Genomic DNA, 108360 nt, shown 5'->3' on the forward strand with positions numbered 1-108360 from the left:
TTTTGTCATTCTGTACTTCTTTTGTATATCTAATCTTGCTTGAGCCGATTCTCCGAAAAATCAAAAAAAATATCATGTGCAATAGCTCAAAATTGTCTGATGTACAGGTAAATTACTAACTCATATGCAACTTTTAGCCACACAACTACCGAAGTTTCTTCCACTATCCAAAAATAAAACTGCAAATTTCAGAATGTCAACAACTCATGTGACAGATTAGGCACTTCGTTTGATGTTTGTATTAGTGGTTTTATGCTCCAGTTTTTCCATACGCTAGGACTGTTATAGTAGAACAATGCAGTGTCCCTGAAATGTTTTCAGTAGGGTTGTGGTCCACTGTTAACTGATCTTTTTATTTATTACTGTGTGTTGTAATTGACAAGACAAGTAACCAAGTTATGCAATGTCTCTTGTGGCATTGCTAATCATGCAGCTATATATGTAGAAAGGTGTTAATTCACATGTTAACTTAGCATCCCAATCCTGTTTCGGATTCAAAAATATTAAGCATTTTGTATATTGATACTGTCCTAGGTCCATATTCCAATTAGCATTATGACCAGAATTCTCCCTAGTTCAAGATATAAGTTGTTTAAGGACACGAGCGACCCTAAGCTATAATTTTTAAAAGAAATATCTGAAATAAGTTGTTTGAGCATTCTTCACTCTTCACAAAGATGACGGAAATGATTGAAAATATGATTACCATTTCCTAACTATATGAAAAACAATATTTTAAATCATTGGCTTAATGGGCTGATATAGCTGCGCTATTGTGCTGCTACAAGCCTTTTCAACAAAGGCTAGCTGCTCAAGGCACAACACAGCCCAACAAATCCCAGCACACCTCTACAAAAGTTAGACGATGCACATCGTACCCTATCCATTTGTGTGATCAGCTGGTGTGTTGGAAATATTGTAAAATGTAATGTTACTGTGTGCGATCGTAGAGCTCGGATATCTATCCATTTTCTAAAAACAAATTGCACCTTATCCGCATGACACCATGACCGCACAAGGCACAACGACCGCAACACATTCTCATCCGCGACTGCGAGTACGTGTGACTTAGCCTCCCTCCCTCCCGATCCCGCTTGCAATATGCTCCTGCCGGTCTCTCGTCTCTCCACCTCCCTCCCTCCCTAATCCCTCTCGATCCCGCCTGCTTCTGCTGGTCTTGTCTCTAGCGAGATGTTGCGCTCACCACTGAGATCTTCGTGGAGGCAAGCGAGCCGGAGCCCACAGCGCCTCCATCGAGACTCCGCCTCGTCAAACCCGGTGCGCATCAGCATCAATAGTGCCTCCTCGAATCCCTGGGCCTGTTCGCTTCAGCCGACTTATCAGCCACCAAACAGTGTTTTCCTCTCACAACAAATCAGTCGTTTCGGCTTTTCAGCCGGCTTATAAGCTGAAGCGAACAGGCTCCCCATCGTTCCTCCAATTCCCCAGGGCCCAGGCATCTCGCTCTTTCTGACGCCCGCATGCCCGCGGCGCATGCTGGACAGCCGGAGGCCTGGAGACCATGCTGCTGCATATTGAGTCAGTTTTAGCGCCACTAAACGCTAGGCACGCTATGCAATATAGTGTCAAAATAGGTTGCCATAGCGTTCGTAGCTGCGATAGCGGTCATCTGTGCAGTATCATAGCAACGACGCATTCCGATCGTGATTTTGAACAATTTTGGAAAACATTTAGTCCAAAAACGGTAGTGACAAGAAAAGCCGGTACATCGAAATAGAACCATCGGGTAATATCGATCAAAATCGATAATTCAAATCGAAAGCTATGCAAAGCATGAATACACATAAATAGAATATTTTGTCAAGAAACATTATACATTTATAAACCAGTTATGCCGATGCATCAAAAAAGGAAAAAAAGAGAATGGTTTATTCTCTTTGATGAGTAATGCCATTTGTAGTGGAGGTTTCAATCTCATTAAATAAGATTGCATAGACAAAAATGATAGGTGACAAGGAATTTATAAAGAGAGAGATGAGTTTCATTTGGATGAAACTAGGCATAGATGATTCAAAAATTACGAAACATGTTGAAACTAGCATTGGAGGCTAGAGAGTTTGATCCCATCCAATCCACTCACATGTATCACACTTGAGAAATGTACACTGACTTGGCACTGATTCCAAACAAAATGAGCGATCTCTGTCAGATCCGATTATTTATTTTAATTATTTTTACATGTAAAATAGTGGCGCGGTACAGCCCGATGTCTCTCATGGGTGGGGTGCCGGTAGATTTTTCAACCGGAAACTTTTCAGACTTTTGCTCGGGTCTAATTGAGAATAAAGTGGGCCCTAAGCCACAAATAAAGGCCTCATGGGCCCAGGTCCATTGGCCCAATCTAACACCCACCGTCAGGCCGGAAACCTATCCAGCTTCCAGAAGCTAGAAAGCTATCCTGCTTTGTGCTTTCAATGCTTGAGATTCATGCGACAGTCGTGGGCTGCAGGATCTTCTTCAACTTGCGCAAGCGCCGCTGTCAGCTCGTGCGCTGGTGAGAATCTAACGCCGAAGCGCTAGAAACGGGGCGGCGGGGTGAGAGGTGGGCGGGCTGGCAGCGAGGTCGTTGCCTGTCGCTGGTCGTGGTCAAGGCCGGTGGGGGCGTGGGTGATGGTGGTTAGGGTTTCGTGGGTTACCGATGCTCCCATGGCCACCAGCGATAGAACGGAAGGGACCCTACCACGCTTACGTGATAGAGGATGGCTAGGTTTACAAGCAAACCAGCAAAAAAATAACTAACACACTTACGTGATGAAGAACTATTAGTTTATGCGCAAACTAACAGAGGTCGTCGAAACTCTCGCTTGGAAGGGACCCTATCAAGGACCTCACCGGCTTGCCCTAAGTTGACCAGCAAGCCTAGGACGTCATCTCTGGTCGTGGATTAGTTAGGGTTTAGAGGGTAAAAAAATAAATGCATAATGTTTGATTCGATTGGGTTTTACCTCAATCGGCCTGTCCTTCGTATATATAGGGTGGGGAGGTCTTGCCTTAGTAGGAGTCGAAGATTGAATTAATCTTATGTCAAAATACAACTCCTAATTTGAATTAGATCCACAAAACCAGCCTGGCCGACCTGCAAAACCAGCTTATCCGATTTTTACGGGTAGGATTTTTCCAGGGCCATATCTCCTCGTCCAGACTCTAAATTGAATATTCTACATATGAATTTTGATCATGTTGATAAGATCTACGGAGTGGTGAAGTCCGATTTAGCATTTGAAAATAAATATACCAAAACCGACCACACTGGTTTGCCTATTATGCACGTCAAACCGAAATGGTGCTAATTTTGGTTGTCGACACAGGCGTAGAGATGAAGAAGAAGCGGTCTTGCTAGGCTGTTGATGAACCTAAGTTTGCTAGCTATCTAGCTTCCGCAAGGTAGATAGAGATAGGACCCCCCATCAGTCAGCTGCCAGCCCACTTCTTCGTCTTCGCCCATGGGCACCGAACAACGCATGCTTTACGTGGTCGCCGTTCGCTGAGTATGTTTTCCTCGGCACCTGCGAGCCATCTCCGGTGGGTAGGCAGCAGGCTAGCGGCCAAAACAATGGCGGGTGGTGTGGACACAGTGCTGATGCCGCCAACAGCACTACCATGCTTCTTAGAGGCGGATCTAGGGGGGTCAGGGGGCTCTAGCCCCCTAAAGTGCCAAGAATTTCATTGGAACCAAAAGGAAGAAGGGGAGGAGAAGAGAGGAAAAATAAGAAGAAAAAGAGGAAGGAGCTATAAAGATGAAGAAGGAAGAAGAATCCAGCCCCCCAGATTTTAATCTTGGTCCCGCCACTACTGCTTCTCCACTCCTGCAATGCAGCAGCTAGCCCGCCCTTGTCTTCTTCTTCTTAGCGAGGGTACTCAATCAGATGCATCCCAATTTAGTTTCTCTATTTCCCTTTCTTTTACTGGTCACAAGAAGAATACAAGATCCGTCACACTACTTTAGCTCCCATTTTTTTTTGCTTTATTGGTCGCAAGATCATCCGAACTTGCAGCTAGCAGGTCTTGTTTGGATCCACCCATCTAATTTAGAGACTTTTTTAAGCCAACTAAAGTTGGCTAGGTAAAATTTAGCTGAGCACTTGTTTGGATCCACCCATCTAATTTAGAGACTTTTTTGAGCCAACTAAAGTTGGCTAGGTAAAATTTAGCTGAGGGATGTTTGGATCTACTGTCTAAATGCTAGTTGAAGAGAGATTTATCTAACCCCTCCCTCTCACCTCCCACCACTCCTCTCCCCATTCCCCTCCCCATTCCTCGGCAGATCCGCCGCCCCTCTGCCGCCCTGTGCTGCCGCAAGCTCCTCCGCCCCCGCCGCCATCCCCAGGCTGCTGCAGGAGTTGGTCGAGTGTGGTGCGGAGGCCCGCGACATTGGCCTCGTGGCTCCTAGCGACGCCCAGCCACGCCTGGCCCTTGGTGGACAGCTAACAGAGGCGCTCCTGTAGCTTGGCGTTGCGGCAGCGGGCACGCTCCAACTTGAACTCTGCCACGCGGAGGCGCCCCGCCCCGGCATGCTCCACGGCGGCCACCACCGCGCGTGCGTGCCGGCGCCGTGCCTCGTGGAGCCCAACCCGCATCCTCTCTGTTTGCGCCATAAACACGGGAGCAAGAATCAGAGACCATGCCTACAACGAATCAAAAGGACTCGATTCCAAATCGCCAAATCGATGAGTCGAATCATGAGTGAGCCCGTACCTTGAGTCGAACAAGCGTGTCGATTTCCACCCCTTGGTGGTAGAGCTGCGACATGACGCCATTGGTCGCCGCCCGATCGCTAGTAGACATCGTGCCGCACCTGACCACCCTACTCTGCACGTCACCAGTGAATGCCTAGCCCTGCGGAGCTGACGCCAGGGTAGGACCAAGCCCCCCGGGCCACCACACTCCAGGAGCCCCATCACCATGCGGGTCCGCTTCCTTGCATCGTACTCGCCGCCACCGTTGCAGGTGAGGGAGCAGCGCGGCGTCCTCCTTGATGCGCCTTCCTCCGCTCCCTGGTACTGCTGCCGGAGGAGGTGGCTTGGATCCCGTGGCCCTCCGTCTCCATTCCGCGAACCCGAGGGAGATGGAGCGGCGGCCGTCCAGCGAGGGCGCCCGTGCCGGGCGGACCAGAGGCGGCGGGCACAGCATCGACGTGCAACGGGTGGGATGGTGGCGCGTGATGGGATCGAGCAGCGTGGGAGCGCGGGAGGGGAACGAGTGGGGGGTTTTCCAGGAGGGGCATTTTGGTCTTTACTGGTTTAGCTGGGTTCAACCGGGCCGCTAAAGTTTAGTCATGGTTCTGTTTGGATTCTTAGATGCTAAATTGCTAAATTTAGCATGGTGGATCTAAACAGAACTTAGCAGAGCTGATTTCTTCTTGCTGATTCCAGCTTGGATTGACAATTTGGGGTTGTTTTCCATTCCTTTTCTCGCTGACAAGAGCCATGCTTTGTAGTTGCTTGGAACCACCACAGGCCCCAGCGGTGGTCACTAGTCAGCGATGCAGTTACCAGTGGAAAATGCAAGGCTAAAAGCAAGTATATTGCTACACATCAGCTGTCTCAGGCAGTGCCATGCAGGATTTTCAATGATGTGGTGGAGAGAGAAAAGAGGTCATTGTTTTGTGAAACAACAGTCTCAAGAGCTAAATTTTAGGATTATAAGACAACTCAACAACCATTGTACAAGTTGTTGCCATGCAACTCATAATAGTTCTTTTTTCATATGCATAAACTATGAAATTATATAGCTTTACTAGACAACTTATAAGACAACCTATTGTACGGGTTGTCTGTTGAGTCATCTTAAGATAATGTTGAGTCATCTTAAGATGATGTGTCAATACATGAGATCACCTATTAGATAACACCGATGTATGGAGCTGTGCTTTTGGGCCATTTTGGGCATGGGTCTGAGCTTTTTTGGGAATTTAGAATTTCAATGGAAAATTTTCAATAAAAAAGGATACCGATCGTTCATGAGTCAATTTTCTGTCCCATAAAAATTTACATGACTTCCCTCGGTACCATAGACTTTGCGAAACTTCCCGCAATGCCATTGAATCTTATTTTTATCCTCTCATTGCCACATCCATTAGGGAGCTGTTATGATGCTGTTAAGTTGGTCAGGAAAAGACCAATCTGCCCCTCCCATGGAATGATGTAAATTATGGCTCTTGTCTTTTACTACCATTGCATGTTCATCCCTCAGACGTGACTCTCCTCCACGGGTTACGGTCTTGATGCTCCTCTGTTCCAGCTTCCCTACGCTAGCCACGCCAAATCTCATTGCTCACAAGCGACGATCTGAACACGCAGCCCCCTGACGAACTGATCCCAGACAACCGTCGAGCAAAACAGAGTAGAGCAACAGGCCGGCCACGGCGCTGCCCTCTTGCTCTTGCCCGGGGCGAAAGGGTGCAGGCGTGCAGCACAGGGAGAGCGAGATGGAGACGAAGAGCTCCATTAACCCGGCAGAAATCAAAACCTTCGATTTTAGCCACACCCTACAGCGGGCGCCAAGTCCAACCATGATTTAGTTTCTTGATTTTTTTTTCTTCCTCGTATATAATCACCGGTGCGCAGATTCAGCTTGAGCTGCGGATGCAAGAGGCCGGGGTTGGAGCGCTCGTGGCCCTGCGGACGCGCGGATGTCCGCTCATGCTGCATGGACAAGCGCGCCACCACTCCTTGGACGACTGGACGAGCCGGCCACCACTCCTGCAGCTGCAGTCCTGCTGCACGGATGACAGGGCCGCCTCGTCTGCTGCAGAATGGAAATACGGATGGAATGGAATCCGAGGGATAAGTTCACCCCAACTCCCAACTTTAGCACTATGCAAAAAGAAGATTCCCCATCACATCAAACTTGCGGTACATGCATGGAGTACTAAATGTAGACGAAATTAAAAACTAATTGCACAGTTTTGTTGTACTTTGCGAGACGAATCTTTTGAGCCTAATTAGTCAATGTTTGGACAATAATTCACAAATACAAACGAAACGCTACAGTGTGCTACAGTACTGTAACAGTAATTTGGCACCTCTAAACTTTGGCAACTAAACAAGGTCTAAATTTAATGGTACCGAAGGAATTTCGTAGAATTTTATGGTACTCAGGGAAACCATGTAAATTTTGATAGCACTAATGGAACTGGCTCTTCATCCATTCAGGGGTAAAAACGTTCTCATGTTTCTGTTTTCCAACTTTTTTTTTTCATTTCGGTATCGTTTCTGAGGTGTACCATTTTCGTTTCACCATTTCTCATATTTTATGGAAACAATTCTCGGCCGATACGAAATTTCCATCACTGTTTTCATGCTGAGATGTGCTGGACTTCCGGTCGTGGTGTGCACCGGGTCAGAAGAAGAAGCAAGTGGGTCAAAGAAGAAGCAAAAATAAAATCAAAGTACATAGCACTCCACTCCAGAAAAAACAGCTTCACTTCACCAACTCTACAAAATTACCTGCCAAACACGTCCAGCTCCACAAACTTCAGCTCTAGAAAAACGTGGAGCTAGAGGTCAGATCCACATTTTTCCTTAGTACCTCAGGGGTGCTCCAAAAACATCAGTTTCAGACTTCCTCGTGGAGTTGGGGGTTATTTACCCACCTTTACCACTCGTTACACAACGTACCGGTTCGTTTCTAATTTTTCCCGAGACTCCGACCTCCTCTTCGTCTCGCCGCACAGAGAAACTAGCTGCTGCAGGGAGGGCGCCGCCGTCGGCCATGGATGGCGTTAGAGGACCGTCAGGTCACCACCCCCAAAATCGACTCTGGCCGCCGCTCCGCCCCTGCCCCATGCGGCATCGGGCTCCCGCCACCACTGCCTCCTGCGGCACCAGACCCGGTGGTGTAACACCTCGTGTTAGTGACAGCCTAAAGATGTCAATGAGAAGTTAGTGATGATTTTTGGAGCAAAAGGAGAGAAATTGACTCAAAGTCAAATTCGAGCCGAATTTGACCGAAATTGCAATTTGGAATTTTAAATTTGGAAAAATTTTGCAAAAATATCAAGTTGAGGCTTGAGAATATTTAGAACTCAAGGGAATGAAGTTGGAGACTAAATCAAGTCTTAAACTCCTCAAGAATGCAGCTGAAAAAGGAAATCAATCAAGTTACTATTCCCTGTCCGTATGCAACTCAGAAAAACATAATGAGTACCCAACTTTGAAATTAGTTTCTGCCTAAATTTCCAAGTAAGTGGGCAAAGATGTCTGAACAGCAGTGAAGTATGATCTTTAGACAAGTTTAGTAGGATTTTGTTGATCAGAGAAAGTGGAGGGATCAAATTTAAAATGGGACTCAAAGTCAGCACTCTTGGCAGTTTCGACCTAGCCACTGAAATGGATTTTTCCAAAGTCTAAAACAGCAGTGATTGACTATGTTTGGAGCAAATTTCAGAGAAATGTAGTGCAAAAGGTGGATGAGTTCATGTGCAAAATGGAATCCTTGTTAGTTGTAGAGCATGAATGGTTGATGGTTGAACTATATTGAGTGGGATTGAGCTACTTAAATCGAGTCAAAAGAAGGGCAAATGACCCTGAACAGTGAATTGTCGAACTGAATTAAGGGGTTCAGAACAATTCAGTTCTACCCGAGATGGAGACTCAAAATTTCGGCTCTAGGATGTTTATCTCGGGTAAAGGTAATACATCAATTAAAGTACTCGAGTTTATCTACAAGTTTGCTTAAGGGACTCTTGGACCGTAGGATTCAAAATCAACCGTTTTGAAGGTCTGAACTTTTGGAGTAAGAGAAGGGGAGGGAAGCGAGTAGAACAGAGACGTGTTGCCGCCAGCGTCTGCGCCCGTTGTCCAGCACGGTGCATAGGGCCACCTCCTCACCCACGCAAGCCTACAGCTAGGACACGGTGGCACTCATGCAAGTAGTGAAAAATTCGTATATTTACTCCTCCCGCCGCCGCTCTCATCCGTTTGCTGCGCTATCTTTTTTACCACCGCAAGCAGAGCACGACCGAGCCCCTGCCGCCGGCCGATTTCCACCGTTTTACCGCCTCCCGCTTCAATTCCTTCCACCCAAATCCCCACCAACACCTTGCCAACAACCGAGCCTACCCGTTTTCCAGCTTCCCCACCGGCGAGCTCTTAGCCGTCGCTGTTTCCGTCCGCCGCCTCTAAACTTCCTGCTCACGGTGAGCTCCTCCTTGCCGTCTCTCTCTCTTCGTGTGATAGGCCTTAGGTAGGTCTGTAGATCGCTAGGGAACCTTAGGAGGAGTCAAGGGTCGTGTTGGTGTTGTTGCCGTGTTGGTCCATGGCCGGCCGCCGGTCAAGCCGCTCGCCGCCGTGGAGGGGCCAGCTCCGGCCGTCTCCCGGGGGGCCGCCGCCGCCCATGGGTGCGCCGTGGTCTGGGGGTGCCTCCCCAGCCCGGCCCCGTCGCCGGCGGGGCGCCGGCCGTCGAGCCGCACCGCCCCCTGCTGCGCCCTGTTTTTGGCGCGGGGAAGAAGAAGACCTGGCGCTTGGGGCCCATGCGCCAGGGAGAAAGGAGGGGAAGAGAAGGTGGGCCGGTGGGCCTGCGGGTAGAATAGGAAGCGGGGAGTAGAGTCGGTCCAGTAGGGCCCAGCGAGAGAGAGAGAGGGTAGAGAGGATTAGAGTGATAAAAGTTGGGCCGGGGGTATTTGGATAATCTTAGGTTTTTCCTTTAATAGATAATTAGTGTAAATTCGGTTTACACCTTTTAAATCACAGGAATTTCTAGGAGTGTCCAAAATTAGTGAAACCAATTTTGTTAGGATTATTTCATTTTCCTTTATGCATTAAAATTCTTATACCTTAGGAAAAATAATAAAAACTTAGGTATTTATTTAATGCCTTTTCATTAAGGTATTTAAATAAATGCTTAACCTTTATTAAATGCATAAAAAATTGAATAATGTTTTCATATTCACAAATTATTATTAACCCATAGGAATTAGGTTTTGAGATTAGAAAATATTTATAATGTTTTCTAAAAATAAAAGAAAAGGCCTAAGGTAGGATTAGTAAAGAAAATAAAAATGGTGGGTTAATCTTTTTTGGGTAATCTAGTGTTGGCTTGCAACTTTATCATGATAAGTTGTGTAGTCACTTGTTGGCTTGCAACTTTATCATGAAGGAAAGTTGTATAGTCTTGTATTCAAAAAGATGCATCACTAACCCCTGCATGTACTATATCGTAGACGCCGAAGCTCCAGAAGGGGAATTCTTGGAATTATCTGAAGGACCTTCGGAGTTTGAGGAGATCGTTGAATTGATCCCCTGTGAAGCCAGTCCGTTGGACAACGCTAACATTTTTACAGATCAAGGCAAGCTCGGTGCATCTATACCTATCTACTTTGGAGTTATTATTTCATGTGTCCAATTATTGGTTATTTTCCATATGAATGCATTAAGTCTAGGAGTTGATTGAAACCTATTATTGTGCATGATCCTACCTTGTTTAGAGGACATCTTTGCCACTTGTTCAATAATTAGTAATTAACCCATGCTTAGCAATGCTTAGATACTTCAAACAACTTGATTACTTAGCTCTAAGGTAAATTGTTGGGTCATACATATTAGTTAAATAAAGTTAGCTTGGAATTTGAAAGGCCGACAGAAGCTAGAGATGTTAGTTCTATCTGCTAAGTTAATTTGGTTAAGGCCCGATTGTTGTCTTAACCTTTGATCAAGTGAATATCACCTGGTTGCTTACTGGGTATGGCACCAGTAAAGCCCGGTAGGTTAGTTGACTCTCTAATCAGGAATATTTCGTACTTGTGCTTGACGTGCTGGAGAATGGCAGAGGCGTAGCCTGAAACTCACATGGAGATCGGGCCAGATGTGGGGTCCCATTTGGGGTGCGTCCCTGGGTTCGGGTAGTCTTATTCCCAATCCTTGGGTACGCTAATCGAAAGGTCGTTATGTACAACCTAGACAGTTGTACATAGCTGGTGGTCAGGGTGCTCTCCTGCAGGATGTAAATTGATCCAGATCTCCGCAATTCTCGGTTATGAATGCACTTGATCACTGTTAAGCATCGTAGTGTAATCTAGTGAATGTAATGTCTTTCCAAAATTAATATGTTGTATGACTTACTTCCTACTATTGCAAAATTATTTCTTTTCGCCATCTAGACTGGTCAGGTAACAACTCAATCTGAAATAAAAGATAAAATTAAGGTTTCACTAATAGTAAGCTCTTTTAGCAAAATGTGAGTCAGCCAGTACACTAAACAGCTATCATTCAGTTTCGGAAAAACTATTATATTGGTTAGTCGGGTTAGTCTTGCTGAGTACCCCATACTCAGGGGAATCCTTTGTTGCTATTTCAGAGCCGCAGCAGGAGTCCGCCGAGGAAGAAGCCCCGAAGAACTAGGGTATTTTTACAAGTCTCGTAATACCCTAGAAATAAAACTTAGATGTTTATCTTTCATCTAGACTGGTTTATATTTTAAACTCTTAGAACTGCTCTAACCTGCATTATTAAGTTGTTTCAAACTATGGTCTGTAATAATTCGCACCTCGGTATGTGTGTAAAAATGTAATATTTTTTGATACCTTCCCATCGTGGAAGCGATCCTGATGTATGGCTATGGAACACGTCGTGGATATTTCGAGGAGTCCTAGGGACACTCGACGGACTACCAGACTTATACTGTTTTAAGTGCGTTTCAGATAATCGCTGTTCCGACAGCGATTAGGCACACTTAAACCAGTTTAAGTTAGGTGGTTCCGCCACAGGTGGCCACCGCCTAGTCCGCTGCCGCCCTACTAGAGCCGAGGAGGAAGAGGGGAGCGCGGGGGGTTGCTAGAGGCCTTTTTCCGCCCCACCGCCTAGTCCGCTGCCGACCCTCTCTAATCGTCCGACCCCTTTTTCCGCCTCGTCCGACCCCTTCTGTTCGTCCGACCCCTTTCCGCCTCGCCCGACCCTGTCTGTCCGCCCGACCCCTTTTTCTGCCTCGTCCGACCCCTTCTGTTCGTCCGACCCCTTTCCGCCTCGCCCGACCCTGTCTGTCCCCCGACCCCTTTTTCCGCCTCGTCCGACCCCTTTTTCCGCCTCGTCCGACCCCTTCTGTTCGTCCGACCCTTTTCCGCCTCGCCCGACCCTGTCTGTCTGCCCGACCCCTTTCTCCGTCTCACCCGACCCTGTCCGTTTCGCCGACCCTTTCGCCGCCTCGCCCGAGGACTCGGCTGTATCCTTTTCCTTGACCCGAGGGTATATGTGTAAAATCGGGGACTTCTCTGCGTTAAGTCTGAGGACCCCCAGCACAGCTATTCCTCTTGTCTAAGGGTCAGATCATAAGTTTCTTCCCATCCGACCCTTTTGCCTTGCTCTCCACCAACTCAAGTGAACTTCTCCACTTTTTCCGTAGCTTTGCTACAAGTTTCTGGGCTAAAACTTGCAAGCGTTGCTGTTGAAATAACCGTCTAAAGTGCTAACTCTTGCTTTTGCTTTCGTGTAGAGTTGCATCTCGCCGACGGCGTCTACGAGCTGTACCCGGCGCCAGAAGAAGGAGTTGTAGCCGAGCTCCCGCTTCCAGAAGCCGAAGCCGCCCCAGCAGAAGACCCGTTCCCTTCCTCCTCGCTTGAAGGCAAGCCCCGGAGCATGAACCCCAGTTTTCCCAAACTTGCGCATACCTTCTTCATCATGCTTGTGCATTTACGTATAGGAGTTGTTTGCAACCGTAGCTGCATGACTTAGTTCCTTGATCTAAACACTAGTTGTTGGACCGAGTAGTTGCTATGCTTAGATAGGAAGCGGTAAAAGTCGAGTGATTTCTTGTCACTCGTGAGTTGTAGGAGTCGGTTGTTCCTCTTCTGTTACAACTATAAGGACGATGGACGGGGCAGGGTTTTGGTTAACTCTTTGGTGGTCGGCTGATCGCCCCGTCTGTCTATGAAATCTGTTAAGGCCCGACAGTGGTAGTGTTCGTGATCAAGTGTTTGAAAGTACTAACCTCATACTCAGTATGGGATGAGGAAGCCGAGTACCGGATTGAACCTAGATGTGAGCGGTCGCCCCATTGTCCTTGGAACGGAGTTCCCCTACGGCCGCACGTGGTGGCAAGTGTGGTCACAGAACGGCAGAGGCCGGGTTTGTGGAACCTTGCACCAAAGGAAATGGGCCCGACACGGGTTAGGGAATTGATGGGGAAGGCCGACACAGGAAGCGACCCTCGGTGGTGCGCGGATGTCGTGAGGTTAGGTTCACCATGCATGGTTAAAGAACTCGAATCGATTTGTCTGCCTCTCACAGTTTGAGACTGCTTGATCGTTATGCTACACTGAGTAATAAAGAAATCTGATGATGACATGGTCTTGATGATGTTTTATATACCCTTTGGTTGGTTCTATGTTTGCTTAGAGTAAGTTGTTAACTTAGACCGGATAATGAACTTAGAATCCAAGCTAAAACTTTGAAAATAAGGATCTACATAGTGCTTTTGGCAAACAAACCCCTCAGCCAAAGAGCCTTACATGTCCAGAAGTGGTGGAGTAGCTTACTCCCAGTTGGTTAAGTCTTGTTGAGCTTAGTAGCTCAGCCTTGTTGTGGCTTTCTTTTTCAGGTGAAGTTGCTGCTCCCGAGTCTTCTCCTGTTGGCACTTGGCCACCCCAACTCCCTCCGGGTTGGACGGTCGAGTGGGATCCCTCCTCGGATGGCGAGGAGAGGGATCACTGACGTCCTGGCTGGCCTCACCAGGGATGTCCGACCCCGACGAAGTAGCTTCCGCTTGTTTTTACCTTCTGTTGTTTTTCTTCCGAACTTGTTAAAACTCTGATTTTTACTAAGTGTGTAACAACTTGTAATCTACTGTTGGACCTGTTGTATTCTCTGGAACCACTCACCTTCGTGTGGGTTTTGCTAAACTCGATCCTGTCAAAGTGGTTAAATCGGATGAAATCCGACGGCATCTCGAGTTAGCACGATTAAGGCATGAGTATCGCATGTTAGGCGACTTAACCGTGCCTTAATTAGGCTAATCCGAGGTGGATCCGCCACACCCACGCACTGCTCCTCTCCTTCTCGCCGCTCCCCTCCGCGGCCTCCGTCGAGCCGCTCTTCGTCGAGGCCAAGCTCCACCAGCAGATGCGGGCCCAGGACCACCAGTCGCGGGGAGCCGTGCCCAGGATCGCCTACCTCGTCTTCGGCTCCACCGGGGATGGCACGCTGTGACGGACGCTCAGGGGAGAAAAGAGAAGGGAGAGGAAATAAGGAGGGGAAAAGAGATGAGACTGACATGGGTCCATTCACAAAAGGGTAAAATATACTATTAACAATAAGTCCTCGTGTTTTTGAAGCTGGAGCACTGTAATCAACTAAACACGTACAACAATTCCATGTTTTCTTGAAGTTGATGGAGTGAAGCTGCAATTTTGTGAAGTCGGTGGAGTGGAGCTATTTTTTCTATAGCCCCTCAGTCTGGGCGGATATAAACCAGGGGCGGATATAAACCGGTATTTTCCATATTGTAGCTTAAAGGGTAGGTCCAACTAGCTCCAATTAGCCCATAGTGGGCCTAGGCATTGTCAGCCTGGCCCAGTTCCACCCCTGAGTCCCCTTGATTATTGAACACATGAAGGACTTAATGCATGCTTTTTGGGCTACTTGACGTGCATGGGAAAAGGTACAAGATGAGAAAGGGGGTTAAGTGAGAGCTTGGAACCAATTTGGATGCTGGCTTGTTGATGTGGCGTACCTGGTCGATCTGCATGCTTGGGATAAATCTCGTAAAGGAAATAAGGCCAAAAGCAATATAGACTAAAAAGAAGGAAAAAGGATGGGTTGGAAATTGGAATTGATGAGAAAGATAAGATTGGACCCACGTGAGATGGATACAAATTGAAGAGATACTTGGCCCTAGGATTGAAACAACAATGCCGTTAGAATTTGAAACTATATTTGAACTGAGCAAAATCTAAGTGCTTTTGAAAGAATTTTGAATTCACTTTTGGAAAAACATTTATGCAGCTAGTATGAATGCAACAAACAATTTAAACTCTAGGTAAAATTAGATTTAAATTTTAGAAAATTATACTTCCCATCTAAATTGACAGAAAATCAATTAAAGGTTGATACATTTTAGAAAAAATAATATTTTATTTTTAATGTTATCTATTCATAGCCAAGAAGTTTGTGATCATCACTACTCCCTCCTTCTTGTAAGACGCCTGCACCTTCTTGTAAGACGCATGTAGCCCAAATTTCAAGCTTTTTAATCTTTTTTTTTTGAAGAATCAACGGGGTCTAAGAAAATCCACTTGAACAATTTTCATTTCTTCAAAGCGGGATAACAAGATCAGTCATACATAATTATTACCAAGGACGGGGACCAAGATACATAATTGGATAGAAAAAGAGAAAGGGAGCCACAAGGGATTACAAATCGCAATACAAACCCACCACATCGAATAAAAAATAAGGACGGAGAAGGTACAATGGGCCGAGCCAATTCAAGCTCCAAGGGACGAAAGCCGAGGAAGCACCGGGGAAGAACCACCATGCAACAACCTTGCATGCCAACACCACCATCTTTGCATACGAACGCCAAGCACCTTAGGAAGCCCAATTCACAGCAAGGGAGGCTGGCAACGGGAAAGGATTAACCTCGACCTGAATCACTCCTCACCACAAGCTAGAAAATAGACTGGTACTTTGTGTCGGAGGTTGGTCATGGCCGCTTGCAACTAGCGAAAAGCTAAACAGGAAGCCAACAAATTCAGCGCACTACAACACGCACTGGGGGAGGATTCCCCAAAGGGGAGTGCAATAGAAAATTAGCGACCAATGCCAATTAAGCAAGGAGGGGTGAAGACGATGCAAGAGCGAGCAGTTGCAGAAATTCAGTTGAGCTAAGACGAAGGTCGTCGAAGGAGAGTGAAGGGAAAATCTTGCGGAAGTGAAGCACCTCCCCGCGCGTCGGGCGCGACACTTTCGTTGCATGGCAAAAGGCACTTTCATGAGCATGAGCATGTGTGTGTGAGAGGTTGAATATATTTTACCGATGTTATAACAACCTCATGGGCTATATCTAGTATAGCATATGATTCCACAAACTTTTCATGGGAACACTCAAGTTCCTTGTGAGTAGCTTGCAAGGCCATATGTTTACTAGTGAGCTTCTCAAGTTGAGCTACGAGCACTTCATTGGCTTTTTCTAAAGATGCTACATAAGGTAGAGATTTATTAGCACATGTATAGTCTTTTGCCAATAAATCATACTTAGAGACCAAGGAGGCATGATTGGATTTGAGAAGCTCAAGTTCTTTAACCAAAGAACTTGACACCTCAATCTTTTGGCTTTTCCCTTTCTTGGCCATCAAGCACAAGTCAACTTCATCATTTGATGGAGTGGATTCTAGGCGAGATGAAGCTTGGCTTGAATCTTTACAAATACCCAAGTCACACATGGGGCTAGTTGCTCTGCTTGAACCGGTCTGATCGGTTGGCCCAACCGGTCTAACCGTTTCCTGTAGAGGAACTGTGTCTTGACTTCTTTGGCCTTCTTCTTCAATGAGAAGTGACACTAGAGTATCAATGCTAAATTTTGGTGATGTAGAGCACTTTTCAAGTGACTTCTGCTCTGCTTGCTCTTCATCATCACATTCGGGCTTTGCATACGTCTCCATGAGAAGTGATATGCAAGAAGTTAGTAACACAAGCATTAAGTTGCTTGTAATCTAACTGCTCTTGAGTGATATTGGACCAATAAAAATGGTCAGTTTCAAAATTCGGAGGAAGAATGCTAGCAACTAAAATTGCTCAATAGATGGACTCATGGTCCTAAATGCATTGAGTATATGAGCAGACCAAGAAGCATAGTTTGAGCCATCATAAGCGAGTGGCTCACATGATACCTCATATGTTGTCGACATCTTTTCTCATGGCGGTTAAGCTTGAATGTGAGTCCAAGCTCTGATACCAATTGAAAGGACCGAAATGTCGTCTAGAGGGGGGTGAATAGGCGAGTTGACCAATTTGTAAAACTTCAACCCACTCAGCAGCACTGCCCAGGGCAAATCGGTCAGATCGGTTCACCAGACTAGTCCGGTCCAGGCAGGGTGGCACACCAAGTGCTACTCAAGTCCCTCCTTGACTTCTAGCACCAACCAAACTTGGAGAGTGGCTTTTATAGATAATTTCCCGACAGGGAAAAGTAGTCCCTGCACACAATACAATCACACCCAAGTAGATCAAAGTGGAAGCATAAGTAAATTACTAGAAATCAACAAGTGAAGCAAGCCAAATGAAGACACAGGGATTTGTTTATCCGAAATTCAAATTCACCGTAATAAATCCTACGTCTTTGTTGAGGAGCCTATTGGAATACGAGTCTATTTCAACTCCCTTCCAACAAGCCGGGTCTCTTTCAACCACTTTCCTTGTCTCCACTAGATGATCTTTTTCCTTGCGGAGGCAAGATCGCAGCCCTCACAAACTTACCGCTGCTTACCACACCTTGGGAGCTAGCCAGCGACGCCTAGCCGTATAGGAGGCACACCTCCAAGAGTAACAAATGCTTCAAAGGCTTTCTCGAGGTGAACCACAAGTGTTCAAGCTATGGATTGCTCTTTTCAGCTCACTAATGCTCACACAAGATCACTCTCTCAACCCAACTTAAAGATTTCTCAAGAATCACTCAAGTCTCACAAAGAGAGGTTGAGGAGAGCTTTTCTGGTCACTAGATGATGTCAAGAGCATGTATAACCGGCAGTCCTCCAAGAAGGAGGCCAAGGGGTATATATAACCCCACAAACCAAAAACTAACCATTGGAGCTAATCAAACCAGTCAAATTGGCTGCTAGACTGGTTAGACCGATCTAGTTTGAAAAACTAGCCGTTGCCCTTTGACCGGTCAGGCCGATCTACCAAACCAGTTAGACCGGTTTGGCTAAGTTAGCCATTAGCTCACTGAACCCCTAGACCGGTCAGACGGGTTTGCCAAATCAGTCAGACCGGTTTGGCTGAGTTAGCCCCAAAACTCTCAAACACTCATTCTTGGTCCACCCACTGGTTGAAACGATCATTGTTAGCTGAGCTGGGACAGTTAGCTCACTCAAGGTTTTTCTTAAGGCCAATCTCATGTAGGTTAACTAAGAGCACTTTTGGTGTTGTCAATTAGCTAATGTTGTATCCCTTTTTATAGTACGGCTTACCTATACTCAAAAATAAATATAAACACTATATCATCCACTTGAGCTTGTAAGTCTTCATCCATGCCATACTTTGATCAATAGTCGTTTGAGGGCTCTCAACATAGCTATCATCTTGAGCACATCCATCTTGAGCTAGTGACTTAAGATTTTCCCTTGTTCATGATGAGATATACTTAAATCCTTAAGTCACTCCATTTTATCAATCACAATACATTAGATGCATTGCATTGCTTCCCTCGGTAAGACTTAGATATGATAGTTCAAAACTCCTCGGATACTAGCCACTTCACCTTAGCAAAATGCACATAGTCCAAGCCGTCGCTTGACCAAAGCTTGCTTAGTCCCTCGCTCTAGTATCTCACTTGATTTCTTCACCTATTCTTGCCACTTTGAGTTTAGCTTTGCTTTTGACATCAACAATGAAATCCCATTTGAAATCCTCTTCAAATGCTTGTTCTTGATTGATAAAGAATATCTCATGAATTGCAAGCTTCCAATAACAAGACCAATATGTAACACATAAGCTCATATCTTTTTTATCATATGCACATGAAGTCTTGCAATATCTATTTGTGAATATCACTATTCTTTTCTTAATGACCCCTTTACTTGTCAATCAAGCTATCACATGATTTGGAGACTTATAAATCAACCATAAAACATATCCCCAAGTTTTACTTCACCATTTCTTGTCATTGATCATACAATTTCATCACGGGATCACATACTTACTTACTTTTCTTTATTGTGAGCCATATAATACATATTCAACTTATGAGACAATATCACATCATAAATATGAGAATAAAATCCTGCTCATAATCTTAAGCAAACAAGTTAGTCCTTTAATCATTTTGTCATTCAATTCACCAAAACCCACTTAGGGGCCTAGATGCACTTTCAGTGCGGAGGTGAAGCACCTCCTCATGCACCGAGCATGATGTTTTCGCTGCACGACCACTGGCGTCCAAAGACCGAGGCACCACCGGCCCTCCCCAGCGACCGAAGCACCGCCGCATCCAAAGAACGCGGGATTGGTCAGAAAGGAGTGGGAGGACAGCAAGCTGAGGGTAGCCGAAGTCATTGCTAGGCCACTGCCGACGAGACATGGAGGAAGGGTAGAGCCTTGTCTAGATCAGGGACCGGCAACGGAAGCAGCAGCAAGGTGGGAGCGCGCTCATGCCCCCAAGGCGGACACCTCGAGGGGGAACGAACTCATGCCCCCAAGGCGGGGCGCGTTCCCAAGCAGCAGCACAACGATGCCAGGGTGGAGTCGGTGCAGTCACGGCGAGGCCCAAATGCAGCACGGGGATGAACGCCCCGATGTTGCGCTGCTGCACGAAGGAGCCCGAGGACCCTTGCTACCGCGACAGCTGCGAAAGCGAGGATGCCAGCGATGCGACAGGCATCGAAGAGCAGAAGCGTGGCGCGCCGTCAAGCCCCGCTCTAGCGTCCGCCATCAACGCCGAGGACGATTTGCAGGAGCGCGATGGAAGAGGCCCGCGCAGACGCACCGGCGGTAGCCATGAAGCCCCTCCCACCAGATGGTGCAATGACATGAGGAGGAAGGGGCACGGGCACTGAGCGGCTAGATCGAGCCCCTGTTGGCCGAATCTAGCACCTAACCGCATCTCCAAGCAGCTACAACACCCATGGAGGTGATCGGACACACGCAAGAAGAAGCACCAAAATCCATGAAAGGAGGGGGAGGGAAGGGCACGGGACACTGGGGGCTGTTGCTGTGGCTCGGAGCCCGCCATCGGGGAAGCCACGGTGGTGGCAAGAGGGGGCTCGCCCCGCCGGGGGGCTGGTGGTGGCGTGAGGTTGTCGCCCCTTGGATTGGCTTAGGAGGCCGAGCGTTTCCGCCCAGTTTTTTAATCTTCGACTGGCTTATAGTCTTCAAATTTGTAGAATATCATTACATTCATATTTGAAAGCACCTTTTGCGATATGTCAATTTTATATAGTCATGAACGATGTAATATATGACATATGAATGGTTAAAGTGTGGCATTGGAGACGCATTGGGTCAAACCGCGCCTTATATTTTCAGAAGGAAGGAGTACAGTTTATATATGTGATCAAGTGATATGTCTATTATTTTTCTGTGTGATGTACCAATGTTTAACTGTTTGGAATCCAAAAGGACGAGGCAAGGTTTTAATCTTCATGGATATTACCGCATCAACTTGGATGGATCATTAACAGTTCATGTACGGATCAATTAAATACAACACAAGTGTACAACTTGGAAACAATCTGCTTGGACTTTTTTGAGATGAAAAACACTTCCATTAAACTCCGGCTGACCACATATCGGCAGCCAGTGATATGTTTACATCAGCTGGCACATCATCAGGCTCTTTTAGGGTGCTTTATACTACTATTTAGTGGTATAGAGTATAGAAAAAATCTACCGTCCATCAGTAAGAGCTAATTTAGTTCTCTCAATTCCTCATAGCAGCTTCATGAATAGGTTAAAGGTTGGGGTTAAACATGCAAAAAGGTGGGACTCGGACTTGATTGATGTAGGTGGAATTTTCCTAGGGGTTATATGCAAGCTTTACAAGACACACAAATTAGGGCTTGTTTATTCTTTAGGGACCTTCATGCAAAACAGGAACAAATCGTATTCCTTGTTGATCTACCGGTGGCTTGGCCTTGTTGGTCTAGGCGGTGGCTCTGGTGGCCGGCCTTGTCAATCCTCCGGCGAGCGAGGACTTCGGTAAAGGCAGCGAACGGAGAGAGGAGGTCGTGGGGGTTCCATTTGTGGATCTTCGGGCGCTCACTAGCTATGCGGTGTTGGTACAGGGTCTGAGGGTGGCAGAAGCGCTGCCTGGCTCGGCCTGGCTCGGCCATATATGGCACACGGTGTGAGTGCCGGGCCTCGTACGGGAGAGGGTTGGGTTGGGGTTGCGCACGGTGGCGAGGACGAACGTTGAGGGGTGCACCTGCCTTGTCCGGGCGGCCGGATCGACAATAATATCCTTATACTATCTATACTACTCCGCTATACTATCTATACCATAAGTGAAGTTTCGAGTAGTATACAATTAATCTTGACCATTAGATGCTTCTGTACTAATCCTTTTCTAATACTAGTATAACCTAGTATAGTGTACCGTAAAAGAGGTCCTAGTGTGCTAAACTAGCCCCCATCACTATTGGAAAAGCGCCTTCGGTACCGGTTCCTAACCCCCTTTAGTACCGGTTGTGCAACCGGTATTGTTACTTCGGTACTAAAGGGTGGGCCTAGGTCAAATAATCAGTACTAAAGGGGTATTAAAAATAAAAAATTAACAGCGCCCGGTCCCGCATCTCGCCGGCCGTCGGCGAGCCCGGATCTCACCACGCGCCGCTGCTCCATCCGTGGGATCCCGCCACCGTTGCTCCATCCGCTGCCGCCTCTCCATCCTATCGTACCGAGCTCACTAGCCGCCGCCACTCTGTTGCCACCGCCGCCCCCAGATCTCATCGCCGCTGCCGCCCCTGGATCTCACCACCGCCATCGCCGCTCCATCCTGTTGTGCCAAGCCCACTAGCCGCTGCCGCTCCGTGCGTCGATTGCTGCCGCGGCCGCCGCGTCTCGCCCCGTCGCCACTCCTGGCTTCAAGCACGAGGTGAGGGGCGAGCGGAGGGGGGAGGCCAGGGAGGGAGGGAGGGAGGGAGGGAGAGGGTCGGCGGTGCAGTGGCAAGACTTATTGGAGAGAAGCAGTAGCAAGACTTATTGGAGATTACCTGACTGTATATCAGTGTTGAAATAATCAAATAAAACCACATTGTATATTATGAACTGAACGGAAATTAATGTGCACTAGATATTCTAGCTAGTAGCTACCAACTGCTAAGTCGCATGCAGCGTACCAGTGTTCAGTGTTTTTGAGGGCTCGAGACTCGTAATCAGGAATGTCATTGTCGTGCATGCCAAGCCCTATCAAAAATCGGTCGTCTTGTTCTTGTGCTAGCAGTGGCATAATCTCAAACTATTTTCATTTAATTTTCTTGCTATATATAGTCATTCTCATTGGTTCCAGTTACCAGATGCATCGGATCCAGAGGACGACCCTCTTCTAGTTTCAGTAGTTTGCAACACAGTATTGATATTTGTTAAGTTTACCCCACTGCTACACTTCTACTAGCTATTACTGAAACATGCATGCCTCCTGAAGCTATCTGTGCTTTCATGGGTTTCCTGAGAATGAAACCGTTTGGAAATCGCTTCATTTACACAAATTTTCAAACTTACACAAATTTTCATGGAAGCCCATAGAGATCGGCAAACCTGATATCCGTTTTCGAAGTCATGGTAAATATATAGCTTTTATTATTGCTGATGACATATATTTCTAACTATTTTTGATAAGAGAGATTTTATTACTTTCCAAGGTTTTACATATATTTCTAACTATATATTTCTAAAAGTTCTATTGAACCTTTTTAGATGCCAAGATTAAGCTAAATAGCTTATATTATATGGAGTATAGAGTAATAACATCCAGTATGTATTCAATTCTATGGAAATCTTGGGGTAAGTGTCCAATTATCTATAGAGTTAGATCCCAACTCTGCATCTACTTAAGCCAGTTTGACTTTAAATAACCTCCTGCTATGCATGAGTTTAAATAACACTGCAGAGTGTTTGACTTGAATAAATGGAGATCAGGTGACTACTAGAAATATATACTTCATTTATTCAAGTAGTTCAGAAAGAAGAGTACACTTGCTATATATTCCTACAAGATCTGTTTCCATTGGATACGGTGCTACATATGATTACCTTGCTAGCTACGTATACATTCGATTTCAGGATATGTAGAACTAAAAGAAAATCAATGGATATTTTTTTATATAGGCCTTGCACTTAAAGATTGCAGAGAAGACGTTCACGCCTGATAATATGCATCTTATCGAAATGTTTGGTCTAGATATGTAGCCCTTGAAGTAAGGAATGGACAGCTAACCAAGAACAGGATTTTACATACAGATGAACTAATTAATGCCATAGTGATCACCAGTGATCCAGATCTGCTTAATTAAAAAAGTCACCAATAGATCTTGGGTATGGAAGATGATCTCCATCTACATCACCACACCCATGCTATAAATACCACGCAGTCATTGGTTCACCGGTCAGCCCTTCGCTTGTTAGGTTTCACCAAGCTCAGAATGGGTAGCAGTAAGCTTATAGCACTTAGCCTTTTTGTGCTCTTAAGTATTGGATTAGCCAATGCTGTTAGAGTGGCTAGGTACTCCAGTTCTCAAGGAACGGGGGAAGGAGGGGGCAATGGTGGTGCGGTTGTGAATGGTGCTGGCTCCGGATCTGGAAGCGGCTCTGGATCCGGTCAGACTAGCGGTGGTGCATCACATGCGAGTGGTGGAGGCGGCGGCAGTGGTGGTGGCTGGTCACAATATGGTGGTTCTGCGTTTGGTGGTGGATCCGGCACTGGATCTAGCTCTAGTCTATCTGAACAGGGATCGTCTTATGGCTATGGTGGCACTACAAATGCCGGGGGCAGTGGTGGTGGCGGGGGCGGTGGGCAAGCTTCAGGAAATGAGGGATCTAGTGGGTATGGTGCAGGTGGTGGTAATGGATCTGGCTCTAGCGAGACAGGCAGAAGCTACTACAATCCATATGTAACATATGCCAATGCTAATGCTGCTGGTAATGGAGGTGGCACAGGTAATACTCAAAATGGTGGGAGCGGTGGTGGTAATGGCAGTGGCTCCGGGTACGGTGATGCAGAGCCTTAGAATTTCTTGTATGATCTAAAGCTAGAGTCCTAAATATGTTATTAATTTCACTTTAGTTATAAGATCTTTTTTACTTTATTTTTTTCCTTTTTGATGTACTGCCAGACAGGGACTAATAAAGGGCTCCATTATTGATAAACCCAATAATATTATCTTCAACAAAGTGTGAAGATTAAGTGAGTGTTTTTGTTCGTTCTCTCGTATGCCAGATGTCATTTGACCGTACATTTCCTATAATATTAGTTCCGTGATCTTTCTTCTAAAAAAAAGTAATGGGCTGAATCGGTGCTTAATGCATCAACAAATAAACAGAGAAAAAGATTAAGCAACAATCCCGCTTCAGATAATGTTTCTTAGATAGATTGACATACCTTTCTTCAAATATCAATGTATAGGTTTATCAACCTTTCTATATTGTGTGACGAACATGCATATGCCCATAGTTTTGCTCTGAGCACTTAAAAGGTGCTGATTAGCTGGATCACGTATGTACTTACAAGTGAAAGATTATTGAAAGCACCAACAGTGGTTGATCTAGGATTTACCAAAGAATATGCCACCATAATTTTTTCATGTACAATTTTGTATAATGCATATAGTAATGGTATGATCCATATATAATTTGGTAAACAATTTCAAGATTTGACCCAGCATAAATTACAATACAAATAATTCAAAGATATTAAGTTCAAAATAGATACATAAAAGAAGCTCTGACACCTACAAATAGTTCAAATTAAAGATGATTACTCTCATTCTTGGCCTATTTGTTTGAGTTTCCTGACAACTTCTCAGCGTGAAAAGTTAGAAGCTCAAACAAACAACAAACTTCTCATGCAGCTTCTGGAATGCTGGAAGCTCAGAAAAGCTGAGTTTGTATGGAAAGCTGGAAAGCTCAGTTTTGTGAGTTTCTCGTAGCTTTCTGAGCTCAGAAAGCTAAACACATCTTCTAAAAGCTAGTAGTGACTTTTTAGAACCAAAAAGCCAGCAACAACTTTTCAGAAAATCTCAAAAGCTGCAGCTCAAACAAACAGGCCCTTATTTGGTCTACACTTTTCTAAAGGCCATGAAAGTCTCAATTATGTCTTGTTTTTGAAAAAAGAAATGTGATGTCTCTATTCCTTTTCATAATTTCAATACTTCTACAAATAAATAAGCGAGGTGTAGCATTAGCATTATTGATGATTAATTTTTAAAGAATATAATTAGATAGTGTAGCTGCGGTTTCAAAATTGATGTTACATATGTAGGAAAAAAGTTTCAAAATTAATATAACCACATTTATGAGCACAATACCTTCTCAGTCTTAAACTCTTGATCATGTAAGCAGTAAGCGGCCAAAAGGTCCTGATATTTATCTTGCTCTCTGAGGACCTGATGGAAAGGCAAAATCCATTAGTATCAAGATTTGACACCGTGCGAAAAACAAAGCACGCACATCATTGCCAAACTCATGCCACCTGCACCTGGGCATCACTATATGTCTTTACGATAGGTAGTAAGCTTGAGTATCTTTAGGGCTCGTTTATTTGAGCTAGAGAGCTTTTCTGAAAAAAAAAGGTGATGCTGGCTTTTGGTTTCTATGTTCAGAAAGCTAATAAAAGGTCAGAAAATTGAGTTTTTCATCTTTTCTGGACTTTTGGCTTTCCAGAAGCTGCACAAGAAATTTACTATTTGTAAACAAACATACTCATCTAGAAATGGCCCATCCTATATATATTTTGCAGGCCGAAAACGGCTCAGAAATATTTTTCCATCTGCGCAGACCATTTGCTTAAACAAAATAGGAACGGAGAACACACGGTCTAGGACAACAAAATATAGTAGCAGATGAAACCTGCAAGTCATTCAACATTTTGTATAGCAAATGTGTCGAAGTAGTATATCTAAAATGTTAAAATAATACATTTAAAATATTATACTAGGGCATTTAAAATATTTTCATTTATTAGAAAATATAAAATATAGGCATATTATATTCATTTTGTTAAACAAATTCTAAGAAACACTATTGTTAAAACAAATTCACCTCTGAACCTATCCCATCCTACCATCCCGCTCCCAGCCTCCCACAGCCGGGCGCCCGAGCCTTAGGAGGTGTTTGGTTCTTTGAGCTAAAGTTTAGTCCGTGTCACATCGAATCTTCGGAGGCTAATTAGGAGGAGTAAATATGAGTTAATTATAAAACTAATTGCACAGATGGAGGCTAAATGGAGAGATGAATCTATTAAGCCTAATTAATCCATCATTAGCAAATGGTTACTGTAGAAGCACATTGTCAAATCATGGACTAATTAGGTTTAATAGATTCATCTCGCCGTTTAGCCTCCATCTGTGCAATGGGTTTTGTAAATAGTCTATGTTTAATACTCATAATTAGTATCTAAACATTCGATGTGACAGGTGCTAAAGTTTAGGGGTGGGAACCAAACAACCCCTTAGTTGTGCGAGATGGAAGAAAAAAATCAGCAACGTTCGCTAGGCCCACACGCACAAATCTTAAAGCGGAAGATAACTGGTTTCTAGATAGGATTTTCGTCTGCACCTTCGTGTAATTAGGGGGCGTTTGGATGTCGCATTAAACTTTTAGAGGCTAATTAGGAGGACTAAATATGAGTTAATTATAAAACTAATTACACAGATAGAGGCTAATTCGTGAGACGAATCTATGAAACCTAATTAATCCATGATCAACACATGTTTACTGTAGCATCACATTGTCAAATCATGGACTAATTAGGCTTAATAGATTCATCTTGCGAATTAGCCTTCATCTGTGCAATTGGTTTGGTAATTAGTCTATGTTTAATACTCCTAATTAGTATCTAAACATTTGATGTGATAGTAACTTTAGGAGGGACTAAAGAACCAGAACCAAACACTCCCTTACTCAAGACACTACTGGGGCTCCTATATGCCTTCTGAAAGTTAGATAAGCAACTCATCTTTAAAACCCATATATAATATTTTTTAACATCCATCAACTATTGACATTTATCAACATTGTTTTTTAAAAAGATGTCTGACTTAATTGTTACAAAAATTTTTTTGACACTGCCAATATTTTTTATGTATACTAACATTTTTCTTTAACTTTTTTTACATTCACCAACATTATTGCTCAACAATTTTTACATGCACCATTTTTTTTCATTCGCCAATATCTTTTTATTCAACATTTTTTTAACATTCACCGAATTTTTTATGTTAAAAATGTTAAGATTCATCTACAATGTTGAGATAGTTCATTGGACCGTTCTAGGCCAGTGATTGGATTACAACTAGGTTATAAATGTTTAGTTATCTTATCGGAACATAGATAGAAAATCTCTACACTACTCGCGGGAAGGAAAGAGGATTAGACTGGTCCTAAGGCCCTTGTGAGGACGTGATTAGGCCCATGCATGCGAGTTGAGCTGACTAGTCTTAATTCTCGGCCCTAGTTCTAGCGTGGTGAGTCTTCGTTGTTGTTGTTGGGTCGCTGCGCGGCGGGTGGGGATCGTGGCCTCGTGGGCCGGGCAACGCAGCCGACCTCTCTCTCTCTCTCTGGCAGCGAGCGACTCCCGGCACTCCTCGGCCTTCGGCTCCATCTCCGGACGTGTCCGGCGAGCATTCCCGCGCCGTGTCGCATCGATGATCTTAGAACCGACCGATACCGTCGTCTCAGAAAAATACAGGCACGGCAAACGGAAACTTGTTCAGGACAACTGGATCCATGATTACGCATTACTCAATGTACATCGAGCCAAGTTATCTTAGCGTGGCGCTCATGCATGGCATGGGTCGCCTCGCCCGATCAATTGCACTCTCGAATCGATGTTCTAGTAGTATTACTGTGTAACCTAGAGTAAGCCACGCAGCAACTTGCATCGCATCTCGCATGCCTCGACAACGGAATCCCGTCGATCAAGATGGCTAGGATCTGTCGCTTGCTTCCTGTTCATGTTTACTGTACGATTGATCATCTGGGGCTCTGTACGTCGGAGAATCGACTACGAAATTCTAGGTCAACTATCTGCTGCTGCTGTAATTTTGCCACTAGGTCTCTCTCTTTTTTTTCTTTTGATAATTCAGTAGGTCTCTCGTTGTTTGGATGGCTATCATAACGAGATCAAGTTTACACGGTGTTGTTAATCACTGAAAGGAAACGCCTAGAGTGCCTGCAACAACAGGCTCTGCTGCTTGCGTTGAATCCGAGGTCATCGCAGGGCGGCAACAGCACGAGCATCGAGCCGGGGAATAAGTCCAAGTCAACACTGTGTCGCTTCACCGTTTAAACAAATGAACTCTACCACTCGCCTAGAACGAGCAGTGGAGTGGACTCAATTGTTACTGATGGGCCTGAGCAAACTGCACCGACGAATTGAAGCAGCTCATGGTTCCAACTTCCATACCAAAGCGTGTTCAAGTGCTCTTACTGAAGTTATGGGTCTTCGCCGGTGTAGAACACCTGCATGTTGTGATCCTATTTTTCTTTGATCGAAAAATGGGAGAGTTGCAGTAGCAACTGATGTACTATATGAGAATTGAACTTGAAGCAACCGATTGATGCCAAAGGACCCAGAGTCCTCTTGTCCTGTTTGCTTGCAGTATACTGTCATATCCGTGTGTGTCTGGACTCGAACTATGAAGTCGAACAGAGCTGGCGTATAGTTTCATCAAGGTGAAAAAACAATATGACAATGTGTCTATGTCGATGGGAATCTCTAGCTCTGAATTCTGACACAAACCGAAGCAACAGCTAGCAAATTAACTCCAGAGACTTTCTACAGTTCTGTATCACAATTAATTGCCGCCAGAGTTAAATTAACATTTCAAGAGAGATGGCGTCATGAAAAAAGATGCTAATGGTTTCTTTGATCGATGCGGTCAACAGTGCCACCCAGATTAGAGAACTCCTGATCGAATCTCACTCACATGGCTAGCCATCTCCCGACCCAACGCGGAAACCCTGAAATTTCGCGTCCATGCACGGCCTCCAGCGCTATAAATACCCATGCAACCCCCAGGGCTCAGCATCCACCTCGGCTCACTCACTCCACCGAGCTCACTGGCAATGGCTACCAGCACCAGGCTCGTGGCTCTTGGCTTCGCCGTCCTCCTGGCCATCGGCTTCTCCGATGCCGCGAGGGTAGTTAAGTTCGGCAGCTACGCCTCTGCCGGAGGCGGTGGTGGCGGTGGGGGAGGCGGTGTCGGATCGACCGGCGGTGGATGGGGCGGCGGCTCTGGCGGTGGCGGTGGTTATGGCGCCGGCCAGAGTAGCGGCAGCTGGTGGGATCGCTTCGCCTCCAGCGTAGCTGGCGGCGGTGGTGGAGGCCAGGGCGGCGGCGGTGGCACCAACGGTGGAGCTGGTTCCGGCGGTGGGTCGGGCTATGGTTCCGGAAGCAGTTCGACTGCGGCTGCAGGCCCTAGCAGTGGCAACTACGCCAACGCTAATGGCAACGGCGGCGGCGGCGGCATGGGCGGTGGTGCCAATGGCGGCTACGGCTCTGGTAACGGTGGCGGCGTCGGCAAGGGCCAGGGCGAGAGCGGTGTAGCATTGGCACCAACTGGTGTGTACAACGGTGGCGTCGCCGATGCTACCGGTGGCGGTTCTGGCTCCGGTGGTGGCAACGGCGGTGGCGCAGCCGGAGCTCCAAGCTACGGAACCGGAGGTGGTATTGGTGGAGGCAGGGGACAGGCCGGCAGTGACGGCTCCTGGGGCTCAGGTTTCGCACAGGGTATTGGTGCTGGCACCGGCGGCGGTGGCGGTGGCGGTTCCGAGGGCGGCTCCGGCGGTGGCGGCGGCGTTGGTTCCGGATCCGGCAGCGGTGGCATCCACTGAGATTTCCCTAGCTTGCTTCTTGGAGCAAACTGCAGGAGATGGAGCCCAGCATTAGTGTCAGTCCATTTTGGTATCCTTCGTGCAATTGAGTTTTCATCTTTGAGAGTTGGTGGTTTTTCCGTGTTTGTTTCAGGCATTAGTCAGGAATAATGGGCTTCGTGTTATTGTAGTTGGAGTAGGTAGTCCAGCATGCAACTGAGATGTAATGGCTATCTACGAGTATGCAGCGTCATCTTTTGTTGTTCCCTTCGTTGTTGTAAACCGTTTCTCATCGATTGTCAATGGATGTTACTACTTTTTGTTTTTCCCAAACCAAATTTTAGTGGTGCTTTTGAATTCTTGATCTCTTGCAGTCTTCTCTTTGTCCTGTTGAATGATTAGTTGTTGCAGCATTATTGTACAGTGGCTGGCATGCATCCGGTAATTTGGATTTCTTCTGAACCCAGCGTTGGTGTCAGCTGGGTACTTGAAATGGACGAAGCAGTGAAAGTCTAGATCAGTTGTCACAGTGGCATTTCAGGTCTACCGAAGAGTAAGGTTCTTTAGTCTCTCCTGTCACATCGAATATTTAGATACTAATTAAGAGTATTAAACATATACTAATTATAAAACTAATTGCACAGATGAAGACTAATTTGTGAGATGAATCTATTAAACATAATTAATCCATGATGTGATAATGTGATGCTACAATAAACATGTGCTAATGATGGATTAATTAGGCTTAATAGATTCGTCTCACGAATTAGCCTCCATCTACGTAATTAGTTTTATAATTAGTTCATATTTAATTTTCTTAATTAGTATTTGAAGATTTGATATGACATGGACTAGACTTTAGCTCAAGAATCCAAACACCCTAAGTGAAAAAAAGGAAATACAACCAAAACACCGGCAGTCTGGCCCAAAGCCCAAAACACATGGAAGATGGGCGTACCATTTTGGCCCATTACGACAGGCATCCTGTCAGTAGATCTGTCGCACGTTTGGGAGAGTGGCATTCCAAAAGTTCTGAACTGAGCTTGCATGATTGCACGCACAGAACAAAGCAGAGCTCACGCCTCAACTCATCCTAGACCCTTTTTCTATTATGGAATATAATAATCTCAGCCGTTGCATCAGTTGTAGATGCACAAAGTGATTCGTTATTGCACCTCTGATTTTTGTTAAAAGAAAAGGCATACAGCAAAAGTCATCGGGAACCAAAAACATGACTAAAAATTCAGGGGCGTAATCTATTGCTGAACTTGTAGCCATACTTGGCGAAGATGCTCGTCACTGTAGCTTCCAAACATTGGCATAATGGCATGCTTCTTTCACATGGCATGAGACCTCTGTTGAGTCCAGGAATTGAGTTTTCTTTGAGAGTTGTGATTTCTCCTTGTTTGTTTCATGCATCAGTCAGGAATAATGGGCTTCGTGAATCGTGATTGCACTTCCAGTAGGAGATGTTATGCATCGTCATCTTTTTTGTCCATTTATTGTAATCCGTTTCTCATTGATCGTTAGTGGAGCTTGCTGGCTTTTTGCTACATTTTTTCCCAAACAAAAAATAAACACTGCTTCTCTTGTAATCCGAATGCCTTGCTGTTGAAGCATAGTATAGTGGTTGCCATCGGAGTTCTTCTAAGCTAAGAGTTTGTGTCAGTTGGAGACTTGACATGTACTTACATATGCTGCGGCTGCAACTACAGCAGCCGATACAGCAATCGAACAGCCGCTACAGCACCTGTGTTGACAAAGGAGGTTGCAGCACCTGCTTGCTAGGCCGCTACGGCAGCTGCTTGTGCTAGCCGAATGGCTGGCTGCCAGCCGCAGCTGCAGCCGCTGATAAGCTCAAGCGGCTCACTGTGGTTGCATGTTTATACAAGGGAAAAGTCCTAACAGATTACAATGGAGATAGTTACAAATAGAGGTTTAGCTGGTGTTCAAATACATCAAGAAGTCTATCTCTATCTCTATCTATTAGCCAAACCATAATCCATAACGCCAAATATATCTAACGATTACAAACTGCGTCACATACGACGACAACTTCTAACAGCTCCTCTCAATCTAAACTTCTCTTTCTTTTGAGATTTAGATTGCTCTTGAATGCCTCTAGCATCCCACACGGCAATGCTTTGGTGAACCCATCTGCAAGTTGATCTTTGGAAGCAACCTGCCGCACCTGTAGTTGCTTATTCACAACACACTCTCGAACAAAGTGAAAATCAATTTCTATATGCTTAGCTCTTACATGAAACATTGGATTCGCTAATAAGTATGTCGCGCCCAAGTTGTCACATCATAAGCAAGGTGGCTGATCTATCTGTATCCCAAGTTCTTTTAACAAAGACTCCAGCCATATCAATCAGCAGTAGCATTTGCTATTATATTCAGCTTTTGTGCTTGATCTTGAGACAGTAGCTTGCTTCCTAGCACTCCAAGAAATCAAATTCGGACCAAAGAAAATAGCAAAACCTCCAGTCGACCTTTTATCATCAATACTTCCTGCCCAATCAGTATCAGAAAATGCACTAATCAAGGTAGAAGGCGACGCTTGGAAATTCAGTCCAAGATCCAAAGTAGACTTGATATACCGAAGTATCCTTTTCACAGCAGTCCAATGCATAGTAGTGGGAGCATGTAGAAACTGACAGACTTTGTTCACTGAGAACGCTAAATCAGGCCTAGTAAGCGTGAGGTATTGCAATGCACCAACAACATTTCTATACCTTGTACTATCATCTGAACTCAACAATTCACCTTCATGCTTAGATAGCTTTTCACTAGTAGCCAGCGGAGTAGATGATGGTTTACAATTCACCATACCTACTTGTGTTAAAATCTTCTTTGCATATTTTTCTTATGTTAGCAACAATTTGCCCTTTTCTCTTTTAACTTCAATACCCAAGAAATAATTGAGATCCCCCAAATCTTTTAAGGCAAAGTCTTTTTTGAGATCAACTAGCAATGCCGCAACAGCTTCACTTGATGAACTTGTGACAATAATATCATCCACATAAATCAACAAATAGACTGTGACATCTATCCTTTGATAAATGAACAATGAGGTGTCTGATTTTGACGCCACAAAACCAAGAGCAATGAGTTTAGAACTCAATCTTGCATACCAAGCTCATGGATCTTGCTTCAAACCATAAATAGCCTTGTCCAACTTGCAAACAAGATGTGAAGATCCTTTACTTTCAAAACCCAGGGGTTGCCTCATATATAGCTCTTCTTCCAGAACACCATGAAGAAACGCATTCTATACATCTAATTGTTTGAGACACCATCCTTTTGAAATAGCAATTGAAAGAACAAGCCTGACAGTTGCAAATTTTAACCACTGGACTGAAATTATCTTCGTAATCAATGCCATACCGTTGTCGAAAGCCCTTTGCAACAAGCCTTGCTTTATATCTATCTATTGTCCCATATGATTTTCTTTTAATTTTGAACACCCATTTGCAATCAATAATATTGTTACCCTTCCTTTTTGCAACCAAATGCCAAGTCTTATTTCTGATGAGAGCATCAAATTCATCTTGTATAGCTTCCTTCCATCTAGGATCACTTAGCGCTTCTTGAAAATCTTGTGGTTCCCCAGTAGCCGAAAATAAACCATACCTGACCATGTCCTTTGAACTATTTTGGTTTAGTTATGCTACTTTGGAGCCGTGTTCTCCTTCTCAGTGATGAAACAGGAACCAATGACAAATCTCCAGGTGTTGGATCAGCATCGAATGGCGACGCAGACTTGGGCGCAGGTGCGGACTCGCCCGCTGGCGCGAAGACCCCCCCCCCACGCAGAGGAGTTAGGGAGGTTGGAGCCGGCGCGGCACACGTCGCGCTAGGAGAGGTCGGGGTGGTCGTGGTCAGGATAGAACCCGATCCAGGAGAGATCAGGGCGGTCGTAGTCGGGCCAAAACGCGATCCAGGAGAGGTCGGGGCGGTCGCGGTCGGCACGCGCGTCGTGCCAGGAGAGGTCGGGGTGGTCGCGGTCGAGCCAGAACACGATCTAGGAGAGGTTAGGGCGGTCGCGGTCGGGCCAAAACATGATCCAGGAGAGGTCGGGACGGTCGCGGTCGGGCCAGCGGGAACCATGGCAGACGAGGCCGGAACAGCAAGCGGGGCAGGGCGGGTTTCCGTGCCAGATACACCTGGACCGTGCAGTAGATCATCATGGGAAGCACCGCCAGGATTGTTTGCACCGCCCGTTGCTCAGCTAGGTACTGGTTGTTCCTGAAAACTTTTTGCACAGTTCTATTAAGCAAAGGGTCAGTAGTATTAGTAATATGATCATTGCAACTTACATCCCCTTGATTACGGAGGTGATCTGGTAAAAGAAGGATCCCTTTTCTAAGTAGGGTGCCTGCATTGAGATGTAGGTGAGCGAAAGGAAACAGTGATTCATCAAAGATGATATCCTGCGAGATGTAGATTCTACCAGTGGTGGCATCTAGACATTTAAAGCCTTTATGCATGGAACTATAGCCAAGGAAGGTGCATTTGACAGATTGAAAGGCTAATTTGCGAGTATTGTAGGGTCGTAAATTCAGCCAACAAGCACACCCAAAAATGCGAAGGGAGCTATAATTGGGTTTTTCATTGAGCAGGCATTCTATAGGAGTTTCAAAATTAAGAACCTTGCTTGGAAGAATATTTATAAGATAGGTAGCGATCAAGAAAGCTTAATCCCAGAATTTAAGAGGCATTGAGGCGTTTGCAAGGAGAGCGAGGCTAACTTCTATGATATGGCGATGCTTTCTTTCAACCAAGCCATTTTGCTGATGAGCGTGGGACACGAGACACGATGTGCTATGCCGATCTGTTGAAAAAAAGAGCTTAATTTTTCATATTCGCCTCCCTAGTCGGTTTGAATAGATACAACTTTCTTGTTGTGCTTTCGCTCAACCAGATTCTGAAAGTCTTTAAAGACTTGAAAGACATCAGATTTCTTTTTCAGAAGATAAATCAAAGTGTATCTACTATAGTCGTCAATGAAGCTCACATAATAAGAATGATGACCAACAGACATAGATGCAGGGCTGAAGTGTCCCCATATAAGTAGAGACTAAATGTGATACAAATATCAGTCCCAGAAGGCTGATAACACATTTATTCAATAGTTTGTTTATAAACCATACAATTCCCGAAGGAGCGGGCGGGCAAGCCTCACCCAAAGGAGAAACAAACCAACAACAATACAGACCCAAATTGCTGTCCAGTCGGACTCTGGGCTGCAATTGGAACTAAGCGACAACGGAAACATTATGCAAAGGCCAACACCACAGGCAGTGTTGGGTGCGGAAGCGACATCCTATTTGAAATTCTTGGTGATGAATTCCAGATCTTCCTCTAAAGCAACAAAACAAGGGTGAGTACAAAAGTAGTCAACAAGTCCAACCCCATCCACGGAGGGGGATACAATCAAGAGTATGCACATGATATATATCAAGGATAAGGCTAAGGTTTATTTGTAATAAAGCTGGATATTCAACACATGCAAGGGTTCATTTTTGAAAAGGTTTTCACAAAGCATTTGTTTAGTAACCAAAACATTAAGTGGGGTTGATCCTACACAAAGGATCCAAGTTTTGATGCTACCGGACTTCCCGTCCGCAATAGCTCATGGCACAACTGTCGGACCCTTCCAAAATCCAACACACGCCAAGAAAACCATTCATCTCAAAGCACTAGTTATGTGACCAAGCCGTAACTCGTCCAATGCCGTGGACACGGCTACCCGGATAGATTTTAACTTTGCAGAGGTCGTACACTTTTCCCACAAGTAGGGTACCATATCACTATCACCTTAGTATCGATGCAGATCCTATCAAAGCTATTACCCACCTTAGCTAAGCCTGACTAGCTAATACGGAAACAACCAAGGGTTAATGACCTACCAACGAGGTCTTAACCGGGACCTAAGTTCACACAGTTCTTATTCCTTCTCCATGGTCTCCCGTTGCTCACCAGCTCTCCTGATGACTAACAGACTAGCTAATGGGATTTATGCTAAGCTGTTGCCGCATACAACGGTCGAGTGGTTGCACGAGGGTTGGGTTAGGCAAGATGATACATCAACTCGGTCTTTAATTTGTGACAAGATGGATATCTTCCAACCTTGCTCAACCACCAAGGTACGAGCCCAACTTATTGGCATTTCACACAAGAAACACCTATCCATCTCATCTAAGCATTTCTTTCCTTCCTTTCCGAAAACTCATTTTTCCCTTTTAAAAACACTCACACATTTATTCTTTAACAAAACACATTATAGTCATGATTGAATTGAGTAACAAGGTCATAAGCATTCTAGCAGTAATTATCATCCAAACAGAGCAAATCATATTTAGAGATAATTATAGGATAACAAGGAATAATCATAACAATCAAGGGGTGGCTATCCAATCATGTTTTAGCGGTAAAACAATATGCAATTTATAAAACAGGCCAATAGGTTGTGTTTGAAAAATTAGGATAAATATGCATCAAAGGGTGAGATTGGACTTGCCGTCCTCAAAGCCTTCTGGGAGTTTTTGCTCGCGGTGCTGGTCTTCGGGCTCGGGCTCACGGTCAAACTCCTCCTCATGCTTCTTGTCGTATACTCCGCGATCTACAGCACACACTATCGGGCACACAATAAATAAAACAAAATTAAAGCTTTACCCGTTGAGCTCGAACAGAGAACGCGAATGGAAAATAGAAGGAATGAGTATTTTCATGAAATTTGAAGATGACTCAGTGAAAGTATATTGGAGGATACTGTGGTCGAATTTGGGATTAATTGGAGGAAGTTTGGCGCATGAAATGACGAGATAACCGTGTATTAGGGGCTTAAAACAAGTTTTAGGACTAAACCACGAGAACCAGGGACCTATTTGCGAATCTTTCTGCAAGGTGGAAGGGCATATTCGTGAGAAAACTTTGAGATAGGTGGGAGGGCTGGTTTGTGAATATGGAAAAGGTGGGGGTTAGATCAAAATTGGGGGGAATTTTCCCCTTCCTCCTCCTGGCGCACGAGCACAGGGAGGTGGGGGTGGTTCTTGGCGGCGGGCCGGCCAGCCAAGCTCGCCTGTGGCGAGGCCCACGGCGGGGGAAGGGAGAAAGGGTTGTGGGGGACCCATTTTAGCCCTCACCTTGGGTGGGTGGCAATGGGAGAGGGGGCGCCGGCGAAGGACAGGGAGGCGGCGCCGGGCTGCCTAGCGGCGGCGCACAAGTGGGAGGGGTGGCGGCGGTTGGGGCGGCACACAGGGGAGCAGGGAGAGGGCAGCGAGCTCATGGTGGAGAGGGACGGTCGGGATTGGCCCATTTTATAGGCGGTGGCCGGGGCGGCGACGAGCGGCGCATAGGCGAGCTCGTTAATGGCGGCCGAAATTCCCTACCGGTGGCGTGGCAAAGTGGAGCTCCGTGTGGATGGCGTGGCGGGGCCGGGCTTGGGCGACGAGGAGCACAGGGGCGACGGTTGGTGTGGGGAGGCGCACCAGGGAGGGGGGCGGCGTGGCGTGTGGCAGGGGTGGTAGGCGGCGCGTGGTCTGGGGCTGGTGTGGCATGCGGGAGGGGTGCGCGGCGTGTGGGGCTGGGCATCGAGCGGCCAAGGATGGGGGCCGGCGTGGGGGAGTGGCGCTGGGGCCAGCTAGGGGAGGAGCTGGCGTGCGTTCGGCTAGGAAGAAAGGAGAAAGAGGAAGGAAGAAGAAGGAGGAAGGAAGAGAAGGAAGAGAGAGAAGGAAAAGAATATGAGAAAAAGGAAAAAGGGAGAAAGAAAGAGAGACAAGAAAGGGAGAGTTGGCTAAAAGTGCGGAAAATGGCCGGGCTCGCGTGACGGATTTTTGACGAGCACGCAGTGAAATTTGCGGAGGAAGAAAAAGATGGTTGCTGGCGTTGGGTGCCGGGACGGCGGAGTCGCCGGGAAGAAAAGAATTTCTGGAAGCTCAACGGTCAAAAGATTTTGAAGACGAATTTTTAGCGGATGATTTGAGTTAGTGAATTTTACGGATGTTACAAGGGCCCCAAATATCGGAGTGAACAAGATCAAGTTGAGCTTTAGATGAATTTATTGAACTCGAATATGGAAGCTGATGGCTTTTAGCCATTTGATATGAATCACAAACCAACTCAAAACTAGTAGTACTATCACAAGGGAGATTATTATGACTAAGCACACACTGAACAATAAGCAGGATGCCCTAAGCAACTATGCCACTTAGAGGTGGATGGTTTAATGGCGCCATAAGCTTCCTTGCTGCCGGCCTCGTCTGAAGAGATAGACTCTAGCGGATAAAGACCTCCTTTGCATCTACCTTGATGAAGGATTTTCCTTATTTCCTGATCCTTAATAAAAAAGAATTTAGGATGAAATTCAAGGAAGGCATTATTGTCTAATGCTAGTGTATGGACCGAAACAAGATTCTTGTGAGCATTAGGAACATGGAGAATATTTTTGAGATGCAATTTTCTACTAGGGGTATGTAAAGTTGAATGACCAATATTACTAATTTTCATACCTGAACCATTGGATGTTTGAACTTGTTCTCGGCCATTGTACTTGTCTTTGATAGTCAGCTTGTCAAGCTCTCCAGTGATGTTGTCGGTGGTGCCACTGTCTGCATACCAATTAGTATCATAACCAAAACCACTGGCTACAACACCGCCCATCTTGGTGTTTTCTTGATCGTCATCCTCGTATCTATAGCATCCTCGTATCTTGATGTTTTCTTGATCGTCATCCTCGTATCATGATGTGGTCGGTGGCGCCACTGTCTGCATACCAATTAGTATCATAACCAAAACCAGTGGCTACAACACCGGCCATCTTGGTGTTTTCTTCATCGTCATCCTCGTATCTATACCAGCATCTTGGTGCTTCATGACTAACTTTCTTACAAATCTGGCACATAGTTTTCTTGGGCTGATTGGTGTTACCACGGTTCTGTCCAACACGGCCACCATTATTGCGCCCACGACTGCGACCTCCATTACCACGTCCTCCATTGCCTCGTCCTCGAAATCCTCCACGATATGCTGAATTTGCTAAAGGTGTATACTAACCCCCTTCGTTGTAAGCCTCAAGACGCATCTCGTAAGACATCAAGTGAGAGTATAGCTCGGAGAGAGGAAGGGGATCCGAATGACCAAGCATCAACGAGACAAAAGGATTATGCTCAAAATCAAGCCCATTGAGAATATGAGATGCCATCTCACCGTCATCGATGAGTATTCCAACTACGGCCAATTCATCCTTGATGGCCACCATCTTTGTGAAGTAAGTTGACAAGGACATGCTACCCTTCTTGAGAGTAGATAGCCGCGTGTGTAGATTCGTCACACGAGCTCTTGATTGGGTGCAAACATAGTCTGCAGCGCACTCCATGCTCCTGCAGAAGTCATCTCCGCTGCCACTTGCGCTAGGACTTCTTTGGAGATGGAGTTGAGCAGGTAGCTTAGCAATTGTTGGTCCTTGGCCACCCATAGATCATACTCCGGATTGGCAACTATTTCTTTCTTGTCGTCGGCCTTCACCAATTCCATGGTCTTGGCTGGCTCCTTGATGGATCCATCTAAGATCCCCAAGAGCTGCGCACCACGCACAACAGGAAGGAATTGTGCCTTTCATAAGACGTAGTTCTCCCGTGTAACCTTCTCCGCAACAGGAGCTCCAAAGCAGCGTCAATGACGGGGTAGATGACGACGACGCCAAGAGAGAGAGGGAGGTAGCTTCGACCGAAATAGAAGGATACGGTTTCGTCCAGGTGGTGGTGGTGTTGTAGATGTACTATGGAAGAAGTGATCTGATTACCATGTCAAAGATCAGAACACGGTTTCCTATCTTGGCTCGCCGTGGTTGCATGTTTATATAAGGGGAAAGTCCCAACATATTACAATGGAGATAGTCACAGATAGAGGTTATTCAAATACATCAAGAAGTCTATCTCTATCTCTATCTATCAGTCAAACCATAATCTATAACACCGAATATCTCTAATGATTACAAACCGCGTCACATACGACGACAACTTCTAACACTCTAGTATCTTGGCAGGTGGTTCAGGAATCAGAGGATTATGCTGAGGAAGAAAAGGAGAAATGAAAGATAAAACCAAAGACTCTGGGTTTGTGGATTTGGTTTAGAGATTTTTGGTGCGGGGAAAAAAATACAGATGAAAGACACCTCTATCTCCCAAGTTCTAATCCAACGTTATCTTCACCAGCTTGACAAGATCTTAAAGATGGGGTGGTACTTCTCCCGAGAGGGAGAACAGCCTTTGAAGGTGTACTATGCTAGGTATGCGGACACAATCTTGTTGGCATTCCACGGATTCAAAATTTCTTTAATGCTGCTAGAGCTAAATAGCATGCGCGAACCATACTAAAAAATTATTGCGATAAGAACCAAAACACTGTGGCCCAAAACCCAAAGTGCGCAGAAGTTGGGCGTACCATTTCGGCCCATTACTTGAGGCATGTCATACATTTTTCAAGAATATCCGACGCTCTGGCTGTGTGGTGTCCGGAGGAGAGACATACGCTGGGTAAGGGCAACTTCTGTGTGCTGGACGAGAAACGTGACTCTAAATCCCATTAGATCCAACTTATAAATAAATAAATTCAACATTTTGGAAGACTACGTTCAACATTTTCTGAGAAATAAATTAACATTTGGAAATAATACATTCAATATGTTTTGAAAAAATAACTACTTTCAACATCTTTCATCTCCTACTTCAACATTTAGATAATTCCGGTTCAACATTCGATTCACCATTTAAAAAAATAATCTTCTTCTCCAACTACGGTAAAGGCGGTGTGTGGAGACAGCAGTGCACGTGGGCAGCTGCTGGCGGCGCGCGGCACGCTCGGCCGACGCACCCAGGCGTGGCGGCGTGCTCGGCTGGTGCGCGGAGCCCTGCAGCCGGTGACGCTCGGTGAGCCTGCCGGCGCTCCCGGGCATGGCGGGGGGTGGCGGCGGCGGGTGGGCTGTGACGGGGTGGTGCAGAGGCTGAGGTTAAGGTTTGAGGAGATCCCATGGATAATAATATCACGGTAGGGATTTCAATTCTCAAATATTGGAAGCCGGAAGCCATATACGATCCACGCCCCTTGTGGTGTCCCGATGGAGGAGAGAGATACGCGGCGCAAGTGGGTAACCAGCTGATGGCCGACGTGCGGCCCAACTATGCGTGGGCTTCACACGTAACTCGAGTCGTCCGCGGCCGCGACCGCTTGCAGAGTATCATTCAGTATATGGTTCGATCATCGCTGCTACTTCACCAGTAATTACCTTGCAAACTTCATCGCACACAGAGCGCAAAGGCCACCGCCGACGTTGGCAAAATATGGAAGCTCAGCACGCCTTGTCACGATCGACGACGTCGTCGAGCTCGCTTTGATGGCTGCCGCCGACCGAAAGTATATATAGCAAACCCGTGTGGCCGCGCACCGCGTTTGACGAAGTGAATGAACAGCCTGTATATACCGGCAGTATGAGATTCTTCCATGAAAAAAAAAATCTTTTGCCGCCGTTCGCCATGCTATCCATCTCGAACTCCGTGCTATCCAGTTGCAATTAACAGTACTTGTGGTGGTAGCGTATTCATGTGTAGCTGTCTCGCTTGTGCTCAAAGTCTCCCTTCATTTGGCACACGGATAATGTAGTCAACGACCGTGATATGGAGCCAAACTCAAACCGATGGATTTTGTTTTGTCTGATCGATGAACTGCACACACGTCCGAGTCACAGATTGCCAAACACAGCTGCTTGGGACGCGTTTGCATATTCTAGTACTGGTACACACTAGCATGTTGTATCTTTGTCAACGATGGATGGAAGAGAGACCTCAAATTCAAAACTGCTGATTTCAGTCAAGTACTGGCTGCGGCACAAGAGAATTATCTGCATCTAACAACAAATTTTCATACCTTGATATTGCAAGCTAGCTAGCTCTGCGAGTACTCATATAATTACTATATACTATGTAAATTTAGCTACCATACAGTATGATACACCTACTTAATTACTGGTTATAGTGCCGACTAAGTGTGTAAACTAGAAGCAGCTGAAAGATTAACTGTTCGTTCAAAAAGTTAAAGTTTGTCTGTCACGGAAAGTAGCTACTACCTCAGGTGGCAAATTACGCCAGACGGTGTATTGTAACCAAACCACTTGCGAGTTGCAACTAGTGCCAACTCTCGCTTTCCTGACTCGCGCTACACTCGCTGCCGACTGTCATGCATGCATGGTCAAAGCGTACGTGGCATTCATACTTGCCGCGTTGTCAACACAATTCACACGCGTACTGCAGTCAAGCCTACCGAGAAAAATAAGTGCTTGTTGAGGATCATCCTAAAAGTCGTGGGGTACCTACCCGTCGTTTTCTTTCCTAGGCAAACTCTTTATATTTCTGAAATAAATTTGTGAGCAAGTGCCATCTTGGGCTTTAGCTGGGCAAGGCCTTCAGCTCTATAAATAACCAAGCAGCCTTCACTTCCTACTCATCACATCCTTCAAGTTCACTAAGCTTGGTAGTAGCTCACAAATGGCTAGAACAAAGTTCGCAGCACTTGGCTTCATTGTCCTCCTCAGCATTGGCCTCTCCAATGCTGCTAGGGTTTCTCGATATGTGAGTGCTGGGGGTGGAGGTGGTGGTGGAGGAGGTGGTGGGTCTGGGGATGGTTCGGGATCAGGATATGGATCTGGTTCTGGTTCTGGGTATGGCCAGGCAGGCGGATCTTCTGGGGGATCATATGCTAGTGGAGGCGGTGGGGGTGGAGGTGGTGGAGGGGGGCAGAATGGAGGATCTGGATATGGTTTAGGCTCTGGTTCTGGCTACGGTCAGGCTGGCGGGTATGGGTCTAATGGTGGAGCATATGCTCAGGGAGGCGGACAAGGCGGAGGCGGAGGCGGTGGGCAAAATGGTGGGTCTGGCTATGGCTCTGGTTCTGGTTCTGGATCCGCCCAAACCGGTGGTTATGGGTCCTATGGTGGAGGGTCGTATGCCCAGGGTGGTGGTCAAGGTGGAGGTGGTGGCGGTGGGCAAAATGGTGGGTCAGGAAGTGGATCTGGTTCTGGTTCTGGATATGGTCAAGCTAGTGGATATGGACCATATGGTGGTGGTTATGCTCAGGCAGGTGGGCAAGGCGGTGGCGGCGGCGGCGGTGGTGGACAATATGGTGGTTCTGGACAAGGTTCCGGTTCTGGTTCCGGTTATGGCCAAGCTGGTGGTTATGGACCGTATGGTGGTGGATATGCTCAGGCTGGTGGCCAAGGTGGCGGCGGTGGTGGTGGGCAAAGTGGTCCAGGTGGCAGCGGATATGGCAACGGCTCGGGAAGTGGTTCTGGGTCTGCTGGTAGTGGTGGTGGATACCCATAAAATTTAAACATTACAGAAGTTCAATTCTGATGCCAACATACCTACTTGCAATAATGTGGTTCATGTGTTTTGGTGTTGTCTACTTATATAGGGAATAATTGGCCATTTCTTGGCTTCTGTAATAAAGAATAGCACGTGTTGTTGTAGTACTACTATACCAATTTATGCTGTGGAAGTGTTAATCAGATTATACATTGTTTGTTCCTTGCCTTCTCTTACTGAGTGTATACATGAATGTTGGTAACTCTCTCTATATATGTATGTTTTTTTATGTTGCATGCTGCTGTAACGTATACGACCGCTGCTCCATCCATCTATTGTGGAAGAACGATGGATGAGACGTGCTTCTAATAAGCAGGAGAGAGACTAGTGAGTAGGGAGAGCGAGTGGAATATCGAACACACTGGAAGTGGTAATAATGCCGGTACACTTGTTGGGTGCGCGCACAATGTTGTGCTATATTGTATTATTGTTAAAGGTTGTAAAATGTGATCCGGCAATAGCATGGCACTGGCAGTAGCACAGCTGCTAGCTGCCGTGTGAATGAAAGAGGAGAAGGTAAAGAGAGAATTAAATGCTTCTCTTCATCATGGTTTATGCTAGCAAAATACATTAATTCTTGATTGCCTGCTGATGGACTTGTTGATGACCTTCAGTGTGCTTTTACAAAATGCAGGCCAGCAAAGCAGCAGCTATGTTCAGTAATCTGTGCTGTTGTCTTCGTGTCTTCATTTTTCATAGTTGCCATAGTTAACAACTTAACGTAGCCACGGCAGCTGCGCACAGCACGCCCCCGGCGTGATAAAAATTAAAATCCGTGGCCGTGGCGCTATGTGACAAGTGAGACTATACGTCTATATTATTTTGGCTTAGCATACCTAAAATACCATCCTAATTTCTCCTTCTTGCTATTTGGCTCGAAGCTGCTAGCCGCCTCGAACTTCGCGTTATGTGAGAAGTGAGACTACAATGTGAGGTGGTAGAGCGTAGGTGTACACGCGCAGCTCTCCCTAGCTCTTATCCGGCCTGAAAGTCAACGTGTACATTTTGGCTGTCGCTCGTCCGAGCTCTTGTTTGGCGTCTGCGTCTCCCTCCCAGGGATTGATATCAGTTGTTTATGAACTCAAGCTGCCGCGCTACTCTATGGCTCATACATTGTCAACGATGGACGACCACAAGCTGGAGTCAAACTGATGGAAAATATATATAATGTGTGTCTGAAGTCTGAACTGCGTATTGGATGCCATAACGACGCACGACCTCAATAGTGTGCCTAACAGCTTGCATGGTGGTACGTATGATAGTCAGCACCACGAGTGAGAGGCCCCTTGTCAACTTGCTCACCAGAATACTGATACCTAGTATTTGACCATTAGTATCTTATATATTATATTGTTTATGTCATGAAACTAATAATATATGAAAATGTTTTCAATATGAATTCAAGAATACCAAATTTGTATGTACAATCTACAAATTCTTACAGTAAGTCTTATCAAATATTACAAAGTTTGAATCTTAGGTTGTGTGCTGCCTTGTGTCAAAAGTAGTAAAGAAGATCTAGCACTCGTATAGATTACTGCCAAATTACATTCCAGCTCAGCAAGCTCATGCAAGTAACAAGAAGCAGCCGAATAGGTTTGCAGAAGCCCAAAATTTTTCCATTCATCAGCTAATGATTACATCATGCAACAAAACTAGAACTCTGTAATCATTTTGGATGATGTATACATACCCCTGTAAAAGGCTGGAACCTAGTTCCTTTTTCTAAAAAAAATCAGCTAATGATTAAATGTCCCTTTCAGAAAAAGCTAAATTTTGATTGGTGGCATGGTGGTACCCTACCTCGGAGTCAGTATCAAAGTAGGACCACACGGTTTATTGTATCTGAACGAACGAAACTCCTGCATTTCCTGATAGGAGCAAGTGGCAACTCTCACTTTCCCTGCTTTCTCGATCGAGCTATACACTTGCTAACGTTCATGGTTAGATCTCAAATTGCTAGGGACTCAGAATATACATGGTATATACATATAGCTTCCTGACCTAGCTATCAGCCGCATTATCACAAGATTTTGACACCCAACGAAATCCGGCCAACCGAGAAAAGAGTATGATTTATTAGTGGAAAAGTCATGTCCTTCCTAACCTGTCATTTTCTATCCATGATGAACACTGCATTTTTCTACAACTGGTGAGCAAGTGCTGCCGTTTGGAACCTGTAGCATTTTATTGTCCCCCAACACTATCTATAAGGCTCATGCAGCCTTCAGTTCAAACTCATGTCATCCTTGAAGTTCGCTAGCTAGCACACCATGACCAATAAGAGGTGAGTATTTGATCCTTCTGTTGTAAAAACGGTCCCATACTTGTATGATTTTTGGCTCCATCCCTGAGGATAGCAGAATCGATATAGCTCTAGGCCTAACTGCTACTTTTACTTCTCCTCCGAAACTACCTAATCGATTTTTCTTGTGACAATGTATCGTCAATTTTTTTCCAGAAGGAACTCTAGCGTCGACTGCTCTCTGTGTCGTTCTTAAAAACTAGCAAGGTACCCGCGCGGTACCTAGTAATTTTTATGCCAAAATTTGATTATTTTTCTTTAGAATAAATTATTTATTTTTATGTCCCAAACAAAGATATTGTGTGTGTTTTATTATTAGACCAGTCTCAATGCACAATTCTATTGCACTGTTACCAAGACTGCAAACTTGGTAATTATGCCTGCTAGGGTTTCATGAGGATGAAACTCCTCTCTCATTTCATGAAACTCTATCCTCTCTCTCCTCATAAATGTCTTGCCATGTCAGCAAAATTGTTGATGTGACATAGAAATTAATGCTGATGAAACTCTACATGAAACTCGCACTGAGATTGGCCTTAATCATCATATTTTGTGGTGACTGTTAAAACGTCAACTTAGGGGGATATCTTGCATAGAATTTAGTTGCTGAAACTAACATAAAGAATTATACGTATTTAACAGGAATATAATTCTTTATTTTTGAGTGGTGATGCCCAGCTTTGTTCGAGGGTTTTAGTTATGGTGACAATTTATCATCTGACTTTTAGAAGAAGATATATTTTTTTAGGGTAAGAAGAAGATACAGTTAAGTAGTTAAGTGGTTCAATGTATAATACCAAAAATAATAATTAATTTTTTTTTAAGTTTGAAGCCGAACCTTAAAGAGGAGATGCATCCTCTTTAATTCTTATCATGGCCAGACCTCATTTCTTTCTTTGTGCTTCAATGTCCAATTGTAACTGCCTCATCAATCCAGTGACCCCGCTGCTCTTCTCTTCTATCTTCTAGACTAATATTGCAACTTTTCTCCACATGCTGCTATCCGGCTACGCTTCTTCAAGACCAACCCAGTACTTTTCTACATGGTCACCACCTTCTCGTAATCTGGTCCTCTCCCATATGAAACTCTTCTTCGTCTTCTAGATCAAAATCATGTCACTGTTTTGCCATATCTCCTTTTCTTTTGAATGTAATTGTTCCCTATATGGTGGTGGTATTAAGTTGTGCTTCTCCATGGCCACCCTAGCGTATTTCTTCATGTTTTTTTATCGCACCCTCTAAAATGCGCACTATCTCCTTGTGCTTTAGTTCAGAAGTTGCATCATATAGTTCCATGGTGGCCACACCATGCCGTTGTTGTTCTCTCCTATCTTTTGACCATAACTGTAACCTTGTTTTTCGTAGTAGCCACCACTCTGCTCATGCTAGCAAATTAAACCCTCTGTGACTGTACACATGTCCTTGTAGCCGTGTAACCTTGAATATTAGATTGTTGTCTCTAGAGAAGCCTATCTTGTTTTGTTCTCCTTTGAAGAGTTAGGCTACTGAACTGGTCATACAGTCTGTCTCCTTGCAACATGGAGACTTGGGACTGATGCTACGTGGTTCCCAATGGTTGTGGGTGCTCCTTGATTAAGGCCGCCTCCTTGCAACACGTAGATATGCGTTTCTTTTCTTTGTCCTTCCATGCTGTTTTCCATTAGTTTTTCTCCTTCTCGTGAAATTGTTTTATAATAGGAATACTCAAATTTAGAACATCACCATTATTTAGCTGTATTGATGTATTTATTAATCATTTGACATAGACTTCTTAGGTCAATCTAGACAGTTAGATCAATTCAACGGTCTATATTCTTTTCTCTATTTTTTTCCCAATTACTGTGATAATTTCTAGCTCCTCTTGGCAATTGGGCTCATACCTGTTTTCTCACAATATTTGGGTGCATGTGTCGGCCATTTTCTTTAGGTTGCTTTAATTTTGCCAATGTGTTTTTTCGGAACTATTTTTTTCACTACCGAGTTGAGACGTCGGTCACGATTTTTCTTGATATTCGTTGACACTTCACGCTCTGTTGTCTCCCTATTTCGGAAGCCATCCTCGTAGGCCGCTTATAATGCAATGATGCTATCATTTTTGGGTCGAAGCTGTGCGGTTTTGCCCAAACTGCCACTCTTGCAGTCTTGCCACCGGCGAAATATATGCTCACATATGCATAAAAAAATCACCTTTTGCTTCCTTCGACCATATGCTCACATATGCATATTACTCAGCAAGCTAGCTAGCTCCTCTTGCCTCTTAGGGTAGGGTAAATTAAAATATCCTTCTAGCTCAATTTCCCTTCTTTACTGAAAAATTGTGTATTTATTTATATCTATTTGAGATAGACTTTTATTTTGATATGTTTTATTTCGAAGCCAAATGAGAACCAATTGTTAATTTTACATAATTCTACTATATATTTACCCCGACTTTGGATCTTCAATTTTACTTAATTTCACAGTTTCTTGATTCATTTACTATTTTTATACTTTTCTAAAAATTCATTAATTCTGGCATTAATTGGAAAAGAATAAAAAATATGGCATCAGGACACAACACGATATCTCTATCATCGGTCCTTTCCTTCCCTTTGGAAAATCGATCATTTACTTTGTTTCTATCTTTTTTGAAAGATTTTACTTTGTTTCTATCTCCTTTGGCCATTCTTTTCATCTCACCAGCAGCTATGAAGCATCTATGACTTTCGGCAGGTGCTTCACCTGCTGCTTCCTATTTTTTGCGTATGCTCTATTGATCAGACTATCGCAAGGATGGAAATTCAGGACACAGTGGATCTCCTCAAATCATCTTTCTCATCGCCCCCGCTGATTCTAGGAATACCAATTTGTTCATCTTTTGTTTCTTAGGTAATAATGGGTGTTGCTTTTGTAATAACTTAGTCTACTGCAACCCTAATAAACAATATCAATCGATTTCCTTTGCTTCTTTTTAATCAAACTTCTGACTGTATTGCATAAGTATAGCTTAAGTACTCTCTGTGTTACTGTAATGATCCACCATTATAACATGGGCCCATGGAAAATCAAATAGCATAGATCTCTCTGTCTCTCTAATTAACATGAGAATTTTTAGCCCTTGAGAATGAACATGATAGCTTCTTTTAATGCTCAAGTATTATCTTTTATGGGGGCACGCCTCTTCCGAAGCTCTTCTGCGTTGCAGGCCATTCCTCCAAGTTGATAACGCTAACAACACCGCTTCATAGATTTGAGGATCCTCAATACTTGCTGATGGCTAATCTTAGTACCATAGCATCTCCGTAGCTCAGCTGATAAGTTTCCTTATGGTGAAACTTATCCATCTGGGTTTGAGTCCTCAACTCCACGTGGGTGCTCGTATTTTCCTAATTTTTCAGGATGTAACCGGTACTACCATTTCAGTGGTAGGCGACATACCTATTGATAGCGGGGTGCTAATGGTGACTTCGTCAATCTCGAGGATCTATCGGTTCAATCTCTCAGAAGTGCTCATAAGGATAGGGTTGCATGTGTGTATTCATTTCGAGTCCTCGACTCCGCGTGGGTGCTCGTATTTTCCTGATTTTTTTAAGATTTAACTAGTTCTTTCAGTGGTAGGTGACGTGCATGTCAATAGCAAGGTGCTAGTGGTGACTTCGTCAATCTCGAGAATCTTTCATATCAGTCTCTTGGAGGTGCTCATATGGATAGGGATGCATGTGTGTATTCATAGGATTGCGTGTGCGTGCGTATAAGTGTGTTGCTACGTTCGTAGTTTTTAAAAATATTTTGGATATTAATATTATAATTATTTTAGTATATTTTTATGTTGTCTTCATTGATTTTGGCTTTATTGTAAATACCACCATCGGTTAAATGTCAGTTTTATTTTCTTTTTATAAATCTTATCCCAAAGCTATATATGTATTTTTTATAGCGTATTAGCATGCCACATACTTTTTCTGTGAACCCATATTTAATTTGAATGGATCTTTTTTGCGTTACTATCACCTTGCAGCCCGGCCCACAGGCAACACCTAATTCACAGACAGGTACACAGGCAACATTTATTTTTTTCCCGGAAATCAAAATGCTCCTAATAGCAATACATATCGGAAACCAATAGTATTTGCATAGAGGGTGATTTTTTATTTTCTTTTGTTGTTTTCCTCTTTGTCCGGAAAGTAAATTGTTTCCTAATACTAATACACATCATTTTTTATTGTTTACGTCCCCTCTGAAAAACTAAATCATTGATTGACTAAAATAGCACGTGTACCATCCATGGATTTACATCTCTGGTGAAAAGTCTCTAGCGTTATGATATGGGTCTATTTTCTTTTTCTTAAGTTCCCAATTTATCTATTTGTTAATCTTTTTGGATATGGACTTTGGGTGGTTTAATATAGACCTTGGATCTTCGTAAAATCCAACAAGGCATATTCTTCTCTTTTTTGATTAACGTGGTAATTTCTAAACCGTCTTGGCGAACGTGATGGCTTTATTTAACACTCTTGTATTAAGATAATATATAGATAAACTAGCTAGCTTATTCTACATATCATATACTCTCTCCATTCCAAATTGTAGGTCGTTTTAACTTTTATAGGTGTTAGGTTTAGTCCCACATCGGAAATTGATAGTGGGGGAGCACAACATACAGATGGGGGTAGCCCTCACCCATCAGGCTAGTCTTTTGGGTTAAGTTAGGCCTAAGGCCTGGTTGCTGTGGGCTCCGGTGGACCTGGGCTTGATGTGGCGCCGACTCGTGGGTATAGCGGGTCGGGCTAAATTCTGCTGCGCCACTCTAACAATAGGTTCATAAATATTTGTATGTACCAATATATTGTATGTCTAGATGCATACAAACATCTATGAATCTAAAAAAGTTAAAATAATCTATAATTTAAAATGGAGGTAGTATTTGAGCCGCTGGTGATGGCCGGCAGGCGGCAAGCGCCGACCGGAAGTACCGGTGTGGCCGCGCACCGTGTGTTTGACGAAGTGAAAGAACAAATTCCGGCATGAAGTGAAAAAACTTTTGCCGCCGTTCAACATGCTATCCATCTCGAACTCTGTGCTATCCAGTTGCTATAGTATTTGTGGTCGTAGCGTACGCAGGTGTAGCTGTCTCGCTTACCCTCAAAGTCTCCATTCATTTGGCCGCTTGGAGACACATAGACACGCACACACACGGATAATATTGTACTAGTATAGCGTAGTGGGCGCTCTCGAGGTCAAGCTGCCGCCGCGCTACAATATTGTCAGCGGCCGGGCAAGATTATGGCGTCAAACTCAAACCGATGGATTTCGTTTGTCTGATCGATGAATTTCAGACGTCGGAATCCCAGATTGCCTAACAGCTGCAGAGCGCTGCTGTTTGGGACGCGTTTTCATGGAAGTCGTCAACGATGGGCGGAACCTCAAATTCAGGACTGAAACCAAATTCAGAACTGGTTTCAGTCAAATACTCGCTGTATGCGGCACAAGAGAATTATGTGCAAATAACTCATACTCATACTTACTAGAATGCCAGCTGTGTAAGAGCTCATGTAACTACTATATATATACATATACAATGCAAATTGAGCGATCACATCTCAAACCTACTCAATTAATCGGCACGACATGATGCACGTACTTCTTACTCGTAGGTGCTGCCTAAGGCCTCGTTCGTTTGGTCTGAATTGAGGCTAGGAACTATTCCAGCTGAACAATGTTATTACAAATAAGCCTATCATTCCAGTTCCAGGGAACCGTTCCAGAGTAAACGAACGGGCCCTAAGTGTAAACTTGAAGCAGCTGAAATATTAACTGATGGTTAGTTCAAAAAGTTAAATTTTGTCTGTTACGGAAAGTAGCTATACCTCAGGTGGCGACGTACGATATAAGGTGCATTGTATCCAAACCACAGGCAAGTTGCAACTAGTGGCAACTCTCGCTTTCCAGACGCGCGCTACACTCGCTGCCGCCTACCATGCATGCATGCATGGTCAAAGCGTACGTTGCTTTCACACTTGTTATCAACTCAATTCACACGTAATACAGTCAAACACACTGAGAAAAACAAGTGCGCGATGATAATCCTAAAAGTCCCACTGTACCTACCAGTCGTTTTCTTTACAAGATATAGTCCCCATTTTTCTACAATAAGTTAGTGAGCAAGTGGCATCTTGGGCTATAGCTGGGCGAGGCCTTTAGCACTAAGTAAATACAATGTTTTGCCGTGACTGAGCTACTGCTCTCTCTTCTCATTATATAGTGTTAACACATCATGGGTTACAATAGGAGTAATGATAGTGGTGGTGATACACCTTCATCTTCTAGCACTAGGCTGATACACCTTCCATCTTCTAGCACTAGACTGTTAATTCAGGCCACTAGGCTTTAACATGTACGTTAACACTCTATAAATAACCAAACCGCCTTCACTTCCTACTCATCTCAACCTTCAACGGTTCCCTAAGCTTGATAGCTCACAAATGGCTAGAACCAATAAGTTCCTGGCACTTAGCTTCATTGTCCTCCTTGGCATTGGACTATCCAATGCTGCAAGGGTTTCTCGATATGTGAGTGCTGGGGGTGGCGGCAGCGGCGGAGGATGAGGCAGTGGTTCAGGAGATGGCTCAGGATCGGGATCTGGCTATGGCTCTGGCGATGGCCAGGCAGGTGGCTCTTCTGATGGAGCATATGCTAGTGGAGGAGGCGGCGGCGGAGGTCGTGGAGGGGGACAAAATGGAGGGTCTGGTTACGGTTCGGGCTCAAGTTTTGGGAATGGCCAGGATTAGCAGTGAGGTATGTAGCACCAAGATTATCACACCACAACACTGGTGGCCGTGGCTGAGGAATATCAAGTTCACGAAGAAGAGATTGTATCCATATTGCTTCGGCATTAGTTCCACTGACACAGGTGGCTGTGCTGTTGACACGTAATATCAGTTGATGATCATGCCACCGTGGGTTGCTTCCGAGAACTCCACGAAATCAAATTAGGACAAAAGAAAAGAGCATGGCCTGCAGTAGAACGCCGATTGTCTGCACCGCCTGCCCAATCAGCATCAGTAAAGACATTGAGCAACATGAAGGGAGACTTTTTGATGAGCAGCCCTGTACTGAATCGTGCCCTTTACATATCGCAATATTCTCTTCACAGCTTCCCAGTGCACCGTGGTTGGCTTTGAGAGGTACTAACAGACCTTGTTGACAGTGAACGATATGTCTGGTCTTGTAAGCGTCAAATACTGGAGAGCCCCAACAACACTGCGATAAAGATAGGCATCAGCATCACCTAGTGGAGTGCCCTGATCTGAACATAGCTTCTCTTAGACAGACATCGGAGTGGAGACTGCCTTGCAGTTTTCCATGTGAGTGCGGCATAGCAGATCCTTAGCATACTTGCTTTGTGAGAGTAACATTCCCCCTGGATCACGGACAGCTTCTATTCCCAGAAAGAAATGGAGCGGACCATGATCCTTAACTGGGAAGGAGACACGCAGGACCTGAATGAGATGTGTTAATGCCCTGGGGCAGGAGCTTGCATTAATGATGTCATCGACATAGATCAGCATGTAGATTGTGATGCCATCCTGAGAGAAGATAAATAGGGAGGTGTCGGATTTTGCTGCAGTGAACCGAGTTGATGAAGCCTGTCACTGAGACGCGAATACCAAGCACGCGGTGACTGTTTAAGTCCATAAATTGACTTGTGCAGTTTGCAAACATGATCAGGATGACGGGGTCCTCAAAACCCGGCGGTTGGCGCATGTAGGCTGTCTCCTCCAACACTCCATGGAGGAACGCATTGCTGATGTCGAGTTGCTGCACACTCCAATTTTGTGACAAAGCAATAGTGAGCACGAGTCGCACAGTAGCTGGCTTCACAACCGGGCTGTATGTGTCGAAGTAGTCCACGCCGTAGCGTTGTGTGAAGCCTTGAGCAACGAGCCGAGCTTTAAATTTGTCGACAGAACCATCAGGCTTGTGCTTAACTTTGAACACCCACCGGCTGCCAATCACATTCTGGCCGTGCGGCCGTGGCACCAATGTCCAGGTGCCATTCCGGAGAAGAGCAGAGTGCTCATCCTCCATGGCAGCGCACCAGTGAGCATCTCCAAGGGCAGTGCGGTAGGAAGTGGGTTCAGCAAGAAAAGCTCGGCGCTTGTAGTCGTAACGGACAGTGCCGTCTGTCGGAATCACAGGCTTTGTGATGTTGTTGCGGAGACGAGTCATCATTGGGTGACAAGGCGGTGGCGGTGCTGGTTCCACTGGTACAGGTGCTGCTGCTGCAGGTACCGGCCCTGGCAGCGGCACTAGTTCCACTGACACAGGTGGCTGTGCTGTAGATGCACACTCCGGGGATGCTAATGGTGAATGCGGCAAGGGTGGCATCGATGCCGAGCCAGCACTGCTGTGTTCATCCGAACCTGCTGGACCTGCACCAAACAAGCTGCTCGTGGCAGTGGCATTAGGCGCATTAGGCTGCAATAGTGACAAGTCATAATTACGCACAAGGTTATCCAAGATAACTGGCTCAGTTGTAGGAAAAATGGTATGATCAGTAAGATGGGAGGAAGAGGACAGAGGTCTGATTGGTGAGGCTGATAAAGGGAAAAACATTTTCATCGAACACCACATCCCGTGAGATGTAAACACGCCCAGTAGACCTATCGAGACACTTGTACCCTTTATGTATTGAGCTATATCCAAGAAACACACACTGGTGAGAACGAAACTCAAGCTTGTGTTTGTTATAAGGGTGCAAATTTGGCCAGCACGCGCAACCAAAACATCGAAGGAAGGAATAGTCAGGTTGTTCCTTAAACAAACAAGTTAGAGGGGTGGAATTTTGTAGTGTACGTGAAGGCATGTGGCTAATCAAATAGCGTGCTGTCAAGAAAGCTTCATCCCAGAAGCGAATGGGAAGGGAAGAATGAGCGAGCAGAGCAAGACCTATTTCGACAATATGCCGATGCTTGCGTTCGGCAATGCCATTCTGCTGTGAGGTGTGTGGACAGGTCACACGATGGTGTATACCAGTACGACGGAAGTAGTGATTCAAACGACGATATTCACCACCCCAATCGGACTGAAAAACACGAACTTTAGTGTTGAACTCTCGTTCAACATAAACCTGAAAGCTGTAGAAAGCGGACTCAACATCAAACTTGCGCTTAAGGAGATAAATCCAAGTGAAGTGGCTATAATCATCCATAAAATTCACATAATACCGAAAACCTTCCACCGAGGGAAGAGCCGGTCCCCAAACATCAGAGTGCACGAGCTCAAGAGGTGAGTTGGTAATATGCAAGGATCGAGTGTAAGGTAACTTATGAATTTTAGCTTGTTGACAGGCATCACATACCGATGGTTCATGAGAACAGACACAAGCAATTTTATTTGATTGCAGAACAGACTCGACAACACTTATTGAAGGATGCCCTAGCCTATGATGCCAATGATCCATGGAGAGCTTGACACCAGAGAGGCCATGACGATTTGGCTTGGAAGAGAGATCAACACTGCTTGGAACGGGATAGAGGCCACCTTGACTTTTACCGTGAAGAAGAACCGCCTGCATCGCTCGGTCCTTTACAAAAAAAGAATCAGGATGATATTCGATAAAAGCATCATTATCATAAAACAAGTTTATGAATGGAGATTAGATTTTTGTGAATATTAGGAACACGTAGAACATTATTGAGGACAAGAGATTTAGATGAGCCAGAAATCTTAGAGTGATCAATGTGAGTAATATGCAAACCTGCACCATTAGCAACCTGGACATGGTCCTTGCCAGAATAGGGCTCACGGACAGTGAGGCGATCGAGGTCGCTCGTCAGGTGATCTGTCGTGCCAGAGTCTGTGTACCAATTGGTGTCGACAGTGTAGGCATCATTGGTACTGTTCACTGCATTGGCGGCAAGCTCGCGGTTCTCCTCAGGCTGGAAGGCATGATTGAAGCGGTTGCGGCAGCGGAGTGCGTCATGGCCGTACTTGTTGCAAACCTGGCATGTAGGCTTAGGGCCACTGCCCTTGCTGGTGCCGCAGCCGCACCCTCAGCCACGTCCGTGACCTCCCTAGCCACCGCCTTGGCTGCCATCTTGCTGCTGCCTGCCGTGCCCACCACCACGGTTGCCACCACCGTAGTTGCGAGAGACGGAGTTGGCAGAGGAGTAGAGCTTCCCAGTGGCGACGTTCTGCTCGAGGCAGAGCTCGGCACTGAGAAGGTGGGCATAGAATGTGTTGAGGATGACCGGGTTATCAAGTGCAGTCATCGTGGTGACAAGCGCCTCATACTCGGAGCCGAGCCCAGCAAGCATGTATTCAAGGACCTCTTCATTAGATAGAGGATGGCCAATGGAAGCCATGGTGTCGGCAAAGCTTTTCATCTTGTGGAAGTAATCTGCAGCGCCCAGATCCTTCTTCTTCAAGTTTGATAGCTGGTAGCGAACCTGCATGACACGGGCACGATTCTGGGAGCCAAACATGTCATGCAAGGCCTCCCAGACTTGACGAGCAGAGGTAAGACGTATCATCTGCCCAAGAATGTCCTCAGACATTGAAGCCAGCAAGGCAATCATCACCATCTGATCCTGCTGGTACCACCGGAGATAATCCGGGTTTGCCAGTACCTGGGCGGCATCATCGGAACCTTCGTTGATGGTGATCGGCGGAGCGATGATAGAGCCGTCAACGTAGCCGAAGAGGTTGGACGCATGCAACACAGGCACAGCCTGTGTCTTCCACAAAAGGAAGTTCTCCCGTGTCAAACGCACGGTAATCAGGCTGCCAAGCTGAGCCATGGAGACTGCAGGGGCCGCCATGGAAGCGGAAGGGTGGTAGATAGGATCTAGACTAAACTGATACCAAGTAAATACAATGTTTTGCCGTGACTGAGCTACTGCTCTCTCTTCTCATTATATAGTGTTAACACATCATGGGTTACAATAGGAGTAATGATAGTGGTGGTGATACACCTTCATCTTCTAGCACTAGGCTGATACACCTTCCATCTTCTAGCACTAGACTATTAATTCAGGCCACTAGGCTTTAACATGTACGTTAACACTCTATAAATAACCAAACCGCCTTCACTTCCTACTCATCTCAACCTTCAACGGTTCCCTAAGCTTGATAGCTCACAAATGGCTAGAACCAATAAGTTCCTGGCACTTAGCTTCATTGTCCTCCTTGGCATTGGACTATCCAATGCTGCAAGGGTTTCTCGATATGTGAGTGCTGGGGGTGGCGGCAGCGGCGGAGGATGAGGCAGTGGTTCAGGAGATGGCTCAGGATCGGGATCTGGCTATGGCTCTGGCGATGGCCAGGCAGGTGGCTCTTCTGATGGAGCATATGCTAGTGGAGGAGGCGGCGGCGGAGGTCGTGGAGGGGGACAAAATGGAGGGTCTGGTTACGGTTCGGGCTCAGGTTTTGGGAATGGCCAGGCTGGCAGGTATGGGTCTAATGGTGGAGCATATGCTCAGGGAGACGGACAAGGTGGAGGTGGAGGGGGTGGACAAAATGGCGGGTCTGGTTCTGGCTCTGGTTCCGATTCTGGGTATGGTCAAGCTGGTGGGTATGGACCTTATGGTGGAGGGTATGCCCAGGGTGGTGGTCAAGGTGGAGGTGGCGGTGGTGGACAAAATGGTGGGTCAGGAAGTGGATCCGGTTCTGGTTCTGGATATGGTCAAGCTGGCGGATATGGTCCGTATGGTGGTGGTTATGCTCAGGCGGGTGGGCAAGGTGGTGGTGCTGGTGGTGGCAGTGGACAATATGGTGATTCTGGACAAGGTTTGGTACCGATTATGGTCAAACTGGTGGATATAGACCATATGGTGGTGGATATGCTCATGCTGGTGGTCAAGGCGGTGGCGGTGGTGGTGGGCAAAGTGGTCCAGGCGGCAGCGGATATGGGAACGGTTCAGGAAGTGGTTCTTGGTCTGCCGGTAATGGTGGTGGATACCCATAAAACGTGAACATTATGGAAGTATTCTGATGTCAACATACTTGCTAGTAACATGGTTCACGTATTTTGGTGTTGTCTACTTATATAGGGAATAATTGGCCATTCCTTGGCTTCTGTAATAAGAGAAGCACGTCTTGTTGCACTACTACTATACAAATTGGTGTTGTGTAAGTGTTAATCAGATTATATATTTTTTCCCTTGCCTTCTCTTATACTGAGTATATACGTGAATGTTGCTAATTCTATATATGTATGCGTTTTATGCCGCATGCTGCTGTAACGTATACGTCCTATGCTCTCCATCATACTTACAGGAATCGGTGCTCGTAGCCTAAGAGGAAGGGGTGACTTAGGCAAACTTAAAAATTTTAGCCTATAACTTTCACTATTTGCTTCAAAACATAAACTAGATCGTGCTATCTAGATGTACAATCTATGGTTGATCTAATGATTCTTCCCACCTAAAATAAATTTTGCAACCTAGAGCTAATCCTATTAAGATTCTACTCTAGTTAAGTAAAGCACTCAAGTTGCAAGTATTAAATGTGGAAACGTAAATGAGTGGGTTAGGAAGGATGCAAACTCGGCACAACCATTTTTATCCCCGTGGTATCAGTAAGCAAATGCCACCCCTAGTTCATGTTGAAGCTCCACCAAGAATATGCTTCCGGTCACCAAGTCTCTCCCAGTCAAGGTCTTGGACTCACCACAAAGGCTCTTGCCAAGCCGGATGAGAAACTTACTACTAAGGTAAAGCTCACCACTCCCTCTCTTCCGAACAACTTGATGCCATCTCCACTACGGAGCTTCCCCACAAAGGAGGAGGTCTTCTCGTCCCCCACACATGGTTTTCGATGCCGCTCCACATCAAGCCAGAGGGTCGAAGACTTGCCAGCGAGCCACCAAGGTTCCAAGGCGCTGGCACACCTTGTACAATGGTGGTTCAATTTTTGAACCGATCACAAGGCAGCAACACCTTGCACTCTCTCTTCTCTAGGCGTATCCTAACACTAATCACTCTTCTAAGCTTATGCTAAGTCTTTTATTAATCACTTATGCACTTTTTGTGGCTTGGATGTGTTCTTGATGAGTCTTGATCTTTAATGGATTCCTGCACACTCCAGCAACTCCAAATGGGTGAGTGGTGGGGGTATAAATAGAGTCGTTGCTCCAACGGCTAGTAAAAGATGCCACCATCGGATGTTCCGATGGTCACTTTTTGGTGGGCATCAGGACATCCGGTGCCATTGCTAACACAACTAGCCGTTGGCTCCCTCCCCGACCCACGCCCAAATTCCTCCGATGCTTCTTCCAATGCACCGTCGGAACATCCATTGCTAAAGGACTTCTGACCAAAACCTCTCTGGAACTTCACAAAGAAAATATGCTTCGTCCGACGGTCACCTCCACAAGGCATCGAAGCATCCGGGCTATAGGTATTTTTCTAGCTTCTCTGAGAATTGCTTTGATGCTACTTAAAAACCCACCATCGGATCATCCAGTGCTTCCTGGAACTCAAGCTGATTTCTCAGTTGTACCGATTGCTCTAACGCTTGTTTCGATAGTACTGATTTTTCTAAGTTGAACACCGTTGTTTGCACACAAAAAATACCGTCACTTGGATGCTCTAGAATATGGCACCTCTGAATTTTGGATTTTTTCAGTCATTTGGACACTTGAATACCATAGAATAATTCTATATACCTTGACTTGGTCACTTGAATACCACCATTTGGATACGGAAAATACCGTCATTTGGTTCACTTGAATACCATAATTTGAACCTTGCCATGGTTTGATTTGCATACTTGGGACCTAGAAAACCTACAAAGTACATCCTTGACAAACCATTAGTCCTAATGACTATGTTGTCACTCAATCACCAAAATCACAAAATATGACCTAATGGGGACATGTTCGCTACACATCCATATCCCACTTCGATCTTGTTGTGCTATACTGTACTCCCTCCATTTCTGTTTATAAGGCGTGGTATAACATGGCACAGTCTCCCAAATTAAACTTTGACCATTCATTTATCTTATATTATATAGTTTATGCTTACAAACTTATAATAATAGGAGAGTATATATATTTGATTACAAATCCAACCACGCCAAATTTACATTAAAAAATAAAAAATTGTTGGCTAAATTATTGATCAAAAATTTTAAACTTTGAATCTTGATATGCGTGTGCGCAATGGAGGGAGGATATCGTATCTCTGTTGAAGGGTGTAAAATGGGATCCGACAATAGCATGGCAGTAGCAAAGGCTGCTAGCTGCCGTGCCATTTGAAGAGGACGGAGAAGATAAAGAGAGAATTAAATGCTTCTCCTCCTCATGTATTACGCCAGCAAATAAATACATTCTTGATTGCTTGTTGATGACCTTCAGTGTGCTTTTGCAAAATGCAGGCCAGCAAGCAGCAGCTATGTGCAATAGCAATATTTGCGAGTCACTGGCTATGACACGCGTGGGTGCACTGCATCTCTCTCTCCTTCGGAGGCTCGGAGCTAACACTACGGGAAACAGGGAATATGCCGAGTGTCCGGGGCACTCGACGAAGGCCTAAAAACACTCGGCAAAGGCTTTGCCGAGTGTAACACTCGGCAAAAATTTTAACGGCGAACAGAACTTTGCCGAGTGTCAAATGTTGGGCACTCGGCAAAGATCTTTGCCGAGTGTTAGTAAACACTCGGTAAAAAAACACCGTCGGCGAAGACGGAGAAACAGCGCGGCACAGTAACGGGCGCTTTGCCGAGTGCTTCACAGAAAGGCACTCGGCAAAGCCCAGGAGTCGAGGACGGTCCTTATGAGCCTCTCCTGCAAGAAAAGAAACATTGTACTGTTAAGTCGAAATTTCGGCAGCACCTCCCCTGCACGGGGAGGTTTTTCCAAAACCTGCAACAAATAAAATGGCACGATGGCCGACAACCACATTCTCACCAAAGAGACGGCACGATAGCCGACAACCACATTTATTGCAAGTATTTGGTACAATAGCATTATATTGACATGGATTTTAACTTACAAAGTCCTTTTTCTAATTCATCTCTAAAAGAAAGTCATTTTCTAATTCATCTCTAAAAGTAAAGTCCTTACAATACCACCTCTCTATCTTTTCTAAAATAAAGTCCTTTTCTATTTTTTTTAATTTCTAATTTCTAATACCTAATATCTAATTCTTAATTCCTAATTTCAAAATAGAATTTCTAATTTCTAATTCCTAATTCTTAATTCCTAATTTCAAAAGAGAGAGAATTACCATGCGCCGGCCGCCGGGGCAGGGTTGGCCGGGGGAGGGCCGTCGGCCGCGGGTAGGGGAGGGGCGGTCGGGCGGGGAAGGGAGCCGACCGGGTGCAGGGAGCGGTGGCGGCCGGGGCGGAAGGGTGGCCGGCCAGCCGAACCTGCGCAGGCCGATGGAGGGACGCCGATGGAGGGGCGTCGGCCGGAGGAGCCGAGGCGGAGGGCCGGCCGACCGGAGCTGCGCAGGCTAGTCGAGGGGTGGCCGAGCCAACGGCAGTGGCGGGCAGGGCAGGGCAGCCGGGCCGGCGCCGGTGGCGGGCAGGGGAGGGCGGCCGGGTGGGGAGCCGGCCGCGGGCTGGGAGGGACGGCCGCACCGAGCGGGGTGGCGACCGAGCGGAGCCGGGGCAGGGCCGCCGGAGGCGCGGGGCGGCGGGTGCGGCGGCGACACGTACGGGGCAGGGCGGCAGCAGGTGAAACTGTTTCGAAATGTGCAAGTGCTCACCGAGTGAGGAGACTGTGCCGCCGGCGCTGTGGATAGGCATCAGGGTTTGCCGAGTGCCCAGATCCAGAACACTCGGCAAACTACATTTTGCCGAGTGCCCACATCCAGAGCACTCGGCAAACATTTTTTTTATATTTTTTTACCCAACTGGAAATGGTATATGCGCTGTTGGTGGGCCCATACACCAAGTTTGCCGAGTGTATTTTCAAAAACACTCAGCAAATATTAAAACACTCGGCAAAGTCCTTTTATATTTCATGTATAAATACCTTCCCTAACGTGCTTTACTAAATTTTTTCAATGTACTTCAAAAAACATGATCAAATTCACTTAACAATACATATTTGATTTTTCTATGAATATTGTTCCATTATTTTAGGCAGTTATAGCTCAAATTTAATTTATCTCAATTTAAAATCTATAATTGGACTTAATACATTAAAATTATCAAACGGATATGAAAAATTCGCAAAATTTGAAAAGAACCAATCTATATTGTCCATTGCCTATACAAAAAGTTTTGAAGTCCAACTCTAATTCGACCGTCACTTTGACTCCAAATCTTAACAGATCATTCTGAACTTCTAGACTATCCTCTCGAGATGCTCCGATGTGTTAGTGTCGTACGTGACAGAAGGTGCGAAACCTTCTCAATTTTTTTCCAAAGTGTCCATGGATGACATCATGAGATCTTGACAAATCTCGTGATTTTTAGAGTTCGTTGTTTTTTCTAGAATTTATAAATCATTGGACCACACGTTTGTGGTCGTATTTTATGACCAAGATGTTCGAAATTTCTTTTCATTTTCTAGGTAAGGCCCTCGAGTGGACTCACTAACATGAATAGGATTTTTCCACTGAACTTATTCCATTATTTAAAACACTTGCAATTCAAATTTGCCCGTAACCGAAAAAATCCTATATGCGCTATAAATTTATTAAATATAGCAAACTGATCCACAAATATATGAAATTTGAACATGTAGTATCACATATTGTGTGTGGAGAGTGGAAAAAGTTTGGAGGGCAGGGGAGGAAAAAAATTACTATTTCGCCGAGTGTCTACAAAAAACACTCGGCAAAAATGGACTTTGCCGAGTGCCGCTGGGAAACACTCAGCAAACGGTTTACTTTGCCAAGTGCCGCTGGGACCGACACTCGGCAAAGTTACGGTTTGCCGAGTGCCGCTAACGGGCACTCGGCAAAGTGCAAACGCCGGCCACGCTACGTAACAACGGTCGCGCGTGCTTGTCACGTGATATATATTTGCCGAGTGCGCCATTTTGCCGAGTGTCATCGTCGCTGTTTGCCGAGTGTTTTATTTGTGACACTCGGCAAACATGTTGCTTGCCGAGTATTTTTTTAATGCCGAGTGGTTATGTAGATACACCCGGCAAACATGTATTTTGCCGAGTGCCCGATAGGTTGCACTCGGCAAATGTAAAAACACTCGGCATTATCTCGGTTTCCGGTAGTGTAAGGTGCCTGCTAATAATATAATGTGTCGTTGTCTTTGCATTGCATTGCGTCTTCAGATTTTAGCGTCGATATAGTTAACAACTTAACGATAACGTCGTAGCCACGGCAGCTGCGCACAGGCAGCACAGCACGCCCCCGGCGTGATAAAAAGCACAATAAAAAAGAGATGATTTCTGGTTTCCTCAACATGCTCTACACAGAGAACACAATAATTCAAGAACAGGTTACGTTTTTCCTACGTAACATGTTCCTTGGGTTTAGCCGGTCTCTTATAAATAGACAAAAGAAGAACTTATACTTGTTTTGCACTCTTGATTTCCACATCCATTTGAAGAGAGATGCTGGTATGGTACCACGTAGCTAAGAGTAAGCTAACATTCATGGTTAAATCACAAATGCGAGGGGGACTCGCTACTACATAATACATCATCATCACCGGCCCCCAAACCTACATCACCGCCAGTTTTGGGGGTCGGCGGTAAAACGTCGGCGGTGATGCGAGTGGGCATCACCACCAAACCAACAACCGGCGGTAATACCCATTCAAAAAAATAAACATAAAACCCTGCTGCCCCACCAGCTGCTGCCCTTGCCCTTTTCGGTGAGAGAGAGAGAGGTGTACCTGGGTCGCCGCCGCCACATCCCGCGTCCGCCACCCACGCCGGCAGTCCCCACCGTTGGATCCCACGCCCGCTGCACGCGCCGGTCATCCCCACCGGATCCCGCACGCGCCGGCCGTCCTCACCACCGGATCCTAGGCCCACCGTGACGCACAATGCCTCCTCCTTGTGCGTCGCTGCAGCCGCTCCCACCCCGCATCCCCGTGTGCTGCCATCGCTCCTCGCCCCGCCGACGCTCCTCACTGCCACGAGTGAGCGGCGAGCGAAGGGGGGAGGGGAGGGGCAGCAGGAGAGAGAGGTCTGGTGGGAGAGGGAGAGAAGGAGGGGGCTGGGGAGAGAGGCCGCTCCGGTGGTAGACGGAGAGGGAGGGGCTGGGAAGAGAGGCCGCTCTGGTGGGAGACGGAGAGGGAGGGACTGGGGAGAGAGGGAGATGGAGTGAGGGAGGGGGCTAAGGAGAGAGGGAGGCGTAGAAGGGATAGGATAGACGACAGACTTCAGGCTTCAATTAACTTGAGTCAATAAAAATTTCGGATCCGACCGACCAGGCTTCACCGCTCGGTTTTCTCTAGAGCCGATGGTGAAAACTATCACCCATAGTTCACAATTGCAACCGGCAGTGATGTAAGTTTTCACCGCCGGTTCTAACACCTATTATGTCTATCTACAATCCAGGACCATCGATGGCCATGAGCGAGGTGAGCGACCGCTCATGGCCCCCAAAACAAAAGGCCTCCAAATTTTGACAGCCAAAAGTTCTGTGCTTTAATCCCTCATATTATACATGTCAAATGCATCCACAACAACTGAATGGTCGCAATGAGCATTGTCCTGTGCCTGCGTCGCCGTTGCGACCATGTCCCTTGTGCTTTTCCCATTGCAAACTTGCGAGTCGCTCGGCAAATTGCAATTTGTGATCCTGTCTACCATCACCGCTGCCTACAGCGAGGCCCTAAACATAGACGAGATGCAGCTTATCAATCCCCATTTTGTATTCGCACACACGGCCCTAAATTTCTGGAGACGGCCCTGCTACAATCTTAACCGGTGGTGAAAATGTTTTACCACCGGTTCGACTGAAACCGACGGTGATGGTCCGTTTGTGATAGCAACTTATGTAGTAGTGACTGGGAGTACGTGGTATACATGTAGCTTCCTGTAGCCGCATTATCAACAAGATTTTTCACACGTAACAAAATCCGGCTAACAGAGAAAAGAGTACGATGATTTATTAGTGGAAAAGTCATGCCCTTTGTTTTAATTAAGAATTCATCCTGCTTTTATAGAAACCGAATAACGTTTTGTTACATACTCTCTGTTGGGGTTACCAGCTACAGTCACTAGTCTTCGCAAAAAAAAAAAAGCTACAGTCACTAGTTCGAGCTGTGAAAAAAGAAAGAAGGCACTCAACCAGAGCATCTAAACTGGTAGGACCCAAGACACAAAGTAGGAAATTAATTTAAAGTAGATCTTCAGCCGTCTCCTGCACCCTCTCCTTCTTCGGATACTCTCTAAGCCAGATCTGTCAGAAAAAAAAAGTGCAGCCCTTCCTAACCTGTCGTCTTCTATCCGTGATGAACACTGCATTTTTCTACAACTAGTGATCAAGTGGCTGCCGTTTGGAACTATAGCATTTCATGGCCGGATGGCCCTCAATACGTGGGCTTCACAGGGATGACCCCCACGCGCGAGGTGATGATGTTCAAGTTCAGTGGTTCACTGCTAGCTGCGCAAACAGCGTGCAAGGCCACCGCCGACGCTAGCGATGCTAGCAGGCAGCCGGCGCAGACCGGAAGTCCGGAATAGCAAATAAACCGGTGTGGCCGAACACCGTCTTTGACGAACTGAAAGAACAGCTGCTTCAATTCATATATATTGCAGTATATGAAATTCCGGCATGAAATGAAAAATCTCTTGCGCCGTTCGCATGCTATCCATCTCGAACTCCGTGCTATCCAGTTGCTATAGTATTTGTGGTCGTAGCGTACGCATGTGTAGCTGTCTCGCTTATTCTCAAAGTCTCCCTTCATTTGGCGGCTTGGAGACACACAGACACGCACACCGGATAACATTGTAGTATAGTAGTATACCGTAGTGGGCGCTCGCAGCCTGAAGGTGTCGCCGCGCTACAATATTGTCAGCGGCCGCGCAAGATGGAGTCAAACTCAAACCGATGGATTTCATTTGTCTGATATCAGTGAATTTCAGAGCTAGGTCAGGATCCCAGATTGCCTAACAGCTGCTGCTTGGACGCGTTCGCTTGGAAGTCGTCAACGATGGACGGAAGAGAGAGTGCCCTCAAATTCAGAACTGGTTTCGATCAGTCAAGTACTGGCTGCGGCACAAGAAAATTCTGTGCCAATAAGTACTCATATTCATGTTTGCTAGAATGCAAGCTCTGTAAGAGCTCAGGTAACTACTACTCCCTCCGTTTCAACTGCTCCCTCCGTTTCAAATTTTAGATCATTTTAACTTTTCTCATATATATTTATATAAACTAAAAAAGCTAAAACAACTGCAATTTGGAACAGAGGGAGTATATACAATGCGAAATTGAGCGATCACATCTCAAACTTAATTAATCGGCACGACATGATGCGCCTACTTCTTACCGGTAGGTGCTGATGCCTAAGTGTAGGCTTGAAGCAGCTGAAATATTAGCCGATGGTTCCAAAAAGTAAAATTTTGTCTGTTATACGGAAAGTAGCTATATAGTATATCTCAGGTGGTGACGTAATGATATTGCAACTACTTCCTCCGTCCCACAAAGATTGTTCCTTTAAAAATTTTTAAACAAGATAGTAGCAATGCTAAAAGTTCAAAGTATCCCTAATAACTCTTCTTAATCGGATGGATTACCGAGTAGAATTAATTATGCATGCACGCTTGCAGTAATTGTCAGACCTATTAGCCTTTCTTATTTAGCAAGTCTGACTCGGGCATCAATGGTGGGAGTAAATGATCGATTCATTAACTGGGAGCAAATGATAGTGCCATGTTGCGCTTCAAGATCGTTTTTACTCAGGTTATCCTTCTAGTAAAAGAGGATTGGAAACAATCAATGTCGGAATGGCTAGAGCGTACATTGTAATCTTTTTGATTTTCTTCTTTTCTTTCTTTGTTTCCTGAGCTGTACCTTTTAAACTGTTCTTTTGTTGATTAATATATATCTAGTAGGGTTCATCCCTTCCCGTTTCATCAAAAAACTGGGCCAGAAAGTATTATGAGAGTTTTTGTTGGATTGTCTGAAAGTTATATGGATACTCTTTATGGGATAAATTTTAAAGACTAAATAAATAGTCTTTGTGGGATGGAGGCACTACGGGAAACATACTAATTGCCGAGTGCCACAGGCACTCGGCGAAGGCACGAAAACACTCGGCAAAGCCTTTGCCGAGTGTAACACTCGGCAAACAACACACGGCAAATTTTGTGTCGGCAAACATTACTTTGCCGAGTGTCAAAACTCGAGCACTCGGCAAACATTTTGCCGACAGCCAAAAAACACTCGGCGAAAAGATATACTCGGCGAAGTAGGCGCTGACGGCAAGTCATGCAGTGAGTACTGGTACCAAACATGCATCTTGAAGTTTGTCTTTGTGGATCGGTCATATGTCCATACCCCTTCCTCCCAAGCACGGAGCAAATCATCAATCAGAGGCTCCATGTACACACTCATATTATTCCCCGGATGCTCTGGAATTATCAACGACAAGAATATATTATGTCGTTGAAAGAGGACGCCAGGGGGGAGATTCAGGGGGATAACGAAAATGGGCCAACAGGTGTACGGGGCGGCCGCCATTCCATAAGGATTGAACCCATCAGTTGCCAATGCAACACGTACGTTACGGGCCTCTAGAGCTCTTGCAGGATAAATCGCATCAAAGCTTTTCCAGGCTTCAGCATCGGATGGGTGTACCAGCTTCTCAGGATTATAGCGACGGCTGTTTTTGTGCCATGTCATCTGTTTCGCGGATTCTTCAGTCATGAAAAGCCGTTGGATCCTCGGTATGAAAGGAAGATACCGTATAACCTTCACAGGAATTGCGAGCTGCTTTTCTGATCGTCACCAGAATCTACCTCCAGAAACCTAGATGATTCGCACTTCACACAGTATTTTGCTTCCGCATACTCTTTCCTAAATAAGATGCATCCTTTCGGGCAAGCATGTATATGCTCGTATGGCATCTTAAGTGCACGAAGGAGTTTCTGTGCCTCATACATGCTCTTTGGCAAGATGTGACCAACCGGGAGCAGGCTTCCAAAAACTGTCAACATAATATCAAACGCGTCTCGACTCAAACTAAACTGAGACTTCACAGCCATTAGGCGTGCAATGGCATCTAGTTGAGAAACCTTGGTATGGCCGTGAAGGGGTTGCTGTGCCGTAGACAACATTTCGTAATAAGCCTTAGCGGTAGCCTCTGGCTCCTCCTCCCTACGTGCTTCTTCGAAGTGTGCTTCATGACAGTCATTTAACATGTCTCCCACCCCGGCATCATCATCAAATTCCTCGATGCGTTGTCTCAGGACCTCCTCTCTCCCACGGTCAGATTCACCATGGTAGATCCACCTGGTGTAGTCTAACGTAAATCCATTCTTCACCATATGTTTGCCCATGTCTAGCTTGGTTTGCCGACGCATGTTTCCACATTTGCTGCACGGACACCAAGTCGATCGAGCACCTTTGACACTTGCAAACGCCCGTTCCAAGAAAGCATCCGTCTTGTCAATCCATTCATTGGTCAACGTATTCTGACTACTACGACCCGTGTACATCCACTGACGATCCTCCATCCTCTACCATTTAAGCGAGTAATACAAAATTCACATTGCATATACACGTTCCTATATTGTCTACTAGGTAAAGATAGGTCCTAATCCCACCCGAGGATGTATAGGTGGGTTTAGTATCCATGGTCTACTCCGACCCGAGATAAAATTTCAACAGCACCTCCCTGCTGTTCTCCAAATACACGTCCTTGACAGGAGATTGTGTATCTGGAGAACAACAGGAAGGTGCTGCCGAAACTCTATCTCGGACCGGAATAGACCATGGATACTAAACCCACCTACACATCCTCCGGCTGTCCAAAAAACGTGGACAATTCGAAACAGATACGATTATAGATATGCAAAGATCTGCATATTTCTAAACGTATCTCTTTCGAATGGGAGACGCCTAACTATGTTACGTGATATACGAACATTATACGGAAAGAGAGGTGTAGCATGCCTCACCTTGCTATCCTGCAAAGTGACGAGTCGAGGACGGTCCTTGTAAGCCTCTCCTGCAACAAAAGAAACAGAGCACTGTTTAAGTCAAAATTTCGGCAGCAACTCCCCTGCACGGGGAGGTTTCCAAAACCTGCAACAAAATAAACGGCACGATAGCCGACAAACACAATCTCACCAAAGAGGCGGCACGATGGCCAACAACCACAACCACCTCTCTACATTAAATACCACACCTCTATTCTTTTCAACATTTTCTAATTTCCACTCTTCATTCTTCTCTAATTTTCTAAATTCATACCTCTAATTTCTAAAATAAATCCTACCACATCCTACCACCTCTCTAGTCTTTTCAACATTTTCTAATTTCTAATTTCATACCTACTCTAATTTATAATGTGTAGCGGCATAGAAACTTACCGGAGGGGCGACGGAGGAGCGACGGCCACGGACAGAGGAGCGGGGGTGGCCGGGGCCGGCCGGACCGGGCGCGGGGGGCCGGTGCGGGGGAGGCCGGGGGGCCGACGGCCGGCGGCCGGCACCCGGGTGCCGGTGCGGGGGCGGCGCGGGGCGGCGGCGCGGGCGGGCGGCGCGTGCGTGTGCCTGTTGTGCCTGTTGTGCTGTTTGGTGTCCGCGTGAGGCGCGTGAGGCGCTAAGTGTGGGTGAAGTGGCCCGCTTTGCCGAGTGCTCCTGATCTAGCACTCGGCAAAGGCTTTGCCGAGTGCTAGATCAGGAGCACTCGGCAAACATTTTTTTTTTCGGATTTCAAACTGCGGCTGACAGATGGACCCGCGGCGAGGTTTGCCGAGTGTCCAAGGGATGACACTCGGCAAACAGGCTCTTTGCCGAGTGCCCTCCTGTGACACTCGGCAAATAGGTAATGTTATTTGATGTCCAAAGTGGTTTCAGTAATTAAAAGTATGTAAAGTTTGCAAAAACCTAGTCAAATTCACTAAACATTGCGTATTTCATTTTTTAAGTAATATTATTCCATTATTTCATGGATTTATAGCTCATATTAAATTTATATCTATTAAATTCATATACGTGCAATTAATAAATAAAAATTACCAAACGGATCCGAAAAATTCCCAAAAATTGACATGAACCAATCTATGTTCTCTATGGTCTATAAAAATAAATTTGAACTCAATCACAAATTTAAGTATCGATTCGACTCAAAATCTTACCGGATCCTTCCAACTTCTACGAATCCTCTCCGGAGATGCTTCGAATTCTAAGCATCATATGTCAAAACTTGTGCGAAACCTTGTCAATTTTTTACCACAGCCTCTGCATATGAAATCATAGCATCTTAGAAAATCTCGTGATTTTCAAACTTTGTTTGTATTTTTTAGAATTAAAAAATCATTTGGCCACACGTTCGTAGTCATGTTTCCTTAACAAAATGTTCGAAATTTCTTTTCATTTTCGCAGGTGGGCAAGGTGGTGGTGGCGGTGGCGGTGGTGGGCAATATGGTGGTTCTGGACAAGGTTCCGGTTCCGGATCTGGTTATGGTCAGGCTGGTGGATATGCACCTTATGGTGGTGGATATGCTCAGGCTGGTGGTCAAGGTGGCGGCGGCGGTGGCGGTCAAAGTCGTCCAGATGGCAGCAGGTATGGTAATGGCTCGGGAAGTGGTTCTGGGTCTGCTGGTAGCGGCGGTGGACACCCATAAAAAGTGAATTTTTCAGGAGTGCAATTCAATCTGATGCGACCATGCTTACTAAGTAATATGGTTCACGTGTACCAAAATGTTTTTTTTACTTGCATAAGGAATAATTGGCCTTTCCATGGCTTCTGTAATAAGAATGGCACGTGGTGTTGTACTACCATACCAATTTATGTTATGGAAGTGTTAATCAGATTGTTTGTTCATTGCCTTCTCTTACTGAGTGTATACACGAATGTTGGTAATTCTGTATATGTATGCATCTTATGTTTTGCATACTGTGCAACCGCTGCGTCGTATACGAGTGTTGCTCTCGATCCATCCACCCTCACACGATGCTGCGCCAGAATGATGGATGAGACATGAGTCTAGTAAGCAAAGAGAGACTTAAGTGAGTAGGGAGAGCGAGTGCAATCTTAAACCCTGGAAGATGTACTTGTTGGGTGGTGCGCCTAATCTTATCTTACTATTACTAATTGGAAGATTCTTTTGAAGCCTCTACGTGAAGCCACCTAGATCCTAGGTGGATACTCTAGAAAATAGAGAAAACTAAGAAATTATCAAAAAAACAAAACATATAGCCATTAATTGGTAGACTTAAATCATCATAGCTATTAGACCTATTGTATTTTCTAAAAATTGCCCACCTCCGCCATTATGAAAATAGGCTAAAGTAACCTCCTAAATCTATATCTAAATTACCCACCTCTGCCATTATATAGAATAAATTAAAGTAAACCCTAATCTTCATCTAAATTACTCAATTATGCCATTATAAAAATAATTTCAAATAACCCCTAACTTTGCAACTAAATTGCCCACCACTAATAATACTTAAATCATAACTTAAAATAATATCTTAATTTTGCATCTAAATAATCCACATATGCTATTATTAAAAATAACACGAAGAAACCTTAAATTTGAATCAAAATCACCTTCATTATAAATATACCCCAATGTACACCAATGTGATTCTAAATGGTCTATTTCTTACTCTATTGATATAGAATATAATAATTAAGGTATATATACATTATGTGTGTTATCATTTCTAAATATATAGAGGAAATGGTAATAATATAGATTTCTATGTTAAAAAAATAATAGCTCAAACTTAGAATCTATTAAACAAATTCAAACCCATACCGGCTATATAAAGTAAAAAGTTAAAGATTATAAATATAAATGAAAATATTATATAATAATTAGTAACTAAAATCTATCATAATCGAATGAAAATAATAAGTATATATGTCGAAAGCTGCCTGAGTAAACATGTCTGGGTAGTGGTGGGTTAGGGATTGGAATGTTACTCGCTGGGGATGAAGCTCTGCATACGGCCAGGCAAGTGAGTCTTATCGTGCTTGATTTTGCTGCCCACCGCAGCCACCTGGCTCGCAGCTCCCGTTGGCTAGCCTCTCTAGCTGCAGTGGCTCTCTTTCATTGGTTCCCATGTCCGTGCAGCCAAGCTTGCTTGCTAGGGAAATCGATTGGTTGCTTGCATAGCCCATGCTCAGCAGCCTTTGCTCCTTTGCACACTCCTCCAAGCAGCTTGTTCCAGCATCACGTGATCTGGACCTGCTGAAAACGGCCGATTTCTACGTTTCTCTCTGGAGCTAGCCGTGGGGGTGTCTTTGCACGACGAGAGAGCTTGCCTCGGCTGCTGGATCAGGCAACCAATTTAACGATTCCAGCATCCCGCGAGCCGGTTCAGCCACATGCACGAACCAATCAGACCTCTAGTGAAGCACATGCTAGAGGAGACGGAGGAGGTGATGTAGATAAAAATAGCGATCTGGGTATGGTTTTGCAACACCCCAGGGAAGTTAGCAAACTTCAGTAAAATTTTAATTTTCAAATAAAACAATTATAATTTATTTTGGGATAAGTAACTCAAATTCATCCCAAAATTTAAATTCTTTCGGCTTTAAAACATGCGTAAATCATTGCCTTCCAGTTTTGCATTTATATATTCAGTTAAATTTAAACCTTTGAGTCCCAATCTAAATATCTATATCCATGCCAAGACCATCGAATTCAAATCCATTCAAGAAATTCCAAAATCAATTATCTATTCAAATCTCATCAGGCGCTGAAATTTAACTCTCTCCACCCCACTATTCGGCCTGGCCCAGCAGCCACAGGCCGAATATTCTTGACTATCCACAGGCTCTACTCGGCCTTTTTCCTCCGAAAGCAGCCAGCAGGCCGATTGTATGTCCAGAGCAAAATTTCCCAATATATAATTAACGGGATATCTCAATATCCCTGCTATTCATTGTTATTCGGAGAGTTGTTTTGCAGTCTCCCAATAATTTTATCCCAATCCAACTATCGTATTGGGAGAGTGACAACTCCTTTATTTAAAGAGATTGGGGCGTATTATTGGTTTGTCCTAATAATTAGAGAAATTTTAGAATGGTTGGAAAAAATATCCTGAAAAATCTAACAATGAAAACAAAAATTGGTGCTTAAATTTAATTTTTATAATTATGTTTTAATCAGAAGGTGGATAAAACTTATATAGATAAATGTATCGCAACAACTGGCAAGAACCATGAGACAATAAAGAACTCTATTGAAAGTTTCACTCTCCCATCACAGAAAGCTACTTATAGGCGGTCGAGCAGCAGCCAACAAATTTTTTTTACCTTAGCTCCGGTGCCAAAGAAATTGTAACGTCTCGCTTTTTAGGCATTTAAAAAATACGTACTTTTAAAAATCTTTCTTCAAACTTAACATAAATTTATTTTCTCAAAATAATTCAACTTCGTTTACTTTAAAACTATGTATCTAAACCTACATATGCGATGCACTTGAAACCCCATTCTAAACCCGACTCTCAAATCTCAAGAACGGTATCTCTTTCTAAAACCTGGGATTAATATTCAAATCTAGTTTGAATATTAATTTCCAAATCGAACTCATGTGAAACCTTACCTAAACACTCCCCTTCAATACTCAAGCCTTTGATTCCATTTATAAATTTCTTTGAATCTCCGAAATCCTAGGAATGACCCTTTTAAAATATTTTCTAAAAACCCTAGAATTAATATTCAAATCCAAATTGAATATTAATTCACACCCCTATGAATTCGCCACCCTACTGGGTAATGATCATACGTCTGTAATGCATCGTATGTCCCAGAATAGGTCCCATTCTCCTACCCTTTCCGGGTAGTCGATGGCTATTCACAACTACTACCTTAACACCAAAGAAGAGTCCGACCCAATGCTTTATTTCTGTCTTAGTGAATCCCGATTCGACATTAGAAGTATATTGATTCTTTCCCAATAAACAAAGACTCTTTTCTGTAAATACTGCGTATTTGATTCCATCCATAAATCGACTTTCCCTCCTATGCTCTGAGTTCCAGTATCGATAAGAATTCGAAACATTTCTAGATCTCAAAATCTTCAAGAATACTCTATTTTCATGCCCAAACCAAGCCTACCATTCAACTTCATTCAAATTTGAATACAAAACCAACCCAAAAACCCCTTAAACAAATGTGGAAACCCACTATTCTCCTAACAGGCCACAACCTCAATTTCGGGCCGTGTGCACTCATGGCCCGGCTCGTTCCCGCCTTTTTCCCACCCTCACCCCGGCTTGGTCCTCTTCGCTTGGCCCAGCTTTGTCTCTTGGCCCACCTACGCGCGCCGGCCCATCTTCAGCCCAGCGTTGCTAGCCCAGCAGCCGTGGCCTACCCCGACCGTCGTCTCCCTCATCCCCTCCTTCCCCTTGCTACCTCCGCTGCCATCGTCCGGCACCCCCTCCGCCACACCGCATTTACCACGCCGCCGCTGCAATTACCGCCCCTCTACGCGCTGGTACATCTCCCCTCCCCTCACTATCCTTCTCCCCTTCTCCTGTCGTGCCCTCATCGTACCCTAACACACCACATTACGCGCACCCGCGCCGTGCGTAGTCACCACGAACGCTGCGCATGACGCTGCACCGTGTCACTTCTGTCACCTTCTCCGCCACACCCTCGCCCGCATTAACTCCAACCCAATCCCCTCCCCTCTCTACCCTTCCTTCAGTCTCAAGGAAGCCACCCCCCTCTGCCCTTCCCTGACAACACCGCCGCGCTACCATGCGCTGCGCCAATGCTTCCCCTCCTTCCGCCAGCCGCCAACACGAGCGCCTGCCTTGCCAGTGCCCCTCCCCTTTCCATCCTTGGCCGCGAAGGCACCCGCCTAGGGTACATCGCCCCCGGCCGGCCTCATCTACCCATCCCCTCTCGTCAGCCGTCCTCATCCACAACCGTGTGACCCGCGCCACCCCCTCTTCTTCCCCCCTATTGTGGGCAATGGATTTTGGCTAGCAAAATCTCGTCAAATCCGGAGTATGGGATAGCCGTCTGCTAGCGTGCATATGCTGGAATCACATGAGAGGATGAGTCGCTAGCTTACATACAAATGGTGATCGGCAAGTTTCTAGTGACTACGAGTATCTTTCGGTGGCGGTTCGAACAATGGCCTGTTCAGAGAAATTTTAGCTAGCCGATTGACTGTTCGTTCCAGAGAATTCCAAACCTCCGTTCTTGTTTTTGATCCAACGTGCAGAAGCTATCCGACATGGAGTCAAGGAGTTCTAATGTAAGAAATGGCTTCGTCGGATTGGTCAAGGAGGAGGTGATTAGAATAAACAAGGCAAGAAGGAAAAAGCCCGCGCGTATAAGCAAAGGTGACTAAAGAAGGGAAGTTTTCAGCCTACTTTGTGCGCACCACGTGAGGAAGGAGTTCGGGTTAATTACACATGCAGGTTGTTCTTCTCGCGAACAGGTGAAGGAAGCTTCGTTAGCAAGGACTGTACGTATGGGAAATTAGAGTATATGTATCTTAATATAGATATTTATTGTTAGGCAAGTTTTGGTACGGCTCAACCAAGAGTCATAGGAGTCATTAGTCTAGGGTATAAATATTTACTTCTGGCTATTGCAATAATCGATCAATCAATCAATACAACCTTTTGATGTGATGCCGCTAAAACTCTAGGAGTAGGAGTAGAGTAGATTCGACGAGTTCCTTCCTGCGCGCACGATTGCATCGGCTTCGATCTCAGGCGAGCTTGTAAGTACTGTCACCCGGTCATTACGACCCTTATCAGAACTTTCTAAGTTAAGTCTTAGGCAAGTTTTGGTACGGCTCAACCAAGAGTCATAGGAGTCATTAGTCTAGGGTATAAATATTTACTTCTGGCTATTGCAATAATCGATCAATCAATCAATACAACCTTTTGACGTGATGCCGCCAAAACCCTAGGAGTAGGAGTAGAGTAGATTCGACGAGTTCCTTCCTGCACGCACGATTGCATCGGCTTCGATCTCAGGCGAGCTTGTAAGTACCGTCACCCGGTCATTACGACCCTTATCAGAACTTTCTAAGTTAAGTCTTATATTCTGAAATTCAATTATGTGGCTAGTTATCAAGTTATCTTAGATTGCATGTAGAACTTTATAGACTTTATCCAATATTCTGCTTGTCTTCGATGTTGCTCAAAATTATCGAGTTATTTAGTTTTATTAAGTTGCATCGTATTAGTTTTATCAAGCGCTCACGGTTATCGAACAGCTTAGATCTAGTTTGGTTATCTTCATCGGCTCCCTGACCTTGTTTAAGCATTCACGCATGCTTTTATTTCTTTACATATGCTAGGTCTGATAGATTTTTACCCCTGCCCCTCGTATGTTGAGAGCCGATGCATCGACTAGGTATCATCCATAATTCATAGAAGCACGATGACATCATTGAGCTGATAGATGTGCGTACGAGGCCTTACTGCCGCAAGCCTGTCTGTTAAGTTAATGGGCTGAAGTTAATGTACTCTTATTATTCATGTTACCTTATCTCAGTTCAATATACTTATCATGACATTGATTAGATCCATTAGCTTAATCAGCTTATAAGTGGTAGGCAAGAGGTCCTTGTTTGCTGTGCTCTAATCTATTAGATTAATAGGTTGATGTCAATGCCCTCTCATTCGTGTTACCTTGTCTAAGTTCAATTACACTTATCAAGATAGATCTGTTAGTCTATGTGATGTGCGCATGGTTAGCAAGGGCTCCTTTTATGACTGTTGTTTTACAATGCTTTATCTTAGCCCGTCGGCTCTTACAGCCGATGGCACATACCACTAATGCTTTATTTATTTACACCGCATGATTACATTAAAAACCTATCTACCGTGGTGTTTATTCCAAGAACGTCTAACATGAGTTCGAAAGGCTTTGCCACCGATCGGCTCAGGAATTTAATATTTACCTTGTCAATTTTCATGTCAAATCTGGCATGCCTTGCACCACTCGCAAACCGATTTGGAGCCTGCACTGGAGTTAAGCAGATCTCTCAGATTCTCCGTGTTGTTCAACGCAGAAGCCTGAAGTCCAATTTTTGCGTCAACACCTATAATGACCCCTCCACCTCTCCACTCAAAGCTCGCACATCCTCCCCACTCTCCTCAAGTGGTAGACGTGCCGGGCGCGTCGAAAGCCTTGCTTTCGTAGGCGTCACTCCGCCACCCCGAGCTTGAGCTCATGGTTCCCCAAGGCCGCACCCCCTCCGGCCTTCCCCTAGCATCCACAACCCACTAGCCGTGTTCTCCGTAGCCTCCGCTCCATCCCAGTGCCACCTGTGAGCCCGGTGGCGTGCTCTAGCCGGATTTCGGTGGCAATTCAGCGAGCGCAGCCACGCCTCACGGTGGAGCAGCGAGCGGCGCCGCCTAGTTCCCCAAACCGGTATGCGCCGTTACCCTGTTGTCTCCTTCCGCCTCCCCTTTTCTCTCTGCCAAGCGGGCTCGGCCGTCAACGGCGTTAGCCCTACCATCCACTCTCCTCCCTCCTTGGTCCGTGCACCTGGTGCACATGGACCCCCCTCACAAGCCATGACCCCAGCCCACTGCACCGGTCTACGAGTCTACGCCACAGTGGCCGCGGCCCCAACCCCGCTGCGTCAGCCCATTCAAAACTATTACGTGCGCTCGATGAGTGCACACAAATCTTCACTTCAAGCCCTTCCTTTACTCCAAAAAATCCCAAAAATTTCTCAAAAATCTAGAAAATATTAGAAACCCAACCATGCCTTTATTTCCCATTTTTCATCTCATCTGAACACTTTTCTATCCTATCCCTAAGATCTTAGAGCCCAACCCCATTAGGAAATATGTCACACCTACTCCATTTTGGTATATTTAATGATCATGAATAAATCCGCAAGCGCACGGATATACCATTGTAGCATTTCACCCAAGAGTATTCCCAAGAGTATTGTATTTCCTAAAGGAAGGTGGGTAGGTCAAAAGAGTTTACTATGCATTTGACTATATCATAAGATGGATAGACAATACTCAAGGTAGGGATAAGATAATGATAGATAGAGTAGTATGACACACACAGGAATCATCTCAAGATAACTAAGCTAGGGAGAAGGGCTAAGAGTTAGCTCTAGGTTCATATGTACTTCCTATATATTGCATAGATCATATAAGCATACCATACATACACATTGTATAGGGACCAGGCCTATGCACCCAGGCACACACGGGGAGACAGTACCCTACCAGTCTGCTGGCGTACTTACTGCTAATTTATGAACTTCTATAGCATCCCGAACATGGAGGATTACAAAGGACGGACAAGGTTATCACTACCTGCCGCCTACCCCTAGCAATCCATGGGGCAAACTCATATCCAATGAAGCTAAGCAATCCAAGCACCATGCTTGCATTGTTAAACACTCGAACCATCCTGGCTATGGTGACAATGGCTGAAGCCACTATGGAAATGGTCACTGAACCGATGCCATAACATAGATCAACTAGTCTATACATGATATGTATGCACACAAGGTATAACATGTAGCAATGTCTATAAGCACACATGAGAGTATATAAGCCTATACTATGATAGCAAGGGCATACGACTAGCATACGAGCGTATAAGCCTAGCATATCATTATAGCAAGGGTATATAGCCAACTTATGTATAGAAGAACCAAGCACAACACTATATAAGGAAGATGAATACTTTGAATAGAATAAGGTCAACCTAGGAATGTAAGATACAAGAGGCATACCCTAGACTCCAAGGAGACTTGGAACTTGAAGTAGAGCTACTCTAGCCTAACTCCACTAACTTGAAAACTAAGAGGGAGAGAGTGATTCAACTTGTGGTGTGTGTCCTAGAATGGAGCCCCTCCCCTCATATTTATAGGCTCCAAGAGGCAGTTCTGCAAGGGAATCTTTGAGGAATATCCCTTAACCGACCTAAACCATCGTCACGTGGAGGCTGGAGATGAGAGGAGGCAAGGGCGGTTCGGCCGACCCCCTGTGGGCCCGCCTCGCAATCGCCATTCTCCAAGTGACTGCCTGGTGGGTCCCAATGGCAGTTGTGTGTGTTATCCGGTGGATTGAGGCGCTTGTGGTAGTTTTTAGGCCCTTCAATCCATGGGATGCACATGTGGCAACCTCCCATTGGTCATAAACATGTTTCTTGGATCCATAGAGGGTGCTTTCTCCATCCTTTTGTGATAATTCACCTACAACCAAATAATCTCTTAGGACAAGTGGAACTACATTATTCGAAATCAAATATACATGTAAAAATGTCAATCCTTTTTTATTCTTGAGTATATTGATGGTCATATTTGGTACTTAACGAACGTCAACACTCCACCCGCCGTAAGGCCGAAGGCCTTGGGTTGAAGCCGAGTACGCCGTGTGACCTCTAGCCACTATTACCCTCATTGCTAATAGCACCCAACCGACTGTTCCTCGCTGCCCTACCATCGCCGCTAACCCCTATCGCTACCATGCATCTGCCTGATCTTGTACTGGCCTATTTTTTGCCATGTGTGCTATCCCCCGGCACCAGGATAAAGTGATGTCTGTCCTACAAGCTCTCTGGTTTCTATTCCACTTGATCTTGCTTGACTACATCTGTCGCCTTATATGCTATCCCGTAGTGTTTGTACAGACCAACAGTCGCACAAGCTCTCAAGCTACTCATTAGGATCATTCCACAATTCCCTAGTGACCCCAACCCCTTAAGGTTCTGTCCAAACCTCTTGTCCATTCCACCACACAGCCGTTATGCTACCCAAACCAAACCCCGAACATCATCCCGACATAACCGTTATGCCGCTCGCCCAAAACGTCAAGTCTATTCCGGACCCAGCCGTTATACTGCTCGACTGAAACCCTAAGTATCAACTGAGCCTAGCCATAATGCCACCCAACCTAAATCTCGATTATCATCCAAACCTAGCCGTTGTGCCACCCGACCAAAACCCTAAACAACCCTAGGGAATTAAACATTAAATTCCCTAGAATTTCCTAAAAATCCAGCCACCCAACCCATTCTAAATAATTAATGAACTATCCTTCAAACATCTAGAATTTCACCTTTAATTATCAGGTAATTCCCAGAATACTCATCCTTTCCCGTTCCTTTCATTTCTTAGGAATTGATTGGTGTATTGTTTTATTGATTGTTATTTTATACGCTTTTGCTAGCTGGTAAACGACCAGGCTCTGCCCGAAGCTGAGGATCTAGAAGGCATGAAGCCAAAACCTATTCACCCTAGGAGACGTTAAGAATTTTCGATGAAGGCAAGTCCCGACTCCTAGCTCATGTTTTATCCTACTGAGTGCGAGAGTTAATAATATTGCTAACTCATACGGACTGCATTGTTTTTTCCCTTTAAGAACTATTTCTTTAGAAGTACATGCTTACTAGATTAACCCTTCTTGCTATTGAAATGCCACATGCCATATAACCCTAGGCAACTACATTTCCATAAGCCACCCCATGTTAGAAATGCTAGGCCAGTCGAGTCACGCCCCATAAAGGGGGATAAAACACCTGTTGGACCCTCTATGGAGAGGATCTAACAAAATACCATTTTATATTAAACAAGATGCTTAGGAAGGGTTTTCTCTTTAGGAATGCGTGAATTAAAATATGAAATAATAGTTAGTCTTTCTTGTGAACTGTACAGCCATACGTGCTAAAAAGGTAAATCCGTCGGGATTGCCTGTTTATGTGAGGTCTTGATTCAAACCCTACTAGCTGAACCTAGTAATCCATCCCAAGGGGCCAAAGTGGGCAACGAGTATGCTGGAGCAGGACCTTCGTATAGTCCCAGGTCCAGTCGGCACGGGTTTACTGAGAGAGGGTCAAAGGCCCTGTTTGATTTATTTTATGTGCATGTTCCTAGGATGAGATCCGTGAAGCGGATGATAGTGGCCCCTGTTTAGGACCTAGTGTATCCGTGGATGGACCTAGGGAATACTTCCTAGAGACAGGCACGGGCGGGTATGGATCTCGTAGCTCAGTATCGCCTTTTTCGTGAGGGTGTGGGCTGGCTGGACATATGGGGAAAGTGTACACCTCTGCACAGAGTATGACCTATCTGGATAACCGAGGCTCTCGGTCACGAGCCCACTAAGTTAAAGCCCCCATGATTACTTTGGAAGCTCTTCGAGTGGGATTAGTGTTTGGAAATACTGGAGGAAGGTCGATGGACTGGAATCCATAATAAAACTTGAGGACTGATAAGGGAGGTAGTTTTCCCCCTCGAGGACCACAACTTTCATTCTATAAAATAATAGTAAACTTCTTAAAGAGTCTTTACAAAACTCACCTTCTAAATCGATCCACTTTGCATTTGTGAGATGCTTTAGGCATAGGACTATACCTATAAACCATGCTCCTTGTCCACCTCCCAAATTGCATATAATTATTTAGTAAATGTTGGGACTTGCTGAGTACCAACCAAAAGTGTACTCAGTCGTGCTTTCATTATGCAGTATAGATCTCTGGGTGTTTTGACCATCTTGTTAGTGGATGGGCACCTGCGCTTCCCTTTGTTGCGCTAAGGTGAAAACTTTTTCTTATTAAATTAATACACGTTTTTATTGCTTAAAATACTGAACTGTGATGATGACTGTATTAACCTACTGATTCAGGAACTAATACAGGTGATCAGTGGGACTTCCGGAGGGAGGTTCCCACAAAAATGCTATCTTAGCACCTACACTCCAATGTGTAGAACCTCAGCTGTCACTCTCTCTCTCTCTTCCTGGCACCCTTTTAAAACCAACACTGGAGCTGCCCTAATAAGGAGGTATTGTGCCGATTGGGGAGGTCGTGTATTTCAAGGCTCCTGCTTGTGCGCTTATTCCACTCGAAAAATGCTCAGCCGGTTTATATTTTTTCGCTACTTTCCTTAAATATACATCCCACAAGATCAACAAAATTGATTCTAAGCCCGCCATCTTACCATCTTTACATCGGCCACATAACACTCTGAATCGGAGGAAAAAAGATCAACAAAATTGATTGTAAGCCCGCCATCACTACCAGAAACAGGAAGTTTGCCGAGTGCCCCAGGCACTCGGCAAAGGCCCAAAAACACTCGGCAAAGAGTTCGCTGAGTGTAACACTCAGCGAACTGGACTCGACGAACTTTCCCTCAGCAAATAGTGAAGTTGCCGAGTGTCGAACGTCGGGCACTCGGCAAATGCTTTGCCGAGTATCAAAAAGCACTCGACAAACATTTTTGGAAAAAATAAAACAAAACAAAAACACCGGCCGCCGGCCACCACCATGCCGCCTCGCCCGCTGTCACCCGCCACCACGCCGCCTCGCCCGCTGCCGCCCGCCACCACGCCGCCTCGCCCGCTGCCACCAGCCACGCTGCCACATCCGGCCGGGAGGGGAGGGGCCACCGCCGGAGAGAAGGGGAGGGGGCCTCGCCGGGGGAAGTACGGGCGGCCGCACCGCTGCCGGAGAGAAGGGGAGGGGGCCTCGCCGAGGGAAGGAGGGGCAGCCGCGCCGCTGCCAGAGAGAAGGGGAGGGGGCCTCGCCGGGGGAAGGAGGGGCGGCCGCACCGCCATCGGATCCGGCCAGGAGGAGCTGCGCCGCCGCTGGATCCGACCGGGAGGGGCCGCGCCGCAGCCGGATCCGCCCGGGAGGGGCGGGCCGCGCCGTCACCGGGGAGGGAGGAGGGGAGAGGAGGGGGAGGGGCGCCGGCAGGAGAGGGAGAGGGAGGGAGGGAAGGGGCAGCGGCGGCGGCTAGCCGACGGCGGGGAGAGGGAGGTGGGGGGCTGGTGTTGCGTGGAGGAAGAGGAGGGGGGCGTCGGGCGCTGCTGGGGGTGTCGCGAAGGAAGGAGGGGGTGCTGGGGTCGGGGGGCCAGGGACGGGGTGAAATAGTTGTTTTTGACGTTTGCCGAGTGTCCGATGTGGGACACTCGGCAAAGAAAAAGAAAAAATTTGCTAAGTGTGAAAAGAAAAACACTCGGCAAACATTCTATAATTACCTTTTAATACATTATTAAAAATATCCAACAGTTCCAAAAAAAATAGCAAAATGACACATGAAACAATATATGTTCTCTATTGCATATAAAAAAAGTTTTGTGGTCAAATCAAAACTCGACCGTCACTTTGACTCTAAATCTAATCGAATTCTTCTCAACGCTATTATTCTTCTTCGGAGATGCTTTGGTTTGTAAACATCGTACGTGACGAAATGTGCAAAACCTTCTCAATTTTTTACCACAACCTTCACGTATGATATCATCACATCATGACAAATCTCATGATTTTCTGACTTCGTTTGCCTTTTTTAGAATTTAAAAATCATTCGATCACATGTTTGTGGTTATATTTCCTGAACAAGATGTTTGAAATTTTCTTTTCATTTCATGGGTAAGACCTCAAACTGGGCTAAATAACATAAATATCATTTTTCTACTCATTTTATTCTATAATTTGAATCACTTGTGGTTCAAATTTGACTTATACCAAAAATTCCCTTCAAATGCAATTAATTAATTAAATATAGCAAACAAATCTAAAAATATACCAAATTTGAATATGAAGTACCACATGTTGTATGTGGGGAGTAGAAAAAATTTCAAGGTGAGAAGAGAAAAAAACTTATTGTTTTGCCGAGTGTCAAAAAAAACACTCGACAAACCCCCCCCTCTTTATTGACACTCGGCAAAGCCCCCCGAGTGTTTTTTTTTGACACTCGGCAAAGATGCGGGTTTGCCGAGTGTTTTTTTCTTGACACTCGGCAAAGACCCGATTTGCCGAGTGTTTTTTGTTTGCCGAGTGTTTTTAGCTTGGCACTCGGCAAAGAGCTTGTTTGCTGAGTGTTCGAAAAAAAACACTCGGTAAAGAAAAAACACTCGGTAATTTTTAGCTTTGCGGTAGTGCATCTCATCATCTTTTCATCGGCCACATCACACTCTGAATCGATATGCTGCCGGTAATTTGCTTGTCAATGCAACCGACAGTGCAACCGCACGCATCGTTAAGGCACTACAACATCTGTATACAGCTTGCCACTGTGTTACAGATTTATATATAAATACATGGCATGCACCACGTACGCGAGTAGAATATCGTGTTAACATGTGACAAATGGATCCCTTCAAATTACAAGATTGTGTTACCACGTGAATAGAAGCATCAACCTTGTGGCCGACACCTGCTGGGTTTTGAGATTCCAAGTTCACAGCTGAGTCATAGTGCCAGTATATTTTTCACTGCGTGATCGTATTGTAACTAAAATGGTTCTTACAGTCACGAATCCCGAACGATCGAGGAAACGGTAATCTGAAAACAAGATGCTAAATAACCCGTGCTTTTGAAGTTTCCCCCCAAAAACCTTGATCCAATTTTCTTTTTTATGATCAAACTCTGCCGTTGCAAGTATGGAATTTCTACTTGCAGGGCGCGTGAATCCAGTAGATTGTACACCACATGAAATTTGCCTGTAGATAACCCTAACATGTGCCTTCACTAGCTCCGCAGAGCAAATAGAAAACCTAGAAAGCATAAGCAATGAAGATGAACAACTAAGTGTACAAGTACTATCGAAGTGATCAACGTCTCGTGGCGAAATCGTCGATCCTTGTATAGAACTAAAAAGAAATTAGATGACGAGGCCCACGAGCGAAATCTTCCGAAATCTCTCATTAATTGCACGCGATCAACATCAAGCGTATTCTAGCTTAAAAAACTAATGCAATGTGCAAACCGTTCATCCATAACCATGCATGGCTTCCAAGATCCAGTGCTATAAATAACCACACAAACGTCCCTCTTGTCACTCATCTCACTCTCCACTACTCCATAGCTAACTAGCTAGCTTAAGCCATCTCGCCATGGCTACCGGTAAGCTCTTCGCGGTTGGCCTCATTGTCCTACTAGGCATTGGATTAACCAATGCTATTAGGGTCGTGAACCGCGCCACTGCTGATGGCCAAGGAGGTGGAGGTGGCGGAGCAGGCGGCACCGGAACCAGCTACGGCTCCGGCTCGGGCTACGGCTTCGGCGATGCCGAGTCCTACGACGGCAGCGCCCAGTCTCCGACCAGCAACCACGCGTACGGCAGTGGATCCGGTGAAGGCGGTGGCGTCTGGCAAGGCCACGACCAGTCCGCGTCCGGCTACGGAGCTGGGGGTGCATCTGGTGCAGGCCACGGCGACTCAGGTAACCGGAACACCGGTGGGGCTTCAAATGCGAATGGAGCCGGCGGAGGCGGCGGCTCCGGCGGAAGCTACGGGAATGGCAGCGGATCTGGTGGGGGCAGGGGAGTCGGCGAAGGTGAAGGCGATAACTATGGAGCCTATGGCTCGAGCTACGCGAATAGCGGTGGCTCCGGAAGCGGAAGCGGAGGTGGTCATGATGGTGGGTTTGGCAGCGGTTCCGGTGGCGGATCGGGGAACAGCGGTGGTGCTACATCAGGTTACAACGATGGTAGCCGCAACGGCTCAACACCTTAAAGTTGTTACTTTGGGTTGAAATAACCACGTCCTGATGAGGGCTGGGGCGATGCGAACACATGTTCGTTCCATGTAGTGTCAAGCTCAATGTTTCTCTGAATAAGCCATATATGTGGCGCTTGTTAGTCGTCACTGATTACTTCTGGTGCCTCGCAACTGATGTGTAACACATGCATGTAATGGTTGTAGTGATCCGCCAGATGATCAAGTTAAATGGTGATTTGATGAAGAAGTAATTTAAATATATTTTTTGAGAATATGCAGGCGACGTTATTAACGTTGTCACTCCAAATAATTTTTCTGTCGTTTGCCAATTACTAATTAGCTCTGGGTTTTAGTAATAATGTGACCAGATGCGTGCTTGCAATGCAACTGATGAGTCAATGCATGTTTTGGTTGCAATATGCCCCAATCGGTCATGGTGAACAATGCTGCATTAATCATTATCAAGAAGTAATGAAATATGGTTTCCCTTGATAATAACAGTGCATGCATTCACTACAAGAATCTACTTCTTTCCCAACAGTTTTTTAAAGTGGCCAACAGTGTTAGCACCATTAGTATTATTTTTCTAAATGGCCAACAGGGTTTGTAGTATATTTTTTCATCTTTCTCTATAGTTTTGGTAATTGCCTACAATGTAATCCCTTACTAACTAATTACCTACAATTTATGTAGCTAGTGAATCAAATATACTATCACTCGTTGGCCATTTATAGAAAAGCACTGTTTTTTTAGAACAATAGAAGAGCACTGTTGGGAAAAGCAGTAAGTCTTGTAGTGTCCATTGTTTTTAGTTATCATGACCTGTCTCATTCGTACCTACGTGAAAGGCTCATTGTGTCTCAAGAAATGCCGAGATTATATTGTTAATTGAGTTTCATCAAAATTTTAAACACGTTGAAGGATATGCTAGTAGTTAGGGCTGGGTTGGCACAGCTCTAGGTAGAGAGTGTAGGATAAAATAAAATAGTTTAAAATGTGTGCTTAAAACAAAATAATAACAGAAATGCTTCAAATGCCATGAATATGTCCGGGGGACACCGCCCCAGGTCTATGAATAATGATCATTTAGGGTTCAGCCTTCAGAAACACAGAAAAGAGAGATTGTACACCTATATGTGTCAAACAGTTTAGTTTATATTGAATTGTTTGTTGTGAATAAGTAATCCATCTCCTTCCATCAGTTTAATGTAAAAAAAAGGCAACATGGTCATTTGATCTACTTTCTTACATCATTTGAATAAATCTGAAATGACAAGAATGTGTGTGAACAGTGGGAATATATATATCTATACATATTCATAAAAAAGGGTGATTTCCAGAAAAATGCTGAGGACCTCAAACAGTATAACCATAGCTACTGCAATCTTTTGTTGTACTGTATGACCTTATGCAGTTATGCTCACCAGTTCATCATAACTCTACCCCCCCCCCCCCCTTTGCCGGTGTGCAATACATGCTGGGTATTAGTTAGAACTAGTCAATCAACCCGTGCGGGATTAAAAACTACTGTATTTGAAAATTATTTAGAAATGAAACTCCTAGCTAATAATCAAAATTGTTTACCTACTACTCTCTCATTTTTTTCAATACTACTACTCTCTCATTTTTTCAATACTTAAACACAATACTCAAATAGCTGTGTACTTGGTCTAGTTGTGATTGATTTTTAATTAGTAATTACTCTATACACTTTTTCATCCACATTCACACGTTTTTCATTTTGTATCGTACCTCCATCCATCGTGTTTAGCATAAAAATTAATATTTTTTTATCACTTCCTCACATACATGTATAAATGGTCTACATGGATAAATGGTCTACATGGTAACACTTATCATATGTATATACCTTAACTTAGTATTTATATATTAACAATGACATAAATAGTGAAAGGGCCTCTAGCCTAGTGTTTAGAGCACCTGAGTAGCACCTGGTAGGTTCGGGTTCGACTCGTAAATTAAACGGGTCTGGAATAAAAAATTATAAATAAATAGGTAGGGGCTTCCCCCGGTAAAAAAAATAATGACATAAATAGGTAAGTTAGAACCATACATTAGTTTACTTTTGAACATTTCTATATGATGCACACGAAGATAATTAGATTAAGATTTAACTATTTACTTTAGGTTATTTTTAATAACGACATACTTGGATACAAATTTAGAATGACATTTTAAGTTATGCTTAATGATATGCATGAGTAAATTGGATGATGATTATGGGGTTATTTTAGATTATATAATTTAGTTATAGTTTGAGGGTTTATTTTAGAATATTTTCATAATGATAGTGGTGGATAACTTTTCAGAAAATATAATAGCCCCATGACTATGATTATTAGAGTTTACAGGACTGATATTTGATATTTTTTGTTTTTGTGAGAATTTATACAATTTGTCTTTTTTCTAGCATGTCTCGTGACAACTAATGTGAAGTATCTAATTGAAAAAAATGAGTCCACATTGCAACAAAACTATTACCTTGAGTTACCTCTCATTTGTTAAATATTCGAACACAATACTTATATAGATATATACTTATTATCTTCTTTTGATTGTGATAAATTTGAGTTAGTAATTACTTTATAACATTTTCATCCACATTTATAATATTTAAATTTTCACTTTTTATCAAAGGTATGCGCTTGAATTTGTTTAATGGACCCTAAATTTGAGCTATAATTTTAACATAGAAATATATATTCTTATCACTTCCTCAATATCTTTCTAAATGGTGACGCACATCATGCGTATATACCTTAATTATTATGTCATATACCAATAGTATAAGAAATAGACAATTTAGAATCACATATTGGTCTATATTTTTAACTAAGGTGATTTGGATTCAAATTTAGGGTCACCTCATGGTATTTTTCATAATAGTATATGTGGGTAATATAGATGCAAATTCAAGGGGTTACTTTAAGTTATTTTTTATGTATTAGGGTGAGCAATTTAGTTGCAAATTTAGGGGGTTATTTTAAATTATTTTTATAATGGCATAAGTGGGTAATTCTGAGGAAGATTAGGGGTTACTTTAGTTTATTTTATATAATGGCAGAGGTGAGTAATTTAGATATAAATTTAAGGGGTTGGGCTATTTTCATAATGGCATAGGTGGGTAATTTTTTAGAAAATATAATAGATCTAATGGCTATAATGATTTGTGTGTACATAAATGATTGATGACTAGATATTTTGCTTTTCTATGACAATTTCTAGGATTTCTTTCTTTTTCTAGAGTATCCACCTAGGATCCTAGGTGTTTTCACCTGAAGGCTTCAAAAGGAGCCTCCAGTCAGTAATAGTAAGATTGAATCAAACAGCAACTCTTGTCGGGGTAAATTTCACAATATTGTCACATTTGTTGTGTGTTACATAAAAACTTGAAATGAGAGTGCAGAAGCTAGCCAAGGACAGACCCTTATACGAAAAAGAAATACTACAAGAAGCTTCCATATGCCATATGCACGATGCGTTGAATCACATGTATACGTAATTAACCATGCGAGGCGCAGGTCCGCGTGGGAAATATATAATGGAAATAAAAACTGCGTCCTACAATACAGTCTCATAATAAGTTGGTCTCCAAGAAGGTCGCTAGCTAAGGCTTTGCTGTCGGTGGGAGCAAGAGATCTGAAGAAGTATCGTAGCAACGTGGCCGGTGCGGATCCTCGTCGCCCGGCCGGAAAGAGTGAAGTAAACCAAGCATGCGTGCGTGCTCGATCGTAGGCTCGTACGTTGCTCGAGATTCTTTTCATCAATCTGCTAAACAAAACAGAACGTGAACCTTGCGTATGTCCATGCTGAGTTAGTCAGACCGAGAGAAGAACTAACCGACAGTGTGACCTCAGTGGGGTAATATGACTGAAACGATGCTGCGATATCTCTGCACGACGCAATTACAATAACAATTTCATATGCAATGCTCACGCTAGGCAGTGGTCGAGGATTCGAGAGCATCCATCTGGGGGAGAGAAAAGTGGATCATGCTGCTAAAATCTTCTAATGATCACTACGTACTGTATCTGTATCTGTACCACACGTGAAGATGCAGCAAACTGGTTGCGTTGACAGCCGCTCTCTATGGCTTGTTTGCCCGCGCGCGCATGCATGCTGGCTCATGCATCAGTGAACATGGCAATGCTGATCAAGTTTACGGGGGCACAGGCCAAACTAATTAATTAATGCCCTTCAGCTCATGCTTCTGTCACCCATATACTCATCGTATCAACTGCATTGATTGGCATATGGCATTGATCAGATCTGACGTTGTACACCAGCAGTTATATAATCCATAGAAGTACACAGTAACACAGATACAACTCGCAACATGGAGTTCTAGCTAGCATTGTAATTAAAAAAAACAATTCAACAGCAATTCACGCCACCAACTTTCTCTTAACATAATGAAGTAATCGTACGTCTGGGCTCAACCTCTATAAATCCCACAGCAGTCAAGCACCCAGCATTCAGCTCATTTCATCTTCCACACCAAATCAAGTCAAAATGGCAGGCAATAAGCTCTTAGCTATTGGCTTTGTCGTCCTCTTGGGCATTAATTTATCCAAAGCAAGGGAGTTCGACTGGGAACACCCAACAACCGGTGCCAATAGTCAGGGAGGGGGAGGAGGGGCAGGGGGAGGGTCCTCAAATGGTTATGGTTCTGGATCCGGTTCCGGTTATGGATCTTCCGGGGCTAGTAACAGTCCCGGTGGGCTCTATGGGACCGGCGACTCGATGGCTAGGGGTGAAGGAGGAGGTGGTGGTGGTGGTAACAATGGAGGTTATGGAGCTGGTTCTGGGTCTGCTGTAGGTAATGGAAAAACTGTTGGCTTCTATGGTGGTGGATTTTCAGGTGCTGGAGGTAGTGGCGGTGGGGGTGGCCAAGGAGGCGGTCCCCTCAATGGTGATGGTTCCGGTTCAGGATCAGGAAGAGGCATAGGGTCAGGTAATGTCTATGGCCCCCGTGGTGGAAGCTCAGTGAGTGGTGGGGGAGGTGGCGGCGGCTCAGTTGGTGGTCGTGATGGTGGGTATGCTAGCGGCTATGGAGGTGCATCCGGATCTGGCTCTGGCCAGGGTGGTCAATCCTAAGAAAAGATTCTGTAACTCAATAAATTAAACCTGTCATGAGGCTCATGTCCTTGTGGTAGCTCACTCAAAACAGGTGTTGCAACAAGTGTTTATCTCAATAAAACATCAATGAAGCCATCAGCTTTCTTGGTTATGTTGTGATTAATTATGTTGTAAACTCTTTGATTCTCGCGCTCAATGAATAATAATCAGAATGCTTATTTCTAATTCAAGTGTTATAGTTACGACTTTGGATGCTCATTACAATGTCCTTGACAATATATAACATCAAAAGCCCAGGGCCTGTGGGTTGTTGCTCGCAGAAAGCTATACTCGTATTTGCATTCGTTTGAGCCAACATGTTTCAGGTCAGCATAAAAGTAATTGGACCAAGCTTGTTGTGCCCCTCTATGATGGACTGTGCTCTGCCTCTATGAGCTCCCATGATCAACTAAGTCCTCTCGATCATCGAGGGCTTGTTTAAGAATAATCATCTACACAGGGTCGGAGCTTATTAGCTAAGGCCGAAGCTGGCTCGACCTACTGTTTATCTTTAATGACACCATTTCTTTCATTTCTTACTATGTGCTAAGAACACCGAATTGAGTAGCATGGCACTCTGCTAGATTTTTTTTAAGTGCCACCACTGTGCCCGATCAGGCAGGGCCCATCTCGGCCCAATCAAATAATCCATCGACTTTTCTGCTCCAAAAGCCCACGACATCATTGAAGAAGACCCAGCGGCAGCCCTCCTCTCCACAAGCCCATGGCACGTTGCAGAATTTTTTTTATTTTTTTATTTTTTTTATTTTAATATTTTGCAAAAATATATGGTCTAATGAAAAATTTCAAATCTATACTAGTACCGCCGTGTACCGCCATAGCGCTAGTGCAACCGGCGGTAACTTCCCCCTCGGCAGTACACTTTTAAAAAATCATAACTAATTTATATGAACTTGGATGGAGATAACTTTATATAGAAATTGTAGATCTCGACGAGATCTACAACTTTGTAGTTCAAACGTTTTTCATTTAGTATCATCTTGGTGCTCAAATAATTGACACAATTTTTAGATCTAAAATTCTGGGCAGCACATATTCAAAAAATCATAACTAATTCATATGAACTCGGATAGAGATAAGTTTTATATAAGTTACAACTTTGTAGTCCAAACTATTTTCATTTGGTGTCATCTTGGTGGTCAAACAATCAACACAAGTTTCAGATCTAAAATTTAATTTTAGATATGAAACTTTATCTCCATCCAAGTTCATATGAATTAGTTATGATTTTTTGAAAGTGTACTACCCAGGAAGGGTGGCAGTAGCTTGCTACAGTGCACCTTCCGCTGTTTTAAACGGCGGCATAGGTATAGATTTGCAATTTTTTTAGACCATAAATTTTTGTAAAATACTAAACTAAAAAATATATAAGAAAAAAATTCCATGTTGCACTACTCCATAACATCCTATCACTGTCGGCTCCAAAAGCGGCCTTCACCGCCGGTTTGGAATCCGTCGTCTGACATAATGTCGGTGATGGGGTACCGCATCTTAAGCTGGCAGTGATGTTGTCTATCATCACTGCCGGTTTATGCCCCACTGAAACAATGCATCCAATACATAACATAAAACCTGCAATGATCGTTACCATTAGGCTGCCTTAGGATCCATTGTTTTTCATTAACAGTGAAGTCTCCCCAAAAAGGTCTATGAATTTTGCTTTTCTTACGATATCTAGCGAAGACCCTATTTGACATTACGAACAGTGAATACGATTGGATGAAAGTAAATCTAACAAACAAAATCCAACACATAAATAAAAGAGTGATTTCTTTATTTACTTGTTCAATAGGTCAATGAGTGGTTGGACATATTTTCGTTCCCTTCTTTTTTGAGTCATAAATGCTGATGTTACTCTCCTCAAGGTATATATCAATGAGGACATGATGATTGCTGCATATATTTCATGCAAGGAATGAATTAAATGCTTGACAACAAGAGCCTTACGATAACTAAGGATCATATTCACTTACAAGCAGTTGTAGGAGAGAAGTACGTGTTTCTTTGTATTCAAGGACAAAAAAGCCTGAAGCAAGTAACTCGGCATTTCCGAAGCTTTTAATGTCTTCTCATTCACAGCAGTAGGGTCCAAGAAGCCTACATCCTTAATCCCATTTTCATGGCACGTATAAGACTCCATCCTACAAAAGAATGAAGTTATATGTATAAGCCACTTAGTAAAGAACTCATAATACATGTTAGCGACGATACTTACAAAGTCCACAATCCCATGATTGAGACGTCAAGGGCTCGCTGTTGGTAGCACTGAAACAATTCTTTGAAATAAATCCATAATTCACTATTATCCTTCTTGTGGATATCATGCTTTGTGTAACTCGCACCAAACATGGTGGCGCTCTGTTGTTTGTACTACTCATGTAAGTGTCTCATTTTCATGGGTAACTGGGGGATCATGCTCATCTTGACTAGATCCTATCGTAGCTCAAACTTCCATGCAATAGGCACAAGCTGCTCCACTGGACGATCTTGACTATACTCCATTGCCAGAAGTTGTTCCTCAGTAATATTGTTCGCCTCAAAAAGGGCCTTCCTCTGCTCTATCTGCTCCAAATTTTCATTGTGCACAACCTTTGAATATTTAATCAAATGGCTTTTGCTAATGGTTTGCTTAAAGTCTGAGGGCAGTTTTTCTGGTTCTAGCATTTGTGGCTTTATGAAATGCTTTTGGAAATGCGCAACAGCCTCTAGACTAACTGGCACCTCATCTACTACCTTAAAGAGCGATGTTATGCTGGCATTAACCGGTTTTTTCTTCGTAGTGCCCTTGGCCTTAGGAAACGAGCTTACGGCGGGGTTGGTTCCTTTTGAGGCGGCGGGGTTGGATGATCTCTTCTTTGATGGCGGGCTCCTCAAACTTGGCGACGGGGTTGGTTCCTTTTGAGGTGGTGGGGTTGGATCCCTTCGAGGCGGTGAGCTTAGATCCCTTTCACATGGCGGTGTTGGATCCCTTAGTGGCAGCATCGGGTCATGTCCACGATCGCTATTATCATCAGAATCATGAGAGTCTGATGAGTCAAAGGATATGTAGAGTCTCCTCCAAGCCACAAATGATCCAAGGTTATGTTTAAGTTTCCTCGACTCACCCCTTGCGGCAAAGTCCAACTCCATTATACCATAACTCTTCTTAATGAGAGCATCAAGTGTAACTTTGGCATAGCCATCTGGTAGACAATACAACATAACATCTAGGCCAGTAGGTTGAGCCTGACCTATGGCCACCTTGGCCTTGTTAAATCCTTCCTGGACATATTAAATCCTTCCTGGACATATAGCTTGCAAAGACACTAAAATTCATCCGACACTACTAGAAAACCTATCATCGGAACATCCGATGGTCTTGACTCTTTTTCCTGTTTTTCTGTTGTACCAATTGATTCGATGGTTGCTCCGACGCTTCTCAAATAGGCCATCGGAACATCCGATGGTGCCATTTTTCTTCTACGCGCCACCACTTGCACACTGAAGATACCGTCACTTGGATGCTCTAGAATTTTCTCTATCATTTGGATGCTTCAATACCATAGAATAATTTTAGATACCATGGCTTGGTCACATGAATACCATAGCTTGGATACTTGAATACCATGATTTGGATATCAAGAATACCATGATCTGGACCTTACCATGGTTTGGTTTACATTCTTGGGGCTAGAAAACCTACAAGATACATGCTAGACAAAGCATTAGTCCCAATGACTATGTTGTCACTCAATCACTAAAATCACAAACTATAGCCTAATGAGCCATGTTCACTGCAGTTTGATCGGTTGCTATAATTCTCTGAAACTCCGGCCACTTTTTATTACACGTATATTTGATTTGGAATTTTATGCATGGTCGCCCAGTTTACCAGTCGCGAGTACCCATTGTTAGTTTGTTACTCAAGTGATCGCGGTGACCCTAAGCAATTGACTGACTTCACTAGCAATGCAACGTGATCCACCTCGTATAAGTACAATACAGAGCTCCATCGTAAGTAAAAAATTCTTGAAACCACAGGCAAAAAGAAAATTGAAGAAAAAGGCAGATGATTGAATACCAAGCAAGCAGCTAGTCTCTTGCCAAGCTGAACACTACCGGTGGTTCAAAAACAAATCAGCCTACACGAAGTCCATGAAGGGATCGTGAAACATCTTCACAAATTAACGCATAGTCAACATATCAAGGTTTTAAGATATTTTCAACCATGGATGGCCACAAATTAACAAATCAGTCATCCCGTTAGCCTTCTAATATTTCCCTCTCCTCTCCGGAAGGAAAAGGCATGCAAAAGATTAAAAAGCAAGCAAGAACCTAGTCTCTTGGCAAGTTGAGGCTGTGGTTCAAAAAGAAATTTGTCCAAGAAGCCCACGAAAGAATCTTCAAACAGCTTCACAAATCAACTTATGGTCAACATGTCAAAGCTACAAGATATTGCAACCATGCATGCGCGGCTTCCAGTACTATAAATAGCCATCGAACCTCTCATTACAGTTCATCTCATATTTCCCTCTTCTCCATATAGCTATAGCTACCTTAGCTCGCCATGGCTACCGGTAAACTCTTAGCTGTTGGGCTTGTTGTCCTGCTAAACATTGGATTAACCAATGCTATTAGGGTGGTAAACCACGCCACTGCTGATGGCCAAGGCAGCGGTGGGGGTGGCGGTGGCGGAACCGGGAACGCCTATGGCTCTGGTTATGGCTCCGGATCTGGCTCTGGCTCCGGCACTTCCTTTGATAGTACTTCTCAGGGTCCTATAAGTAGCTTCTCCTCTGCTACTGCAGATGGTAATGGCTCTGGTAGTGGCGGTTGGCAAGGTTACGATCAATATGCGTCAGGTTATGGAGCAGGAGGTGCATCTGGCTCCGGCCATGGTGACTCAGGCGATTTCTACAGTAATGGAGCTTCAAATGCAAATGGAAGTGGGGGTGGCGGTGGCTCTGGTGGAAGTGTCGGCAATGGTCACGGGTATGGTGCTGGCTCAGGGGACGGGGAAGGTTCAGGCTACAACAAGGGACCATATGGTTCAAGCAACGCAAATAGTGGTGGACACGGAGGTGGAAGGGGTGGTGGTCACGATGGTGGATTTGGCCGTGGTTCTGGTGGGGGATCAGGGAGCAGCAATGGCGCTGCATGGGGAGGCTACTACAACGATGGCGGTGTCAGCGAACCACCACAGCCTATTTTTGATGGCGGTGTCAGCGAACCACCACAACCCATTTTTGATGGTGGTGTCAGCGAACCACCACAGCCCATTGATGGCGGTGTCAGCGAACCACCACAAGCTTATTAAAATGTCTTTTATTTGGATTAGTGTCAGCCTTGGGCGACACATACTGTTTCCATCTTGTTTGAGCTTATATATTTCTCGACGAATAAACCGTGTCATCTGTTGGTTACAACTTAGTTCAAGGTTGTACTAATTGACGATGTGTCTATGATGCATGCTAGCAACTCATGTTTCAGAGCATGTTTTGGTTGTAATTGGTTAGTCGACAGATATGAATCTTTGCTTTCATCAAGAAGTAATGAAATCTGGTTTCTTGGACAATAACAGTGCAAGCATCAAATTTTAATCTGATTTCTTGGATATAGCAACAGTGCAAGCATAAACTTTTACTGTACATGTTTCTCCTTTTGAAGAAAGCTCATTGTCAGTGGCAGATCTAACCTCCAAACCTAGGGGGCTCTTTTCCACCATTGTCAGTGGCAGATCTAGCCTAGGTTTGGGTAATTAATAAGATGCTATTTCATTGATAAAAAAATGACGTGTTAATTTTCTCTTAATTTTTGGGCAAGTCCTAATGCTAAATCGAATCTTTTCTTTCTTTGAACTTTATAAGAAGTTCAAATCCCAGGATCTTCTATACAGAGCCAAATATAACGAAGGAAGGAAAATTCTTTGCCATTGTCTAAAGTCAAATTCTAATAATGTAAAAGATGATGACAAAAGTTCAAAATGTAATTGAGAAAAAAGGCATAAGCCTATTTTTCCTTCTTTAATTGGTTACCAGTACACCTAACTTGCATTACTCTTTTTAAAAAAAAGTAAAAGAAAATAGACCGGACCTTGTTTTAACTGGAAGCAGTAAACACCTGCGCCACCAAGTTAATAGCTTCGGCCCTCCACAATGGTGGCCTGAAGCTTCAAAGTGACATCCGATCCCTAGGTCAGTAAAAATGCAGTACGCGATACAGGAGGAAGCTTCTGAATGCGATGCCCGAGATGTGCATCCAAAACGACCGTCGAATCACAAAACGGCTACAGAGTATCGTCGTACGCTGGTCTTCAAGAGTTTGCTGGCTGCGTGAGCAAAGATCGGAGACGTATCGCGCTCGCGCCTGTTGCGGGTCTTCCCACGGTGAACCCTGCAAATGGGTATCAGAAAATTAAAGTACAGGTAATACATACGACGAATGGAAGCGATTACAACTCAGTGGGCGATTATGGCTGGAGTAATATAGCCATGAGTATCCGGAGGACACACAGAGTTGAACAGCATATATAGCTCACTATACTTTGTTTACAGGCGATGCTGAGCAACGGATTATGCATCTTTGGAGGTTAAAAAACATGCATCGATCATAATTCATGTGCATATATAAACTCTAGTAGTGATCATCAGACTACCAGCTAGTGTTATAACAGGCTCTAGAGACGTCGTCCATTCTGACGTCAATAAAAAGCGCAAGCTGCATATACATTGCAGTTTTGATTTTTATTTTCTTTTTTTTTATAGATCGGCCATCCTATTAGTTGCAGGTGCCAGGTGGTGAGCGCCTTCTTGTTGCTTACTCCTACGGTCCTACCTCTTTATTTTTTAACCCCCCTAGTAATAACTTTTCTTGCAAGATACAATTTCAGCAGTACACGGGCTGGGCCAATTGTTCGCAGGTAGTAGAAACCTATATGCTCGGCCCACCAATATCTGAGGTCCAGGAAGCTGCAGCGCTTCATACACCAACAGACTGACAGGGCTGGTCGGTTGGCCCCCGTCAGATCCATCAAGGCACCCAAGCCACCAACCAACAAGTCGCTCGTCACGGCGAAGGGGGACGCGGTGCCGTGCCGTGCCATTGCCAATATGCCATGCAGACGTACGTACGTACGTGACCAGACATGCCGCGGCAGCACGACCACCGCCGGCCACCGCGCGCTGTTGCTCGCCAGCTGCCTAGCTACCTTGACGTGACTACCACCACCACCACTCGTTCCGACCGAACCCGACCCGAGACCTAACGCCCGCACTCAGGCCCTGCGCGTCCACCGCCACGCGCCCACGCCAAACGCCGGCCGCTACCAGCAGATCACCTCGGCTGCTCGCCACTCCCTCAGCACCACACGACGACGCAGCTACTATAGCGCGACAGCGGCTGGCACGCACCCTTGCTCCCCTGTAGCGGCGCGCTCTGGCGTGGCGTGTCCGGTGTGCATGCGTCCAAGAGCTAGGTGCCCAGAACGGAAGGCGCGCGCACGCAGACATGTCGCTGTTGAACTTATCTTTGCGTTAACGTTGCATGTGCCACATAGACCGGCCCGGTGCGCCGGTGGGGTTGTGTGTGTGTGTTGTGGTTAGTTGGGCTTCAGCTTTCACGCGTGGGCCTACAGGATCCATCCCTTCTTCTGGTGTCTAATTGTACATGTCCCGATATGATCCATCCAATAAAGCATTGATCAACTACTGGCAGCACAAAGTATTGGATTATACTCTGCAGCGCATTATCCCTTGTTCTAGCATGTTCTTGTGGCGCCAAGTGTCGATGATAAGCACTTAGAGGCCTGCGCGCTGCGGAGATCGCTGTGATTGAAGAAAATCGGTGACTCGTCAATCGTCATGAACTTTTCAGCAAAAAAGAAAAGAAAAGGAAAAGAAAAAAGAAAAACAGAAAGCGACTCTTGGTCAATCTGATGATCAGAGACGGATCGGTACCTGCTGCTGTTACAGTTGATCATCAGCTTCCAAATAACGCTGCAGATAGGACCCCAGCAGAGTTGGGCAGCTACACCCTATTCGTATACTGAACGGGGGCGGGCGTGCTTCTCTAATTTCCATCACAAACTCAACTCATCTCAAGTAGCCTTTTCCCTTTTTCTCCCCTACTCTTGTCACCGTTCTCAACGTGCGTTGGCCGCCGCGGCGTCGGTCCTTGGCGGCGAACGGAGTCCATCTGATAATTAACCGGCTCTTTTTCTTGGATCACTGCATGTTCCATCGATTAATCTGAATTTCTTGCGCATGCAGCTTCCTCAGATCGAACGGTTCAGAACTAGCTAAATTCCTGCAGTTCACTCTTCTGGCACGAATCTCGGTGCAGCGTTTCCACACGCGTCGCACTTGCAGGGAGAAACAAGCAAGTGTGCTCGTAGCAGCGCGACACGTTTTCTCTTGCTCCAGGTCTTACCACATGCCTAAAAGGGCTTATGGCTGAGAACAAAAGTCCATCTCCGCATGGCAGTGCTCCTCTGTTCCGAATTCTAAGTCATTTTAATTTTTCTAGATCTATCTAGATATACACTATATTAAAAAAAATATTATATATCTAGACGTACAATATATCTAGACACATACTATATTATTATGTATTTAGACATAGATATTATGTATAGAAAAAATATGGATCTATAAAAATTAAAACGATCTGCAATTTGAAATGGCGGGATTACCTATCAGAGACTCGCCGGCCGGAGAGCACTGAGCTAGCTAGCCAGCCAGCACTTTGACTCCTGGTGAGTGGTGCAATATCTTGATTATATTGACGTCGATCTGTTGCAATCATGGCCAACTGAATCCACAAGAAAGTTGAGCGGTAATCGATCGTCGTGCTTGACTTTTCACCAACTCTCCCTCACTTATCACGGGTAGAAAATTAAACATTAGTCCCCATTGAAAAGACCCATAGGTCTTAAAAATCCAACCGGAATTAATTATTCGGGACTAAACGTCCCCATCTTTAGACCCTAGTCTTTCATTCGGGAGGACTAAAGACAAACCTTTAGTCCTGGTTGGTAATATCAACCGGGACTAAAGGGGTTTTTTGCTAAAAAATATTCTAGATTCCTGGAAGGCTCTTCTGTCAAGGATAGATCCCCAATACCCGTAAGAAAGGAAGAAGACGGACTCCTACTAGGACTCGTACCATGTAATCCTACTAGAACTCCTCCTTGTAATCGACTAGTAATCCCGCCCCCTAGAGTAATCCTATCCCTGAAGTATATAAAGGAGGGTAGGAGTCCCTAGATCGGTAGGCGAAGACCTCATAGAACCACAATAGAGGACCAAATTCTCAACACCAAACAACACCCAAGCGCAGGGCGCAATATACAACACCCCAAACAGAACGTAAGGTATTACACTACTCTGGCGGCCCGAACCCGTATAAATCTATGTCTTGTGTCATCGCTTTTAACATCAAGTTACAGGTCCAGCGATCCCCCACCAACCAATCTACTACCTCGGGATACCTCTCGGTAGGTTGCTAGGTATAAAACTCCGACATCTGGCGCGCCAGGTAGGGGTGATTGTCAAGATCATCGAGCGAGCTTGGAGGACCTCATCTTCAAAATCAATCTACTCGACAAGAAGCAAGTCGCCGAGTCGGAGTTCCGAGCAGACAAATCTACGCCGAACGGACTCGATGCGGTCCGCATTCCAGTCAAAGACCGAGTCGGTTTCCACCGCAGGCTGCTACATGCAGCTCGTCGATCAAGGCAGAGGCAAATCCGATTCGAGTTGGGAGATCAGGTATACCGAGGGACCCATGCCATAATTTCCAAGATGAAAAAGATCTGTTACAATCATGCACGGATTGAGGCAAATAATCAGCTCCGACTACTCTTCGTAAAAAGCAATTTGATGGATTTGTGCTACACGCACATGAAAGACTACCACAAGACCTCAAAATTATAGCCTAACGTACATAGAAGATGTACGCGAGCACTACTGCCCTGACGTCCGGCCGCATCAAGTCACTGACGATCTATTTCGACTACTCGTCTCGACTAGAAAACTAAACTAGTCGAGGGCAGGTTCCACATGATCAACAACTAGTCGAAATCGACTCCGACTAGTTGGCTTCATCAACAATCGACGTGGCTTCATCGACAATCATCCATGAATCAAGCTAAGTCACTTTTTTAATTATTTTATATAATCTTTTTGGTTTGTTTTCCGCATGTAGAGCAACACACCAAGTATTATTTGTGTACGCTTCTCGACGGTAATTACCCTCTAAAGCTACACTTCGCTGACTATTATTGGGGCATGTTGACCTATAGCCATGGGCTAGGTACACCGAATTATTACGGAAGCTATCGCCACGGGTTTGGTGTACTGAGTTCTGAAGGCATAGCCACAGGCTTGGTACACCGAATTAGGAGGCTCTGCCACAAAGTTTGGTGCACTGAGTGCTGGAGGCTCATGGTGGCAACACCCTAATGAGGCACAAATCCTATACGCGGCAACACGAGCTCTCCTCACCAAAAAGGCAGACTACTTTACGCGCAATCATGCAGTTTTTTTGTCGTAATGCCGACTACTTATTTTAAATATAATCTCTTAGCAGTTGTTAATCTACTCGAGCAGAACACGCCTCAATTTGTGAAAGTCTCGGATCTTCTGTCATGCCTAAACACTAGGACACGAGACAAAGATCTCTGTAGCAGTAGTGCCAATACGCGTACATAAGATAAAGATCCGACACGCAGTGGCAATGGCTAACAGGGACTGAGAGCCTAAATGTAACAGGCTAATACTCGAAAAAATATGGCCAAAACAAGAGCATGACACACGACATTTACATTACATTCATCACTGAATAAATTTTAGTAGTTCCAATATTTTACAAATATGCTACATAATGTATGCATCTCCTTTTGCAGGTCAAGCTTCGGCGATGACTCTCCAGGACGCTCAGCGTACCTATAATAGCTCCGCTAGCTCCTAGGCTCGGGGGCTAAGTGCCAATTACTACTCGAAATATCTTTAGTGGCTCAGCTAGCTTCCAAGCTCGAGGGCTAAGCACCAAATAACTACTCGACGTAGATCCTACGGCTCACCTAGGGCATAAACTCGAGGGTTGGACGCCAAATGACTACTCGAAAGACGAATTGCGTGAAGACTAAAGACCCTTGGATTGATTATTTAATCATTTCAAGGCTCGGGGATGATAAGCTACACCCAACTGTTGATTTTTTTCAAGATGAAGAAAGAACATTCAAGATTTTATTGACCCTTAGCCTAATTTTTCAATTCAACCTAAGGCTCGGGGGCTACTCCATACGGAGTGGGACTTTTGCCGCCCTCCATATCACATTCCAAAGATGAAGATTACAAAATTAAGGCGATTAGGGGCTTGAGCACACCATAGCCTCATGGCAGCTTTGAGGAACTTTAAAGATTCAGCTAGACAAAGTACTCGAAGAGCACCAAAACTATTTGGCGAGAATCTGAAAAGTACTCAAAGGCTGCTATACTCGACTATGAAGCCCTGGGAAGCTTGTCGGGGATAGATCCCCAGTACCCGCAAGGAAGAAAGAAGCCGGACTCCTACTAGGATTCCTCTGTAATCCTACTAGGACTCATACGATGTAATCCTACTAGAACTCCTTGTAACCGACTAGTAATCCCGCCCCCTGGAGTATATAAAGGAGGGCAAGGGTCCCTAGATCGGTAGGAGAAGACCTCATAGAACCACAATGGAGGACCAAATTCTCAAAACCAAACAACACCCAAGCGTAGGGCGCAATATACAACACCCCAAATATGACGTAGGGTATTACGCTACTCTAGCGGTCCGAACCTGTATAAATCTGTGTCTTGTGTCCTCGCTTTTATCATCAAGGTCAAGGTCCCGTGATCCTCCACTAGCCAATCTACTACCTCGGGATACCTCTCGCAAGTTTTGCGATTTTTCACGCAAAATATGCGCGTGCGCGGTGTGTGGGATTCGAACCCGCAACCTCTTGCCTCGCGCGTAGCTTCCTTACCATCTCACCTACACAACACGTCCAATGAGTAGAGGATGCTATCCTTTTGAATTTAACAACTGGGACTAAAGAGGTCTCCACAGACCATGAAATTTAGATCCAGTACTAAAGCCTCTCCCGGGTCAAAAACGACTGAGATTTTTGTTGAGGATGGAAGATCGTTTTTCTACTGGTGTGTATCTTTACTAGTGTGTGTCGTGAAAGATGTGCGATTAACCTAAGAGTATAAATTACCTTTTCCATTAGGTAGTGTAAATTCACGTAAGCGCATATATATACCCTTGTATTTTATAAATAAAGATCTAGACAATTAACCACGAGATACACACAAAGAAGCAAACTTTTTTGCCTCGGTAACTAGGACTAGGAGCGTGCGTGTTACATCCTTAATTTGTCAGCTTGGCCTCTCGGCCCCAGGCCGGAAAGGCTTCGTTTTCGATCACTGCACGGCATAGTTGTCACATTAGGTTGGTAGTTGGCACAGCACAAGAACACTACTCAAGGATGGAGTCCGGTCTCTCGGGAAGAGCGCGATTGACTTGGCGCAGATAGTGTCCAATTTGCTGGTCTCGATGGACGGCCTTCATTCATGTGCTCGCGGCGACAAGGAATAGCAAGGCGTGCATGCACGGCCGTGTTCCTCCCAGTCGGCACAAACGAACAAGTCATTTGCCCTCAAAAGTAACTTTGGCTAAGATTGAAATTTGTCTTAGCCTTCGAAAATCAAAAGGTTACTTTGAAGACAGAGACTCTTGCAAAGTCTACTATGGCGCTAGCCCTGATCATGATGTGAGCATGGCTTTCTTGCCTATGCCTTATCTCAATGCAACTGCGTGACAGGGATTGATCGACAACCGTAATCAGAGATGATGTGCTAAGAACTTCGATAAATTCTGCATCTATCAGCCTTCACCGTGTATGAACTTAACCCGTAGCCATTAGCTAGAGTGGATATGTTTCAGTTTCCATTGTGTAAAACATGGAATGCCAGCATAAATTCTTGTATAGTAGCTAACGGTGACCTAGAGTCATGATGACTGGACTCCAACTAGCTTAGATATAGATGAGCACAAAGTATGTATTAATGTATATATATCTACCAAATCGCTGAATAATTACATGGATCACACGCAGTAAAGTGCACCATGTGTGTATGTTAATTAATCCATGCCTAACTCGAGCTACCAGCGGATTCGATCGTGCATGGCGTAACAAAAACTAATCGAAGTCGCGCTCAAGAAAATGACCTCAGATGACCATGAAGTATGGACAGAATGCAATATCAAACCGAATAATTCTATCTCACAAAAAGCAAAGATAAAGAGAACGAAAGAGCTCATCAGCAGGTAACATCACCGCACCGCTCTCTGAACTCCGAAGTGTCAACAAAGTGGCAAGCACTAGTGCTCCCTCGCCTGGTCCTCGTTTCACACGCATCCTACGCGTCCAGAGTCCAAAACTCTACGTGCGCGCCTTTGGCTGTTTTAGACCATGCAGAGACGCGCTGGGTTTGCACTTTGCCGGGCCACGCACAGCTGCACCCTATAAATACCCCACGGCTTCACTTCACTCACCACACAACCAAACACACTTGCACCGAGCTAGCAAGAGCTAGCTATCAGCCAAGATGGCGACCAAGCATTTGGCTCTTGCCATCCTCGTCCTCCTTAGCGTAGGCATGGTGGCCACCGCTGCTGGACCCCGCAAGCTGGGCTATGGTCCCGGAGGAGGTGGTGGCGGCGGTGGTAGTGGCGGAGGTGGTGGCTATGGGGGATCAGGCTATGGGTCCGGGTCAGGGTACGGTGAGGGCGGTGGCAGTGGAGGTGCAGCCGGTGGGTATGGGCATGGTGGTGGCAGCGGAGGCGGCGGTGGTGAGGGCGGTGGTGCTGGTGGCTCTGGGTATGGGTCTGGCCAAGGCTCTGGCTACGGGGCTGGAAGTGGTGGTGCTGGTGGGTATGGAAGCGGTGGAGGCGGCGGAGGTGGTGGTGGGCAAGGTGGTGGTTCCAGCTATGGCCATGGAGGTGGTGAGGGCTATGGCTCTGGCTCCGGCTATGGAGGTGGCGCTAGTGGTGGTGGCGGCGGCGGTGGACATGGTGGTGGCGGTGGCGGCGGCCAAGGGGGGTCTGGCTATGGCTCCGGCTCCGGATACGGGTCAGGTGAAGGGTATGGGCAGGGTGGAGCTCATGGAGGAGGATATGGCGGCGGCAGTGGCGGCGGCGGCGGCGGCGGCCAAGGCGGTGGCTCTGGATATGGCTCCGGTTCTGGCTATGGCTCCGGTGGTGGACACTACTAAACTCAGTTTCAGAGCCGACTACAGAGCATATAGTTACAAATGTGTCATCGGTGATGTGAGTTTGTCTCGCTGTTTAAAAAACAGCTTATTTGAGTGTGTGTGTAACACTAAAAGCATGCTTGACACTATACATGTAATGCTGTACCTAGCTTGCCGCTTTATTATGTACTTTGCAAGGCCTAAGGAATAAATAAAAGGATCTGTTGGCTTGGAATTAAATTATGAAAACTCCTTGTCTCTATGAAGCTGCTGGGTTCAGACTTCAGAGTTAAGTACACTGTGTGATAAGGCGTTTGAGTTAGATACTAAATGTAGTGTGGAAGTAATGTGGAAGTATATATGATTTACGTGCATGCATGTGAACCTTACAATAATATTCGGATGATGTACTGAATAAGACTAGAAGAGCTTCTACTGGCCTCCAGGTGTACAATGATCTTTTTCTCTGAAGCGCAGCATTATTCCGATTCGGGCAAACCTTTGATATCCTAATAATGTAGTCATGCTGCGGTATATGGATAAACCATCAGGAAGAACGTCAATTCCATCGTTTGCATCTACAAGCCTGCTAATCAGAAGATTAATTTTCGTATATACAACATAAAGTTCCAATGGTAATGCTAACAGCTGATCTTACTGAACTCTAACTGCCCACTACCCTGACAGTTGCAGTTGAGTAATTAGGGAGCAGAGAAGATCGGTGCAAGGTGAGCTCCACCACAAGCTTCCGCCTTCTTTGTTTTGCTAGCTCGCGTTTGTGTTAGTTGAGTCCGCGTTACCAGATCATGTTGATCCCAACAATAATGTACTAACCAAACTAAGTTTAAGTATAATGGCAATGGACAACCTTGCATGGACATTTTAACTTCTGTTCTGGGCCCTGGCACTTCATTGACATCATTGTCTTGGTGTGCCTGGAGCTATTTGCCGCTTGATTCATGATTTCACAACTGAAATAGATGCCTCATGCCTCCACTGGAATCTCGCAAGAAATAGTTTCAATTCAGGCAGAATTTGACAGAGACCTACTGGTCTCTTAGGTTTCTTGTTATGTAGAGATTCTTAAACAGTGTTATCTCCATTTCTACAAGCCTACCGTCGTTACAAACTGATTGGTGGTCAGACAACATACAGTGCCTGACGCGTACATATATTAGCATGTCATACTGAACTCTAGCACTAGATGTTCATCTCGACCCTGAACTGTACTTACAAAAAACTTTATGTTCACAAACAACCTTGCATTATGGACACTAGAAAACGTCTCTTATGAGCTATATGCCACTTTATCTGACATCCAAATTGTGGCTTTGGCGTGCTGCTTGAGTGCGCTGCTCTAGTGCTCTGAACTCTCTCGAAGTCTTCCAGAGTTTCAGTTACGCTGCAGATGCTCTTACCCGCTTGTTTTGCTCCCAATGTGTTCACACAGAAAAACAGATAACTCCGTGAACTTGGATTTGCAATGGGAAGAATACTATCAAATTCACATTTCATTCCTTCTCAAAAAAAAATCACATTTCATTCCTTTTTTGTTTGGCAGCTAGTGTGGACAGAAAATTAAAGTTTCTGCCACACTACAGCTGAAATCACACTGCAAGAGCTTCGTCTTTTTTTGCAGATGCAAAGATAACAACTGAAATGAGTGCACAATGATAGAGCCAATGTGAACGTGTTGTTGTAAAGCTTCATCGGTACATATCATTATTCGGATCGATTGCGTAAAAAAAGCGAGGACGAAAAAAAAAAGTATAAAGCAAACTAACCCAACGCGGGCAACATCACACACCGCCGGCCAGCTGCTAACGTCAAGAAAAGCGACCGGCACGGCGGCAACCGGCCACTAGCACTACACTCACTGGTCCTCATTCCACACCCAACGCGTAGCTGAAGTGTAGCTACTCAGGAAGTAAAGATGGGTACTAAGCATTTGGCTGTGGTCATCCTAGTCCTCCTAAGTGTAGGAATGACTACCAGCGCTCGAAGCCTCTTGGGTTATGGTGTCAGTGGAGAAGGTGGCGGTGGAGGAGCCGAGGAGGGGGTGCTGGGTCGATCGGCTAATAAGAAATTCGTTGATCCCATATGGAGCGCTTGGAAGAGACGCTTCAACCTTGAGATATCTCGGGCTAGAGGCTCTGGGGCGCGTTGCAACGATATGGAGGTTCATCTAGATGTTACGACTTGCGAAGCGTGCTGCATTCAGCCGTGCAAAGGGCGGACATCCTCCGCGACCAGAGAGCGTGCGGCCGTGGCGCAGCGCGGCTAATCGTCGTCCTCCCGCGCGGGCCGTGGTAGCGGCGCCAGATACGCGCAATGCAAAGTTAGGCGAAACATCGCGCAACCACTTGGCGCAGCTATGTGGCCCTCGCGCCTATCTGGTATCTGCCAACACAAGGGTGAGAACGAACGGCGCAGGTCCAGAATTCAGAAACTCACGTGATGACCCAGAAGAATAGAGAGGACATACCCGGCCCACTTGCTGGAAATGGAGAGCATGACCGACCCTTTGAGGTAGTTGGGCCAAATTGAGTACCACCGACAAACTTGTTTAACCAAGTTCACACAGAGCGACTTATCTGATACGAGGTGCTAAACTTTAGTAGGAGGATTAAATATGAGTAATTACAAAACTAATTGCACAGATGGAGTCTAATTCGCGAGATGAATCTATTAAGGCTAATTAATCCATCATTAGCACTGATGTTTTGTAATTAGACTTAATAGATCCGTCTCGCGAATTAGACTTCATCTGTGCAATTAGTTTTGTAATTAGACTATGTTTAATACTCCTAATTAGTATTCAAACATATGATGTGACAGGTGCTAAAGTTTAGCAGGGAGTGTTTCCAAACACTCCCTAGAAACATGCAATCTATGATATGTTAACAAAGAAATAAGTAAGCGCCACACAAGTAAGTTTGATTCACATCGGTTTGTGACATTCTTGTTCCATTGTACCAACACCTAGTGACAGAACTAAGTGAGTCTCTAGGTAGATTACCTGCATCAACAATTTTAATCGGTGAGTTATCAAAAGTTACATCATTTATACTAAACCATAATGCTCGATATAGAACAAATGCCGCAATTAAGATAAGAGATTTTTGTCTGGATCCCAACCCATAGAACCCGCTAGTTCTGGACCAAGAGCTTGAAACTCGCGAGCTAGCTTGACTCAGTTGCAGCTCGGCTCGACTCGACTCAGCTCGTTGAATTTTTTGAACGAGCCGAGCAGCTGTTTTTTGCTCTTTTCATTTACAAGCTCGCTCGAGCCAGCTCGTAAGCTGCTCACGAGCCAATTGAGCTCGAAGGACAAATATCTAAGTTGGGATATGGAGTCCATTTGGCAAGTTGCAACAAAACTGTGGTCAAAGCGATAAGAGTATATCCTTCATTTTTTGGTTAATATATGTGTGATGCTAGCTATAACTCCATGTTTTCTGATTTTGCCATTGCATCCTCAAGTCTGAAAGTTGGAAGTGATGTAACGAGCAAATTGCTCATTTATTGTTTTTTTAAAAAAGGAAATCACTAATAGAGAATAGACCTTCCATCCAACGTTTCTAGTCCCAGTTGTTTTTAGACCCGGGACTAAAAAGGTTTAGTTCCGTGTCTAAATTTTATAGTCTCTCGGAGTCCTTTTAATCCCGATTGGTGATTCCAACAGAGACAAAAGTGAAGCTTTTAGTCCCGGTTGGAGCCATCAACCCAGATAAATGAGCATGGAACCCATTAGTCCCGGCTGGTGACTCCAACCGGGACTAAAAGACTCCTTTTAATCCCGGTTGGAGCCACCAACCATGACTAAATATTTTTACCGCAGGTGGCCCCTCTCTCTCCACCTTATCTTCTCTCATCCTCTCCCTTTCTCCCTTATCTCCTCTCCTTTTCTCCCTTGTCTCCAAGCACAGGCGTTATCTCCAGGCGGAGCGCACGGAGGGGGGCACGAGCGGCCGAGGCTGCCCAGCTGACGCGGGAGCGCACGGACCGGCGAGGCACGCGGCGGCCG

General features: G+C 45.1%; 7 protein-coding genes, 1 non-coding gene and 1 pseudogene across 8 annotated transcripts; 7 read left to right on the forward strand and 2 right to left on the reverse strand.

Moving 5' to 3' along the window:
- Nucleotides 1-23266: 23266 nt before the first annotated feature.
- On the forward strand, nt 23267-24029 carry LOC117839842 (uncharacterized). Its single transcript, XM_034720269.2, has one exon. It carries the CDS (start codon nt 23306-23308, stop codon nt 23888-23890), a length of 585 nt encoding a protein of 194 aa, XP_034576160.1. The 5' UTR covers nt 23267-23305; the 3' UTR covers nt 23891-24029.
- A 4864-nt stretch (nt 24030-28893) lies between these two features.
- LOC117836714 (uncharacterized) lies at nt 28894-30031 on the forward strand. Its single transcript, XM_034716191.2, has one exon. The coding sequence runs from the start codon at nt 28947-28949 to the stop codon at nt 29712-29714; it is 768 nt and encodes a 255-aa protein (XP_034572082.1). The 5' UTR covers nt 28894-28946; the 3' UTR covers nt 29715-30031.
- Nucleotides 30032-38780: 8749 nt separating this feature from the next.
- LOC117841166 (small nucleolar RNA Z247) lies at nt 38781-38919 on the reverse strand. Its single transcript, XR_004637194.1, has one exon. It is a non-coding gene; the product is annotated as a small nucleolar RNA Z247 (small nucleolar RNA).
- Nucleotides 38920-42175: 3256 nt separating this feature from the next.
- Nucleotides 42176-43276, forward strand: LOC117836924 (uncharacterized). Its single transcript, XM_034716453.2, has one exon. The coding sequence runs from the start codon at nt 42239-42241 to the stop codon at nt 43070-43072; it is 834 nt and encodes a 277-aa protein (XP_034572344.1). The 5' UTR covers nt 42176-42238; the 3' UTR covers nt 43073-43276.
- Nucleotides 43277-52382: 9106 nt separating this feature from the next.
- Nucleotides 52383-56221, reverse strand: LOC140221122 (uncharacterized). The gene is made up of 6 exons (XM_072290446.1): nt 55509-56221; nt 55159-55433; nt 53031-53830; nt 52794-52984; nt 52595-52658; nt 52383-52442 (listed from the first exon to the last, which is right to left on the reverse strand). Exons 1-6 carry the CDS (start codon nt 56219-56221, stop codon nt 52383-52385), a joined length of 2103 nt encoding a protein of 700 aa, XP_072146547.1.
- A 215-nt stretch (nt 56222-56436) lies between these two features.
- On the forward strand, nt 56437-57386 carry LOC117840715 (uncharacterized; annotated as a pseudogene).
- Nucleotides 57387-84267: 26881 nt separating this feature from the next.
- LOC117839960 (uncharacterized) lies at nt 84268-85184 on the forward strand. Its single transcript, XM_034720406.2, has one exon. The coding sequence runs from the start codon at nt 84307-84309 to the stop codon at nt 84925-84927; it is 621 nt and encodes a 206-aa protein (XP_034576297.1). The 5' UTR covers nt 84268-84306; the 3' UTR covers nt 84928-85184.
- A 9391-nt stretch (nt 85185-94575) lies between these two features.
- On the forward strand, nt 94576-95629 carry LOC117835170 (uncharacterized). The gene has a single exon (XM_034714550.2). It carries the CDS (start codon nt 94619-94621, stop codon nt 95366-95368), a length of 750 nt encoding a protein of 249 aa, XP_034570441.1. The 5' UTR covers nt 94576-94618; the 3' UTR covers nt 95369-95629.
- A 7985-nt stretch (nt 95630-103614) lies between these two features.
- LOC117835171 (uncharacterized) lies at nt 103615-104573 on the forward strand. Its single transcript, XM_034714551.2, has one exon. The coding sequence runs from the start codon at nt 103689-103691 to the stop codon at nt 104352-104354; it is 666 nt and encodes a 221-aa protein (XP_034570442.1). The 5' UTR covers nt 103615-103688; the 3' UTR covers nt 104355-104573.
- Nucleotides 104574-108360: the final 3787 nt, after the last annotated feature.

The sequence above is a fragment of the Setaria viridis genome, chromosome 9, assembly GCF_005286985.2.
Source record: "Setaria viridis chromosome 9, Setaria_viridis_v4.0, whole genome shotgun sequence".
NCBI classification, from domain to species: Eukaryota; Viridiplantae; Streptophyta; class Magnoliopsida; order Poales; family Poaceae; genus Setaria; species Setaria viridis.

Excerpts from the sequence above, each read along its gene's own strand:
- LOC117839842 (XM_034720269.2), top strand. The coding sequence starts at position 23,306 with ATGGGTAGCAGTAAGCTTATAGCACTTAGCCTTTTTGTGCTCTTAAGT.
- LOC117836714 (XM_034716191.2), top strand. The coding sequence starts at position 28,947 with ATGGCTACCAGCACCAGGCTCGTGGCTCTTGGCTTCGCCGTCCTCCTG.
- LOC117836924 (XM_034716453.2), top strand. The coding sequence starts at position 42,239 with ATGGCTAGAACAAAGTTCGCAGCACTTGGCTTCATTGTCCTCCTCAGC.
- LOC140221122 (XM_072290446.1), bottom strand. The coding sequence starts at position 56,221 with ATGGCGGCCCCTGCAGTCTCCATGGCTCAGCTTGGCAGCCTGATTACC. Across the intron at positions 52,659-52,793 it reads ATGTTACTCTCACAAAGCAA|TGTTGTTGGGGCTCTCCAGT; the intron begins GTATGCTAAGGA and ends TCTTTATCGCAG. Across the intron at positions 52,443-52,594 it reads TATCGTTCACTGTCAACAAG|GCGGTGCAGACAATCGGCGT; the intron begins GTCTGTTAGTAC and ends CTGATTGGGCAG.
- LOC117839960 (XM_034720406.2), top strand. The coding sequence starts at position 84,307 with ATGGCTACCGGTAAGCTCTTCGCGGTTGGCCTCATTGTCCTACTAGGC.
- LOC117835170 (XM_034714550.2), top strand. The coding sequence starts at position 94,619 with ATGGCTACCGGTAAACTCTTAGCTGTTGGGCTTGTTGTCCTGCTAAAC.
- LOC117835171 (XM_034714551.2), top strand. The coding sequence starts at position 103,689 with ATGGCGACCAAGCATTTGGCTCTTGCCATCCTCGTCCTCCTTAGCGTA.